Source organism: Antechinus flavipes, chromosome 4, assembly GCF_016432865.1.
Source record: "Antechinus flavipes isolate AdamAnt ecotype Samford, QLD, Australia chromosome 4, AdamAnt_v2, whole genome shotgun sequence".
In the NCBI taxonomy this organism is placed as follows: Eukaryota; Metazoa; Chordata; class Mammalia; order Dasyuromorphia; family Dasyuridae; genus Antechinus; species Antechinus flavipes.
Genome location: NC_067401.1, coordinates 348,856,238 through 349,000,416, shown reverse-complemented (window position 1 = coordinate 349,000,416; position 144,179 = coordinate 348,856,238). Strand labels below are relative to the sequence as shown.

Genomic DNA, 144,179 nt, shown 5'->3' with positions numbered 1-144,179 from the left:
CTAGCTCTGTGGTAATAGCTATGACCATAAAATGATAGTATAAAATTATTTCATTAGGTTATGAGCTCCTTGAGAGAAGGGACTTACTTTTAACTTTAGTTGTATCTCCAGAATTTAGCATTGTTCCTACTACAGTAATTGTTTAATAAAAGTTATTGAATACTTTAAGAAATATGTCAGACGGGGCAGCTAGGTGGTGCAGTGGATAGAGCACCAGCCCTGAAGTCAGGAAGACCTGAGTTCAAATCTGACCTCAGACACTTAACACTTCCTAGCTGTGTGACCCTGAGCAAGTCACTTAACCCTGATTGCTTCAGCAAAAAAAAAAAAAAAAAAAAAAAAGAAATATGTCAGACATGTATACTTATTTTGTATTTAATTTATACTCTAATATATTTAACATGTATTGGTCATCCTGCCATCTAAGGGAGGGGGTGGGGAGGAGGAGAAAAATTGGAACAAAAGGTTTGGCAGTTGTCAATGCTGTAAAATTACCCATGCATATAACTTGTATATGAAAAGCTATTAAAATTTTAAAAATAAATAAATAAAAAGGGGAAAAAAAATATGTCAGAACATCCACATGAATGTTACCTTTGAAGAAATAAAGATATTATACTGATTTCTTTCTTTTTTTCTTTCTTTCTTCTTTTTTTTTTGGGGGGGGGGGTATTTTGGTTTGGGGAGGGCTAAAATGGCAAGACAATCAGTTTAAGTTGTCCAGGATCACACAGCTAATAATTGTCAAGTGTCTGAGGCTGGATTTGAATTCAGGCTCTCCTGATCTATCCACTGAACCACCTAGCTGCCCCACTATACTGATTTCAAACTTAGACTTCTCCCAAAACATTTTTGTGCTTCCTCTTTTGTAATTGTCTTCAGAGTCAATTTATGAAACCAGACAAAATAATGAGTATCTTCTTATTACAACTGTGCTTTTTTTGTTACCTGAGATAGTACTAGATAGGAGGCAGACAGACACAAGTAAATGAAAGAATTAAAAAGCATTCAGTGCCAGGCACTGTGCTAAGTGGTGGGGATACAGATAAAAACAAGCAAGCAAGGCAGACCCTGCCCAGGAAAAACATCAAAAGAACGAAAACTCTAAGGTAGGCAAAAGGAAGGATTGGGCCAGGAAGTAGCCCCTTGACTTGGTCCTGGGCAAAATGAGGTGAAAGTTCCCTTAGGATAAGCTAGAGTCCAGGGGGAGATTATCAAAGTGGTTGGAAATGACTGGGAAGTAACACAGAAGCTATTGATCCTTACCCAAAGTTAGAGATGCTGCTTCAAAGGCTGCTTCTGATTCTTTCCTGTGTGATCTTGGGCAAGTCACTTAACATTACTCTCTTCCATTTCTTGGTTTTTTAATCTGTGAATGAGAGGATTGGCCTAGCAAGCTCCTGTGGTCCTTTCCATCTCTAAATCTTGTGATTTTTTAGACTTTCATCTAAATGGCCTCCTGCCTCCTTTTCTTTAAAAGATGATGTAGTACATTCTGAAGGTGATTCCAGAAAAGGAGCTCCACAGAATATGATGAGGATAATATGAGGAAGGCAGCTCTGACCCTCAAAATTTCTGGATTTGGGATAAATAATAATTTGAATATAAGAGGGCACAGTGTGGGTACTTACTACAATTACCCTATAGTAACACTATAGGAATTAGCATCTAGCCACTTCAAGTGATTGCTATTTGAGGAGGGCAAATTAAATTTGGATGTGTAAGTCTTTGTATGCTTGTTAAAATATACATAATATGTGTGTGTGTGTGTGTAAGATATAGCCACAATTTTTGACTATATCTTATACAATTAGGAAAAGCAAACAAAACATGATGAAAAATTTTATAATCACTTTTCAGATGAATCATCTATTTAACATTTTCCTTCTCACTGGTTTGTTTAGAACAGTAACTATTCACTGAATTCTCCTTCCTAAACTATTTGACATGATAAATCATTTTCACCTTTAAACAGTGTGAAGTGCCTGGGTGTGCATGGCACGGTATTAGACCCTGACTGGCTCTTTCTATGTGTTGGCAGATTCAGTGCTGCCTGTGTAATGTGGTGTGAACAGTGTTATAATGCTCCACCCAAAGATATCTGCCCCATTTATCTCCCATGATGTCCTTTCTTGCAATCCTGTGGAGTAGTAAATTCAAGTATCATTATCTCCATTTTACAGATCCAGCAACTGAGTCTCAAGAAGTTAAGGTGAGAGATGTCCACTATCCCAAGGTTAGTCAATAGTGAGACAGGGACTCCAATTTAGCTCTTTTAATTAAAAGTCCAGGTTCTTCCCCTTCTGCCCAACTAGATCAAGCTGCTTTTTAATCCAGAAAACTGTGATGAACATGCACATATATCTGTTACTAGAGAAGGAGAGTTGGCCTGCAAGGCTTGCTCTAATCTTATCACATTAGCTTGTGATTATCAACTGGAAGGCACAAAATATTTGCCTTCAAGGGATGAGATACAGATAGGTTACTTCAGCAGAGGCAATGATGGTAAAAGGTATTGAGTGGCCAAAGGCCAGCATGGACTGCCTGCTCAGAAGTGGTTGCCCAATGTAAAACACCATACAAAGTATGAGCTCTGATCTGGAAGATAGTACGGTGACATGGGGTCAAAGAGATGTCCTTGAATAAGATATCCAAGGCAGGGGATAAAGTGAGGAGGGAGTCTGTAGGCCATACTTCCTTTCATAATGAGAAGAGTGCTTTAAAAAAAAATAACAACAAACCTATCCCGTGACAAAGAAATATTCTTAAATAAAACCAATCAAACCAGCAACCTTAGCTGATAGCATTTTTAATAATAATAATAGCTAGTATTTATATATTGATTTAATTGTATATGCTATCTTGTTGGCTCCGGACTGCAATTCTGAGACATCTACTATTATCATGCTCATGTAACAGACAAAGAAATTGAGCTGAGAGAGACATTTAATAAATGTCTGAGGCAAGTTTGAATTCAGGTCTTTCTGACTCCAAGTCCAATACTTTACCCACAGTGTCACTCTTCTCCAAGAAAAAGGGAAATATGTTTCATCATTTATTCTTCTGGACCAAGATAGGTCTTTACAACTGATCAGAGTTTGACTATCAACATTGTTTTGTTGATATATAATTAATCAGCATTTAAAGGGAAAGGACCCACATATGCAAAAATAATTGTAGCAGCTTTTTGTGGTAGCAAGAATTGGAAATTGAGGGGATGCCCATCAATTGGAGGAAGGCTGAATAAGTTGTGGTATATGAATATAATGGCATGCTATTGTGCTAGAAAAAATGATAAGCAGGCAGATTTCAGGAAAACCTGGAAAGACTTACATGAAGTGATGCTGAGTGAAGTGAGCAGAACCAGGAGAAGACTGTAGACAGTAACAGTAACAATGTATGAAGATCAACTTTAATAGGTTTTCTCAGCAATACAATCCAAGACAATTTCAACAGACTTGTGATGAGAAATGCCATCCATATCCAGAGAAAAAACTGTTTTTATTTTTTTCATGAATTTTCTATTTGTTCTGATTCTTTTTTTCACAACATGATCAATATGGAAATATGTTTAATATGGTTGTACATGTATAACCTATATCATATTCCTTGCTGTTTTAGGGAAGGGGGAAGAAAGGAAAGGAAGGAGAATAATTTGGAACCCAAAATTTTACAAAAATATTGAAAATTATTTTTACATGTAATTGGAAAAAAATAAAATACTATTAAGTAAAGTGAAAAAAAATTAAATTAAAAAAAATCAGCATTTATTAAATACTTCCACCTTGCCAGGAATATCCTAGATTTTGGGGATACAAACAAAAAGAATGAAATAATCCTTCCTTTCAAAAAGTTTCACTCTAAATTAATTCATAATGTCTTCCCATGTTTCTCAAAGTTCTTGGATTTTGTTATTTCATGCAACACAACAGTATTTTATTATATTCATGTATCAGATTTTGTTTAGTAATTCCCACAGAGTTGATTTTTTTTTTCTTTCCTGACACTACAAAATAAGTAATTTTCCTTCTCTCCATATCTTTTGAAGGCCAATGTTTTTCTCTTAAGAAATATCAGGTGAAAATAAATAATTATACTTAAGGTTATTCTCATGCTGTCAACACATCTCTAAAGGTGATCTTCCACAGAGTTCACTGAGCTAGTGCCTGGTATAGCCTATTACCTTGAACTCATTCCAGCTCCTCAAGGTGAGAAATTGGGAAAGATGTTCAGCTGCAGCTCAAAGAACTTATTAGAATGCTGAGTTTGTAGGCCAGCCCAAGAATTTTACAGATAGAGAAACTGAGGCCCAGAAAAGAGAATCAATTTCCTTGAGTTCCCACAACTAATTAATGGTCTTCTGAGCACCAGTCCCATATCAGCCTGCTGTTCTCTAGGTCCTGTTATATTCATTACAGTTCTCTTGGTTTAACATGGGACAATGTGTTCTTTGGCTATAAAGGATTACAATTCATCAAACATTTATCGGTCATCTATTGAGCACAAGCACCCCCTGTGCTAGTGATAGGGGTATACATAGAGAAAGTAATAATAATATCTAGCAATGATAGAGAGTTTGAAGACTTGCAAAGTACTTTATATATGTTAGGAGAAGGAATTAAACATTTATATAACACCTTCTATGTGCCAGGTACAAGCTTAACAATTTATAAGTATCATTTCATTCAATCCTTATAGCAGCCCCGAGAGGTAGGTGCTATTATAACCCTCACTTCACAGCTGAGGAGGCAAATAGAGATTTTTGATTTGCTAGGAACACCCATCTAGGAAGTGTAAAAGGCCAAATTTGAACTGAGGTTTTGCTGACACAAGGCCCAAATCTCCAACCATTGTACCATTTAGCTATAACCTAGCTACCTCTCATTTGATCTTCACAAGCTGAATGGTACAGGGGATAGAGTGCTGGGCTGGTATTCAGCAAAACCTGGTTTAGATCCAGTGTTAGATACATCTTAGCTGTGTAACTATGGGAAATTTCCTTAACCTCAATTTCCTCAGCTGTAAAATGCTTCAGACAATAAGGTTTAAATGAAATGATATTTGTAAATTGCCTAGCACAGTAGCAGATACTTTATAAATGTTAGCCATTATTATTCATCTTCATTTTACAGATGAGAATAATGAGGTAAACAGAAATTAAGTGATTTGACAGGGGTCACATAGCTCATATCTAAGGCAGAATTTGACTGCTGGTCTTCCTGATCCCACATCCTGCACTTTTCCCACTCTGTTACCTAGTTGCTGCAGTCTTTGCCTTCCATTTGCTTACCAGCTACTATAGCTAGATATAAAAGTGTCACAGATAAGAGTAATAGAAAGTGACAGGTGAAATAAAGCAAAATAGATATATTAGCATAGCACTCTGAAACAATTTAATAAAGATGATAACCCTTTCAGTTAGGGAATCAGAGATCTGCCAGAGTAGGTGGCCCCTAAACCCAACCTTAAAAAAAAAGGAGGAAAAAAGGTTTTCCAGGCATGAGGATCCTTACTTGCTTAAATGTAGAGGAATTTTGATCAGAGACTAGCCAGCTAGTCTTTAATTGGGCTAAAAATCCGCAGAGGAAAATAATGTGAAATTAACATGGAAAGATTATAGAAGACTTAAAATGAGTTTTTATGTTATCCTGTGGGGAGGAGACTGACTAAAAATTTTAAGTAAAGAAATGACATAGTCATATTAGTACATTAGGAAAATTATTTTGCCAGTTGTATGAAGAATAAATTAGAGAGTCTAGAAGTAGGGAAACCAGTTTGGAGGCTGCTATAGAATTCCTGGCAAGAAGTGATGAAATCTTATGGTATCAATATAAGTGAAGAGGAGGGCCTGGGAGAGTGTGGGGGTAGCTCAGGCTGACTGGTTGTATGTTAAACTTTGGACAGAAAGTACAAAGAGGTTTATCTTAATGCGGGCCAGTAAGCCGAGTGTAATTATACTAGGTCTGGCCCTGCTCTTACAGATATTTGCTCAGTAAGGGGGCCAGAGGGCGTGATGACTTGGTCGGTACTGAATTAAAAGGAGGAAAAATCCACTTGGAAACACTCTATAGCAACTAAAATGGGAAAGGGCTGCCAGGCAGAGTACAGCCAGATGAGCAAACCCTGCTAGAAAACATAAATGAGAGGTTTATATTGAGCTCTTCAGGAATGGTCTCATGGTTCAGATGTCTCTAATCAAAGAGGGGAGATACTGAGGTAAGCACTGAAATAAGAAATTATGGTCTCAACCACTTACCACTCCTTTCTGGCTAGATGACCTTGATTAGTAACCAGGTAGATTAATTAACCTCTTTGGAATCTGTTTTCCCAACTTTAAAATAAGTTGACTGAACTAGATTATTCCCAAAGTTCGTTCTGGTTCTTTATCCAATAAATTTTTAAGAAAACTTAAGATAGAACCTTGGGGCACACACAGTAAGCCTCATGTATGGGAAGGATTGTTGTTGTTTGTCCTTCGTTCTTGAAGCAGACCATGACGTCCGAGAAGTGATACCATGTCATGTGAGTGAGTTAGATGTATGTGAGGGATGGCTATGCAAGGTTGCCTGCCTCATTTTCCCCTCCAGAGCCACATGGGTCCAGTGGCCATATATAGATCCAACAGAGATGGTCCTGCATGCAGTGGGAGACCTTGGCTAATGAACCAGGAAAAGAGATAAAAGAAAAAGTACTCTTACAAGGAGGATGATAACATAATATGGAAAATAATATCACAAATCTGAGGGAGGAAAATGTCCAGGGGGAGGGTGGTCAATAGTTTTTTAATGCAAACAGTGATGCTAATTGTATTTCTTTCTAGGCACACAGAAAACTGAGCCACCTCCATTCTTCCACTCCTAGCTAACTCTCCCATCCTTTCAAGCATCACTTGACTGTCCCAGCTCCCTAGATGCCAGGAATAAGTAGAATATTGCAATCAGAAACCATCTGTTTTCCATTGCAAGGCCTTCCTGGCCCAAGACATGGCAGAAGGCCAGAAACAATATAGAGTTGTTGGGGAAAACTAAGAATTTAGAATCAGAAGGGCCAAGTGTGAAATCGACTGTTTCTTACTCCTTATGTACCTACCCTTAGACAAATCCTTGTTTATAAAATAAGGAAGATGGAATAGGTGATCTATCTACTGTTCCAAACTGCTCTGTGGTTCAAATTGAGTTCTGGGTCTCATATTCCTCATCTATAAAATGAGAGCATTGTGTGGATGCTCTCCAAGGTTCTTTGCAGTTTCACATTCTATCAGCAGTCTTTCAGATCCCATGACTATACACAGTTGTTCCTTCATATGTTGGAGAAAATCCTCCAAAGACACAGGATCCCTCTTCCAGGATAGACAAAGGTCTTCTGTCTCTTTCCCCAATGTTAGAAAATATGAAAAAATGCATAAGGCATCTTAATATAGTACTACCAGACATGTTCTCCTTTCTGCTTTCCAGCTCTCCAAATCCTACCCATTCACCAAAACTCCCCTCAAGTCCCACTTCTTCCTGAAATGGACTATCTCAACTTTCTCACAGATCAGCCTTTTCTCTGCTGTCACATACTACACCACTGTAATCTGTTCTGGTCATTTTATTTTTAATCTCTTCTTATCTGATAAGTGAATCATTGAGGTTATTTTAATAGTGCCATCTCCACCTCCCTATGTGGGATTTTGTTCAACAAATCAAGATGGCAAGGTGCAACCCTGGATCACCCCCATTCTTTGCTTTCTCTTTTATTACTTACTGTTGCTTAAATTTACACTGTTAAAAGACTTAGCCTATTTAACTAGTTCAATTGAGATGGAATGGAAAGCAGGAGGTGGCCTTGGCAAAGATATTTCTTTCTATAGACTTTCTAATCATATATTTCTTACTAAACACTTTCTTAGAGTATATAGTAAAGTAGTAGAGGGATTTTGACATTTCAAACTGCAAAGAAGAGGGAGATCATGGCAGGTTGATTTTTATTTTGTCAATCAAGTAGGAGGTACATTAGTTATAGCAGTATAATATCATTATCAGGGAGAGTTCAGTGGGGAGGGGAAGTTGTTTTAAGACTTAGTGAAAAAAATAACATCCCCAACTTTGGAATTCCCCCCTAGTCTCGGCATATGTCAGGTGTAGGAAGTATGCGATATCTTAAGTGCATTCTTTGGGACTCAGAGGCACTGAATCAAAGAGAAAGTCACCTCCCATGGACTCTAGAATGACAAAGGCCAGTTTATAAAATCTTTTTTTAAATTAAAGAAAACAAGAATGGTTTATAGTCTATGCCAGGTTTATAGGTATGCCAGGCTACTGTGCCATTTCTGACTCACTGTTCTCTAGGACTTTAGCCAACATCGAAGTTTTTTTTTTTTTTAATCACTTGTTTAATGGTGTGCATTGGCCCTTCAAGAAATAACAGCCTGGGCACCTTCCCTCATTTCCTGTGTCACAGGCTGTTTATAGTCCCTGAATGCTCGCAAGCAGTTGCTAAGATTCAGGAGAGAGACCCTGGCATTTCGGCAGGGAGGGGAGGGATTTGTAAGGTCTCTGGAATGCAAGCATTGATGTTTTCAAAAGCATTTACTGTTAAGAAAAAGAGAAAGCCCAAGGAATGCAGACCTCTTATCATTTTGCATCATATAGCATGCATGCCTTTAGGTGTGTGCTGAGAGGTCAGCAGAACCTGCCTTCACAGTCACCGAAGGAGTTCTGGTCAGAGGGAGGGAGGAGCGGCACATTCACTCTCCAATGTGCGTCACCTTCCTGGGCAGAGCACCAGGATTGCCCTAGGAGATTATACAAATTATTATTTTTTCTGTTTTGCATGGGCTTTTTGGAAAGACTCTATTTTTTTGGTGTGGGTCATCTAACATGAAGTGAGTTCCTGCTGCGGCTACTCTCTGTCGGATTGAGTTCCAGGCCTCCATGACCCAGGCCCAAACCAGAATAAGCACAGAACCCTGGGAGTTATTTCTAGGAAAAACGTAGAAATTCAGGATTAAATCAAGGGTTTGTATCCTCTCTGAGGTACACACAGTTGGGACCCATCCCTTCCTGGCAGAAACAGAAGCTACCTCTAAGTCTAACCTTGAACTGAATTATGGGGTGAAAGAGAAGTGAAACTATTTATTTACTTGATTTCTTATTTGACCTGGTATTGGTGACAGCCATTATGATGTAACTTCTGAGCTCCCTTCCTTCCATTTTCTTTTTACATCTACAAAAGTGACACAGACTAACGGGGCGATAGATAAAAAGACAGCTTAACCTTTTGAAACCCTAGGAATATAACCCAACCAAGGGCTGTTTCTGTACTGCTAAACAGAAGAAAATAAATGCCTCTAAGATGAAATCCACTTTTGAGTCATACCACTGTAAGGAACGTACCTCCTGCTTGTCTGAAAGTAAAAGCAAACAGCCATGAGCTCCATCTACTTTGCAGTTTAAAACCTTAAAGTCCCACCAGTATTTTTCTAAAAGCTCTGAAAAAGCAGAGGCTCATAGCTTTGCCATTTTCCATCTCATCTCAATTCAACTAATTGAATAGGTAATGTTAAGCAAGAGTAAGAAAAGAGAAGGCAGATAGTGGAAGAGATCCAGAGTTGAGCATTGACTGGATTTCAACAAGAGAAATTCTAGGGGGCAAAGGAATTGATTGAACCAATCTTGTGGATGAGCTGAGCTAAAGTGAAGATGGACGTTATGAGAGTCAGGATTGTCCAAGGTAAAATTAACATGTATACAGGAATCCTCCAAATAGGAGGTCAGGGAGTGGTATTGAGGGAAGAGGGATCATAAGCCAGACAGGGGATTTGAAAAAGAAGAGGGAGTTACTTATATCCTAGAAGATCATCACAACAGAGATACATTCTGAGTTATAAAGATTAAAGTCCATCTAGACCAATTTCTTCATGCTACATTTGAGAAAAGTGAAATTACACCCAGAATCACAGTTAGCATGTGCCAAAGGCAAAATGTGAATTCAGCCCTTCCAACATTCTTGTGATCCACTGCAACAAATTGCTTCTCTGGATAGCTTGAGATTTCTCTTTACTAAAAGTCTTAAAGTAAAGATTGGATGATCCCAATCTGACTGGCTATTGTAAAGGACATTCTCAGAGCCAAGTTGGACTAGATGACCTCTGAGTGTCTTTCCATTTCTGAGATTCTCTGAATTATAACTAGGAGAATGATGCTATAATTGACAGAGAAGGGGAAATCTGCATAAGGAATGGATTTAGAGGAAAGTCTATGGAAGATGTCCAACAATTCTCCTACTATCAGCATGAGTGCCATTCTTAAAAAACCAAAGTGGAACTTCATCAGTTATTTTATTTATCCATGTAACTACTGTTTGAGCAATCCCTACAGTCATCTCAATAGAGCTATGAATTTCTTCCCCAACTGAGGTCTGTTTATTTTGTCATTAAGTCTCAGGGACTCCTTTTCTATTATTTCTTCTTCAAGGTGTCAGAATTTGACAATAGTTTCATGTATTGACTTATAGTCTCATTCTCAATTCTCCCATAATCCATAAAATTCCCCCTAAGGTCTGACTATACAGTGAAAGAAGCAAAGAAATAAGCGTTTAAAGACAAATATAGTTGATTTTTCGTGCAAAACACTGTGCTAATCATTCAGTATCTAAATAAAAGAGAAGATGTAATTCTTGTTCTTAAGAATTCATATTTTGTTTTTGCAGCAAACCAAATGGAAAAAAAACCTATAGTCCTTAAGATACATCAGCAGAGCAGATAGTAAAGCTTCTCCTTTAATGTATTTACATAAATAAACCCAAATCCATTTCTGGTGTTGGACTATTCAATAATGCCAAGGATTTTGGTGGTGAGAACTTTTCTGAATCTTCAATAGCTGTAACTACTGAGGATCTCTTTCTTTTAAGATCTTGGCTGTGAGATCTTCCTGTGATTTTGCTATTTCACTAGGACAATCCTTGTTTAGACATTTTTATATATACTTTCTGCTACTTCTACCTTCCTGCTTTTTCTTAATTTCCTTCTTCTGGCTTCTGACTTTGAGAAAGGATATACAGTATGTGGTTCCAGGCTCTCTTAAGAAGATGCTCTCAGAGTAACAGAAAGACTATGGGGAAAAGCCAACATGTAGAAGGGCTGGTACCCCAAATATGGCACTCTACCTTCAGCTTCTTCTCCAAAGATTTAGGAAATTTCCCTTGGGTAAGCTCACTTATTCTGTGCATTTCTGGGTATATTCTTATCCATATAAATTCTTGAATTTCTTTATGCTCTCTACTGGGATCCATGGACTTATTCAGTCTTCACATGCATGATTGTTATGGGCCAGAACTCTGTACTTGAAACAAGGATTTTTACAAAGTGTTAAGTCAGTGGAATTGATAAGACAATGGTAATTTAGTTTAGCATATAATATTATCATATTATGTGATATATATATATATATATATATATATATATATATAGTTCTCTAGTTCAGTATGATTGATTTAATCTTACAACAAATAATGGCTCCCTAGTGATATAATGATTGGTTTATATTCAGTATTCTGTAAATGATGTAATTATAATAGAGCATATATATTAGGACAAACTCAGTCAGGGTGGGACTCAAAGACAGATTCATTCCATTTCCCACCTTTGTGGTGGCTGGAGGCTGGAGCACAAGGCCACAGATTCAGAGATTGCACTTTGATGGCTGGCCTGTCCTCCTGCATTTCCTCCACTGAGATCAATCTAGCCCTGGCCCCAGGCAAGGAGATAATAAAGAATTGACTTTAACACCTGACTATTCTCATGGTGATTACTGATGCTTCCCAAGACCTCCAGAAAACCAACCAGACCACTACACATGATGGCCTTTGTTTTAATAGCATTTAACCAGAAGAATGGTGCCTTAGGTTATAGCTTAAGGCATTCCTTCAATCTAAAATTGTTTCCCCTAAATTCACAATCTTTTGAAGAGAGATGGTAGAGTAGGAGGGTCACTCACTGAGGATAGCAGAGCAGTTGGTCTCCAATTATCCTGCTCCACTCAACTTTGAAGTTACCTTTAGAAAATAGTGAGCAAGATTCCAGAGCTATCTCTTCAATTCTCCCTGCAAGCAATATTTAGACAAATTCATCTAGATATATGCATAATCTTCAAGGACAAACACCCCATTCACCTATCTATATCTCTGTCTGTATATGTTCATATAAATATACATACAGATAAGGAAAGAAAAAAGCATTTTTCTCATTTTTCATTTCCTCCCAGTTTTACATTTAAACAATTTTTAGCATTTTAAAAAAATGTTTTGAGTTCCAAATTCTATCCCTCCTTCCCAACCCTCTCTCCCTTCACTTGAGATGGCAAGCAGCCAGATAGAGGTTGTACATATACAATTGGGTGAAACATTTCCACATTAGTCATTTTGTACAAGAACACTCAAATAATAGAAAAAGAACAAAAGAAAGAGGAGAATAGCATGCTTCTGTCTGTATTCAAACAATACCAGTTTTTTCTCTGGAGGCAGATATTCTGCTTCACCAGTAGTCCTTTGGAGTTGTTTTGGATCACTGTATTGCTGAGAATAGCATTCACAGTTTTTCATTGTACAAAAATGCTATTACTGTGTACATTTTCCTCTGTTCACTTCACTTTTCCAGATTTTACTGAAGTCATTCAGCTTGTCATTTCTTGTAGCACAATAATATTCCTTTATAATCATATACCACTATTTATTTAGCCATTCCCCAATTGATGGGTATCCCGTCCATTTCCAACTCTTTGCTACCACAAAAAGAGCTGCTATAAATATTTTGTTGAAATGTCTTTTTCTCCCCCTTTTTTTTGATGAGACAAGCATTTATTAAGTACTTACTATGGACCAGCACCATGCTAAGAACATACAAATATTATGTGATGTATGTACATAATTTTATATACATATGTGTATGCATTGTAAGAATATATAGATTATGTATTCCATAACCTTTGCATCAGAGCTATCCTCCTGACAAAAAGGCCACAAGTCAAGTGACTAGAGATCTTTCATTTCCATCGGGCACCTCAGTCAGAGAAGGAACCTGAGAACTAGCTCATTTGCCTCCACTGGCACATGGGAATATAATTGCCTGACATTCCCCAAAAGATGGCCATTATCTTTTCTTACCAGCATTCAAACTCTTATGTATCAAACCTATAATAAGCCTTATGGATACTGTAAATGAATAAAGGACTCACACCAAGGCCCCTTTCAACGAGTCCCTATTTGTCTCTGCCCCACTGCAGACGAATAACATTCCTGGGACTACCGTCCTGCCTTAGGTTGGGCTCCACTGGGAGACAAGGTCCGGCTTTGCTCTTACCCCTCACTCAGCCCTGCTCCTCCTCCTCTGGCTGACTCATCACCAGTCCTTCCTCCAGTCCCTTCCTTGCCATTTGGTCCTCCTGCAGATGGCACAGGGTAACTGCTGCATCTCCCAGGGGATGATGCCATTTCCAAAGTGGCAAAATGGTGGAGAGGCTTTACAATGGACAGAGTTGCAGTTCTTGCACACCTGGGACTAGAACAGAAATTAGGCTATTTACTGCAGGTCTCCATATTAGATCCCACTGCTGTTCATTAAAGTCGAAACTGGTCTATTTGCCCTGCTTGAGACCCATTTCCCATTCTTGGCAGTGAGGGTAGCTGTTCCACAGATTCCCTTGGTGTTCAGGTAAATGGGCTACTGCTTTTTCATCATATCTCAATAAATGTTCGGTGATTGCTTGTTCTTTCTCAGTTTTCTCCATTTCCCCTGGTAATATAATTTAGTCAGGTGCTGCTTTGGATAAGTAATTTTTAAAAAGGTGGAGCACGAAGAGCAGGATTGGAACACTCATCCTTGTGAGTTCAAATTGGCCTCAGACACTTACTAGCTCTATGAGCCTGGACAAATCACTTTACCCTTTAAAGCCTCAATTTCCTCATCTGTCAAATGATCTGGAGAAGGAAATGGCAAACGGCTCCAGTATCTTTGCCAAGAAAATCCCAAAAGGAGTCACAAAGAGTCCGACAGAACTGGAAAATGATTGAACAACAAATAATACAGAGCAACTTGGGGTTGGGATAATTGGGATTATAATTAATCCCATAAATATAATTGGGATAGAGCTAAATGACTGCTTCTAGAATAAACATTCATGACACTCAAGTGTCTCTGAGCAACTCTTTGTTAAACTGCTAAGAAAGCTAGGTGGTAGAAGGGATAGAGTGCTAGACATGGAGTTCAAATCCTAACGTGGATATTTACTGGGTATGTGACCTGACCAAGCCACTTAACCTCTGTTTCCTCATCTATGAAATAGGGTTAATGATAGCACCTACCTCCCAGGATTTTGGTGAGAAAAAAAATAAGATGATATTTGTAAAGCATTTTTGCAAACCTTTAAATTCTTTATAAATACTAGCAACTATTATTCTATCTTTTCTCTTTTTTCCATATTTTTCTCTAACCAAAATATCCTAGTCATCTAAATTATGCTAGTTGTGTTCTGGTGGTTCTGTTCCTCCTTGAGACTTCCCTACAAAAGAAATTCTACAGGCATCTAGTTGTAGATCTAGAATTTCACTAAAGCATAATAACAAAATACTTCTAGGTGGTCCAATGGATAGAGTTGGAAGATTTGAATATATAGAAGCCACTACTTTTGGGTTATCCCAAATTTTTAAGATTAATTGAATTGACAACATTTCTACACTTTTCATTTCCTATATCTCTGGAGACTGTAATTCAGTTCAAATCTCAATAATGGGAATCACAAAAATTGCCCCCAAAAAAATCACAACTGGAAGTTACTTAACTATTATAATTATCAGCTCATGGTTATTTTTATAGGAAATCTTTCTGACTTGAGGCTCAAACTTGGGATCATAGATTTAGAGCTAGAGAAGACCTTGGGGATTCTCTTTTCATTTTACAGTCAAGGAGACTGAGGCCCAGAGGTAACATATTTGTCAAAAAATCACATAGAAAATGTCAGAGACAGAATTTGAACTCAAGGTCCCTTGACTTTAAATCGAGTACACTTGAATTATGCCATGGTTTTGTTTGGACTGAATCACAGTCCCCAGTAATATGAGAAATGAAAAGTGTAGAAATGTTATCTATTCAATTAATCCTAAGTATTTGGGATAATTTAAAGGTAGAGAGTTCTATACATTCAAACCTTTCAACTCTACTCTTCTGTTGTAATCTCAGGAAGGGGAGGGAGAAGAATAAAGGCATTCCCTGGGGATCTATTGAACAGATTGTTATTCAATCATATCCAATTCTTTGTGACCCCATTTGAGGTTTTCTTGGCAAAGATATTGGAGTGGTTTGTCATTTCATTCTCAAGCTTATTTTACAGATGAGGAAACTGAGGCGAGTTAAGTGGCTTGCCTGGGGTCACACAGCTAACAAGGCTGAATTTGAACTCCAGTTCCTTTGTACCACCTAACTGCTCATATCATTAAGTACTTTAGTAAAAAGTATGAAAAACTGGGAATCATCTTTGGATTCTGTCACTTATTAGCTATGCTAATATTATTGTTTATATATATTTTAGTCAAGTCTTGGGGTTTCATTTGTGTAGGAAACTCCCAGATGTGGAAACTATTAGACTTGTGCTAAGCACTGGGGATACAAAAAAGAGTCAAAAGACAGTCCTGCATTCAAGGAGTTTACAATCTAATGGGGAAACAACCAGAAAACAAACAAAATATATAACAAGGATAAATGGGAAGGAAATAAAATTAAATTGTTGTTCAGTAGTTTCAGTCTGTCACACTCTTCATGACCCTATTTGGGTCCTACTTCCTCACTCCTTTTTCTTGCCAAAGATACTAGAGTGGTTTGCCATTTTCTTCTCCAGCTGATTTGATAAATGAGGAAACGGAGGCAAACAATGTTAAGTGACTTGCTTAGGGTCACACACCTAGTGTCTGAGACCAGATTTGAACTCAGGAAGATGAGTCTTTCTGGCTTTGACTAAAAAGGAAGTAGGCAGAGATAAGGAGGAAGAGCATTACAAAGATGGAAGGACTTAGTCATGAAACATCAAGGAAGTGGGTATCACAGGACTGAAGAGTCTATGGTGGAAATAAAAGGGAAACAGATGGGGAAGAAGTAGGTTATAATGGACTTTAACACCAGAGGATTAAGAGCCTGAAGGTTTGCAGAATGCTTCACGTATATTATCTCATTTTATCCCCAAAATAACAGAGATAAGCTTTATCATGTCCATTGTACAGATAACAAAACTAAGACTATGAAATCTAAGTTGGTCAAGGACACACAGCTCATAGGTGTCTGAGGAGGAATTCAAACCCAAATGTTTCCTGATTAAGTCCACTGCTCCATCCTCATGCTGTCCTGTAGCAAGGTTTAAGAAAAAGCATTTCTTTTTTTAAAAAAATTTCCAATGACTTTCTTGTTGTCAGAAGAACTATTTATTTATAAGAATCCATATCCATTTCACCAACAGGCTCATTTTATAAAGGCTAAAGGCAAAATGAGCAACTTCTCTTATTTTCAAATATCATTTGTAACAGAGACATTGGTCATGATGTTTGGAAGGGTTGCTAACCAACATTCTATAGAACAAAGTGTTGGTGTTTGGTGGTTATGAGTCACGGATGAATGACTTCACCACTGTGAACCTCAAACTGGGTGTGTCATATGCTTTAGATTAACTAAGAGCTTTACTCTTTCAGGTGAAGGAAGTTTTCCCCTTAGCTGCTTAACCTTCAATATCTTCGAAGAACAAACTCAAGTTTGATGTCATTGAAATTTGCACAAATAGGATTTTGAAGGGCAGCAGTTGCTGATTAGATTAAATGACAGTCAATCTGGGACTGGCTAAACTATGGGAAATCATTAGTTTACTTTCTACATGTGTCACATATAAGCAGTCTAGAAACTGCTTTTATAAATAGGAACTTCCTCCTTTTTAATAATTTCATATTATGTAATTTTCAGCTACTTGTGAATATGTGATGTCTATCCAGTGAGATGGAAGCTCCCAGAAGACAACTCTTTTTCTTTCTCTCTCTCTCTTTCTTTCTTTCTTTCTTTTTCTTTCTTTCTTTCTTTCTTCCTTCCTTCCTTCTCTTTCTCCTTCCCTCCCTACTTCCTCCCTTCCTCCCTCCCTCCTTCCTTTCTTCCTGCTTTCCTTCCTTTCTTCCTTCCTTCCTTCTTTTCTTCCTTCCTTCCCAAAGGTGGAATTTCCTTCTCCAGCTCATTTTACAAATGAAGAAACTGAGGCAAATTGAGTGTCTAGGATCACTCAGCTAATAAGAGTTTGAGGTCATTGAAGATCATGAAGATTTGAACTCAAATCTTCCTGTCTCCAGGCCTGATGTTCTATCCAGTAGATCATCTAGCATCTTGTTCTACCATTGATCCTTTTTGTATGATAATGGACAGAGAGTTGTGGTTTTCAAAGTGAACCAATGACATCAGGAAGGTGATGTCTTGACTTGCAAGTAACTTGGATTTAAGTGAGGCAGAGCTGTGCAAAGTCATCCACTTCACTTTCTCCTCCAGAATCATCTGAGTCCAGTGGTAAGATATGGACATGGTTCAGCAATAGGCAAATCAGTCAGTCCATAAATAACCCTTTATTTCACAGATACTAAAACCACTAAGCTCTCTGTTTCCTCATCTTGTAGGAAAAGGATAATATTTTTGCCACCTTCCTCACAGGTTTGTATTGAGAAAAACAGTTTTTAAATTTCAGAGTGTTATAATAGCATGATTAATGATTATATTCAGACAACAATCAATATTCCAAATGAACTCTTTAAGATGAATAAAAGGGGACATTTCTATAATGCATTGTTTGTAGAGTCCTTTGTATATTAATAACTGACATATTGCTAATAACAGCTAGCATTTATAGAGGGTTTAAGGTTTTACTTTACAAATGCCACTTCATACAAATGCCTCACAACAACCCTAGGAAGTAAGAGTTGTTATGATCTCCATTTTACAAATGAGGAAACTGAGCCAGAGAGTTGGCTAAATGACTAGCCCAAGGTCACATATCTAGAAAAGGATATGAGTCTGGATTTGAATCTATATCTTCTTGAATTAATTACCATTTTGTAGCAGCTCACCTTTTTGAAACAGACTTTTTTAAAACATTGCTGTGATTTTTCTTCCAGTGAATCACTGATATTTAAGTAGAATCCACGATAGAGAGAAAAGACCATAAATTGTGCCTCCAATTTTCTCCATATTTTAGCTGAATTGTTTCCTCTCTAACAAATGAAACAAAAAATGGTAAGAGTGAGCTAATTCCTGTGCAATAGGTGAAATTCCTGTGAAATAGGTGAAAATGGGGAGGAAGAGCACTCCAGGGATGGGAGACAATGACAGAAAATGACCAAAGCTGAGAGATGGAATAGCAAAAAGGCCTGTAAATGGGAATAATAATAGCATTCATCTCATAGGGTTGATATGAGGAGAAAATGAGACAATATATGTAAAGTACTTTATGTATCTCAAAGAACTATATAAATGTTGGCTTGTTATTTGAAGAGGCAACATTACAAGAAATTAATTTAGTTTTTGAAATACCAGACTTAAGGAAGTCATAAAATTATTGTAATATGAAAATACAACATATGATTTCTATTCAGATCAAGAAGAATTTAGATGTACTGAAGATATTCAAGGTCACAGTCCAATCAGATGAACTGGGAAAGTAAATTCATTAGTTGCATTTATTGAATTAATAGTTAATATAAATTGTTCACATTTCCAGGTTCACATAGTTACCTCTTTGATGAGCAGTGAATCACCAAGTATAATTTTTTTTTTTTTGATAAAACAGAGTCTTATATGTAAAATAGGATCTCTTCATCTGTCTTGCCACTATGCACTAAGGACCTCTAGGCACTGCAATCAATCTTTTTACTGTACCCTAAGGACCACTGGATCTTATCACATAAGCCCTGTAGCTGTATCTTCCTGTTGTTACTCCCAAATGGGAGGTGAACTACTTAATTGCAGGGATAGACTTTCTTTTCTATGTGTATTACTAGTACTTAGCAAAATTCTTGGCACATAATAAATGCCTACACACAAAACAGGGAAAATGTGCTTGAATAAAATTTTACCTGAGAGTCATTCAGGCAAGATTTTCTTAAGGAAAAGAAATAAATGTGAAATGGCACAGATTTTCCAGCATTTCTATAACATCCTATTCTCATAATTGATGAGAATCTACCATTTCACTATTCAGTGTCCCATGTGAAGAAGAAGAGATCAAACTTAAGAAGGTGAAGAACATGATAATACCCACTAGATCCATTCTGGAACTCTAAAGACACTCAGAAATAGATGTTCAAGCTGGCTCAAAGAGGAGAATATTCTGAAATAATAGAAAAATGGTGATTATTAACTTTTTTTTTAAAAGTGACCAACAAGATATCAGTAAGCAAAACCATATGCCTACTCTCTCATTCATATAAAATAATTATTAGAATAATATAAGTATAGATAAAAACACAAGAAAGGAATAAACATATGATTCTCAATAAACCACATTTTCAAAGTGAAAGTTGTGGAGAATATAAAAGTATTTATTGAAAAAAAAAAAGCTTGTATGACAGCTAACATCGTATATTTGCAAGGATGTCAGGGGTCTTGGTCTTCTTTGCTTCACAGGACAGAACTAGGAACAATGGACATATGTTACAAAGAAGCTGATGATTGGGCTGATATATAGGCTTCTAAATTTAGAACTAACCCCAAATAGTATGGACTTTCTCAAGAGGTATAAGGCCCCCCTTCACGAAGCATCTTCAAGCAAAGACTAAATATTTTTGGGATATCTTAATTAAATCAACAAACATTTTTATATTAGACACTATGTAAATGGATGAAAAATGGAAAAGAATTGTTAAAATTTCCATTACAAATTATTTTCTCCATTAATATGAACAGAATTAGCATACTGGATTCTACCATTCCAACATAAATGAGACAGTAGAAATAGCAATAAACTAGATAAAAATGGAAGGAGCAACTGGACCAAGCAAATTATATTTAAAGGAGGATTGGGTCAGAAATGACACAATTTTGAGGACATTGAGAGATCAATTCTTATTATAAGAAAGAAGAGAAAATATATGAAATAAAAGGGGAAAATCAAGGGAAAGGGGCATCAATGATTACAATGCTTACTTTTCATCTCTCTATGAGAATTTATATATATATATATATATATATATATATATATATATATATATATATATATATATACACACATATATATGTGACATCCTTTATGATTATATGAGAAAGGAACAGATAAACTTTCAAAATCGATATTCTATAGCAGACAATGTTTTTATAGTCACACAATTAACAGGAAAGTGCAAATTATATATATATATATATATATATATATATATATATATATATTACTATTTTTTAAAGGACATAATTAGGGCAAAATGTAACCTCAAATACTAATTTCCAGCATGATATCTTCTGTGCACATACTAAGATAATACAAGATTCCTCGATAGATACAACAGAAGTAACTTTGATATTCCTCTGATTATTAAAATCAAATGTGGCAAAGTCAAGAATATCAAGGGAATTATGAATGAAAAAAATGTAAAGGAAAATAATCTAGCTGTACTAGACCTAAAACTGTATTATAAAGTGGCAAATATCAAAACCATTTGGTACTGGCTAAGAAACAGAGTAGTGGATGAATGGAGTAAGTTAGGTTCACAAGACATTGTAGTTAGTAATCTATTGTTTGATTAACACAAAGACTCCAGCTTCTGGATAAGTACTCACTATTTGACAAAAATTGCTGAAAAAACTGGAAAATCATATAGCAGAAATTTAGCATAGATTAACATTATACACCCTAGACTAAGATAAGACTGAAATGGATTCATGGTTTAGTCATGAAGGTTGATATTACAAACAAATTAGGAGAGCAAGGGATAGTTTACTCATCAGATCTTTGAAGAAGTAAGGAATTTAAAGCAAGAAATAGAGAACACTGTGAAGTGCAAAATAGATAATTTTGATTATTTTAAATTAAAAAGATTTGCACAAACAAAGCCAATGCAGCCAATCTTAAAAGGAAAGCAGAAAGCTGGGAAACAATTTTTATAGTCAGTATTTCTGATAAAAGCTTCATTTATAAAATATATAGAAAACTGATTCAAATTTTTAATAATACAAATCATTCCCCAATTGAGAAATAGTCAAAGGATATCAACAGACTATTTTCAGATGAAGAAAGTAAAAAACCATTTATAGTCATATAAAAAAATGCTCTAAAGCACTACTGATTAAAGAAATCCAAATTAAAACAACTCTGAGGTACCACATCACACCTATTAGATTAGCTAAATTGACAGGGAAAGAAAAGGATAAATGTTAGAGAGGATCTGGGGAAAATATGCTCTAAATCACTTTAGATTACTGAAAAGCAAATTAAAACAACGCTGTGGTACCACCTCACACTTCTCAGATTGGCTAAGATGACAGAAAAGATAAGGATAAAAAAAAAAAAAGATAAGGATAAATGTTGGCGGGAATGTAGAAAAACTGGAATACTAATACATTGTTGGTGGAGTTGTAAACTAATTCAGCCATTCTGGAAAGCAATTTACAACTATGCCCAAAGAGCTATAAAGTGCCACTAGTAGATCTCTATCCCAAAGAAGTTTTTAAAGAGGGGAAAGAACAGACATGTATATGTTTGTAGCGGTCCTTTTGGTGGTGACACAGAATTGGAAATTGAATGTATGCCCATATATTAGGAATGGATGAATTTGTTGTGGTATATGATTATAATGAAATACTATTGTTCTATAAGAAATAATGAACAGTCTGACTTCAGAAAAACCCAGAAAGATCTACATGAACTGATGCTAAGTGAAGTGAGTAAAATCAGGAAAATATTGTACGCAGTAACAGCAACATTGCGTGATGATCACCCATAATAGACATATCTCCTTTCAGCAATATAGTGATCCAAGACAATTCCAGTAGGCTTTGGATGGGAAATGCCATCCACATCCAGAGAAAGAACTCTGCAGACTAAATCCAGATTGAAGCATATTACATTCACCTTTTTGATTTGTTTTGTTTTTCTTTCTTGTGATTTTTCCCTTCTGTTCTGATTTCTTTTCCCCACGTGGCTCATATGGAAATATGTTAAAATGATTGCACATATATAATCTATATCAGATTGCTTGCTGTCTTGGTGAGGAAGAAAGAAGGGAGAGGAAGAAAAAAATTAAAACTCAAAATTTTACAAAAATTAATATTGAAAAACCTCTTTACTTACAATTGGAAAAATAATATATCATTAAAATAAAAATTTTTAAAATTAAAATAAAAAATAGAATGTGGCACAAAACAAGGAGGCATATTTCACTCAGGAAATTTAGTATTATAATAGAGAATGCCCTGCTTAGAATTCAAATAAAAAGTTGATTCCTTATAAATGGTGAAGTCTTCCTGATGCTATTGGTTGCAGGTAACATTGTACCAAATACATCAAGTGCTAGAACATTATACAATCTCCTAAGTGAGAGCCACAGTCATAAAAAAAAAAAATTGCCCTAACCACATACAGAAAAAAAAAAAAAACAAAGTGGATGAAAAGGATATTTTTTCCAGAAAATGATATTCAGATTGAATCCCCCTGTGCTGTCCCATCAGTACATATAATTAGAGATTTTGCTGATGGACAATAAAATGGATTCATAATCGAACAAGAAATGAGCAGGTTGGATTGCACTTTGGGAGAATGGGTAGCTTTTCAAAGACTCCAAGAATTTCCTTGAAACAAAATCCACTATTTTTAATACCAATTTTATCTTGATGATGCAATATGTATTTAAATCATGAAGTACCACAAACTCCAAAGAATCAAAGCATTGGTGACACAAAGGAATAATTAATATACATATTCAGGAAGGGGTATAAATATATTATTAAAGATGAGTTAAATGCAGGAAATGGCATGAAAGATGTTACAATGAGATATATGTCTGTAAAAGAACATGGGCCTATCATGTAATGAATTAATAAGTCAATTGTACTGATTGCCAGGAATTATACTGATTGCTAGGTATACAAACATGAAAAAAGACAGTCTACATTTTCAAGGAGTTTACAATCTAATGGGGGAAGACAACATTCAAAAGGAAGCTGAAAAGAATGATTGAGATGGAAAGAAAGAAGGTATTATTTAGTTCTGGAGTCATGATGGAAAAGTCCAAAATAACGCAACTAGGTGGTAGAATGAAAATGAAGGATTACAAATGAACAGCACATGGATTATTCTAGTATCCAAGTAATATTTGGAAACATAGAGGAAGACCGTTAGATTGTTAGATGGATCCCTGGAAGAAATCAGTGAGGTGCACAGGACTAAAAAGCATAGATGGGATTTGGGCTATACCTTTGGAAAAGTACCCACAATAATGAGATCACAGAGTCACTGAAATATTGAATGAGCTATGTAAAAACATTGTGAGGGATGCTGGAAATACTAGGATAAAAAATAAGTTTCTTCCTTTAAGGAGCTAAAAATCTAAGAAGGTGATTATGGCATGAACAAAAATAAATAAGATACAAGATAAATCTAAGTTTCTTGATGGTGGGACCTGTTTTTTTTTTAATCTTTTTCACTTTTAATATTAGAATCTAGCATAGAGCTTAGATCTTAAGTAAATTATTAGTTAATAATAGTTGAACTAATTGTGACAGGACCAAAGTGGTAATAAATTTAGAGAAGGAAGGAAATAAGCATTTATTAAATGTCTACTGTATGTTAGGCACTGTGGTAAGAGCTTATAAATATTATCTTATTTGAACCTTACAACAATTCTGGGGGTATAAATTATGATAATCCCCATTTTATTGCTGAAGAAATTGAAACAAACTGATTATATGATTTGTTCAGGATGACTTTCAACTAGATTATAGATCTTAAAGAAACAAAGGGATTTCAATAATTAGTGATGTGGAGGTTAGTCTGTCCAGGGACAAGGAATAATCCATGATGATATGTGGAAGAAAAGATTATATGACAAGGTCAGAGAAAAGCTTAGCTGAATATAGGCTATGAAGGCAAATAGCATGATATAAAACTGGAACTATAAGTTGAGACCAAAGTGGGGAAATAGTTAAATGTTGGGCAAGGGATTTGTATTCTTTTTTTCTTATACGCAATAGGAAACCAGTGAAGGTTGTTTATTTGGCTTTGAACAGAGGAATGGGAAGATCAGACTTGTGTACAAGCAAGGTATTTGGGAACAGTCTGAAATGAAAGATGGATTGGAAAAGGGAAAACATGAAGCCAAAAGACCATTCATTAGACTATTGCAATTGTATATGTGCTGTGTGTGTGTGTGTGTATACAAAACATGCATTTATTCAAAGATCAGCTACTAATTTGTGATGAATTGAATTTGAAAGGTTCTATAAATACCATAAACTGTTGTTCACAGGTATCATTCCTGACTAATTGTTATTTTAGAGATATTAGAAGATAATTTGTATCTTTTATTAAAACGTGATTAAGTATCCCAATATACCTGCAAAAGTCCTTCTTTTAATGAAGAATATAAAACCAATGAAGGTCTACTACCTTTTTTATCTTATACTTGTAAGGATAACATACATCCAAAGCATGAGGCATATTTATTTGCACACAGTGGCAAAAATTATAGAAACAGACAAAGAGAAGACATGAAAATCACTAATGTGTAAAGAAAGTGTAGTTTGCTCTCAAATCAGGTAAATAAAGTCTAAAGTTAATTGTCTGATTTGGTGGTACTTGTGGAGTCTGGGGACTTTTTTTTTTTTTTTTTACTTTGTAAACATCTATTTTTACTCTGTAAACTTTCATACCCTGTTATTTCTGAAGTGCTTTCAGTTTGCTGCTGGATTTCTGTCAAAGTCGGAGGATACAAAGATCTGCAACTTGCTTTTAAAAGCCTTTGAATCAAAGGCAAGTCTTCATCTTTGAGCTTTACAATGAACCACCAAATCATTAGGTAGAAGGATCACTGTAGATATATTTGGAGTGTTTAATTATGCTTTAATGAAAAATCATCAAGTACTGGGGAGATGGTGTGAATAAAAGTAAATATATTCTAACATCTGCAAAATAGCAATTGATCAGGAATGATGCCTGCAAAAGTTCCAAATAGTTCCCTAGATCATTTGATGTTTTGTCCTTGTATCATTCAGCATAAATATAATACCTGTTATCTCTCCACACAGGGTATTTTAAACAAAATGTAAAGAATCATATCTCAAATGATTATCAGCTCGAAGAGGCAATCAGATATCATTGACTTATTTATGGAATTAGAAGTTTGTAGGATGCTGCAAATCACATGCAAAAAAGATTCCAAGTGCCCAAAAGCCATTTTTAAAGAATCAGTATTTTTAACAATCAGATAATTAAGAATCAGACATGACTGTAACAATTGAACAACAATAATGCTTTTAAAATTTGGATTGGAAAGCTCATAAGCTTAGAGTTTCTTTTCTTAATGTGATCTTTTGAATATGATTCCATTTTAGAAGACCATTTTACAGAACTCCTTAACCTGTAACTGCCACAATTAATTTAATTTTGTCCAATTTGTGTTCTATGACTTCTCTTATGATGTTTATAAGGATATGTTTCCTTTTTAGAATTTTGTAAATGCAAATGCCATCCTTTTTCTTGGGAATATAAATGAATTGGTATCACTTATAGAGAATACATGCATGCATAGACATTTATTCATAGTTATATTAGTGAGTAAGGTTTTTTCCCCTTTTGTCACAATCTTTATGTATTAGAAATTTAATCCTTCCCATTATAGAAGCTGGCAGCTTTCTTATATATAATATCAAGGGAAAACACCATGAGAACCTCCCTTAGAGTCCTCTGTTCCTCACTTGAATGAGTAGCCCAAAACTAACCTTCTTGTCCTGGTGAAGCAATTTAGATACAATTCTAGAGAAAATTGACTACCTATAGGAATTGGTTATTAGCCTCTCTATCTCTATGATTTAAATTACTTCTCATCATTTTTCTTCCTCACCTCTTTCCAACTTCTTTTTGTATTTTGTCTTCCCCACCAAACGTAGAATCCTTGAGAGTAGAAACCTTCTTATTTTCATGTTTTTGTATTGCTAATATATCTACTTGTACCTACCTACAGGTTAATGTACCTACAAGTTAATAAATATTCTATTGTAGTAAATAAATTCATTCTCTCTCTCTCTCTCTCTCTCTCTCTCTCTCTCTCTCTCTCTCTCTCTCTCTCTCTCTCTCATCTATCAGCTGTGTGGAGGATGCATTGGAGGATATATATCGAAATGAAGGAGATCTAATAGAGGAAGTCCAATTAGAAGACTATTACAGGGCAACTAGGTGGGCACAGTGGATAGAGTACCAGCCCTGAAGTCAGGAGGATCTGAGTTCAAATCTGGTCTCAGAAACTTAACACTTCCTAGCTGTGTGACCCTGGGCAAGTCACTTAACCCCAATTGCATCAGCAAAAAACAAAAACAAATAAACAAACAAACAAAAAAGACTATTACAATAGTCTAAGTGAGAAATGATGGGGGCCTTGGATTAATGTGACCACATGAGTATAGAGGGGATGAATTCCAAAAGAAGTTACTCTGTGATCCTTTGGTTCATTTTAAAAATAATAAAGAATCCATATGGGTTATGGTATTCTTCTGTTGAGTCCAAACTATAAAGTCATTCATAATTAACACTATGTGTAAGCCTGCTACTGAGCAGATATCTTAAAGTACTTTTCGAAAAGTAGTTGCCAATTGAATAAACCAGAATAACTTCTTAAATTTTCCCACTTAGTTTTCTAAGAGTGAGGTTTTACAATAGATCTTTCCTGATCAGCTAAACTTAGCTATTTTTCATTCAACAGTATATGTGTCAAGTAGCCCCTGCATTGATAAAAAAGTTATTAGATAAATTGTCAGACTTTTTTTTTTTTTTTTGGCTAATAATTATCCAGGCTGCTGAACTTAGAATTCAACATTTTTACAATACTATTCCAGTACACATAGTAGACATGTAGAAGACCATTTGATGTACCGACTAATATAATCAACTACACATATCATGTGGCATAATTACTGTCAGAGTTACACCTTTGCCAAATGCAAATGCAAAAAAAAAAAAAAATGAGGAGAAAGAAGGGAGGAAGGGAAACCAAAAAAGAAGGAAGAAGGAAGGAAGGAATGAAGGAGAGAGGGGAGGAAGAAAGGAAGGAAGGGAGAGAGGGAGGGAATGAAGGAATTAAGGAAGAAAGGAAGGAGGGAAGAAGGGAGGGAGGGAGGGAAGGAAGAAAAGAAGGAAGGAAGGAAGGAAGGAAAAAGGAAGAAAGGAAGGAAGGAAGGAAAGAAGGAGGGAAGGAAGAAGGAAGGAAGGGAGGAAGGGAGGAAGGGAGGAAGGGAGGGAGGAAGGGAGGAAGGAAGGAAGGAAGGAAGGAAGGAAGGAAGGAAGGAAGGAAGGAAGGAAGGAAGGAAGGAAGGAAGGAGGGGAAAAGATACATAGTTAATACCAAATTGGTATTCAGTAACTCACAACTCTAAGATTTAGTTTGCTACTTTCATCCCTTTGCCAATTTATGACTTCTCCCAAATTAGAGGAAATAAGCTAAATTATTTTTGTTTAAAGACTGAATTTCCCCTTCTAGTTCAGGAACTATTCATGGATCCAGACCTACTACTGATAGGCACAGAAAATTTGACCTGATCTGTGTTGAACCTGGAATGTTTTCTCTTCTTTAAGCAATCTGGTGACTCCGCATTCTTGGGATGATTACTATATTAAAACCATACAGTTCCAACACACAATCAGCATTGTCCACTGATGCTCAGAACTCTTAAATTCTAGGAATCTGCCAGCTTCAACCTTCCTAGTAAAGATTAGAGGTGTTTACTACAACACCCACCACTTTTTCATATGTGTGTATGTCACTATGCAATTTTTAGTTATCAGTTTAAAGCTCTACCTCCTAGGAAAAAGAGGTGTTATGTTAAGGACATCAATATTTGGCAATGCTCTTTTGGCCTGTGTAGGTATCAAAATCTTGCTGTTGTGCATCTAGATAAACTGAGTCATAGAAATTGGGACATAAGATCATAAGGTCATAGATTCAGAGCAGGAATGAATCTTAAAAATCCTCTGATTCTAATCCCTTCATTTTACAGATTAAGGAACTGATCTCAGGGGAGTTAAATGCTATGTCCAAGATTACACAGCTTGACCTAGTAAACATTTGAATTTAGGCTTCTGACTCCAAATTCTTCCTATTTTACCATGTCTCCCCAAATTAGCACAATTTTTTCCCACATCAAGAGAAAACAAGGAAGGCCTCTGAGAATATTGAGTGGACCAATTGTGGTAAATTTTTAGGTTTACATGTCACGAACAACATCAAAGAGATATATACAGTTATAAACGTCTATTCTTCTCTAAGGTCATTATGATATAACAGAACCACTCCCAGATATTTTATCTAATTAGTCCCTTTGTAATTGCTAATGATGATAGGGTTTTGAGGGAGACCTATATGCTCTCCCCATATTAGAATGTAAGTAATTTATCCTTGTTTAGTCTTTTATCATTGTCCAGTCATGTTTATCTTTTTATGTTTCCCCTAACTCCTATATTTGAACTTCAGAGTTTCTACATAACTCAGGTCTTTTCATCAGAAATGCTTGAAAGTACTTTATGTCATTCTCCAAGTAACATTATATTCAGTTTTGCTAGGTAAGTTACTATTGGCTTTAAGCCTATTATAGCCTATTATTAGCCTTCTAGAATATCATATTCCAAGCTCTATACTCCTTTATAACTGCTAAATTGAATGTTGTCTTAACTATGGCTCCTCAGTACTTGAATTCTTTCTTTCTGACTGTTTATAAGTATTTTTTTTTTTAAATTTCACCTGGAAGATCTGGATTTGGGCTATAATGTTTCTATGAATTTTCATTTGGATAAGGAGGTGACTGGTGGACTCTTTGTTTTTACATTGCCCACAGGTTGTAAGAAGTTTGGACAGTTTTGTTTTAAAATTTCTTGAAATATAATGCCTAGGCTCCTGTTTTCTTTATGGTATATAGATAATCTAATGATTTTTAAAATTTTCTCCTTAATTTGTCTTCTAAGTCAGTTTTTTTTGCTTTGATATGCCTTACATTTCCTCACTTTTTCCAGCATTTTGACTTTGTTTTAATATTTCTTGTTGTCCCATGGCCTCATTGGTTTCAATTTGAGTCCATCCTAATTTTCAGGGAGTTTGTTATTAGACAAGCTTTTATACTTCTTGTGCCAAGCTGTTAACTCCTTTCCAATTCTTTCTTCCATAACTCTCAATTCTTTTCCAATTTTTGCCCTCTAGCATTCTAATTTATTTATAAAAAATTTTTTAAAATTCTTTTAAATTTTTTTCTTCATTTCTGGAAGGAATTCTAGTTGAGTTTGTGCCCAAAACTGTTTTTTTTTTTTTTTTTTTTGCTTTGGAATTTTGCTTGCAAGTATTTTGGAGTCATTCCTTTCTTCTCAGTTATATCACAAGCATCCCTGTCACTATAACAATAGGGATTTCTTTTGTTTGCCCTTCTACCAATCAACTTCCTGATTTCATTCTTGATGTTAGAGCTGGGTTGTGTGCCCTCATGGAAAAAAAAAGTCTAATCCTGTTGCTTCTTTCTTATGGTATTGAATATTGTGTTATTCCAGGTTCTCAGACATAGCTCAGGCTGGGACTTTCAAGTTTTCAATGCTCCCCAAATGATTTGATCTTGAGCAAAGTTTGATTGCTATCCCATTAGTTTGAGTTCTGCAAGATTCTTACCTGGATTGGGATCTGAGCAATAGTGGAGCAGGTAGATGGCACGTTAGATAAGGTATCAGAAAAATTGGATTTTGTGATTTCAAATCTAGCTTTAGGCACTGACTAGCTATGTAATTCTGAGCAAGTGACTTAACCCTGTTTGCTTCAGTTCCCCTTTTGTAAAACGAGCTGGAGAGGAAAATGGCAAACCACTTCACTTTCTTTGCCAAGAAAACTCCAAAGGGATCACAAAGAGCTGGATACAACTGAGAAATGACTGAACAACTACAAAAAACTAAATGCTGGCTAGATTCAGCCACCATCAGCTAGCTAGGAACCTAAGCATTCTCAAAATGACAGAACTGCAAGTCTGGAATTCTGGTCTGGAATTCATATCTTGGTTCTTTTTCTACAGAGCTAGAAGAAGCTGAAAATGAGCTCCTACTTTGCTTCTGGAATTTGAGCAATGTCACTGCTGCTTATTTGTATATTTGCCTCCGTGTGTACCACCTCGGGACTTTGGCTGCTTCTTCCCAAAACGCCCACTGTGAGCACACCTTTCTTTAGTCCACCCAGGATCCATAACCTGGAGTTGGGTGAAAAAGCTGCCAAATGGCAACTATTCCCATTGTGATGGATTGGTATGGGTATAGGACCTCCTCTTGCTTTGGTGTCCTTTTTCCTGAGACTTACACAATTTCCAGTGTCCACAGATCTCCCTATTTATGTTATTCTGAACTGGAAAAAATGTCTTTTTCTTGGATTTTCCATCTGAAGTTGGTCAGATATATTTTCTAGATCTGTTTGAGGGTTTGGGGAGACAGGAGAAGGGAAGAAACTTGCTGTACTTTTTTTCTGCTTAATCCTCCATAGTTCTCAAGACCCTCTAATAACATCTCTTTTAAATTTATATTTATTTTTCCTCTTTGCAAAACCCAAAAGTTATAAACTTTGGGTTAAAAATCCATACTTTTTAGGGCCAGTTCACTAGATTTTTAAATTCTCTCCAAAGCTTCCTCAGAATTCTTGCCTGCTTTCCATTCCTTTCCCTATACTATAGTTATCTGAATTATTATGTGAGGATTCTGACAATGCCTCTTCTTTAACCTCTACTCTTTCTTAAATATCCATGCCAAAAAATAGAAAGCTGATTGAATGTATGTGATCCAAACATAAGACCTCTTTCTGACTAAAGGAAAATTTCTGAGATGAACCAAAAGCAGCAGTAGCTGCTGCTGCCACATTTCTTTATCCTTGTCCTTGTCCTCCTCCTCCTTCTCCTATTATCATTATACTACTACTATTACTTCTATTATCACCATACTCATATTGTTACTATGCTACTATTACTCCTACTTTACTGCTACTATTACTATACAAACTACTATTTCTCCTACTCCTAGTAAAAGTATTTCTCTTACTGTGCTATAAGAAATGAGGAGCTCAGTGGTTTTTGAAAAACATGGAAGGTTTTGCACAGAATAATGAAAAGGAAAAATGAACAGAACCGATAGAACATTTTATCCAGCAACAGATATATTGCCTTAAGAATATTTTTTGAGCAAATAAGTTATTTTGTTTAATAAATATCCAAATTACCATAAAAGACATATGTAGAAAAATGCTACTATATCCAGAGAAAACATTGATAAATAGAATAATTTTATATGTGTTTGTGTATATGTGTGTAAAGATATATATATGTGTATGTTCATATATATACATGTGTATTTATATACACACCTATTTGGGGTCTCATGATAGACATCTAGGGGAATGAGGAAAGAAAGAAAAAAAGAAATTCACATGATAATTATGTTGTATATTTGAAAAAAATAACAAGTTGTACATAGTAGATCTATAGTAGTATATATAGTACTATAGTATATAGTACTAGAAACTACTATGTAGTTTCATATGTAATCATCTTGTTTATGGAAATGACCATTTTATTCCATAAGTTAAAAATAAAAAATAATATTCTCTTTCTACTATTATTCATTCTTGTCCTATTATTATTACTTTTACTACTTCTATGCTTCTGTTACTACTAAAATTCTATTACTACTGTTACTTTTCCTTTTCTTCCTCTTATTACCACTATTACCATTATTATTACCATCACTACCACTCCGACTATTACTATTCTTATTATTCTTGCTACTTCTATTATTCCACCTACTACTTTACTACTACAATTACTGTTACCACTACTACTCAGTTACTACCATCATTACTCCCACTCCCACTCCTATTACTATTCCTACTACTACTATTCCTCCTCTTCCTACTACATCCTACCACTACTGTTACTCTTCTTCCTGTTACTACTGCTATTCTATTACTATAATCACTATTACTACCATCACCACCACTCCAACTACTATTACTATTCTTACTACTCCTGATCCTTCTATTATTCCACCTACTATTTTACTACTACAGTTACTATTACCACTATTACTGAATTACTACCATCATTACTTCCACTCTCACTCCTATTACTATTTCTGCTACTACTATTCCTTCTTTTCCTATTTCTTCCTATTTCTGTTACTTCCTACTGCATCTTACTACTACTGTTACTCTTCTTCCTATTACTACTGCTACTCTATTACTATTATCATTGTTACTATCATTACCACCACAACCACCACCAATGGCAACACCACTACTACCACTACTACTACTACTACTACTACTACTACTACTACTACCACCATTACTCCTCCTCCTCTCTACTAGCATTACTCCTACTTCTATTTCCACTCCTACTATTACTCCATTATTATTCCTACAATATTGTTGAAAAATCTAGCAGTGTTATAACACATCTAGTTGTTGTTTCCATAGCATATTTGCCCCTGCTCACCTTAGAGGGAAGATAAGATTATTTAATCCTGGATAATATTCCAAAGCATGCCGCAATCTTTTGATCTCTTAATAACAGCTATCAAAATGGGTGGTTCTAGTTATACCAGGTATCTCTCTTCACCCAAGTACCCACTTCAGTCCAGAAATTGAGAACACTTATTTCTTTGTTCAGGATTCCCAGAAACCCAAGAACAATAGCAGCAACAGTACCTTAAAGCCATAGCAGACTGGCCATACCCCTCCTCTCACCACTCCTTTTGACATAGCCCAGTGAACATAGAAGAGGAGATTGTTGGGTTTTTTTTTAAAACTTAGTTTAGTCTCTGTGTGAGTCTACTTAGTTGTGCCTATCTACTTCTGAAAGACTTAGAGAAGAGTGTAGGTAAATAACAAGAGACATTTTAAAAGAAATAGAAAAGTCAGAAAAATTCAAGAAATGAAAAAAAAATACATTTTGATATACCAGGTCCGAGATAAATGACATCCACTCTCTGAGAGCTAGCCTGACTAAATTTAGAGAAATCCATCACCAAGTTTGCCTAGTGGTGACATTTTTGGGGAGAGAGTAGAGGATATAGCATTTCAAAAAGGTCGTTAGAAAAAAAATGTCAAGATCTGTATCAGTGGAGAGAAAAGTACCTAAACTCACAAAATTAGAGCTCTTCAAAGAAACATTTTGTTTGTTCTTTGTTCTGTAAGAGGACCATGACATCAGGGAGGTGATGCCATGACATTCAAGTGAATTGGATTCAAGTGAATGTGGACTGTGTGCCATCCCCAGCTTTATTTTCTCTTCCAGAGCCATCTGATGTCATGTTCCTCTTTGAAGAAATATGTTTACATAGGAGGAAGGATGGAATAGGATGGGATGTAATAAATTTGGAAATGTTTGGTTTTATTAGAAAGATCTGTTTCCTATAAATACTTGTTTCTGCCTCAGTCCCTTGGCTCATGCTTTTTCCTCCTGCCTGGAGTGTCTTTTCCCCATATTACTTCTTTTAAGACTAATCTAGAGACTTACATCCCCCAAGAAGCCCTAGATGCATTGTCCATTTTCCTTCCTTCCTTCCTTGCTTCCTTCCTTCCTTCCTTCTTGTTGTCTCAGTAATCATATATAAAAAATCATCATCATCATCATATGTAAAATGCTACTGTGCCTTTTTTCACTTGCTTAAATATTCTAGTAGTTTCCTATTCAACCTCTCTGAGCCTTAGTTTCATTATCTGTAAAAAACACACACATACACACCCTAGATCTCATAGTCCATGGCATCAAACTGTTATTTTCAGTGACTCCTTAAATGTTTATCTATGAATAAAAGTTTGAAAGGATAATTGAATGAACTAATATGTATTACAAAGAAGTATAACCTCAATTTCTATCCCTTCTTTTTCTTTTCTTGTTTTAAGCACTATGTACATATACAGTCATATAAAGTCAGCAGCAATGTTAGGAGACTATATCTTCAGACAGAGGGCAGCCATTTCCAGGTGATCATGGAAATCAGGTATTTCCCCATGATAGAAGTTCACCTTCCTTTAAAGTTATTTGGGGTGGGGAGGGAAGGAGGAAGAACAGAAGGGCTATCTTTTGTGATTCCCAGCTACTTTTAGTCACTCTTCTCCAAATCATAACTACAGGTTACCATAGCTACACCAGGGGTTACCTCTGGAACTCCCTCTGGGGGATAAAGTTAAACTTTTTGAAATGAACTTTTTGGGGACAAAAGAGCTGGTCAAACATGGTAAAGCTAAACAAAGTCACAAAGGTACAGGAAGGGAGTAGAATCTCAACAAAAGGACCAAATGCACATTGTACATCCTTAGGTGACATACTTATTTCAATTCAGTTCAATTTAACAGCTGTTTTTTAAATGCCTGCTATATACAGGACAATGGAATGGATGCTGGATAATCTCTCTTGCATTGTAGATACCCTATCTGATAAGTTAAATGGGACTAGACCTGGAATCAGGAAGACTTCAATTCGAATCCAGCCTCACATACTTACTACATGTGTAACCCTGGGCAAATCACTTAACCTCTGCCTGACTCAGTTTCTTGATCTATAAAATGGGAATAATAATAGTATTTCTCTCTCAGAGTTATTGTGAAGTTAAAATGAAACAATAGCTGTAAAGTGCTTTCAACTATTCAAAGCCATATATAAAAGTGTTATTTATTGTTCTTGTTATTATCTTCATTACCTTACTATTACTATTGTGGGTGAAGTGTTTTTTTGACAAATGCTTAATTTGGAGATCATCCTAGAGATATGGTAGAAATAGTTAAATGGAAATAGATCTTGAGGACTTGGGTTCAAATTCATTTGTTTTATTCTAAGCAAGTCATATAATCTCGTTGGATCTCACTTTACTCTTCTGCATAGTAAGGAATTGGATTAGATGACCTTTAAGTTTTCCTTTTAGCTCTAAATATATGATCCTATTCCTTTCTGTGGTACTTAATATCCTTGACATTTATATGAAGGCATTGGATTAAATGATTTTTGAGGATGTTTCTTCCTATCCAAGACCCCTCCCCTTATTCCTGACTCCTACATATAATATAGGAATCATAGCAGAAATACAGAAAGAAACAGCATGGATACTCTGACTCCTCATTTATTAATTTTTTTCACAGGGCAAGCCAAAGATCTGCCATGGGCAGTGAGAACTGAGATTCTTTGTTTGGGGGGAGTTTTTTGTCAAAGAAGGATTAGATAAATCTCTATAAAACAACCAAGGCACATTACTATGATGTCAGGCTATTTGTGTAGTGCTTCCAAGAGTGGTGGGCTCGTTGCCATTTCCTTCCCAACCCTGGAAAAGTACAAGGATACAGGTTGCCCCATAGGCCTGAAAATCAGATGCTCAATTGTCCTGCAGAGTAACCTGACTCTGTACCAGCTGTGGCTTAGAAGTAGGAACAAAGTCTTGTACTACTCCCAGAGGCACTGGGGGAGTGATGATTGAGAAAGGTAGGAAAGGAGCCCCAGTATTTACACAATGGGTGTGGAAGGCTTAATTGGGCATTCTCAGCTCCAGTAGTCTATAGGCCTTCTCAGGTGACAAGTTGTAAGAGACTGCAAAACATAGATAGATAGATACATATATACATACAGAGAGAGAGAAAAATGGAGATTTGTGTGTGTATGTATGTGTGTATATACACATATATATACATAATAAACATATATGTGTTTATATGTATACACACACATATAATCATTTCATTTTATGCTGCAAGGGTTACAACAATGTTAACTGAAATAAAATAAAAGTGTAACATATACTTGGTGACAAAATCTCACTTTTTAAGAGATCCTTTCAAATTAAAGCATTAAACAATCTTCAGGATGTTAAGTGAACATGAAAATAAAAAGTATTTGAACTGAGCACGTTCACCTACTCGGAATCATTCTAACAGGGATCATTTTAATCTTTAAAATAAAAAATTGATATATTTTGCTTATAAAGATCACCTTTATTTTTTAAGCAAAACTTCCACTTTCTTAAACCCAATAAACCATCCTTTGAAATAAAAACTAAAAACAGAAAGAGAAAAATCAATTCAAAAAAATCAACCAATATCTCAACCAACTGTGACTATATATACACAATATTTCACATCCACCTCTGCAGAGAAAGGACTTGCATTTTCTCAGTTCATCTCTATGGCCAAGCTTGGTCTAATAATAGTTATAATAATAAATTGCAGTATATAATGCTTTATATGATTCCTTATTCTCCTCTTCCTTTCAGCCATTCCTCCCCCAAAGTAGCAACAAAACACTATGCACGCCTTTCACTATGTTCTTTAAAATGCCTATTCTGTAGGCAACAAACTTTGCTTCATCTTAAATCTTTTCCTCTCCCACTCTTTACATCTACTATTACTAGCTATTATTGAAGTATAGTTCCATCTTAATTACAGAGCCTCCCTAGTCATCTTTTCCAGTACCAGCTGAATTTTCTTTCTTTCTTCTTCTTTTTTTAAATTATAGATTTTTATTGACAGAAAATATGCATGGGTAATTTTTCAACACTGACCCTTGCAAACATTTCTGTTCCAATTTTTCCCTTCCTTCCTTCCACCCCCTCCCCTAGATGGCAGGCAGTCCCGTATATGTTAAACATGTTAATGTATATGTTAAATACAATATATGTATACATATTTATAGTTATCTTGCTGCATAGGAAAAATCATATTTAGAAAGAAGGTAAAAATAACCCGAGAAGAAAAACAAAAATGCAAGCAAACAACAACAGCAAGAGTGTAAATGCTATGTTGTGGTCCACACTCATTTCCCAGAGTTCTTTCACTGGGTGTAGCTGGTTCTGTCCATCACTGATCAATTGGAACTGATTTGGATCCTCTCATTGTTGAAGAGGGCCACGTCCATCAGAATTGATCCTTATATAGTATCATTGTTGAAGTATATAATGATCTCCTGGTTCTGTTCATTTCACTCAGCATCAGTTCATGTAAGTCTCTCCAAGCCTCTCTGTCTTCATCCTGACCAGCTGAATTTTCACTGATTCCCCTCTGCTTAGTGGTCAGAGGTGGGGAGTTAAAATATACTTTGCTTTCCTTTGCCATTTCTGGGTTCTCTCACTACTTCCATCTCTTAGTAACCTCTCCTCCTTTAAGGTTCTGCAATCCATATCTACTATCCAATCAAGATCCTGGTATTATTTACAAGTTTCCAGTTCACTCCCCTTCTTTCTTCAACTAGATTAGTAACTGGTTCACATTTTTTTCTTCTCTTCAACTTCTGCCCTCATGCTGTAACAAAAGACTATATTTGTAATATAACTATCAATAAACATATTGATACCCTCTTAAACACCTTAACCACTCAGTTCTTCAGCCTTTTCTCCTCCCATGACCTGTTCCTCTATCCCACTTCAGTCGCTCACAAAGATGATCATAAATACGAACCTCCATGTTCAAGAATTCTCAAATCACCTTATCTGACCACAAGCTACTGGCCTTTTCCCTCTCCTTCTGCCTTTTCTTATCAAGCCTGACTCTTTGTCCACATAGTGATTTTTAATCCTTTGACCCTTCAGGTCTCTCCCAGTCTTTCCTTTTCTCCTCATTTTGACTCCTTGTTGAACCAAAATTGAACTGGTTCTCTTCTCTTCTCTTCTCTTCTCTTCTCTTCTTCTCTTCTCTTCTCTTCTCTTCTCTTCTTCTCTTCTCTTCTTCTCTTCTCTCTCTCTCTTCTCTCTTCTCTTCTCTTCTTCTCTTCTCTTCTCTTCTCTTCTTCTCTTCTCTCTTCTCTTCTCTTCTCTTCTCTTCTCTTCTCTTCTCTCTTCTCTTCTCTTCTCTTCTCTTCCCTTCATGGTTCTTTCATCATATTGCCAATTGCACCTTGACAGACCTCAGCTTTGGGTGACTCCCATCATCCATTGCCTTTGCTTCTGCACGTGTGCTATTGAACAAATGTAGATAAAAATAACATTACTGTTTCTGACTGGGTCCCCCACCGACTTATGTTAACTGAACCTCAACTGGGCTCTTGATAGGCAATCTTTCTATACTCACCTTTTATGTTTCCTCAAACTTCCCATGGTACTCTTTTCCCCTCACCTTCTCATCTGAGAACTTTGCCTCTTATTTTGTAGAAAAAACTGAAACCATTGACCTTGAGGTCCTTCTTCTCTCCTTTTCTTCATCATATACCATTTATTGGTTGTTGTCTTTTGTTCTCAAAGAGGACAAAAATGACATCACTATGTTAGAGTCGAGTTGCAATATGTCCGATTGTGGCTGAGCAAACCAACAGAAGCTTGGAATGCTCTTTCAGAGGTCAGACACTAGTAGTCCCTATGAATATCTGGAAGGGACTTTCTAACTCTGTGCATCTTGCCTTTCTTCTGAGCTAACTTAATTCTGCTTTGCTCGTAGGGCACGCCTTGCTAGATGGTCCTATGCTAGTATCCCATGTCATACAATCAATTTTAAAGTTCTTAAGAGAGACCTTGAGAGTGACCTTGTATAACATTTTTTGCTACCTCGCGAGCACTTGCCATATGTGAGATTTCCATAAAAATAATCTTTTTGGCAAGCACAGACTTGGGATTTGAACAATGTGGCCTGCCCAATGGAGTTGTGCATTCTGCAGTAGAGTTGGAATGCTTGGTGATTTAATTCAAAAAAGGACCTCAGTGTCTGGGATCCTGTCCTACTTGGTGATCTTTAGAAAATTCTTAAGACAATTCAAATAGCAGCAACTCAGTTTCCTGGCATGGCACTAGTAGACAGTCCAAGTTTCATAGGCAACAAGATCAACACAACAGCTGACACTACCTCTACTTCCCTCCATTTCACATAATTAAGTGGTCCGTCTCTTTGCTAAGAAATCCCTCCTACATGCACAAGTGATTCCATTCTATCCCTTATTCTCCAACAGATTGCTCCCTTTACCGTCCACCTTTTTAATTATCTTCAGTCTCTCCCTGTCTACTGGCTACTTCCCTATAGTTTACAAACATGTCTATGTCTTCCCAATCCTGGAAAAAAAATCTCTCCTGATCCTTCCATCCCTGCTATCATCCTATATTTCTTCTGTGCTTTGTAGCTAAACTCCCAGGGAAGGCACTCTACAAAAGTCTACCTCTGCTTTCTCTCCCCTCACTCTTTTTTACCCTTTACAATCCAGGTTACAATCTCATCTCGCCACTAAAACTGCTTTATCCAAGATTATCGTGATCTCTTAATTATTAGATCTAATGGTCTTTACTCAATCATCATTCTTCTTGGCCTTTCTGCAATCTTTACTGTTTATCACTTTCTTCTTGAAAGTCACGTTTCACTAGATTTTTAGAATACCACTCTCTCCTGTTTCTTCTCTGACTTAGCAGACATTTTCTTTTAAGACTCTTTTGCTGAATTCGCTTTTAGGTCATGACATCTAACTCTCAAGTGTTCCTCAGGGCTTTCTTCCTCCCCGCCCATACTATTTCATTTGGCAATCTCATCAGTTCCCATAGAGATAGTTCCTATCTCTGTGCTGATGATTCTCAAATCTAGTTTTCCTGACTAACCTCTCTATTGATCTCTTGCATATTCAATTGCCTTTCAGATTATCTTGAACTGGATCAGAAACCTTAAACTAAATACATCTAAAATTGAACTCATTATCTTTCCTTCTAGTCACCCCATACTTCCTTACTATTTAGAGTAACTACCACTGTCCTCCCAGTTTTTCAGGCTCCAAAATTAGGAATCATCCTGTACTCCTCATTATTTCTGGTCTGCCCACACCACAACACCCATATTTATTCTGTGGCCAACGTCTGTCAGTTTTACCTTTGCAATATCTCTCATATATGCCCTCTTCTCTTCTTTGACACTGCCCTCATTTTATACAGACCCTACAATATTCAAATAGCATGTTGCTGCTAGCACTTCCTGCCTCTCTGTCCACTCTTATCTATCCTCTATTTAGCCTTCAGAGTGATATTTCTAAAGCACAAGTATAACCATGTCATCATTCAATGGCTCCCCTTCTTACCTCCTAGATCAATACAAAATTCTTTGTTTAGCATTTAAAGCCCTTTAACATCATTCCAGTCTTTTTATATCTTATTCCCCACCAGGTATTCTTTAACCCAAGAACACTAACTTTGACCTATGAGAAAGACACTCTATCTCTTGGCTCCAGGTACTTTCTCTGGCTATTCTTTTTTTTTTTTCCTAAGATTTTTCTGAGTTTATTCTTTTTTTAAAAAAGATTTTTAATTTTCAAAACATATGCAGGGATAATTTTTCAACATTAACCCTGTGTTCCAAGTTTTCCCCGCCTTCCCCCCAGATGGCAAGTAATCCAATATATGTTAAGCATAGTAAAAAATATATGCTAAATCCAATATATGCATATATATTTATACAATTATCTTTCTGCACAAGAAAAATCCAATCAAAAAGGGAAAAAATAAGAAAGAAAATAAAATGCAAGCAAACAACAACAAAAAGAGTGAAAATTCCATGTTGTGATCCATACTCAGTTCTCATAGTCCTCTCTCTGGGTGTTGATGGCTCTTTTCACTATATCTTTTGGAGCTGTCTTGGATCATCTCATTATTGAAGAGAGCCACATCCATCAGAGTTGATCATTGTATAATCTTCTTGTTGTTGTATACAATGATCTCCTGCTTCTGCTCATTTCACTTAGCATCAGTCCATGTAAGTCTCTCCAGCCTCTCAAAAATCATCCTGCTGATCATTTCTTATAGAAAAATAATATTCCATAACATTCATATACTATAACATTCAGCCATTCTCCAACTTATAAGTATCCACTCAGTTTCCAGTTTCTTGCCATTACAAAAAGGGCTGTCTGGTTATTCTTTAAATCCTGGAATGCTCTTCTTCATCTCCTCCTCCATGTTTCTCTGGCTTCCTTTAAGTCCTAACTAAAATCCCATCTCCTACAGGAAGGTTTTCCCAAACCCCACAATTCTAGTGAAATTCATATTTTATTTCCTACTTATTCTTTATATGACTTTTTATACATATTTGCTTGCTTGTTGTCTCCCCAATTAAATTGTGAGCTCTTTGAAATCAGGAATTATTTTTTGCATCTTTTTGTGTCCTTGATGCTTAGTGCATATTAGGTGTTAAATAAATGTTTATTGATTGACTGACCAAAGTGTTTTACATAAATATAATATTGTAATGTGATATTAATATATATGTTTTAGATATATTCACACAGATACATGTAGAGCATTTTGAGATCCTCAAAATATTTTTTTGATCTCATTTTATCCTTACAACATCCCTGGAAGTGTTATCCCATTCAACAGGAACCTGAAGCTGAAAAGCCAAATAGCTTGCTCAAAATCACATAGCAAGAATCTGGGGCAAAAGTCAATCTCAGGATCTTAATGATCCTTTTATTATTATTTTATTAATTTTTATTAATAATCATAGCTAATCTTTAATATGGCACTTTACAGTTTCTTTACAACAGAGTATTTTCCTTAAAAAAAAAAAAAGTAGAGAGTATAAGTAATATTCAGATTTTACAGATGAGAAAATTGAGAGGTTGATTGACTTGCTCTCCATTGTGGAACTAGTATAGCAGAACAAGAATTTGAACTTAGTTCTAACTGCATTTTTTAAAGAGGCAAACAGAGTTAAGGTATTTGCCTAAGGTTACATAGGTAGAAAATGTCTGAAGTCCTATTTGAATTTAGGTCTTCCTGACTTCAGGACCAGGACTCTATCCACTGCATCATCCAGCTGTCTGATCACCTGCATTTTGCAGTGAACTGCATTATCTCCTTACCTCACACAGGTGCTTTGAGAACAGAGCTGCACAAATCTTGAATGCTAAAAGATGTGAGTTACCATTATTGTAAAATATGCTCCAGGGATTCCACCAATAGCATCAGTGTGCTACTGGGGGCTGAGCACTGTATTAAGCACTGTGGGCATTAAAAAAGAAGGAATAATCCCAGTGCTATCAGTGAATCTATCATCTCATCTTTTCCAGAAGTTGGGAGCTCCATGAACGGGTGCAGATAGAAAAATCCTCCTTTGATAGCACTACCTGCCACATCAATCCCCCCAAAAGCCTCTAGTATGATACTTTGCCCTTCTCATTCCGTGAATCCTCTCTAAATCTCCCCAATAGACTAGAGGCCTTTTCCTCTCTGGTTCTTTTGATATTTCATGGGACCAGTATAACACTCAAGCTCTCCCTTTATTAAATTTGACTTGTATTCTATGAGTAGCCTATCTCCATCTCGGAGCATATATATGTGCATCCTGGATGGCATCTCTTACTTACTGTACTTTTCATATATAGGTTAATTATCTTTGCCCCAGTCTACTTGGATCTATTATATATCTTTGTTTATTGTCCTTTTAGGCCATGAGAGATATTGATTCTTCTGAGATGAAGGTGTTCTACCATTCATAGGCAAAATAACATCATGTGGATAATAGTAATGGTAAGGAGATGACCATTAGGAAATACTTTTGAATCAATAAAAGCACTGTCCAAATTTGAGCCACTCTAATCTGTATGATTGTGGGCAAGGCGTGTAATTTCATTACTCCTGCAACTAAGTAAACTCTCCTCCCTTCCCCACCTGGACCAATTGGTAAATCAAAGCAATATACTATCCCCTCTGCTAGAATTTCCTATCTTTGATAGGGTCTTACCACATCCTAAACTTGAATTATCCCCAATACCTACATCTTTACTTCCCATTTAGGTGCTACCAAGCAGGAACTAGAGAAAATCATGAAACTGATACTTGAACCTACAAATTTGTATACTGTAATCTCACCCACAGGCCTTTAGGCTGTGAGGCAAATCCTTTTATACATCTCCCTAATCCATTCTCCCTCCCTTCCTCCCTTTCTCCCTCCCTTCCTCCCTTTCTCCCTCCCTTCCTCTCTTCCTCCTTTCCTCCCTCTCTCCCTCCCTCCCTCTTTCTCTCTTTGTCTGTCTGTCTGTCTCTCTCTCTCTCTCTCTCTCTCTCAACCACCACAAGTTATCCCAAATCTTATCTCTTCTCAGATCCTTCACTGAACTTCCTCCCCAGACTTTTCCAGAAGAACTCAATTCATTCTTTCCCAGAAAACTTGAGATCATTCACTGTGTGTTCTTTTTTCTTCTTCCCTCATCTTCATCTCATATTGTTCAGAAGTCTTGTTCTTATATTTCCACCTTTACTCCTTTCTCTTGCCAAGACTACCAAGGCAACACTCTCCGTGTGTGTGTGTGTGTGTGTGTGTGTGTGTGTGTGTGTGTGTGTGTGTTGGATTCTTTTGGAAGCTGATGAAGCCTTTGGAACCTTTCTCATACAAAGATAAAATCCATGGCATTACAAAAGAAACTAATTTTGTTGAAACAGTTACAAAAAAAGAAAAGAAAAGATGTTCTTAAGTTCATGGACTCCTGGTTAAGAAACCCTGCTCTCCATGCATTCTTGGTTCCATCCTGCCCATCTTTTCCAAGTTGATAGTTCCTTCTATGAACTGTATTTTCTCTCTAATTTTCAGTTTTTCCCTATCTACTAGTTCCTTCTCTGTTACCTAAATATGCCTATATCTCTCCCAACCTTAAAATATCTCACTTGATCCTACTGTGCTAGGCAATATCTTGTGGCTTTCCTCCCCTTCATGGTTCAACTCCTTGAGAAAACTGTTTACTATTAAGGCCTCCAATTTTTCTCCTCTCATTCACTTCTTTTTTTTTTTTAAATAACTTTTTATTGACAGAACCCATGCCAGGGTAATTTTTTACAACATTATCCCTTGCACTCACTTCTGTTCCGATTTTTCCTCTCCCTCCCTCCATCCCCTCCTCCATATGGCAAGCAATCCTTTACATGTTAAATAGGTTACAGTATATCCTAGATACAATATACTCTCATTCACTTCTAAAATCTTTGATAAAATATCCATATCAAATGAAAATCTGCTACTATATATAGGATTTTCTAGAGTTAGGGTTAATGTTAATTTACATAAAAACTAAAGCAAACACTGCATTTGCAGATAAACCAAGGGAAAGGTTGTTCCAAACCAACAGCACTTAAGAAGACATTATATTTCTATATTGTATTTCAACTTAATTGTATTTGATTGAAACACTAAAAATCTGACATTTAAAAAAATAAAATAAAACCTTTGCTATCTAGCTTCAAGCCTCATCATTTCATTGAAAATGCTGTCTCTCATGATCTAACTGCCAGATATAGTGCCTTTTCTCAACCCTCTTACTCCTTAATCTCCACACATTTTTCGACACTGTAAATCATCCTTTCCTCTTGAACACTCTTTCCTCTCTAGGTTTTTCTAACATTGTTCTTTCTTAGTCCTCCTCCTACCAATTTAACTACTCTTTTTCATTCACCTTAGCTAATTATTCCTCCAAATCATGCCCAATAACTATGGGATGTCCTCTAAAGCTCTGTCCTGGGTCCTTTTCTCTTACCTCTCAACACAATCTTGCTTGGTGATATTAGCTTCCATGGGTTGAGTGATTATCTCTATGCAGATAATTCCCAGATGTTTCCAGCACACTTATCCCTTCTTAGCTCCAGTTCTGAATCACCAACTGCCTTCTGAACATCTTAAAATGTTTATACATATAAAATATGTATATGTATGAATACAGACATATGAGTGCAGTATATACAATCCAGACAATAAATATTTTAATCTATTTTTTCTTCCAGTGTGAATAACCATGCTCATCTCATTTTAGTGAATATAGATTTCATTTGGGAGACCCTACAAGTTTACACTCAGTACAACATCATATACAAAAAGAAATATCTAAAGCAGCATACCACTTGTAGAAAATACTTCTCTTTGATTATGCAAAATACATTCTCCATGCTATAGCAGGAAAAAAACTAGATTTGGAATCAGGGGATCTGGCTTTAAATTCTGGTTCTGCTATTTATTGACCTTAGAAAGTCCTTTCTCCTCAGTTTTCTCATCTACAAAATGAGTTTTCAAGTGAAGGCTGGATGACTTGTTGAGACGATTCTCAGTCAGAAATCTCATCTCATTTGTGACTAATATACACATTAGGTGAGCATGTATGTACTTGTTTTACATCTCATTGAATGTTGAGATGCAAGGAAGACAAAAGCAAAGACTATTTGTTGCCTTCAAGGAGCTTGCATAATAACCTAGCATAGTTCTAAGTATGGAGGATACAGGTATGGAGGTCAATCATGAAGAAGCTATAGAAGTTTGGCTGGAAAGTGTTTAGGACTTGAACTTTGTTTATGCAATCAAGATGAAAGAGTGGGATGAATGGAGCATCATGAATATTTAGTAGATTGTCAGAGGTTAAAAAGGATCTAGCATTCAAAAAATACTCCAATGCTATGAATTTAAAAAGTTCAAAAAGCACAGAATTTGGCAAGATTGCCATCATTCTCAGCAGCCTTTTAGTTCATATTTTCTCAATTTTTAGAATAAAGCATTAAGATTCAAGTCAATTATCTGCCATCGCAGTATGGTGAGACACTGTGGTATACTGGGAAAATGCTGTTTTTGGAGTAGTTGAGCCTCAGTTTTTTAATTAATAAAAGGATATTTGTGAAGAAAATGCTTTGTGAGACTTAAAGCACTTAAGCTGCAAAGAATTCTAAGTAAAATAATGCCCATCAACCGGGGAGTGACTAAACAAACTGTAGTACATAAATGTAACAAAATATTACTATACTGTGAGAAACAGTGAATACATAAAATTCAGAAAAGTATGAAAAGAGTTACATAAATCAATGCAGAGTAAAGTAAGCAGAACAAAGAAAATACTATACATAATGATTACAATGATGTAAATAGAAAGAACAAAAACTAAAACGGAATGCTATGTAAGTATCATGATCAAGCCTGACCACAGAAAATGAAAAAGATGAGAAATGCACCTTTTTTTCTTTCTTTGCAAAGGGGGGAGCTCTTGAACCGTCTCCCCCCTTCTTTTCATTCTATTCCTTGTTATAAGAAATGGTTCTATGAGAAGAAAAAGGAAAAGGGATATATCTGGAAATATTGAGTATGAAAACAAAAATATCAATTTCAAATACATTAAGTTTTAAAGCATTATATAAATGTGAGTTATCTGGAATTTTCTCTTAACATTTAAAAAATTCATGAAAATTTCAGGGAGTCAAAATTCATAATCTTCTCACAGTTTCACCTTAATGGGAATAGAATAATCAATACCTAATAATGTGATCAGGAATATATTTGGTAAAGAATAAAATTAGCTTAGTATTATTATAATACTAACATCATGGATAGAGAGCTAGGCTTGAAGATAGGAAGACTCAAATTTGATCTTAGATACTTACTAGCTGTATGACTTTAGGTAAGCCATTTAACTCTATTTGCCTCAGTTTCTTTATCTATAAAATGAGCTGGAGAAGGAAATGGCAAACCTCTGGTATCTCTACCAAGAAAACCACAAATGGGTTTATGAAGTCAGCCATAATTGAAAAAGACTGAACAACAATAATAAACATCAGATTGAATGTTCACAAAGTTGTGGTCATGCTCCAACTAGATCTCTCAGGGTATTCCATTTTGTTTTTGAAGTTTTATCAACAACTTCTGGGAACCCTCCTGAACATGGAAACATCAGTCAGTTTCACCAACAATGAAGTCATAGAATATATAAGCATTTCATAGCACCGAGCATAGCTCATCACCAAATGACTTGGTTAGATTGAGTTCTCTAAGAAAATAAACAGGAGTGGGATGCTCAGGCAGCCATTGTGCAATGAAGAGAGCTCATGAAGCAGTTGTGAACAGAGACAGTTAAAGAAAAGCAATTCTGGAAGTACTAAATCACAATATTGAATTGGAGAAGGATCACAGTAGACAAATCAGTCCCATATGTCCTTATCAGGAATCATTCTTATTCATCAAAGCGAAGAGGTAGTTTTCATTAGTGAAGACTTCTGTAAAGAGTGACTTGCCATAAATGGAAGAGCAGTCTTTATTGTATACATAGTTTGGGAAAACTGTTTGAACTGTATCAGTCTTTTCAACCACACCCATAAACATAGATCACAATCAACATTTTTTTTAAAAGCAAAGGGCTGATGCTGAGTGAAACAAGCAGCACCAGGAATGCATTGTACACAATAAGAGCAAGAATGTGCAATGATCAACTATGAAAGAATTGGTTCTTTTCAGTGGTTCAGTGATCCAAAGTAATCCCAATAGACTCTGGACAGAAAATGCCATCTGCATTTAGAAAAAGAACGGAGACTGAATGTAAATAACACATGCTTTGTTCACTTCTTTTTTTTGTTTTTGTTTTTGTTTTTTTCTCTCCCATGATTTTCCCCTTTTGTTCTGATTTTTCTCTTCCAACATAATTTATAAAGCAATGTGTATCATAAATAAATATTTTTAAAAGAAGGGGAAAAAAGCAAAGGGCAATGATATAGTATCAATCATACCAGTTCCAGCTGGAAAAGACTTCAAAGGTCATCTAGTCAGTCCATCTCATTTACTCAATTGAAAAATAAACTAAAGCTCCAACCAATCAAGTTTTACTACTTGCCTAAAGTCACAAAGCTATTTAAAGGTATGTGCTCATGCAGTTTTTAATTTTTAAAATGCTTTTTTGAAGTTTTTTGTTTGTTTTAAATGATTGTCATTTTTGTTTATAGTTCACCTTCTGCCCTGCAGCTGAATCTATGGACAACAGTTTAACAACTAGAACTAATAAATCATTATTGAATAAGCCACTCTGAACCTATACTCCCTTGCCTATTTGCTGTTTTGATTGGGGTATATTTTCTCATCTGTCCAACAGAACTGATATCGTTTAGAATTTTTTTCACTATAAGCATTGTAATTTTGTTCTTCTGGTTCTATTTGTTTTACTTTGTATCAGTTAATGTAAGTCTTTCCATGTGATTCTAAACTTTTCATATTCACTCTATCTTACTTTATGATAACATTCACTTACCATAATTTCTTCAGGTATAATGAGTTCACTTTACTTTCAGTTCACTGATATTATAAAAAATTCTACCATGAGTATTTTAGTATATATCATACTTTTTCTTTTATGACCAGAGAAATCATTAATTCAACCAATATAAACTGTCCCAAGAATTCTCAAATCCAATTATTGATAGGAATCAGAGGTTTACCTCCAATTAGTCATGATGCATGATTAAGTGACAAAGAAAGTTGTTGGTTTTTTAAAAATGAGTTCTAGACTATATGAATGAGAATTGTACAAAGACCTAGACAGAATAAAATCTAATCTGAAATAAGAATTTGCTTCACGTTTCAGCCTAGTGTATTGCAATTTTGTAAATTTATATTAACAGAAGGTTTCATTGAAGAACCATTATTGGAACTGATTAATAAAAAATCAGTTTTAGGAAAATCAATTGTGTCAAGCAACAGTTATTATCTGTTGGTCCTTATAAGGCTTTTTATGCTTGAAGGGTCAGTTCCTTAATTTAAATAATAATTTTCTAATATCTAAACAATTGGCTCTTTTGTTTGACACTATCCCTACCACAAAAGGAATAGAATCTTTTGAGAAGGCAAGAATTGCTATCCAGTGACCAGACTGTTCTATGCTTATACATTTTAAATATAAATATATTATATATAATTGAGAATAAAAAATTCTTAATATATTCAATTACTTATTATTACATATAATATATTTGTTTATTTAATTACTTATTGTTATATATAATATATTTATATTTATTTAATTATTTATCATTATAATTTTTATATAATATATTATAATGATAAATAATTAAATATATTGAGAATTTTAAAAATAGCAACATTACTTTAACATTTCTATTGCTTACTTTATGCAAATGTTCAAAAGTACTACAATGACACCTCATTCATCTAACATGATGAGGCAAATAAAGGATTTCTTATAACTGGAATTTCCACATAAATTAAACACTTTAAGATTCAAAACCTTTTTTTAAGAAACCATTTTAGATGAAAACCTTTTAAAAAAATAATTGAACACTATCTATATAAAATTGTTTGCTGTCTTAAGAAGGAGGGAGGGAGAAAAAAGTTGGGAATTCAAAATCTTATGAAGATGAAGGTTGAAAACTATCATTGCATGTAATTGGAAAAAATAAAATACTATTGAAAACTTTTTAAAAATATACACTAATCTGCCTTCTTAATAGAGTATATCTGATATGATTTAACCTTTCCTTATTGATTCAGGGCATAATTATGAACACTAATTATTGCTTGATGTTGTTGCAGACAGAAATCTTGCATTCTATTAAAGTTGATTACAGAGTTAATACTGTTAGATCCTACACTTAATTATTTCAGTTCTCACATGTATTTTTTTCTTAGTTTTTCTGTCTGCATGTTCTCTGAATCTCAGGCTTTTATACGTCACTTCTTGTTGCTATTAATGTGTCTTGCAGTGTCATTATGTACCTTTCCTTTCCCTCAAGTAATGAATCCTTTACAATCAATTGGTCTAGTCTCCTATGGGCTATGTCAGACCATTAAGTTTATTAAAATTCTGTTTAAATAAAAGTAAATAGACCTCGAATTAGGAGCTCTGGGGGACATGGAGGTATTAAAGGAATAAAATGCATGAAATTTAGTGCATAATCTTTGTGTCAACTATTTAGATTACTCTTCTTCCTTTCAGTTTCTCATTGTGTTCCAAATATTAGAATTATCAGGTAATGGCTGGATAAACAAATGTTAGAAAACTATAATAATAATAATAGCAAAAATAGTGAGTAATATAGGAAAAATAAAGTAAGAATGGAAAATATGTGTAGAAGAAAAAATACAGCATAAGAAGAAGAAAAATGTAGTATAGGAAGTGAGTTAATTTACCAGTAAAGCAAGTTGTCTGATCCATAAGTACCCTCTCACATTATAACCACAAAAGAGATGTCTATTTTCATCATTTAAGGATCTGAAAGGATCTCACAAATCTTCTACGATTTACTAGATGAGCTTTGAGAGTTGCTGGGGCTGAAAAAGTTATTACTTTCAGGCTGACCTGATTTGCAGAACTTTTCTGAATTTAACTATATTCCTTCTTAGATAAGAAAAATCTAACTTAATTGAACCTGCCAGAACTTAAATTCTGTTGACATGTTTTTTAAGAATTCAGGTTTACTTTGACCTCATGATGAAGCATCACAGTAAGAATTTTAATAGTAGGAAAGGGGGAAGAGATGTTTATAAGTGAAAAAAAGGCACTTAAGGATAACTTAAGTGATAGTACTTAAAATATACAACACTTTCTAATATGTATGTAATCAGTAGTTTTGAATTATCCTATTTGTTTTTAGAAATAATAGAATATACAGCACCACTGAAATAATGAATACCATAAATCTCCCCAAACTACTGAGAGTTTAAGAAACATTTAAAAATAATTTTGAAATCTATTATTGGTCTGAATAAGGCAATTCAGTGACACTGTAGTCTTAGTTGAAAAGAAAAACAAAATCAAATGAGAAAAATGACTCAATAACCTGAAGGCCCAAAAGATCCAATGATATGTTTTAAATGGGAAGAAATATTCAAAACTTGGTCACCTGTGGCAAAGACCGCATATGGAACTGACAACTACTGAAATACCAAATACTCTCAAAACAAATGCTTATTATTTATAAGCCTAGCACATAGTATGTGTTTAATAAATGTTGTTTGACTGACTGTCATGTTCTGGGAAACAACCAATTTGTTTAGATCTCTTTATTAGCTAAGCACTCTCCTTTTGAGGCCATTGAGAGGAAAACTGGGTTTGTCAAATTATTTGTGAACAGAAAGCTGTGATTACATTAGGAAATAAGTTTGAGGGTTGTTTTTTTTTTTTTTTAAAGATTAACCTGGCACCAGTTTTGAGATATAAGTAAGATAGGGCCTGAGGTGATTTGATAAAATTTTTATATATCAGGAACATGTAAATTCACTGTGTACACATAGCATCACTAGTCCTTGGCACTGCATCTAAACTGCCACAAATAATGTCCTCATTTCACTGAAGTTTAACCTTGCCTGAAGAACTTAATTACTTTGTAAACATCCTATAACCATCCTTTTTTTTAGTCATGAGGTAGTCATATATAATTGCTATTCTATTACCAAGAAACTGAATCCCTTAAATAAATAATATGACTTATTCAAAGTCAACCAATAAGGCTGAGAGAGCTGGGAATGGAATCCAACACTATTGACTTCAGTGTTTTAACTACTTCCATCCACTACATTTATGACCATATTAAATTAAAACTAAAACTTGAAAATGAAGACTTGTTTGCTAAAAAAAAAAAAAAAGTATAAAATTTACTCTTAAGAGTTAAAGGCAGGCATGTGTTGGCAGCAGTCAGTTCTGACTTCTGAGAGCCAATTTGATTTATTTTTAGTGTATTTTCATCTTGAAAACTGGTAAATGCTACAATTCAAGTCTTGATTTATTGTTTTATCGATTATTTAGACTTAAGACACTGATGGAGAAAAAATGTTAATAATGCAGATGAAATTTTAAATTAAATTTATGTTGTGTATACAGTATTTGATTTTTTTTCAAGACATCTGGTTGTTAAACATTTACCAGAACACCCACAGAAAGATCAGTAGTTTTAGTCTTCTAGAATCCTAAGCATTCACTTAAAAAAAATTTAAAGACAATGTAATTTGTGCTATATGTAAAATTTAAGCTGATCATGTGATCAAAAATTACATTTGAAATATATACCCCATTAGTGGGGTTAGGAATAAGAATGTCTGACAGACTTTTAGGTTATATTAACACTAGGAGTAGGAGAAGATAGGTGGTTGGTTAATACAGTGCCAGGAGGTCTTATCTTTCTGAGTTAAAATCTGTTCTCAAATACTTTCTAGCTATGTGAATCTGGGCAAGTCACTTAACTTTGTTCCCTCAGTTTCCTCATCTGTCAAATTAGCTGGAGAAGAAAATGGCAAACCACTCCAATATCTTTGTCAAGAAAATCCCAGATAGCATCATGGAGCGTCCTACATGACTGAAAATGACTAAAACAACAGCAAACCAAAATATGAGGTGTAGAAGATGACAGGCTAGGAATTCAGTTATTTACTCTGCCACTAATATGTTGGATGACTTATAGCAAGTCAATTTGTGTCTCTGGACCCCAAATTCTTTGTTTGCAAATGTCCTTTCCAGAATCTTGTGAATTTAGCTTTAGGATTATTGGATCGTAGATTGAGAGCTGAAAGGGACTTTTGAGATCATTTGACCAACTCCAACATTTTACAGATGAGGCCCAGAGAATAAAATTACTTTCTTCAGATCATAGAGAAAATGATGAATTCAACCTGATATCATATTATCCAGAAATTTTATCTTATTTTAGAAGATTCCTTTTTCATTATTCCTCACAATTTTTCTCTTTTCCAATGGAAGAAACTGATGTTGTCAAAAAAGTTTCTACAAACAATACATTTGAGTTTGAAAAACAGTTATGAAATATAATAACTGTGTGAATATGGGAAAATCATTTATCTCTCTTTGGAACCTTACCCCAAAGAGAATGTAAGTTTAAAATTGAAGTTCTCCCATAAAAAGTTATTTTTATTTTTTTCTTTATTTGATATTTTTATTTTTCCCAATTATATGTAAAACAATTTTAAACATTTGTTTTTAAAACTTTGAATTCCAGATTCTCTCCCCTTCCCATTGAGAAGACACATAAAATAATATTTTTAAAAAGAGAATTTTCTCCAGATTATAACAGTTCCTTAACTTGCACTCTGGCGACTCAAACTTCTTTTTTTTGTGGGACCCATTGGCACTAATGAGTCTTTCTTTGTAGTTATTAGGACTATAGAATCAAAACAAAACTATGATAGAATTAGAATTAGGATTCATCATTATCCTTCCCAAACAAGACATTCTATATAAAAGTCTTACAAGTAGTACCATCATCAAAGAAGGAAAACTTTACTATTCTGTCTTTCCATATGTAGCATATCTTGGTTTGAGAAACAGTTATGAAATATAAGAACTGTTGTAATGATATACTAAGAAACAATAAGCAGGTTGATTTTAGAAAAAAAACACAGAAAGATTTGCATGAAACAATGAAGAATGAAATGAATAGAACTAAGAGAACATGTATACAGTAATAGCAAAATTGTTCAAAGTATAACTATGAATGACTAAGCTAGTCTGAATATTATAAGTATTCAAATTAACTGTAAAGGACCTATGAAGGAAGATACTATCCACCCTCAGAGAAAGAATTGACAAATAGATGTATCCATATTACGCTTTTACATATATATGTATATATAGTATGTATATGTATATATGTGTATCTTTGTATATGTATATGTGTGTTAATTGATGGTCTTTAGTATGGGGGAGGGAGATAGTTTAAAACTTTAATAAAATTAAATTTATATTTAAAAATAAAACAAGAAATGTAATAGCTGTGTAAATATAAATGAACCATTTACCTCTCTCATTTTTTTTCTCATCTAAAAATGAGCTTAATACTATTTGCACCATTTTTCTTCACAGGGTCATTGTGAAAATACTTTGCAAACTTTAAGGTGCTATATTAAAATGAGCTATTATTATTGAATTACTATGTATCAGCCCCTGTGCTAAGTTTTGCAGATACAATGAAAGGCAAAAAACACAGCTCTCAAGTTTACATTCTAATAGGGAAATAACATGCAAATAACTATGTACCCATATGATAAATTCAGTTTAAATGGAAGGAATCCTAGGCCATCAGAAAGGTCTCCTGTAGAAGATGAGGTTTGAACTGAGGCTTGAAGGAAGTCATGGAAACCAAGAGGTAGAGTTGAGGAGGCACAGCTGTGAAAATGGAACAGAGCTGGAAATTGGAGTGCCATGTGCAAGGACCAAGTAGGTCAGAATAATTTGATTGTAGGTGTGTAAAATATAAGAATATTGGAAGGTAGGAAGGAGTCTGATTGGGAAAGGTATTAATTGACAATCAGAGAATTTTATTTTTTTTGTCCTGGAGATAATAAGGAGCCACTAAAGTTTATCGAGTGGAAATAAGTTGCAATTTGTTGTTGTTGAGTTATTTCAGTCAAGTCCAACTCTTCATGACCCCATTTGGGGTTTTCTTGGCAATGATACTGGAGTGGTTTGTCATTTCCTTTTCCAGTTCATGACTGAAAGTGAAGAGTTAAGGATGAGAGGTTATGAGCTTCACTAGCTAGAAAAATAGTGATGTCCTCATTATTAATAGAGATTTTAGGGAAAATATAATAATTCTATTTTATACATGTTGAATTTGAGATGCCTATGGAACATCCAATTCAAGATGTCTAAGAAGCAATTAGGGCAGTTAGGTAGTGCAGTGGATAAAGTTCTGGGCCTGGATTTAGGTAGACTTGAGTTCAAATATGGCCTCAGACACTTATTTGCTGTATGACTCTGGGCAAGTCATTTAATTTTGTTTGCCTCAGTTTCTCATCTGTAAAATACCTTTGCCAAGAAAACCCCAAATAGAGAATCAGTGAGTGAATAAGAACAAGAAGCAATTGTTGATGCAGGATTGGAGATCAGAAGAGAGTTTAAGGCTGGATATACAGATTTATGGTCATCTGCATAAATATGATAGTTGAGTTCATAAGAGATCATGAGATCACTAAGACAATACTGAGGGAAAAGAAAAGAAAACCTAGGACAGAACCTTGAGTGACAGCCATAAGTAGTGGATATGACTTGGAACACTATCCAACAAAGGAGACAGAGGAAATGCTCAGATAAATAGGAAGAGAACAAGGAGAGAGTAATTATCAGGTTAATGTATGGAGAGGAGAGTACCCAGGAGGAGCAGGTGATCACCAGTGTCAAAGGCCATCAAGAAGTCAAGAAGGATACAGACTTCTATGGAAAGGCCATTAGATTTGGCAAGACATCACTGAAAAATATGGTAAAAGCAGTTTCAGTGGAGTGTTGAGGATGGATGACAAACTGAAGAGAATTTAGAAGTGAGTGAAAGAAGACAGGGAAGAATTAAATATAGACAATTTTCTTAACAAGTTTAGTGGCAAATAAGAGGTGAGCAGGAACAACTGGATCAAGTGAAAGTTTTTAAGGATGAAAGAAAGATATATTAATAGGCAGCAGGGAAAGTAGAGATTGTAGATTTGAGAGAAAGACAGAGACAGAGGCAGAGAGATAGGGAGAGAGAGAGAAGAGAGAGGGGGGGGGAGGGGGAGAGGAGGGGGATCACTGAGGGACCAATCTGCTAGAGAAGTTGGAATAGAATGGCATCACTTGTTTGCAATGAGAGACAGGGATGAAGGAGAAGAAAATATAGGAAAAAAGAAGGATCTCTAAACTAATGATCTCTTTTTTTTTTCAGTGATATATGAGACAAGGTTTTCTCTCAGCTGAAAGCTAGGAAGAGGCAATACTATAGGATACTTGAGACTCTATGATCAACAGAATAGGGAATCAACTGAAAAAATATTAAAGGATTGCCTTTCTACAGTGAAGGCCCTGTTGAGATTATGTAACATAAATATATAGGGAAGCCAGTTAGTATGTGACTTTCTCCTACTCCATTTAGCATAATGTAAATAAAAGTAAAGGATTCAGATGATGGGAGTAATCTCAGATTGTGGTTTGGCAAGGCAGGATCAGCGATAGGACAAGGATATCAGGAATTTAAGTTGAATGATTTTTATCAAGGGCCTGAGATAATAAAGGAAGAATATTGTAACCAGAGGTGGGAGGAGAGTATAGCTAGGACAAGGATGATGTCCTGGGATAGAACTGAGAGGACAGGTCACTGTGGCAATAAAGAATAGAGTTAGAAGTTATAAGACATGAGGAAAAATGAAATGATAAAGTTGTGAGCAGACAAAGGAATTTCAGAGTTCATGAACACAGAGTATGTAATATAAATTATATTTTTACCCTTGGCAATTGATCTACCCCTACAGAGCTACTGACAAAAATGAATTTAAAAAAGACTCTGATGCACATGAACAGCCAACTGATCATTCTTGAAAAACCTTTATAGCTGAAAATTCTGGACAGGCCAGTTTACTTAACAAGTCATGCATCTGGTAATGCTTGGCTTCCCTAGAATCAAGGTTCATTATAACTTCAAAACTTAAAGGACAACTAGTGTTCATGGCTTTAAAATTCTGTTTTTTAACACAGTGAGTTAATGGAAGTCCAATATAAAATTTGATGTGATGCCACATTCTGTTTTTTCTATCTTAATCTCTCACATATGCCCCCTTCTCTTCTCTGACTTATCATCTAGGTGAAATCCCTAATACCTCATATCTCAACCACTTCAAAATCCTGCTAGTTGGTTTCCTAGCAGACTTGATCATATCACATACGTAATTCAATAAATTCTTTTGGTTTTTTATTACCTCAAGGACCAATATAAAATCCTCTTTAGCTTTTAAAGCCTCTCATAATATGCTTCCTTTCTATTTTTCTAATATTTTTACACCTTACTCTGATCCCTATACATTATGATCCTTACTCTAGTGTCCTACGAACTCTGTCCTCCTCACTGTTGTTTCCATAGGACACATCATCTCCTTACCAAATTTTCAGTCTGTCCCTGATGTCTGGAATACTCTTCCCTCCTCTTCACCAATTTCTGACTCCCTTCAAGTTTCAGTTAAAGTCAAGAAGCCCTTTCTAATCCTCCTTAAATGTCAGTGCCTTCCCTCTGAGATCACCTCTAATTTGTTCTATATAATAGTTCATAAATAATTGTTTATATGTTATCTCTCCCATTAGATTGGAAGCTGGGATTGGTTTGCTTTTGTTTTTTTTGCCTTTCTTTGTATCTTAAGACGGGGCACATAGTGGATCCTTTAAGTATATTCTGGCTAATATTTCAGGAACCTTAAGAATTTGATTTATGTCTTTTTTCAGAGCATTATCATTACACTGTATCTTGTTATTTCTAAGTTAAATTCCTTCAGGTAATTAATTGCTTATATACTGCAGCTTCTCCTCCCGAATCTCCTAGCCAGCCCAGTTACTGTTTTTAATTTTCCCTCAGCTACTCGTGTGTGTGCGCGTGTGTATGCCCACTGACATGAGAATTCATCAGTGTTGTGCTCTCTATGAAGAAGAAACGTCTTTCACTGATGCAGGGGAGTAGCTCTTATGTACCCTATTTTAGAAAGTAGCTTAAAAGGTTATGTGCCTTGACAGTGGTCACATAGTCAGTCTGTTGGAGTAGAACTTAAATCCAAGTCTTCTTCACAATAACTAACTATACAACATTGCCTCTCCGAAGCTACTTATTTAATTTTTTAAAAGTCATCTAAAATCTTCTGAAAAGACTATAGAAAAAGTTTCTCGACATCACATTTAAGTAAATTAAGATAATAAATTACTTGACAAATATAATTCTTAAGCATTCAGCCATGAGGTGTTCTCACTTTTTCTTTGGAAAACTACAGGCTGTTGGATTTTCTTTCCCCCAATGGAATGCCATTGTTCTGGAAGTGAAGTGTACAGTTTTGTGACATGTAAGTCGACCCAGGTACAGGTACAGCAAGCCCACAATGGTGGATGAATTCCCAGAACTCTAGTGCATCATTAGTCATGTAGGTAGGTGGGTGGGGGTGGAGTGGAGAGAACCATCACTTCGGGCTAGAGAAACACAGCAACAAAGACTAAAGAGTAAATAACAATATAACAACTTTCAGGATTTTCCAGGGACTTGGCTGTGCTCTGGATAATATTGAGTATCTCACACTGAATAATATGAATGTATCTTGGCTCTCCCTTAGGGGTTAAACCTTAAAAAAAAAAAAGGAGGGGGGAACAGTTGGATATAAACCCAGTAAAAAGTTCTTGGGGATGTGGGGAGTGGGAACTAGCAATTGTGACAAAGTCTAGGGAAGAAGCAAAGACGGCCTTGAAAAGAAAGAAGGGGAAGAAGGGAGGGAAGACGGGAGGGAAGGAGGGGGAAATCTCTCCCAGAGTTTCAGAGATTTACTGGGAGGGAGGAGGTGAGTGAGAACTGCTCGAGCCAGAGGAACACAGGGAGTTGTTTGTGTGAGGGAGGAGAGAAGGGGGAGGGAAGGGTGTAGGAGAGAAAGGAGAGCGCGGGAGGAGGGTAAATGAGAAAAAGAGAGGGAGGGAGAGAGTGGCCCAGTCAGCAGCCATATTGCCCGCACATGCACGCGCGCACACACCAGGAAAGAGGGGCGGGGCGGGGCGGGGCACGGTACTCTCATTCACCCGCCCTCCCTCCAGTCAACCTGCCCCCGGCCTTAGGGAGCCGAGTAGCTGGAGCTGGAGGGGAGAGTCGCACTAGCCCACTGACTGCCTGCGGGACGGAAGAGCGGAGGGCTGAGCTTGCATTAGTCGGGTAGGACTGCTGTTCTGCTTAACTCCCGGGCGGCGGCGGAGTGGGAGGGTGGGCTTGAACTTGCGAGATAAGAGTCTGGGGGGATGAGACCAGCCCCTTGCACATCTCTTGGACTTCTCCCTTTCTCGCTCTTTTGGAGAGAGCACTGGCGACAGGTGTTACTGGGGATTGGCAGTTACCCTCCGGGAGTGAAGTGAATGGAACCGGGAGGGATGGGGGGAGTCAACATCTTCAGAAGTGTCCCCACGCCCATTCTAGGGGGGACACGCCAGAGAGTGCCTTCTTCCTTTCTGCCCTGCGGCTGCTGCCAGGTCCTCCCTACCCATCCACCCTTTGGGACCGAACCCAGCTTTCGCGAGTGATTGTGGTCCTCATTTAGGTTTCTTTTCTTTTTCATAAACTCTACAATCCATTTTACACCCCCACCCCCACCCCCGGCCGGGGGTCTTCTAAATAGGGACTCCCGTGGGCTCCCGGACAAAGTCCAGCCGCGTGCCTTTGGCATGGAAAGTTCTTATAGACGCCACCTTCTGTTTGACCTAAATAAATTACAGGTTACATAGGATTTTTTTTGGGGGGGGGTATTATTGGCGCTTTCTCTTAATGCCTACTTTAAATACTTTACCACCACCATCACCACCCCTTTTTTAAAAAAAGTGAACCTTAAAAAAAGTTAACATTTATTTGTTAGCGTTATTTATTGAAGCTATTTATGTTAAATATTTATCTGTCTCCCCCTCCCCATTTATCTTCTTCCTCCCAGCTGCCTGGCTTTACATTTTGGCTTTCAGTGTTTAGGACGTCTATTTGTCCGTCCGTGTCTTTTCTCCTCCCTTCATTCTCCCATATTTTACCTTTCCTAGAAGTCTGCTTCAAAAATTGTTTCTTAAAGGATTTGTTGTGATTTAAATCTTTGGACAAACGGTTGTTGGTTGAAGTGAAACTAAGAAAGTGACTAAGCTGCCTTGAAAACGAAAGACTTAGTTTAAAAATCCCCTTCTATCCTCCTCCTTTCTAATGTCAGTCCCTCCCTCTCCTCCTGCTTTCTCCTTCCCCTCCCCGGGAGAGGAAAGTTGAGTTTTCTCCCCTCTAGACTTGGGACCATACTCCTTGGGAACCTTGACAAAAGCAAGCCTACACCTGTCCTTGCCTTTATCCAGGGCCCCTTAGAGAAAGCCGCTTTGACACAGTTGCCCTAGAGCCAGACAAAGAGCGGGCAACAGGTTGGCACACTGATTATTTTTTCTCTCAACCTGCCCCTTTTTCATCTTTCCTTCCTCCCTCTCCCCTTTGATTCAGTGATTCTTCCCTTAGGTCTGGAGAGATTGTCTGAGGGTGCTTTTGGTTTGTTTGGTTTTTTTAAAATGTTAACTTGTATTTTAATTTTTGGTACTTTTGATTTTATGGGTGTGGTTGAGTAAATGACCTTCCTTGGTGAAGGCTGGGCTTTTCCTCTCTTCTTGGGTGAGGCATTAAAAAAAAAAAAAAAAAAAAAAACGGTGGAGTTCCTCCATAATTACTGGTCTGGTGACTCATCCCCAGTTCCCCTGTTGGGCCTGTTTTTTAAAAACCCCAGCAGTCTTGGGAACAGACTTCAGATCCCTGTAGTTTTCTGTGGAGAAGGAAGGCCTTCTTTCCTTTGTAAACGGAACTTTCTTTCACTTTAGGCAAAGAAGAGAGCTCCTTGCATGAAAGCTTTGTTTGGAGGGATATTAAGGAACAAATCAAGAACTGAAAATGCCGAAACCAGTAAGTAATGCAGTTTTATCATTTCTGTCTAATTACTTGGGATGCCCAACAGGTTCCATGTTGGAAACTTTGTGGTTTTATATTTTTTATTTATCTTTATTTATCTGTCTATTCATCTACTTATTTAAATGAAAGTGATCTTGAATGAAGAGCTTAGACCAGTGGTTATCAAAATGTGGTGCAGTGAATCCTGGAGGGTCTCTGAAATCCTTTCAGGGGGTCTACAAATTCAAAATTAGTTTTTTTTCTATTTATGATAAATATCTATTATGTAACTCATATAAACAAAAACTCTTTGGACATATTCTCAAAAGTTGTTAAGATACTGAGAGAAAGAGTTTGAGAACCACTGGTAAACAATGGTATCTGAAAGATAGATTTTTTTTTTTTTAAAGGGAGAAAGTAAAAAAATACAGAGGCTCCTTCTGTTGTGTCTTTGTGTCTTGAAAGAGAAACATCAAGGAACCAGGATTATGCTATTTTACCTACTTAGCTCTACACTGAGGGTTCTGGTCCACCACGAAACTAAACATTTTGAACACTATTATAATTGGGACCAGTTTATTGGTCAGAAACTTCTTTGGGACTATTCTTCTGGCTTCTGCATTTTAAAAATTGCATTCCTGGCTTCTGAAGCACTGCATCCTAATGTCCTTTTTTCTTTGTTTCTTTAAGTGGTGAATTGAATCCATGAAATTCAGGGGAAGCAGGGATTCAAAATAATCTGAAGTAGGTCACCACCTGAGATCTTTCAAGGGTCTGAAATTGAATTAAGCTTCTTTCTTTTTGTAATTTAAAGTCACCTTGAAGGGAAGACTTTCTCTAACAGATTGCAGTAGAATTCCAGTCCCTTTTATGAGGCCCCTTCAAAGTCACTAAGGTCTGACTGAATTGTTGGACTGCTAGCAGAATGCCAGGGCTAGAGTCAGGAAAACTCATTTTTCTGAGTTCATATAGCCTCAGTTACGTAATAGCTGTATGATCCTGGGCAAGTCATTTCACCCTTTTGGCCTTAGTTTTCTCATTTGTCAAATGAGCTGGAGAAATGGCAATCCACTTGTAGTATTTTAGCCAAGAAATCCTCAAATGGATCTTGAAAAGTCAGACTAGACTGAAATGACATTAACGAAAGCAGTATTCCCATCTGTATACCAATTTAGTAATGGGTTTGAATTGTAAAAGAAGGCAGTACCCCAGTGGGGGAATAGTCTTTAAGATTTTGGTGTGTACAGTGGGATGTGTTTGAACTGTACTTTTTGCAGCACAGGGATTGTATTGACGCCAAATATGTTGAGATATTTTTTGCTTCCTTTGTCTGAGAGGGTTGGCTTGTTTTGGTTTTCCTACAAATATTGGAAATGTTCATAATTGTCCATGTATGACTTGTCACTTCTTAGCAAGGCTTATGTGCCTTATTGTGCTTTGCCACAAGAGGGTAGTTTAATCAGTAATCTGAACTATACTAAAAAAAAAGAAACAAGAACATGATTTTCTCCAATGATCAACATTTTTTAAAAGTGTATAAATTAGTTCATTTTTGAAGTGTAGTGGGGAAACTATACTTTGGGGGTTTTAAGTATAATGAGATACATGGGGATTTAAATTTGATTTTAAAACCTTTTTTTTTTCTTCTTTTCAACTTAGAGTTTGTTTCAGGGTCGAAATTTTATTCTGTTAGAAGTTTCTCTGGAAAGTCTAACTTTAATATAACTAACATTGTTCAGTTCATAGGAACGTAGGTTTCATGCTGGACAGAACCTTCCAACTCACACATAGTATGCTGAGTCTAGAGTCAGGAAGACCTGAAGTACTTATCTGTGTGTCCCTAGGCTATTCACTTTACTTGCCTCAGTTTCCTCAACTGAAAAAAGAGGATACTAATAGCCACTTACTTTACAATGTTGATGCAGGGACCGAATGAGATATTTATTAAAAAGCACTTAGCACAATGCCTGGCACATAGTACACATTACATAAATGGTTTGTGCCCTTTCCCTTCCCATTTTCTACAAAACAAACAAGTGGTCCACTTTTGTCTTAAATTTCTATTACTCACCATCTATCAGTCTGATTAAATTGCCCTGGAATTACTTCTGCTGTGACTTAGTAGCTGTCAGAAAACTGACCTCTTTGATATAATTTCCTATTTGAGAACACATCTGGGAAAACATTATGCACAGGGGTAGGTCAAGAGAGATGATTACTTCTAAAATAATTTTTTTTTTTAAATTGTGATTTGATGAGGGTGGAGGGGTAGGGGGAGAAATCACTGAAAGGGCAAGATGAGCAAGAGTAGAGTCATTGGAATGGAATAGAAATTCTAGCAAGAACTCTACTCGTTTCCTCATTTTCCCCCATAATAGAATTTTTTTTTTTTTAATGGCAGGCATGGTTTTACTCGTTTACTCGAAGATTCTTGACCTTTTTTTTTTTTTAAACATGGATTTGGGCAGTTTGGAAAATGAAGTTTGTGGACTTCATCGCTGAATGTTTTTAAATCCATAAAATAAAATACATAGAATTAAAAAGAAAACTAATTATCTTGAAAAACGTCACCATAATATTTACTAAATTATAGACAGTTACAAATCTCTCTTGGATTGGTAGAGTTTTCCCCTACATAATCCATATTAGCAAGCAAGCAGTTGATACTTGGTGATCCAAATTGAAATTTCTGCTGGTAGTAAGGGAGGAAGGAAGTCCTTTGCATTTGTTCTCTCTAAGGACCAAAAGAAGCTAACATTTTGTGGGTGTTCCTGTCATAAAAGTAGATTTTTTTCTTCCTATATGCAGGTTAGTGTGTCTTTAGTTTGAAAATGACTTATATAGACCACCTATTTTATATATGCATTCTTCCACTTACTGTGGTGGAGAAAAATTAGTCTCAGTTTTTCCTTTGTAGACAGGAATTATTTGATGATTTTTAGTGTAGATTTGGAGCTTCATTGGAGCACATAAAACACCCACATTTTTGAGTGAGTTTCAGTTGAACCATTTTCAGAGGTGGCCTGAAAGACCATTGAGGTCCCTAGTGAGTGACCGGTGGTCTTGCTTTTCCTAATCTGCCTGCCTTCTATGCCTAACAAAAATTAAATTGGAAGTGTAGTACTTCTAGTAGGTAATCTTTATATAGGCTTTCAGCAAAAATCCTACTGTTCATTTCTTTTTAAATTAGGATTCCTTTGCTAGATATGAATTTTGGGTTTTTTTGTATTTGATATGATGGGGCAAAGAAGTTTTTAATATATGAATAGATACATTTGAATGTTTTAGGTTTAATGTCAACTTGACTTTATAACTGTTCCCTTTCAATTTAACAACCAAAGTATTTTTAATTATTGTGCCTATATATCCACATCACATCAAACAGTTGACATATATACATTTTATATATAGCCAACTCCTAAAAAAATCAGTTCCCACTTTAAAGACAATTGAAGTTAAATCAAGTAGGATGATGCTATCCTAAACAAATATACATTATTTATATTGAGATTAATATCTAGGAGTCATAGAAATAGCTAAAAGCATTGTCAGAGAAAAAATCCAACAGGTCAGGGCAATGTGTTTTTATCATCCATCATACTTTTCTGAGCTCCAGTAATGTACTTTCAGTACACAATCTGCTATTTGTTCTTCTATGATCATGGGAAGTCCCAAACTGCCTTATTTTTATAAACACAGTTTCTTTGCTACTTTCCAGGTTAGGTTGACCTATTTTCTTTCCTCCCTCTATTCTCTACTCCTTATAGGGGTCATATATTTGCAAACCTTGTAGGGTACAAACAAAAACTATTGTAACCAACCTCTGAAACTATGTTGTGAAAGAACAGAAAAGGGTATTGTCTTCCTGGCCTGAAGATTTAAGGGACTTAAAGGGGTTTTTTTGTTTTTTTTGTTTTTTATCTCTTTAAATAGTCCAGGTAAGAAAAACTTAAGAGTGAGTTATCTCTAAAAGGCGTAAAGAGATGGCTGCTTTGCTTTTTTAGTTTTAAAGTGTTTGACTTGCCTTTGAAATTTTCTATTCAACACCAGTTTCTTTTTCTTTTAAGTAATTACAGAATTCACTGAGTCATTGAATTTCAAAGCTAGAAGATTATCTAATCCAGCTCATTCATTTTTTGCAAATGAGGCCAAAGAGAGAGAAAAAAAATGATTTATCCAAGGTCACATAGTAAGCTTTTGGCAAAACTGTACCTAAAATTGAAGTCTTTTTTTATTTCTTATCTTCTAACCTCTGGTTATTTTAATCAGATTCAGTTACAAAGGCATTTGTTTGACATTAGAATCTGAGCAATTGAGATTACTTTGTCTCTCTTGTACTGCCTGGATACTTCTGACAGCCTTTTTTTTTTTTTTTTTTTTTTTTTTTTAAATATTCCTTCTGTAAGTGAGAATATAAAAAAGATGTATGTGTTTAGTTATGGCTAATGATAGGTATTATGTCTATCAATATCTTTTTTTTTATTCTTTCCCCCTAAATTATTTTGGAATAAATGCAAGATTTTTTTTCCTGTACTACTGGGGGAAGTGAGAGGTCAAAAATGTACCTCTTTGGTTTTACAAAAGGTAGCCTGCCTAGAATTAAACAAATTATTGACTATTAGTCATACCAGAATCAGCCTGAGTTTGGGGGAAGAGGGATAAACAGGAAAACCTAGGTTCAAATCCAGCCTGTGGCCACAGCTTCATCCACACCCTGGATAGGCAATTCTAGGACTTATCTACTAAAATATAGACAGTTAAAAATCTCTTTTGGGTCTTGGTGCTTCTTAAGGAAGAGACTTATCTATCCCTTTCATAACTTTTCTTCTCTTATTCCCTTTCTTTCTCCCTTTCCTCCTCCCTCTTTATCTGGACATTGGTGACGAGGTTCTTTGAATTTAGTTTCTATTTTCCCCTCTGATTTCCAACCTCTGTCATCACCATCCCTGCTAATACACAAATATACACATGCATACTTAAAAACTTATTTTAGAATCTTGTCTTAGAAAATACTGGCAAAACAAATGGATGCAGTAAATACATTGTATTTACCATATGCAATTATAGTCTGTTATCTCTCTCCATTGAATAGCAGAAAAGTGCATTTTTATCATTAATTTTTCAGAACTAAGATTTGATGCTATTGCATATGGCCTGAATTTTGGTTTGTCTTTTGGTATTTTTACGTACATTATCATAGTCATTTATGTATTTTATTCCCCTAGTTCTACTTTTTGTGTTCAGTTCATGCAAATCTTTCCACATTTCTTTGAATTTCTCATATTTATCATTTATGTTGGTTTATTTTTTAAATTTCATTGTAAATGTAAACATTACTACATATATTTGTTACATATGGGACCTTCCTTTCTGTCATCTATCTCCTTGGAATATAGTGAGATCATTGGATTTAAGGATGTGAATAGCTAAATTAAGTTCTTATAAGATTTCTTGTATCTTTATCAGATTCCAGGACTGTTCCAAAAACGTCTACTGATGAGATGTGAACTTGAGGCTGTGAAGTATCTTTATGGTCACTATCTTGAAATCAAAGGGCATATTGGAATATCAGAAATATCATTGTTTTTAATTGAAATAAAACTAAATTGAGTTTGAAGGGAAAGGAAGATAGAAGATTAGATCTTAAACCAGAGCAAGACTGGTTAAGACTCAGAAAAATATGCCCTGATTTCAACTTCTCCTTCCAAGGAGTCAGTTGCAGGACTCAAGGGCAGAAGAGGCTGGAAATCCCAGATGAGGCATAAGAAAGAGATAATCTTTTATAAACTTTCCTTCCCCATTACTTTTCTTTCTCCCTTTTTAAAACCTTACTGTTGTTTATAGCTTTTTACCCTATATATCTCTATGTAGATGCTTAATTGGTGCAATAATTCCTTCAAACTCAGGTCATAAAATGAGTACTCTGCTTAAAATTAAATTTCTTTATTTGCTTTACTTGGCCTAGTAAGAATTTATTAAGTGTCTATTCTAGGCCAGGCACTGGGCTAAACCATAGGTATACAGAGGCAAAAAGACAATCCCTCCCCCCCAGAAGCTTACAGTCTCATGGAGGAGACCACAAGCAAACAAATCTGTACTATATACAGGATAAATAGGAAATAACTAAGAGAAAGAAGGCACTAGAATTAGGAGGAATTAGGAAAGGTCTCAATAAAGAATCAACTATCTGCTTATCTAAAGAGAGACTTTTATGGGCATCCTCCTCCCAACTCCAAATTTAGAATTTCCACTGAAATTTCAAATCAAGAATCTGAACATTTTGATCCCTGTGTGAAGTTAATACTTCTCTTAAAATCTATATATTATAAAGGTTCATTTAATACTGAAAATTACATAATAATTAATGTTTAAGACATAGAAAACTTTGAAAATATTTATCCATTATGATAGAGAATATTTATTTACTACTTCTAGCTGTGAGTTTCCAAATAATTTTTATTCTGAAGGTGGTCTGTTTCAAAAATAAAACATTACAGTTGATTTCTTAAGGATTTTTAAAAAACGTTTTAGAGTAAAGGGATGCTAACAGAATAATGTGAGTCAAAGTCCTTAGTGGGAGATTATGAAACCCAGATACTTTATTCATTATGAATATAAAGAGGAAGGTTTTAAAATTTGTGCTTGTCTTATTGTCATACTGCATTTTACTGGAAATATATTTCATTTTTCTAGCATTATAAACAGGTTCCAAAAAGTCTGTGTGTGCATAGTTCCTAAGTTCTTTTGAGCATTAGTAGTGCCTGAGATTCTTTGGAATCAAGGGGAAATTTTTCCTATTTGGGAAATGTTGAATGTTCTGCTTAACTTTGTAAATTTGGACAATGTAACATCATTATCCCTCATTCCATATTACCTCACTCCCCACTGTGGGGAACTTGGTGACCAGATTCTAAAGTATTTTCTTTAAATTCTAATTTCCTGAGGGCATGAAGCATATTACATTCTAGAAGTCTATTTTATGTCATCAGGTGAAAGGTAGAGTTGTTTTAAAGGAATTTAACAAACTACTGAAGAAAGCAGTAAGGGAGTGGAAAGCAGTCTTCAAAAATTAATGCCTTTTTTTTTTTTACATTACAAAATATATTTCTGAATATAATAATCCCCATCCCTTCCCTAGTAAATCATACTTGCAACAAAGATTTAAAAAGAGAGAGAACAAAACAGTTCAACAAACCAACCACTAGTTTGATTGCCTGGCATAATGAGAAATATTTCATATCTATACTTCCCTAGATCAAATAGTAGAGCTATAAAGAATATCTTGAAATCTTAATTCAGTAGATTGCAGATTTAATTAAGCTAACATACTTTATAGCTGAATAGGAAATTTATTCAATGAATTATAAAATAATCATACTTTATCATATTTTCTAGTACAATCATTAAAGTTTTTCTGCTATCAGATCTATTAATTTTCCTTCACATAAACCACTGAAGTAAAATTTAAAAGTGTTTTTAAAAATCTATTAATTAGAAGTATATATTAAGTAAATATTTATCTTAAACAATATGTAGAGCCTTAGGAGAGAATTGATCTGTGAACTGGTTTTTATTACTGTTGATATTTATAATCTAATGTATTCTGGGGTTTCTAATAAGAGTTAATAATTTATTTAGGATAAATAAAAACAGACTTCACTATTGATAGTCCTTGGATTGGCTTACCAAAAGCAATGGCATTCTTCCTTTTCCAGTTTTAATAAAATTGTTTTATGGAAGCAAATGGAGATGAGATAGGAGGTAGATAGGTTAGTGCTCTGGGGATTTTTGCTCTTTGCATAGTCCTATGTGTTTTTGCTTGTTTTTGTGTTTTAATGTGACTACTTCTCTGTCCTGAAGTAAAACCACCTGTTTTGGTTGGTTCTTTGCTTCTCTAACCTGGGGAGAGGCCAGAAGGATCTGATTAATGAATGAATTAGGCTCCCCACAATTGTTGCTGCCTCAAGTAATCTAAATATCTGCTTTCTTAAAATGTATTTTAAGAAAAGGTGTGTCCAGAAACATTTTTAGCCTTTACGACAAAGAAATTAATAAGATTTTTTTTAATCCCCTCTCCCACCAAGAACATTTATCATAAGTTTCTGTTAATATGTTAATTCTTTTGGGGCTGATTTTGTGCTTGTTATTTAGAACATTCTTCCCCCACCCCTTCCTTCCCTCCCTTCCAGGTTTAGCCTAGTGTATATAGAATCATAGATTTAAAAATGGAAGAGAACAAAACCATCTAGTTCAATTCTTATTTGATATATATTGAGATATATATATATATATATATATATATATATATAATTTTTTTTTTTTTTTTTTTTTGCTGAGGCAATTGGCATTAAGTGACTTGCCCAGGGTCACACAGCTAGGAAATGTTAAGAGTCTGAGTTCATATTTGAACTCAGGGCCTCCTGACTTCAGGGCTGATGCTCTATCCACTGCACCACCTACCTGCCCTCCTAGTTCAACTCTTTACCTCTTCATTTTATAGTTGAGGAAACTATAGTCCCAGAGAGAACAACTTATACTCCAAGTCATACAAGTAGTAAAGCAATTGAAGCAGGATTTGAACCTCAGCCTTTTGAATCCAAATTTAGTGTTCTTTCCACAGACTTCACACTACCTACTGTAGTATGTCCCACTATCAGATTAGATAGATGAAGTAAAAGCACTGTCTTCTAAAGTGACTTAACTGCAAAGAACTTTGGAGTTTGAAATACAGTGATGGAGTTTAGACATAAAGATTGGTTTGAAAACATAGAATAAATATCCCAGACATTTTAGAGTACCAGAGAAATTTGGGGATGAGGAGGAAAGAGAGATTATGTTCCTCCCTCCCCTAAATCCCCTGTGTTTCCCTCTCCTCTCTTATCCCCTCTCCTACCCTTCCTCTTCTCATTTCTCCTTTCTACTCTCTCTCCCCTCCTCTTTTCCCTCTCTTCTCTGCTGTTCCCTCTCTCTTTTTTCTTTCCATAACTTAAAATGATCTTATAATATGACTCTTATTGCAGAATCATCTTAGCCCCTTTTAGGGAAAGAGAATAACAGTATACCAATTCATATTCAACTTCTGATACACTATATGACCTATGTATGAGTTTCTATCTTTGTTCTTTGGCTTGGTCCATTGGAAAAAGCACTAGACTTGAAATAAGAAGTCTAGTCTCACATTCTAGCCCTCAATTTCTTTATCTGAATAGGATGTCACAAGAAGAGTGGAATAGGGAGTAGTCAAATATTTGAAAGTCCCATCAGTTCTAAAATTCTGTGTTGGCTTTTTTGTACTGATGTGGTTTTACTTTTGATCCTGATCAGTCAAATATTTATTTATTTTTTTTAAAGAATGGATTTCCTCTTTAATTTGACTAAATAATTTTCAACACTGTTTCTCTTTTACAATGTCAGAAATCCTCTTCAACTTGGGAAAGAGAAAGATATGAGGGAAATGCAAAAAGAACAAAAGTAATAGTTTAAAAAAAAGAAGAATTTAAGTATAAAAGTTAAAAAGGCATAGGAGGAATATAAATATTAGAAAAGCCTGAGGAGATAAAGAGGGAAAATTGAACTGTTGGAAGAAAACTGATGCAGAGAGGGAAAAATCAGTGTCCTGTTGCCCTTCGGATAAAATAGCAACTCTTGTTTGGCATTCAAAACCTTTTACAATCTAGTTCTACCCTGTCTTTCCAGGCTGATTACATATCCCCTTCATTTGTCTTTGTTGGGATCAAACTGACCTCCAGAGCTATATTGCCTGTAGACATGTCAAATTCCATTTCAGGGCCCAGTGTTTCCTTAACTGTAAAATGGGGACCATAATTGCACCTCCTCTCAGGGTTATTGTGAGGATCACATGAGATAGTTGTAAAACACTTAGCACAGTGCCTGACATGTAATAAATATTTAATGAATGCTTTTGTCTTGCTTGCTTGATTGTCTCAAAGGAAGACAGGTAGGATTTGTGTGGAAGTAGTGAATTGGAGACTTGGGCGATGAGGAAGACAAGAGAAGGGACAGAGAGACAAATGGGAAAGAATAGTTAAAATGGTGGGAGGAATTAAATGAAGACATAAAAATATAAGTAAAAGAGAAACAGTGGAAGAGATTGGGAGCCTGAAGAAGGCACATGTGAATTAATATGTGATTGACAGTAATAGAAGGTTGGTAATAAAAGCCCTAGACAGAAACTCAGCCCTGCCATTACTTGGCTGATTGTATGACTTTGGACAAAGCTGTTAAGCTTCTGGGCCTCAATTCTTTTGTGTTTAAGATTAAGAGGTTGGACTAACTGATTTCCAAAGAAGCTTCCAATTCTAAAATGCTTTACTGTAATTCTGTGATGCTAGGGGTGATTTGGTCATTTAAAAACAGACAGAAGAGGGTTATGGGTGAGGGAGAATAGCACATTGGGTAGTAAAATGACGATCTTTTTTCTAATAGAAAAAGAACAAAAACAAGAGAATTAAGTCAAAGAAATGAACAAATTAAAAAGAGGTATTATTGTAAGAGAGGGGGAAAATTCAGAATCTTACAAAATGAATGTTGAAAATTACATGTAACTGGAAAAATAAAATACTAGTAAGAAAGAAAAAAGAGGAGCAATTTTCAGGCTTAGAGTATAGAGTATAGAAGAAAGAATGGATGTATCTAGGAGAGGGCAGAGATAGTGACTATTAAATATATATGCAATTTTTTTAAAGGTTTCCTTTTGACAAAGGGAGTTAGAACTGAGAAACCCATCTTGGAGCCATCTTTATAAAAGCAGCAAATTTTACAAAATAAAAGAGATTGGAAAGATTCATGAATATATTTCAATTTCTTTTTTTTAAGTAAAAATTGTTTTTTCTCTCTTGATCCAAAAATTGATTTAAAAAAATAAGATTGGAGAATGTCATCTGAATCTTTTTTAAAAATGGAAAAGTCAGACTTTATATTGTTACCTTGGATAACTTAAATAAAATTTAAAAACACATATACACAACCCCTATAAACTAGACTTTTGCCCTGATCTTTGTCTAACCGATGATTCATTTAACTACTATCTTTGTACCACAATTGCTATTTCAGTCATTGTAATCAATATCCGTTTCATATGGAAAGGTCTTAGTATGCTCATTTCTTATCACTTATGTATGATAAGATGACATTTTGCATATGGTTCTCTGTCTCAGACCAAATTGTCTGACAATATTTTATTAGGAGGAAGCCCCCTACAAATGCTTTTCTCTGTATTCATTCATTAACAACAAAGGATCTTTTGTGATGCAGTGTTGCTTGCTAATCCCAGTTCTTTACAGGGTCACCATTTTTATAAATTCTGTCATCCAGAAGCTGCTGTAAGAGGAGGTTTTGTTGATGCTGAGATTATATTTCAAAAAAGGTTTGAGAGGGGACTCCTTGATAGAGATGATTTGAGTTTCTTCTGTCCCATTTACTAAGCTATTATACAGTGACAGATATCTGACATGTATTAAAAGAAAGCAATCTGTACCTTTGCAGCATCTGAGTAATTTACCTGTCAGATCTCAGACTTGGTACCATCATGTAAAATTAAATGTTTGGTCTATTGTATAATCTGCATATAGATACATAACTTATTAGATTCCAGACTTCAGATGGTTTATAGAGAGGGGGGTAGTAATTATGGGTGACAAGGAAAGAGAGAGAGAGAAAGGAAAAAAAATATCTTCATTGGTACTATGTAGGAGATGGTGCAAACTATTTTCTTTCTATTTCTTGGGTTATCCTGTCATCTGCTATCCCTGTCTATACTAATTACCTATAATGATACTTTCCCTGGGACCAGTTGATTGGGGAGTATGAACTTATTTGACTATCTAGCTGATTTTAAAGCATTCATGCTCTGAGGTTTATATACATATATCTTATCCATCCAAAATAACTGTCTTAGGATCTCTTACTATATACCCTGTCATCCTGTCCAATTCTACCTCTTGCTCTGGGCACAGTAATCAAATCAATACTACATTTGCTTTTGTTAATTGCCATAGCTACACTGTGACTGCAATTATCATACTTGTGAAATCCCCAAACAGAAACTTCCTTCTTTGGTCTTCCCCTATCTAATGTGCTTTTTCTCCCAAGCTTGCCTTGAAGGCAGGAACTGTCTCATTTTCATATTCACCTAGCACAGTGCCTGGCACTTAGTTTAATGAATACTTTTTAATTTATTCCATTCACCAGTCCATTTTCTCCCCAGACAATGCAAACTTTTTGAGGGGTAAAAAAATAGGAAAGAAGTTCTGTGTTGGGGAATAGAAAACAGTTTGTGATCATTGTTGTTTGTTAGGTCATTTGCCTAATTTACTTCTTTCTTCTAATACTTCTATTTCTAATACAAACCTATTTCTTAGATATCACAATTTGGGGAATTCATTTAGACAGCTCAGAGTATTATTTTGCCCATTATTATACCATTATCTTATAACAAAAACCAAATTTAAATTTTTAATAAATGTATGCCATATAAGGAAATTCAAGGTGGGAGGGGGAGGAGGGGGGTTGTGGATTTTTTTTTTTTTTAAGAAAAAAATTTTATTTAACACTGTTTTCATCTCTGATTCTTTTAAATCCTTGTATATTATCATATAACTCCAGATATTTTTTTAAACACTTTTTTCTCTGATCTCTTTTGGAGGGATGACTGTAATATAGAAGAACAATGGGAAAAGCCATTATACTTCAAATGAATTCAGAGTCTGAAGACTTGGATTCAGATTCTGTCACCACTTATGTGACTTTGAACATCATTTTATTGCCCACAGTTCCTACATCTTTCAAAGTTGCTTGTCTTTAAAGTGTTGCTGTATAAAATGTTCTGGTTCTGTTCACTTCCCTCTGTCAGTGAACATCTTCTCAGATTTTTTCCCTTTTTTTTTTTTTTTTTTAAATTTTGCTGAGGCAATTGGGGCTAAGTGACTTGCCCAGGGTCACACAACTAGGACATGTTAAGTGTCTGAGGCCAGATTTGAACTCATGTCCTTCTGACTTCAGGGATGGGGCTCTATCTGTTGTACCACCTAGCTGCCCCTCAGATTTTTCTGAAATAGTCCCTTTATCATTCCTTATGGCACAGCAGTGTTGTAGTACATTCATATATCATAATTTGTTTAATCATATCCTAATTGATGGGAATTAGTTTCCAATTCTTTGTCACTGCAGAAATAATTGTTATAAATGTATTTGTGCATATGAGTCCTTTTCCCCTTTTAAAAATTTCTTTATGATATCTCCAGGTCAAAAGATGTATACGATTTAGTAACTTTTTGAATATAGTTCAAAATTGCTTTCCAGAATGGTTGACTCAGTTCATAACTCCATCTACAATACATCAGTATACCTGTTCCCCTCTCCACCAATTGTCATTTTCCTTTTTTTTTTTTATCAGCTTTGCTAATCACATGAGTTTAAAGTAAAACCTCAGAGTTTCCCTTATATTTTATTACTTAGTTTATGACCAGCACAGTACTTTAATTACTTTGGGAAACATTAATGGAAAAGACAACAATATCATTTACCATTTGACTAGCATATAAAAAACAGCAAGAGAAAGTCAACCAATGAAAGGATGCAGTTGAGGAACAGTGAAAAGAGTGTTGTATTTGGAAACAAAGGACATGCTTTCAAATCATGACTTTTACTTTGTGACAATGGGCAAGTAAGTTATTTAAATTTCTCTGGGTCTCATTTTCCTCATTTACAAAAAGAAGGGACTAAAACAGATGCCTTTTAAAGTCCCTTATACCTCTAAAACTAAGGATCTTAAATAAAAAACTCAACAACCATTTGGGACCATTGACCCTCCCTTGTTGACTTCCTTTGACTGTTCTTGTAAGCTGGTCTCACCTAGTCTTAGTTGATAACAAATGTCTTTAGTCAACAAGGATTGTAGTTTCTATCACTTTAGTATTTGTTCACCCAAAGAATAGGGGGGAAAAAGTTATGTAACCAAATTCCTTTCCATAGAAGTTAGAAATTAATTATTTTTTAGTGAAATTCTAGAATGTATAAAAGTTGGTTTTCACTGAGTTACATTATTAAATGGAAAACCAGAGTTTCAGCAGAGAAGTAAAGCTTTAAATGATAAGTTTCTAAATATCGTATAAGAGGTTGTATGGTGTTTATAAAAACATGCTTAACTTGATAAATTGTTAGCCCTGGTGGGGGAACTGAGAGGGAGAGAGAAAATTTGAACTCAAAATTTAAAAATAATTAATAAAAAGTGCAGGTTAATTTTAGAAAAACATGGAAAGATTTGAATGAAATAATGAAGAGTGAAATGAGTAAAAGTATATAGTAACAGCAGTATTGTTGGAAAAACTGTGAATGAATAAGCCATTCTGATTATTATTATACATATATAATAGAAATATAAATTCTGATTACAAAGAACCCATGAAGGAAGATGCTATCCATCTCCAGAAAAAGAGTTTGGAACTTAAAATATAACCAAAAAAAATAAAGTTGAATCTTTAAAATAAATTTTTAAAAAAATATATTTATTTGGGAAATATTTAATGAACTATATACATATATATTTAAATGTACTAGGCACAGTAAAATAGTGTCTGTATGTTCATAATACAGAAATATGATTTGCCTTTGGCCTAAAAATTAAATTCAGAAAAAAAAAGTTTTTGAGTTACTTTTTATAATATTTGATTAATCCACTGATATTTGAGAGCTGTACTGCTTGTATCTTTGTGGGAAGTTTCAGGGGAGGGGGCAAGAGGAGGGATGTCCTAATTTAAAAAAAATAGTGAGTATTAAAAGTCTCTTCCTTTCTCTGTAAGGGAAATTGTTAAAACTGAGCAATAGAATACTGGCTTAGGCAGGGGAGGTCCTGGTTCCAGGTAGAACCTAATGCCTCATTGGGAATCATTCTGTCAATTCCAAAGTATGTATTAAGTACCTACCCAGGAGCTCATCTGACAGATTTGACCCATGCCCTTGCCGCAAGCATCCTCAAAGCTTTTTTCTCCTTGAAATTTGTCTTTAGCAGGTGTCAGCTATTTCTGTGATTCCCTGCTTTAACAGGCCCTAGGGTGTGATAATAATCTTTTTTGGGTCCATGGGGCTAGGGACCAGGTTGTCTCCTGACTGTGTGCTTTTTCAGTCCTTCCTTTCCTTTCCCATGACAGGAATCTCCTTGTCAGAAGTGAACAGGATTTAAAAAAATATGTATCAGCAGACTTATATAAACACATAGTTCTCCTGGTTCTGTTTGCTTCATTCAAAATCACTTTGTACAAATCTTTCTAGATTTCTCTGAGTCTGAGTACCTTTTTAAAAAAAATCTCTTCCCAAAAGTCTCTTGCTTTTTAATTTTTTTTTGTTACATTTTATGTTCCCAGATACCTCCCTTTCCTCATGTACCATAGATGTGTTTATACACATATATACATACACACGCGCACACACACACATACACACACATACACACATAGTCAATTCAAATCAATAAACATTTATTAAGCATCTACTGTTTGCCAAACAACTGTGTTAAATTTTGTGAAGGGAACATAAAAACAAATTAATGATTTTATCCAAGATTTGGCTCAAGTTAAATAAAACACAATAAAAAAAACTTGGGCTCAGTATTTTTGCAGATTTTCACTACTCATTTAGCTAAGCAAACTGTGTTTTGGGATAGCTTGCATTCTTAGTTTGGGTTTTGAAAAGGTTAAAGTTCTGAGTTTTCCACTTGTATTTTTAATAGAAAGATGGAAGAATAAAGACTTCATGATTGTACTTAAAAACAAAACAAAACAAAAAATACCAACCACCAAATCTTTGTGAGGCAAAACCATCTGGAATTTCCTCTTGAAGAAGGAAAAAAATTTTTTTTCAGGTGTTACTGCCATACTTGCTACACACATTGCCTCACTGAGGAAGAGGCCTTATAGAAATGATTTTAAGATTCAAGGTTGATGACATCCTTAAAGGGAAGGAGTTTTCTTTGCCTCTTTCTCAGTGACTGTCACCTGATAGTTGCTTAATAAATGATTGATTTATCAATCAATCAAAATTCATTGATTTGTTGGTCTTATACTTGACTCCTTTCTTCCCTACTACAACAAAAAGGAAAAGAGCTAGCAAACTTCATGTGTCTTGATTTAAACATCTCGTTTTTACATGACCACTCGTGTAACCAAACTTGTAGATTTACAGAGAAAATGTCCCCATTTCTGTTAAGTATATTTTGGAGTACTCCATAATTTGCAAATCACAAAGCTAAATTTCACATCTGAAAAGTTTAAAGCTGAGGGTCTGAGTTACATTTGACTCAGATAAAACTGAATAAAACTGATTATTTAGCTACCTGATAGAGGTAAAGGGAAAAGTGTCCTTGAAAGATTATAATTAGTTTATTTATTTGTTTGCCTTTTAGTATAGGTTTCTACTTTTAGATAATGTAACTGTGTTTATAGAAAGACAGTTTAATGATGTTTATTTTTTTCAGTGTTTCCTATGTTAAACTGTACATTGCTATTCGAGAGAGGATTTTTTGTTGACCTTAGACACATAATGTCTGACATTCCTCAAACATTATTAGTATGTGGGGTCCCTATGTCCTTTCACTCAGTTTACTGCCAGAGCCACACCTATGAATCTTTTAACATTTTGACAACTGATAGCTATCAGGAACAATATAATTGAAAATTATATGTCATTAACAACTAAGAAAATGGCCCAAAGTTTACTTTGCAGGATAGGTTTGGAATTTTTGTATAGTGTGCCAATCTTCAGATAAAAACAGCCTTGAGTGTATTTAAAAAAAAAAATTAAATTAAGTAGCAAGGAGGTTTGACCATCAACTTTATCTTTTTACAGCTTAAAATAAAACCTGAAGAATCTCTTCAAGAGAATATGTATGTGTGTGTTCCAAGAAATGTTTAATAAACCTCTACTATGTGGTGGACATTACTAGGTGCTGGGATTAAAAATACAAAAAAGTAAAATAATTCCTAGTCTAAAGAACTTTATATTATCACATAGGAGACAACTTGCATATATAAATATATCTAGAATAAAGAGAAAAAAAATTTAGCAAATAATTAAATTCAAATAGTTTTGGGGGAAAGGGCATAGGCAAATAGTGTAAGAAGGTAGTGGTAAAATAGGGAAAATGTCTTGTAGATTGTTAAAGATGTTGCAAAAGGTACCTCTGGAATGGAGAGTTGTAGAAAGCAGAAGTAAAAAGGGAAGTGCATTTGAGGCATAGGTAACCAATTTTATGTGTGTGAATACAGACACATATTATACAGAACACCCTGGAGTGGGGAAGCCCTCTATTCAAATTCTCCCTTATTGCATACCTGGCTGGGTCATGTCATCTCTGTGCTCCCAACAGTCCCAGTTCTTAAAGTGACTGAGTTGCCAGTCTTCATGGTACAGGAAATATCCATATGGATAAAATCATAGTACTCTTTGGATACAGTGTATACAATGTATAAATTTAATGGGTTGGAAGAAATTATTTTTGGATTTCTCAAGATCCCTTGTGACTAAAAAGATGCCCCATTCAAATAGGATTTGCCTTGTGGAATTGTATTATCAGTTTCTGGGTCCTCCCTGGAAACATTTCCATTTATAGTTTTCTGTCTTCACCCTGGGGTTTAGAATTGTGAAAAAGATTGACATGATTAGTTATTTTTGTTTGTAAAAAATTAAGTGTGCTCAACTAAAAAAAAAGACTTATACATTCAAAAATTTGTTATTTCAAATTGATTTTGAGTCTATTAATTATTCTTGGAATATTTTAACAACTTGGTTTTAAAGATAACATAAAAAATAGGCAAATTATATTTTGAGTTGCCTAGCAAAAGAAAGTGCTTACATACCTGTTGGCCCCACCTAAATATCAATTCTCTGGATGAAATCATGTTTGTTTGTATAGCCTTGTTTCAGTCAATATATTCTATTTGACATATTCATCCAGCAAACATTTGTTTAATTTTCTATTTTAAACTTGTGGAAGGATATTAGAGGAAAGACACAAAGGATATAACTATTTAAATTTCAGTTTACCTAGTGCTTAACTTTGATGATTTTTTTTGCTGCAAAGCTTGGCATAAATTTGTCTGTGTATAAACAACAGCATTTGTTAGCTCCTTTTAAAAAACAAAAGAAAAATTTTACCTGCTTTCCTGACAACTCAAAACAAGTTTAAAGATGTAAATTTAGAAGGAATGATTTTTTTCTCTTTAAATCTATGATAAAATAAATTCCTGGATTTGGTTAATCTTCTTTACTGCGAAATTCCATTCCTGTTGGGGGAGGGGAGGGAGAAGAGAGTAAGGGGAGGGGGGGGAGAGAGGGGGAGAGAGGGGGAGAAAGGGGGAGAGAAGGAGAGAGAGAGAGAGAGAGAGAGAGAGAGAGAGAGAGAGAGAGAGAGAGAGAGAGAGAGAGAGAGAGAGAGAGAGAACTGAATTTATTCAGAATTTAATTCTTAAGTGTTTCCACTGCATCCAACAACCCTCTTCCCTCACCAAGAATAAATACTGTTTAAATTGTAGCTGGGAGACAATACCAATAGTTTTGAATTACAAATTCTGGTTTTAAGTTAGTTTCATTTCCTGTGAGAGAGTACATTCGGTAACAATTGTATAAATTGGATAAAAGGTGAATCCTATCCATATGGTCTGGATTAGTTTAGCCATTTTAACATTCTGTGGAAAAGAAAAAAAATGTCAGCAGTTATTAGGCACTGACTTTATGCTTTGTGCTAAGTGAGAAATGAATATTTCTCATATTTAATGAGTAATTATTATATTAGGATCAGAGGTTTTCCCTTTCTCTGTTTTCTCTTCCAGATCTACCTAGGCCTAGATCTAATCAGAGAATAAAAGAAATTTTAAGTATGGGCTGATGAATCCTGCTCTTTTGTGTTTGTTCTTACTGGCCTGAGGAAAAGTTGATTTTCCCTATTATCTGGACTGATGATAGGGAAATTGATGTCTCTTTGATCAGGATTTGAGTGACCTAAGTCACATGTCCCAAAACCATTTTTATGTAGCCTACACCTGTCTTTGTGTTAATCAATTCGACTTAATTGCCACCCTCAGGAATACCCCCTTTTTTAAAGGGCATATAAACTGTGATCCCACCACCAGTAAGGATCTTTGTTCTAAAAGACAACCAAATGACTAATTATTTTATTAATAACCTGCTACTTATTAATAAGATAATTAAATTATCTAGGCATAGACCTCTCAACCTTTTTAAACATCACATTGATGGGGGATATAAAGAAAGGTAAAAACAGTTCTTTCAAGAAACTCAGTCACTCAGTCTACAGAGGGGAAGAAACATGCAAAGAATATATACAACCAAGATACATAAAGGATAACATCATAGAGGGAAGGCTCTCTTTCTTATGACATAGCAATATTCTGATTATATTCATATGCCATAATTTGTTCAGTCATTCCCAATTGATGGGCACCCCTCTTATTACTAGTTCTTAAAAAAGAGGTGCTCTAAATATTTTGTACATGGATCCCTTTTCTTTTTCTTTGATTTTTTTTTTTTGGTGTTTTGGTTGCAAAGGCCAAATATTATTAAAGGGTACTTTAAAGAACTATCTTGAATTGAAGTATTCTTATCACTAGAAAAAAATTCTTCAGAAAATGAAAGGAGGTACTTTTCATATCTTTTCAACACAGCTTATAAAGAATAAATCATGTCAGACTAATGTTATTTCCTTTTATATAACCATTATCAGACTACTACAGTGGGTAACTTGTAAATACAGTAGATCTTGATTTCAACTACACATTTGATAAAATCTCTCAGGTGAATCTTATGCATAAGGTAGAAATTTGTGGGCCAGTAAAATTTTGTGGATTTGTAACTGACTGACCAGAACAAAAGAATAGCCATTAGTGGAATCAGTGTCTTGGTAGAGAGAAGTCTACTGTTTCAGGGATTGGTTTGTCTTTGATACTATTTTGTTCAAATTTTTTATCAGTGACTGAAATGAAGGCATAGATAGCATGTTTTTTAGATTTTAGGATGGTCCAGACCTGGAGTAATAGCTAATTTTAGATAATTAGATTTGTTCTTAATACTAATGAAAGTTCAAGGCAAAATTGGAATCCAGATCTTCCTGACTCCCAAGTTTTTACTATGCCATGTTGCTTTTCAGGCCAAACTGAAAAAAAAAATGAAATTTAGTGGGGTTCAATGTAAAGTCCTAAACTTGGATACAAAAAAAATCAACTGCACTGATTTAGGATAGGAGATATAGCTAGATATAATAGCTTAAATGAAAATAATTTCTTATTTTTATGGATCAGAAGTTCATTAGGAGCCAATGACATGGCAGTTGAAAGTGGTAACATAATTTTATAATGCATTGAGAGATCCAATATGTAGAAAAGAGGTTTGATAGTTCCATTATAGTCAACTCTGATCGGACTACGTTTGAATAACTGTTCAGTTGTGGATTTCATATGAGACAACTGGGTGACATGGCCGCCAAAAATATTAACATAATCTTAGGTTACTTTATTTAAAACTCTAGTATTGAGAAACAAGGAAAGTGAGAGTAGTTGCTTTCTCTTTTCCTAGTCATTTTGTTCAGTTCTGGATCCCGTGTTTGACAAACTGATGAGGTCTAGGGAATGATCATCTCATTCTGGAAAGACTTAACATGAACTGATGCCAAGTAAAGGGAGCAGAATCCAGAGGGCATTGAATACAATAACAGCAATATTGTATAGTGATCAACTGTGAACAACTTAGCATTCTCTGCAACAAAATGATCCAAGACAGTTCTAAAGGACATAGGATGGAAAATGCTGTTGATCTCCAGAGAAAGAACTGGTGGAATCTAGATGCAAATTGAAGTATACTTTTTTCTTATTAATAAAATTATTCTTATTATTAATAAAATGATTAAATTACCTAGAAACTATGGGATTTCTTGTGGGGTGGTTTTTTTTCTTTTTTGGTGTTTTTTTTTTCATAAGAAGATTAATATGAAAATGTTTTGCATGATTGCATATGTATAATCTACATCAAATTGATTGCCTTCTCAATGGAAGAGAACAAAAGAGGAACTTTTGGAACTTTAAAATAAAAAAAAATTAAATTTCTTTTACATGTGACCGGGGGGAGGGGATAAAATACTAGATAAATAGATTCTTTTTTTAGTTTTTTTTTTCTTTTGTTTGACTTTCTCAGGGTCACACAGATACAAAGTGTTATGTGTCTGAGGCTGGATTTTAACTTAGCACCAGAACTCTATGCATTGTACCATCCAGCTGCTCCAATACATTTTACTTTTTAAAGGATTTTTATCCTTGAAAAGAGTAGATTTAGGAGGACACATAACCTTTTCACATATAGGAAGGGCTATATGCAAAAAAAAAAAAAAAAAATACTTGGCCTCAAAGGACAGAATTAGGATTCCTTAGATCCAAATAGAATTGGAGTTAGAGAAAGGCAGATTTGGACTTGATATGCTGGGGAGAGAAGCAAGAAACTTCCTAAAAAGTCGAGCTATACAAAAGTGAAATGGACCACCTCAGAGATAGGGATTTTCTCTTGTCTTCAGGTAAAGATTGAATAGTGATTTGTTGGATGTGAAACAGGACACTTTTCTTTGCAAGAACAGGCTAGGATGGAAGCCTTTTCAACTTAAAGATTTTGTGATTCTTTGAAATGATGTATAGTTTAAATGGTTTGATACTTTATTCTTAGGATTCTAGGGAGCTCCAAAGAAAAAAATGAAGCAATATGCTAGTCTTTGTAAATGATCATTTTTAAAAGTTCTTTGTATTGGCAGCTAGGTACTTTGGTAGGAAGGTATGTTAATGCTTCTTGACTTTGTAGATGAGATGAACCCATATCCCAATATTAAAGTCTTTCTCACATTTACCAATAATATGCTACATTTCCCTGGAGAACATGGTGCCCAGAATGACTGAGTAGCATCTGATTTTTTAATATAATGAATGGTGACACTAGCAATTCAATATTTCTGAAGATCTGTGATCTTCCTTCTTTGGATGCTACTTGCTGGTGAACTGCATGGCTTCTCATTCTGTCCAGTTTTTGCCAATGCTTTTCTTAAGATCCTACTGAAGAACCACCCAGCATGTAAAGAGTCTTCCTCTGGGCTTTATTTAAAATTTCAATGATACCAATGCAGTACTTGTGGTATCCACCTTGATATCATGCCACATGACTGGTCCACTTCCCTTTTTTAGTCATAATGTTTCCAGAGTTGGGTTTTGTTTTTGTTTTTTTGGAAACTTCTTGAGCATAGATCACCCACCAATCATTAGAACTCTTATGCATATTTTTTGTGGTTGCAAAGAACTGGAAACAAAATAGCTGCTCCATGCATTTCAAGGTGGCTAAGCAAATTGTGGTAGATGAATGTAATACAGTATTACTGAACTATAAGTAATGACAACTACAATTAATACTATAAAAAGTATGAAACTGATACAGAGGGAAGTAAGCAAAGCCAGGAAAACATACACAGAGACTGCAACAATGAAAATATAAAAAGTAACCACCACCACAAAACAATCAAATATGAATGTTGTAAAATTGCAAAAACAAACAAAAAATATACCAACCATACTCCCAAGAATAGGTATAAAAAGATATTTCCTCTTAACCCAGTTTTGAGAACATGGGAGTTTCAAGGGTGTGGGACATTGCCTATATTGTCATATTTTTTTCTTGATGTTTATTTTTTTTCTTCCCGTATTTTTTATTTTGTTGAATTTTTAAAATTTGTTTTTGAATTTGAATTTATTGAATATTTTATTTATTTTTTAATTATAGAGGATGGCTCTCTCAAAGTTGTAAGGACAATATGAAAGCAAAAGTTATTAATAAAAATTTATTTAAATGAAAGGAACTGTGCTTTAAAGTATTTAGAGGCATTAAAATTACAGGTGATACAGAAGAAATGTATGTTGGGCATAAGTAAGCAGCAGGAAAATACAAAGTTAAATTTAGTCACTAATATTTATGAAAACTATTATGTTTTATATTGAAAATAATGTAAATATGCTGTTTTCTTGAAAGGGACTTTACCTTTCCCTTTTCTTTGTATTACCATGTTATTTAGGGTTTCTGGACAAATGCCTAGTTCAAAAAGTATACATTGATTTTTTTCTTTATAAACCTTGTGGGCTGGTATTGTAAGATAGTGTGTGGACTGTCTTCCCTAAACCAAAGTTGGATATTTTGTAATATATGATAGAAACTTTAACGATGAAAGCTAGTAATTGGATTTTTCAATACCAACTCCATTTTGCTTTCTCTTATACTATTTTGTTAATGGATAGCCAGCAATAATGGGAATAGATGAGCATTCATATAGTGAAATAGAAAATAGGCTATTCAGTTAATTTGAATTTTTAATTGCTTCTAATTACTTAAATAGATTGATAATATATGGGGAGCAAAGGGAGAGGAAGCAAATGAAGAAATATTTGTCCTAATGTTTATTGATTGACTAATCTGTCCCTTTAGTTCTGGAATTCCCACTTCACTAGAGCAGAGAAGAAATTTTCCTAGCCCCACTTTGGCATTAAATTGGCTGAAGTTAGATATCCAGTTAATACTTCTATCATGCCAGATGAAGAGGTTGGTACTTATTAGCTTTTGAAATGTGAAGAATGAACAGTTTCAATTTGTGTTAAAGGGTCTTTGATGGCTTTAGATCATGTATACTCTACAAAGAACCCATTATTGAAAGAGATCAGAAATGCATTAAGACCTTCAGAGGTTAAAATATGGATCAGCCTTCTGCAGCATTTGATTTTACACAGAAAAACTGTCTCAGCTAATACTAGTGTCCTGATACCAGTTAGTTAAATTTTAATAGAGATAGACTTACAGAGGTGGAAAGGATGATTTATACTTAGAGGACACTAGAAAAGATCCTGAGAAGCTGGAATGATGGGCCCAAATAATCAACTACCAACAAGAAATTGAAATAGTTACTTTTTACATTAAAATAAGCTTCAGAAATACAGAATGGGGGACATCTGGCTTAACAGCTGGGTACAAGACAGATGTCTGGGGCTTTGAATTGAATACTAAAAAACTAGTCCAGCCTTGAATTACATAAAAACAGCTATAGTGTCCATCTCAAAAGAGTTAATTGTTCTGCTGTGTTCTCCAGTGATCATACCATAAAATTGTATTCTTCTGAGAGAGATGACTTTTAGAAAGGACATTAGCAAACTGGAGTTCATTCAAAGGAGAATGGACAAGATGGTGAAGTACATGGAAACTCATAAAATGTTTTATCTGGAAAACAATTAAGAATTGGGGCCATTTCAGAATTGGAAGAGGAATTAAATTATTTTATGTAGATCCAGACAGTGGAACTGGAGACAATTGGTAGCCATTTTTCAGAGGTAGATTTCTTAAAAATTAAAGCCCTCCAAAAATAGAATTAGATTGCCTTGCTAGGTAGTAAACTCCCTAATGGTAAAAGTGGATGAACTACCTTGGAATGATAAGAGCATAGAAGGTATAGGGGTGGGGGGTTGGATTAACTCTCCTCTACAGACCCTCCCACAAAGACTTAGGATGTTACAGGAAACCAACAATTTTGATGCTACTAATAGCTAGCAGTTATATAGTGCTTACTTTATGCCAGGCACTGTGCTAAATACTTTATAAACTTTATCTCATGTGATGCCCCATCAACACTGAATTTCTTAATTTTTTTTTACCTTTACTTGAAGTATTACTTTTAAAAAACCATTTCATCTATTTGTTAATTGTTATTTTTTCCCACCATCTCATGTAGCTGAGATTTTTTAAAAAAAGAATAAAAAATTAATTCCTGCTGATAGTCTAGCTTGTGAAACAAAACCATGGCTTTATATATTTATGTTTAAAATAAGAGTCTACTTGAATGAATTCCACTTACTTTGTACACGGGAGCTGTTTCAAAGCATGGAGATGCATTAATACACAGCTTATAAAACTAGAAACGCAGTTCAAAAAAGTCATAATAAAATTGTATTACAGTAACTCATTGATTTGAACCTAATCTTTTCACAGTAGGATGTCAAATTTTAAATTGAAATTTTCTTTGCATGTGAATTGTCTCCCAAATTAAAAATATAAACTGGTCAAACTATTAATTAGATGGATATCCTAGCTGGACAGTTAACACAACTTTATAGCAGTCCCTACCTCATGGGGTTGTTAAAAAACTCAGAAAACTATAATATGTGCTGTATAAATACTTATTCTCTTCCCTTCCCCAACCAAGGTCATCTGCTTTCTCCCATTTTTGCTGAATGAGTTTAACTGAATGAATCTTAATAAATTTTAATTTAACTCCCACATTATCACTTATTTGACTGAAGTAATAACTTGATGAGGTCATGCCCAGCCAGAAAGAACGATGGTTCTTGGAAGTTCTTACAGCAGAAAAACAAGTGTATATTTGACTGCATACATAAGTTATTCAGTGAGCTAAACTGGCAACTTTGAGAATGAGTTTTTGTTCAAATGAGAATTTCTGCTTCTCATACTTTCCTTCCCCCTTTGTGAAAAGAGTTGTTGAAGTTGTTTTAGCTGTTCTTGTATCAGGGCATTACTAAGTATTGGAAAGGTCTTATCATCCAGATATTTTAAATGTGTTAAAAGTTGCTGAAGTGGCACCTTAGGACGAAAAGCAGGAATGTTCAGAAACAGCTCTGACATTTTAAATGATTAAGAAAGGTCAAGCAACCTAATCTTGGTGGTAGGAGGATAATCCTACTCAAACTAGCTTTTGTGTAAATGCAGGTGTGATAATATGGGGATTAATACATTATGGGCTATATCTACTGCCCCAAATGCAAACATCCAAATGCTATAATCAGAATTCCTCCTATTTTAAATTACTTTTTTTAAATTCTTAGGTACATAAGGAATCTGGTGGTGCCTTTGGAATGTGACTTCCCAAAAGCACATAGTTCTGGTAGCTAAGGGTAAAGCTGATTACTCTGTCCATGTAGCATATTTCCTTGCCTATATAATACAAGGAGATGGTCTAGATATTTTTTCCTATTGAGTGTTATTACTTTATTGAAATTGAAGTTGGCCGTGCTTTGAGAGGTGATTTAAAATGCTAACTAAAATTCTTCTCAAAGTCAAATCTTAAGTCTAGTTTTATTTAAATAAGTGAAGAAATAGAAATAATTTTAAAGCTCAAAACACAGCAATAAATCACATATTATGTAATTTGCTCTGTATTCCATTATAAAACTCATTACCTTGCCCTTTATACTGCCAAGTCTTGTGGGATGTAGATAATGCCTTAGGAAAATTTATAGCCAAAACTGATAACCCAAAATTTAAGTATTTTAAGTATTTACTGAGTTAACAATTATTTCTCTTCTCAAAACTCTTCTCTCTGCATTTGTCATTATCAATAGAGAAGGTATTTGAGTTTGGGACTCATCATTTTATACTAGGTCAGAGATATCTAGAACTGGAAGAAAGGCATCTTAGGCAATAGAATCCAGTCTCATCATTCAAACGATGCAGAAAGAGGCCCAGGTCACCCAAGGGGATAAGTGGCAAAGCCAGAATTTAAAGTAGTGTCCCCATCATTCCAAATTTAGTGCTCTTTTTTTTCCTCAGAGGTCGGTGTTGCTGAATTTAAAGCACTTAGTACTTCAGGCTTCAATTGAAATTCGTTTATGAAGAGAGTTAGGCTTTTCATTCATACCAGAATATATTTTATGATTATCTTAACTATTTTTCAAGTTTACAAGTTTGAAGTGTTCTCTTGGGAGAGGAGATGAAGGGATTTTTTTTTGTTTGTTTGTTTATTATATGTACTTAGACTATTATGTACTTACACTAAAATCCAGCGCTTTCCCCAGAACAAAGGAAAAACAGTTTAACAAAACCAAGCTAATCAGGACAGAAACTTCATGGCTTCATCTGACATAGTGTGGTAACATAACGCACCTGTTGTGTACCACATCTCTGGGGAGAGGAAGAAAGTTTGTTTCATCATTTTTTCTCTGGAACCAGTGACATTAATTATTTTCATTTGCTTTGTGCTTCAAACATTCTTATTTGAAGAATTTGCTTTCTTTGATTTGGATCCATTCAGTTCAATTCATTAAGCTTTTTTTTAGGTTCCTCCTGTGTGCAGATTATAATACTAGCTACTGAGGATATATAAGCAAAAAATGAAATTCTTCTTGCCCTTAAAGAGTTTGCAGAGTTGTTTAAATTTAGATAAGTCTTACCATTTTACTTGGAACATTTCCCATTTTGTTGTTTCTTATGACATGATTTCTTATCGCATGCCTGTATCTCAGTTTGTTCAGCCATTTTCCATTTGAAGGGCCACTCATTTAAGTTTGATTTTTGGCTTATTTGAGAGCTTTTATTTATTTATTTTTTACCTCTTCTGTGTATCTATTCAGAGTCTACTGGGTCAGAAAATAGGACTATCTTAACAATTTTTCTCAAAATTACTTTTTTGAAAAATTTTACCCCATATCAGGTTAATCTGACTTTTTATGAACCAAGGTAACATTTCATTTTGCATTATGAATTATTATTTTTCTGTAAGATAAATTTGTTCATAATATTTTATAGATATAAAAGATAAATAGCTTGCAAAGTTTGTAGTCAGAGAAATATAGATTTGACTTTTTTTCCTTGGGTGTATATATATGTGTGTATGTATATATATAAATATATATAGCTGCATATATGTAGATCTTTATATCAATATGCAGGGGAAAAAGATAGTTCATGTCTTTAAGGAACTTATATTGTAGTGAGAAAAGATAATATACAATTGGGAGAGAAAGGGGAATTGAACAGGATTGGAGGAAGCCAGGTTAGAAGCTTGATTTTTAATCAAGCCTTGGAACAAGGCTGGAAAGGTAATGAAGGCTGGCTTGGGTGCCTCCACAAAAAAGGAATGGAAATGAGATGGAATATAGGATTGGGGAGTAGAAAGGAGATGGTAAGGCAATATGATTGGAACCAAGAGTGGGTGTAAGGGACTAATATAAAATAAGACTGGAAAGGCATCTATGTAGATCTACTTAGTGTTTTAGATATGACATATATCTATCAATCTACATATTTTAGTGGAGAAAAATCAAAACTAGTGAACTATAATGAATACTAGAATGATTATCACTACTGTAGTTCTAATTTGGGTTTTGAAATGACCCCCCCCCCAAAAAAAAAAGTGGTCTTATTAATTAGAATTAGCTATTTATCCTTATTAAGATTACAAGCAAATAAAAATGGAATATTAAAATCCAAGATTGGTCTAATGTTGATTTTAAGCTTCTGGTTATTTTATAGGAAATAGTATTTCTGTCACAAAGTAGGTCCTTGATAACTCTCAAGTGATGGAAACAAATGATTAATGATTTGTTGCAAATGGGATAAAGTACGGCTAACCTTGATATTACATTCTTTTATTTTTTAAAAATAATTTATAACCACTCATTTGGGAGTTAGTCAGCATTTCAGTTTGGTGAAAGTAATCTGCCACTATTGGCTTATATTAAAATGCATAATCTGCAGGTTAACTTTTCTTACTTCTGTATTTGACTTTGGGGCTGGTTTTCCCATCTCTTATGTGTACTCTTGAAAGTGTAATCAGGAAGGTGGTGAGGAGAGACCTGCTTTCTTAATACTTATTTCTAGACAGGCATTTTGCAAATATTTTATTAAGTCATCATCAATTTCCAATGAAAGAAACTTAGACTCCTAACTTTTTTGGGAATGCTTAGAAATTTGTCTAGTTTTGCTTGTGTACTTTTTGAATTGTGGATTTCAGATAGGAAAAGAAATATTAAAGGAAATCTTGCTTACCTCATACTTTTTTATTATGCCCAACAACAGCAAAAGTTATAAGGGAATCCAATATAACTGATTTATAGCTATTCCATTTTCTTTAATGCATTGAAAAAAATGATCTTTAAAGGCTCAGAAAAGTGAGCTTTGAGAATATAAGGTCCTTGTGAGCAAGAAGTATTTGCTTTTTTATTTCCAGCATTTAATACTAAGCATTGAATTGAATTGAGAATCATTTGCTTATGAAGCTGCTCCCGAAGGAGCAGCAAATCCAGTTGAGCTAAATAACCATTCTACCATGTTGGAAGCTTTCTCCTCAGAAAACTCTTGTATATATCTGCTATGTACCTAGGCTTCCTCATTCAAATGTGAATTCCTTGAAAGTTGGAATTCTACTTTTGCCTTTATATCTACTTTTTACCTTTTATATGGTATATAGTATACAGACTCAAAGATGGGAAACAAAATGATGGGTGCTTGTTGTGTTGATGCCCTTTAGTTTGAAAAATAAATTAGAGATCTCATAAATGGAAACTGAAATTGAGTTCCCTTTATGCCTAAGGGCCCCAAATCCATAGAAACACTTGCTCCCCCTTCCCTGTGTGGCAACCTTTGTTCAGAGTACACAGTATTAAAGTTACCCAATCATCTGCCAAAACTGAGTAGTGGGACCCACTTCAAGTAGGAGAAATTGAAACTCTAAACTTGTCTAGACAAGTCATTTTTTTTTTTTTTTTTAGTTAATTTGTTCCCTGGGTGATTCCAAGAAAAGAAACAATGCTTTATTAACCTTTGCTTTCAGACTTTTTAATCAGTTTTGGAAAAGCAGCTTTGGTCTGGTTATGAATGTGTTTTACTAAAGCAAAGTGATGACTACTTGGGCTTTGTATGCGTGCCAACTCAGCCTTGTCATCAAGGGTCTTGGTGCGATTTGTAACTTGTACTGAAGATGGATATTTGGGAAAGGCTGGCACTACTGGGGCAGTGTCAAAGTCCTCCACCAGATTTTTGTCAAGGCCACAGGTGGGCTAAAAATTAAGTCCTTGCTTAATGTACTTTTTTCTGGTTTGTTTTTTCAGATTAATGTTCGTGTTACTACCATGGATGCTGAGTTGGAGTTTGCCATCCAGCCCAACACTACTGGAAAGCAACTCTTTGACCAGGTTAGTTAGTTCCCTGCATTCCTATAAATGAGTCAGAAGGGAGAACTTGGATTCTACAAGATGAACATGTTTCCCTTTCCTACTAAGCTAATTACATTGATGGATAGGAGGTGCTTTTTACTGAAAGATTCCTATACCCTTCAGTTATATACATACACACACACACATTCAATATATATACACATATTATATATAAACACACAACACACTTGTGTGTGTGTGTATATAAAAAAATTTTTTTTGCCTCTTCCACACAGAAAGCTAACATTATGTTCAACTCTATATGGTAACCTGTGGCTGGAGTACAGTATTCATAAAGAGGAAGAGATCTTAGATGAGGTTGGAAAGGAAAGATGGTTCCAAATTGGTAAAAGCTCTTGAATACCAAACACATCTGACCTTTTACTCAGTAGAAAGCCATTAAATGTAGACAATACCATAATCTGACTTATGTATAAGGAAAATTAGTTTATCAGTGATATGAAGAATAGTTGAGAGTAGTAAGATTGTAGGCAGACAAGAAAAAACTATTAAGAGGCTACTGTATTAGTTTGGTTGGGTAAATTATAATCTTGGCCCCATTCCTTCTTCCTCATTTTAAAAAAAGGTGGAAAATCCAACAAACAAGTAAATCTTTTAAAATGCCTTCACTATTTACCTGTATCTGAGTTAATAAGCTTCCTTCAGAAGATAGTGACTTCTCTGGCATTGAAAGTCTTTAAGTGATGGCCACCTGTCAGAGATTGTATAGATGAAACTGGTGACTTGGGTAGGAATTGAATTGAATGATCCCTGAGGTCCCTTCTGACCTTGTGATTCTTTGACAAAATCTCCTTGAAATATGGATTTAAAGTTGGAAAAAGAGTTAGAGATAAATTGAGTCCAGCCCCCTTGCTTTATAAAATTTAAACATTTATAAGAAATTTATAGGAAATATTTAGAAGAAATTATGACTCCAGGAGATTCTATGACTTTTCCATTGTTATTTATTATGATGTAACAACAACATACATACATACATATATATATATATATATAGTTGCTTGATTTTAAAAAAAATTAGTAACGTGATGGACATTCTCATGGTGGTTGCATGTGGTGTTAAATGGGGATACTCGATACCTCTGAAGATATGTGATCTAATGAAAAGAGCACTAAATTTGGAATCAAGAGACATAGCTTTTGGTCCTAGTTCTCTTGCTCAACCTCAGGCAAGTCTTTACACCTTAGTTTCTTCTTCTATAAAGAAGAAAATAATTATATTTCATTATTTAACAGGGTCATAGTGAAGACCAAATGAGATCATCCGTATAAAGAACAGTAGTGCTGCCAAGCATTATTCATATGTGAGCTAGCAGTAGTTAAATATAGCATGGTGGATAAATAGAATGAAAATAATATAACTAGCATTTATATACTGCCCATTGTGTGCCAGGTAGAAAAGGAAATGGCAAACTACTTTAATATCTTTGACAAGAAACCCCCAAACGGGGCCACAAAGAATCAGAGAAAACTGAAATGACTGAACAGTCAAAACAACAAAAATTGTGTGCTAGGTACTTTGCTAAGCTCTTTACATATATGATCTCATTTGATTTTCATAGCAACCAGTGGAAATAAATGCTTTTATTCTCCCATTTTATAGTTGAGGAAACTGAGGCAAGCAGAAGTTAAGAAACTTGTTCAGTGAGGATCATACACTTAGCAGGTGTCTGAGACTGGTTTTGAATTCAAGTTTTACTGCTTTTCCCTCTGCTATTTACTTACCTGAAAGAACACTAGACCTAATTGTCTCTATGAGAACACTAGACCTCCAAGGAGTCTTATATATGAACCTTGCTCTTCACTCTGGGTGATTCTGGGAGTATTAGTTAATCTCTCTTAGCCTCAGTTTCTTTATTTGTAAAAGGAGAATAATATACTTACATAGATTAGAAGATTATTGTGGGAGCAAATGATAAGAGGAAGTATTTTGCAAACTTAAACATCCAGATAAATATTAACTCTATGCAGGGTAGTAATATGCATCACTTATGGTCATGAGCTGGGGAGAACTGAGTCCACAAGAGAATTCCCTTCTCCTAGCTCCAGAAGAGAAGAAAACATCAGAGGTCATTCTGACATTCCTTACATTTTCTATTTTGCTTCCAAGAATGGCCAGGGTGCTTCCTGGCACCTGTGTCTCCTAAGAAAATTGATCTCCATGGATGGTCCAGCAGGTCCTTTCTATTCTCATTTGGGACAGTTTCTAATTTCTACATGGTTATGCTTGAGTAGCTATAAATAGAAGAAATGTCGATTTAGAGAGAGTAATTTAAAGGTTTACTTCTTGCTTTGTGCACTTCAGAAATACTATGTTAGCTTAATAATAATGACCCATCTGATCTAATCTCACTTTAATTTTTTAAAAAATTTTTCCTATTTTAAGAGTGACTGTAAATTGTTCACTTAGTGCTATTCTTTATATTGCAAGTAAAAATACTTTCTGCCTCCTTTGCTAAAATTAGATGTATTAACTAGTATTGGATACTTCAGTGAGTTTCTTAATCTAACTTTTTTGATTTTTTTTTCAATTTTTTTCCAAAACTACTTTACTCTTTACTGGCCTTTAAGAAAAAAGACTGTATGTAGAATTCCTTTCAGCTCCACTAGGCAGACATGACTGAATAGTGTTCATTCTTGCTGAAAGTTTTGCCAACAAATTTTAAATGACCTTTTCAGATGGGTATAGAGGGTAGAGCCAACTAGTCTGTGGTGCCTTCTTTTTCATCATTGTGTTTGTCTTGTATCCATTAGAAAATAATAAAAACAATCTTGCTGCTTCTCCTTTTTTTTTTTTTTAAACCACATCACCCCAGTATCACGGTTGGCTTACAGAACTGTCTTGGATGCTGTTTTCCGCCTTTAGCCGATGATTAGTGATGGCCTCTGCATGTATCATTGAATTATCCAGGTGCCTGTTCATTATTGATGTCACTCTGTTCAGGGAACCTATGTCCAGGGACTAGTCTCATTTCTTGACCATCTGCACATGGTCACCTCTTCTCCCTGGGCACCGTAGTGCATGTCCACATTGGTGCAAACATATCAAATGTAAAGTCCCTTGTTTGGCTTTCAAAGCCCTTCATAACCTGTTCTTCTTCCCTTATTCCTGTCTTCCCATGCCTTTTCCAACCATCTGTTTTGGAGTCCAGTGACAATGCATTGTTCTTGTGCAATGTCACAGCTCTGGGACATTATGCCTGGAACACGATCCACACTTGGAACTTCCTCATCTCTGCCTTTTGGCTTCTGTGGCTTCTTTTAGGTCTCAACTGAAGTCACATCTTTTACAAGAAGCCTTTCCCAGCCTTCCTTAATCCTAATGCCCTACTTCTGAGATTATCTCCAGTTTATCCCATCTTTATCTTGTTTGTATATCCTGTTTGCTCAGTGTTTTCTCCATTAAATAGTTATAACTTGAAAGCAGGAGAAGTTTTTTTTTGTTGTTGTTGTTGTTGTTGTTGTTGTTTTGTCTTTGTACTCCAGCACTCAACACAGTGCCTGGGACCTAGCAGGTACTTAATAAATATTTATTGGCCTGTACATTTGTTTTGCCCTCTTCCAAAATTTCTAATTTGTATTTTATTGAAGGTTTTAAATTTGTTCTTTTTCTAGCTTTTTTAGTAGCATGCTCAATTCATTGATCTTCTCTTTCTCTTTTTTATTCATGTAAATATTTAGAAATACAAAATATCCCCAAAAAAGTGCTTTGCCTACATTGCTCTTTTCCTAAAAATAAAAAAGGGAGGATTGAGCTATATTTTGTCCACAAACTAGAGAAAACACTACACTCAGATTTAGGAGGCTTGATTTCATCTGGCCCTATCACTAATTGGTTATTTCTTCTCCCTCCTCAAACCTCAGTGTCCTCATCTATAAAATGAAGGGGGAGGCAGAGCTGAGTAAGTTCTTAGCTACAGCATTCCATATTTCTGTGTCACTACCCAACACTATTCCATTCTTTTTGCCCAAACATTGAAAATATCATTCTTTTTTAAGCTTATGAAAGAGAGATGACAAGGAAAGGGAATTTCATTTTAGAAGAGTAGTGGGGAAAATGAATTCCACCAGTAAATAGCAAATCCCAGAAAATTAATCCAATATCCCAATAATAGCACAGATATAGTGATCAAAAAAAAAAAAAAAAGGGACTCTTACCTTCTCATATAAATCTGAAATTTGTGATCAGAATGAAGAGGAGCCAGGTATGAAGAAGCGATATAATTTCACTCACTATCAGTATGCCTTCCACTCCTATCTTCTCTCCAAGGCTTTGAACCAAAGATAGAATAATTGTGGAGTTTTTCTTTTTTAAATAGAAAAAATGACTATTGAGAGGATGGGGATAGTGTGTTTTAAGCAACAAAGCCCTAGAATTAGTGTCCCAATAATTGATTTTTGAATTCCAACTCTCCCTCACTTAGGGAGGAGGCAGCTTTGGACTAGATGGCTTGTAAGATCTAAATCAAGCCCTAAATCCATAGTTTGAAGTTGCTAGGGAAAAAAAAGTTTTAGCACTTTTCTTGAGAGATGATAAAGTACAATTTTCTTTTTATCAGGTATCTTGCAAGCCATCATTCACATCTCTCTATTTGTCTGTAGCTGAAGTTAGCACAGAGAAATTTGCCTTTTATTCCTTGTCTAATGTTTATGGTTCATTCTCTTTCCTCATTGGTCTAATCAAGCTTTTGATTATAATAATGCTTTCTGAAACTTCTTTTGGAATTCAGGGACTGCATACTGACCTAATAGGTCGCAGTGGAACTTCTTTTGTGGCATTTTGGTACTAGAGTGCTGAATTTGGAGTCAGAAGTCTCAAAGTCTTATCTCAGCCTTGATGCTTACCTAGATGTAGATTTATCAGTAGTTCTCTTAACCTTTAAATAAATAGCATTTATATAATTCTTTAAGATTTGCAAAGCACTTTACAGGTATCTTATTTAATCCTTATACTATCCCTGTAACTATGTACTATTATTATTCCCATTTTACAGATAAAGGAACTGAGGTTTAAAATTAAATGACACAGTTAGGGAGTGAATGAAGCAAGATTTTAATTCAGGTTTTGCTTATTCCAAGTGCAGCCTTTTATTCCACATAGCTAGTGAGTGACAGCCTTAATTTCTTCACCTCTATAGTGGGGGTCCTAATGCCTGACATAGCCCACCTCCATTCTCTTCTTTGTAGTAGCAATTTCATTCTATGCTAGATTTGATACATGCTTCATGTTTCTGCTTAAAAGTCACGTTCCAAAATCTAGTCATCTCTTAAAATATTGCTGTCAAATCTTGTTGCAAAATCTTCATCTTCTATTTTGCAAGCATACTTAGTGTAAAAGAAAAAAATCCCTATTTCCTCCAGGGCACATCCAGGTACTGCTGCACTCCCATCCGTTAATGAACTGAATGGTTAAAGAGTTGTTCTGTTCCTGGTTTGAATACTCTGTGTACAGCATCTTATTATATTGGGTGACTTCCTTGAAGCTTCATTAAGCTAGACCTACAAGCCTGATCTGTACCCCCAAGCTGGAAAGGCTGGATTTTACCTCACTATTACTTAGGACCATTCTAGCGATTTATCACCACATGAGCTGCAAGGTTGTGATCTTGTCAGCCTCAGCCACTCTTAAATATCATTTACTGAGAAATGTAAAGGTTGTAGTGTAGCAGTACCTAGAGCTGGCAAGATGACTGATTCTTCATTCATTTTTAAGGTTTCTCTTTCCTTTCTCCCAATAGTGCTAAATTATTATTAGATAGAGATCAGATAGAAAAGCATTGCCACTTTCAAGAAGGAGAAACCTCTTTTTTATTAGTTTTATATTTATTACTATTGCATTACTAATAATAATAGCTAGCATTTACTTAGCTCTTTGAGGTTTATAAAGTCCTTTACAAATACTCTCCTGGGGAGGATCACAGGAAAGTTGGAATGGGCTATTATTCCCATTTTATAGAAAAAGAAAGTTGAAGTAGACCACTTTGTGACTCGCCCAGGACCACATAACTGAAGAGTGACTGAGGCTAGAATTGAACTCAGGGCTAATACTCTGTCCACTGTGCATCCTAGCTGCCTCATATCATGATTACTACAGTGTCATTTTTGGAGGCAAGTTGACCATTTTAATGCAGGAAATGTGCTGCTTAGGGAAGGGACAGGCAGGAGCTATGGAAGAAGATGAATAGATATTGAAGTTGAATATGACTCAAATCAGAGATTAGGTAAATGAATGGGTTAAATGAAATTTATAGTATTTTATGCTCTAGCATACCAGATGGGTAACAAGTATGCCCTTGTTCAATAGGCTTGAGCAGGCTGCTACAGGAAGCTTTTCCATCCAGGTCTCCACTATTTTGTTTTAATGTGTAGTTTGTCAACCTTGGACTCATCCCCAAAAGGAGTCATTTTAGTTATTATCTGAGGCAAATTTCCAGAAACTAATAGAAGCTGTACTACAGAAAAAGACTTCTATGGAAGAGATGCCAGTTTCTTCTTAGCTACTTTAAGCCCCCAGAGAGAGAATGTTATCCAAATTTTCTTAACTCTTTCTTGAATATTTTCGCTTTCAGTTTCTGCAGATCTTGATGCTAGTGGTTCTTAATTGATTTTTGAAGAAGATAGAATTCTTTTGACATTTGTTTATAAAATAGGAGAAAAGGAATTTAAAAATTGAGATTTTTTTTTCAAATATTGAGTCAAGGGAATTCTTGTTTTCAGAAATGGGAGGGACTGTGTATTAGAGAAAAGGAAGAATATTATAATCAAATGGTAACTAGCTTACTATCGGTTAGTAAGATTTCAATAACTTTTTTAAAATTCAGAACTTACAGGAGGCTGGTGCATTGATTAGAGTTATGTATTTAGGATTCTTGAAATCACTCACAAGTATTGACTAAGTTCAGGGTCCATTTTATGTAAACCCATTTGTAAATTCACATTCTTCACATTCACATTCATTCATTCTTCCATGAAGTAGATAATCTATATTAGAAAAAATGTCTTGGGTGAGGCTAAGCAAACAATAGAGATAAAATGTGTGTGTGTGTGTGTGTGTGTGTAAGGGGTTATCACATAACTATGCTATCCTATAGTTAAAAAAACAATAGAGATAAAATGTGTGTGTGTGTGTGTGTGTGTGTGTGTGTGTGTGTGTGTGTGTGTGTGTAAGGGGTTATCACATAACTATGCTATCCTATAGTTAAAAAAAACCAGGGCAACTAAGTAGTGCACTGGATAGAGTAGCAAGTCTGGAGTAAGGAAAAATCATCTTCCTGAGTTCAGATCTGGCTTCAGACACTTACTAGCTCTGTGACAAGTCACTTGTTCCTCAGCTTCCTCATCTGTCAAAGCTGGAGAAGAAAATGACCAATCCCTTCAAGATCTTTGCCAAGAAAACCCCAAATGAAGACACAGAGTTGGACACAATAACAAAATTTTTAAAATAATTATCAACCCTAATATTATAAGGGATAGACCTTCACAAATCTAAAGAGGAGAGGAAATTAAAAGCATTTAGTGTTCAAGTCCATGTAGTTAGTGAGGATGTTGAAAAGAAAATGAATAAGTAAAGAAATATAAATGTTCTTTTAACTTGGACACGGCAGAAAGTTACAAATGGTTACCTTCCACATATCCATTGATACAGAACTGATACAGTTCTTAGGATAATGTCATTGTTTCGTGTATTGTCTGTTAAGGAAGGAATAATTCAGTTTTCATGTATAAATGATATCATAATTCTTGCCTTTATTATAGTGGGTAAGGGAAAAGGTGGAAGGAAGAGAATTCAGAACCCAAAATTAAAAAAAAAAATTTAAGAAATAATGCAATTTGAACACAATATATATTTTATTGATACATTTTTCTAGAAAGAATCTTTACAATTTAGAGCTAGCTGGCTTTGCTACTGATATGGAGATAAAATTCAGAAAGCAGAAGAAAACTTGCCCAACATTACACATTCACAGCAGATCATTAGCTGAGCGGATCTTAGTCACCATCTCTCTCAGTTTTGATGTGATGCTTCACAGACTTGCAAATTGGGAGCAATAAAAAGTATTTTTCTTAAAAAGAAAGACTTTTCATTATAAGTTTATAATAATTTTAAAATGCTCATTGACGTGATGGAATAAAGCATATGCTTTAGAATAAAGGATCCTCTACTACCATTTATGTCATGAGAATCAGAGTTGCAAAATTATAAAGGACCCCTTAGTCCTCTTCTTACTTCCCATCAGTATTGTCTACGACATTCCTAGTGTGTGGTCATCTACCTTAAAGACCTGCAGCAATAGGAAAATTACTTATTGAGGGAAGTTTATCCAATAAGATGTGGAGGAGAGAGAATTTTAGAAGTCTTTGCAATATTGTCATTTTCCCCATATTTTTGCATAAGGTGGAGGAAGAATTGAGGTTGATATATGATGGAGGAGGGAAGAGGGGTAAACAGAACATCTGAGTCTGAAGTTTGAAGCTTGTCAGGAATTCATGAATTCTGAGCTGGAAGGAACCTTAGAAATCATTATGTCCAAACCAAATCATTATGTCATTTTTGGCAGATTAAGGAAGTTAAGACCCAGAGAAGTTAATTTACTTGGTCAGAGTCGTATGAGTAGCAAATGACATAACTTGAATTCCCTATAAGATTTACCCTAAGTACAAAAAACAATTAATATATCTGCTTTTAGATTTGATGGCTCTTAAGTAGTAAGATGAATAGTGTACAAAGGCAAGTCACTTAACCTTGCCTCAGTTTCTCCATCTGCAAAATGAACTGGAGAAGGAAACTACTCCAGTATCTCTGCCAAGAAAACCACATGGATGGTTCTGGCTTGCTATAATCTATGGAGTCACAAATAGTGAGATACAACTGAACAATAGTAATAACATGCCAGACAGTGGTGAGCTAAGCATTTTTATAAAAATTAGCTTATTTGATCTTTATAACCCTACCAAAGTAGGTACTATTATTAGATTTTTTTTACATTTGAGCAAACTGAGGCAAACAGAGGTTAAGTGGTTTATCCACAATGTATGAGGTCAGATTTGAAGTTAGATCTTTCTGAATTCAGGCCTAGTACTCTATCCGCAGCTTTTAGAGAGATGGTCTAAAAAAGTCATATAGCCAACAAGAGTCATAAATGAGTATTCCTGGCCTTGAGGTCACTCTGTCCACTATGCCATCTTCTTCTCAGACAGAATTAAGATCCCAAAAGACTTTGACATGTTAGCTAGATAGGCCAAATCTCAGATTGATTTTATGAATTTATGAATTAGTTATGAATTATGAAAGAATAGAAATTGTGAATTCTGAATTAATGAATTAGATGAAATGATCTAACGAGGATAAAATGTCCATCTTTGTTCAAAAAGCCAATGGGCAAGTATGGGGGAAGGGAAGGTTCCTCATAGTTAAGGGGTATAAAGAATCTGGATCTGTTCTCATTCTTTTTTTTTTTTTTTTACTTTGAGTTCCTATGAAATCAAAAAATATATGAGTCTAAATTCTATGTCATAGATTAATCATTACTTCTCCCCCCAATCTTGCAACAGTGGGTTAATTTTTCCATATTTTATTTAAATTCCATGTAAAACAAAGATTCTAAAGGTCCACATAACTTTAGCTTTTTATGAGCTCAAACCACTTTGAATGTCAGATTTTGGTTTAAAATGTAAATACCTAGTTTGGGATTTCTATCATGGTTAGATGGGGACCTCTTTTTCTTTTACAGCCTAAAAGAAACCACAAAATGTGGGGGATCCCCCAGAAAAATCGAGCAGCTTTTGGAATTTTCAGCATGTGTTCAAAGCCTATACTGACTGAGCACAGATCATATGTTCATTGTGGAATATGCTGAATGGGTGTCCTGTGTGTCCCAATCATTCATATCCACAGTAGTAACAGCATGATACTCCCTGTGAATCAGATTGCAAGAGACTTTCTTTTCTTCAGAAACGCCATAAAGAATTTTAAAAATGACTCATGAGGCTAATGAACAGTCCTTACTTTGAGTCAGGATTAAATTTTTCCCCTCCTCCACACGATGATATGAAGCTCCTGGCACTGGATGGTCATTATTTTACATCCTAGGAACCTAGAAGCCAAAAATCTGCCTGTCACCCCTTGGTGAATGTAAAACTTAAGCTTGCCTTTCTCCCAGCCCTCAGCATCGCCACCCTGGAAATGCGCCACCATCTGTTTCCTGCCTTTCACACAATTGTTTCTTCCCTTCCCTGTCCTTAGCTGTCAGATTCCTGGACTGAGTGGTTGACAAGCAGAGCCATAACCAAAAGCACACACAAGGACTTCTTAGACCTGTGTAGCAAATGAGCCAGTCAGACTGGTTATTCCCTTGGGAATTGGGCTAACTCTAGGGAAACTGTATCATATTTTGGCTATCTGGCATTTCTGCCATTTGGGAGAGGCATCCTTCTATAATTGATTTCTACATTTATATTTCCAGGTGGTTAAGACCATTGGCCTTCGAGAAGTGTGGTACTTTGGCCTCCAGTATGTGGATAATAAAGGATTTCCAACCTGGTTGAAGCTTGATAAAAAGGTAAATGAGGGTTAACTATTTACAGATTGTTAACCTGGGTGTGTTGGCTTGCTGATTTGATATTGACTGTTGATGAGGGAAACCTGAGCACTTTATTCTCCTTCTAGTCCTTCTTTTCATTTGTCTCTAAAGGACTTTAAAAAAAATTATACTTGCAGATTTCCAGGGAACTGGCAGTCCTGGGAACTGGATATCTTATGTATTATAACTCCCTGCTTCATTGAGTCAGTATGATGTTTCCTTGTACTACTGTCATTGAACCTTGGGTTTGCTGGTCTGTTTGTTTGTTTTAATTAGAATGTACCAGAGAAGCTAATTTGCTCCTGGGAAGAGTCTAAAAGCAACAACTAGATTTTTTTTTAATGTTTTATAAAAACATATTCTCTTTGTATTGCTTTGCTCAGGTTGGCTTAATTATGCCCCAGTACTTGAGAAAAGTTAATCTTATTTTTTAGCAGCTCTGGGATAAAGTAAAATAAGCATTAATATTTTTCTTTCCCCTAAGTCACTTAAGATGTAAATACAATACCATATTTTCTCAAAGTTTAGTATAATATACTATAATAGAATTTGACTAGCCTGTCTACCCACAATATAGTGGGAAAGGAGTCATTAGGTATAAATATTAGAGCTCAGGGATAAGCTTTCCACCTCTGCCTTCCATACTGGGCAATTCCCATGAGGTTTGTGTACTGAGGGTGCTTCCAAAGCAGGGCCTGTCTTTGGATCTTGAGTCTCCTCTGTTAAATAAGCGCAGTTGGATAGGCTAGATAAGCTTATAATTTATGACCCTGTGAACACAGTTTGGATGTAATGGTTGACCACTAAGCCAGGAGGAGACACACAGATCAGTAATTGGCTCCTTCTGAATCCATGTTGGGTGTCTACCAAAACAGATAGACTGAAATTTTTCTGGATTTTTTTTTTGGCTTAATATACTCAAAAAGTATTTTAAAGAACCTTGTCCTAGCAAATGTAATCTTGGAGCTCCATTTGCATGTGCTTATGCATGCCATTGTTGCATAGATGATGTGGTATGAAATCTAAAACTTTGTCATTTGAATTTTAAGTGGGTTTGTTTCCTTTTGTCTAGGTTTCTGCTCAGGAAGTCAAAAAGGAGAGCCCCCTTCAGTTCAAATTCCGAGCCAAATTCTACCCAGAGGATGTACCTGAGGAACTGATCCAGGACATAACCCAGAAGCTGTTCTTCCTACAAGTGAAAGATGGAATCCTCAGTGATGAAATCTACTGCCCTCCTGAAACTGCAGTGCTCCTTGGGTCCTACGCTGTTCAAGCCAAATTTGGCGATTATAATAAAGAAGTGCACAAAGCTGGGTACCTCAGCTCTGAACGTTTGATCCCTCAGAGGTAATCCCAAGCACTCTCTCCATCTGCCCTTCATCATCTAGTCATTCACTTGTGTCATCCTGCATAGGATGACACAAATAGTATCGGGAGTGGCAGGGCCAGGGTTGGGACTCCAGTGACTTCTGGGTTTTGTACGTTTTTAAAGTGAGTCACTGGACTTTTGACTCTCCAGCCCACAAAGTGTACTTTGTGAAGAGATTGATGACTGCTTTTAGAATAGTTTCAGGTAGTGGGAGGAAAAAATAACCAGAAAGGAAAAATACCCTGTACTCATGGAAATATGGAGGGTGAGAACTGGGTGTGCCCTTTTCCTATTCATCACTGTATGTGAATTGAATCCTTTAAGTAGGCTGTAAATTCCTTAACATTGGGGTATCCCTAGTGCCAGGTACAGTCCTTTTCACCTAATTAGTGCTTAATACATGCTGAATTGAGTTCAATTCAGTCACATTTCTTCTAAGAAAGTAGCAATCTGAAAGAATGATAGTGGAGCCCACTTAAATCTCTGCTTAATCCCTTTGTTAATTTATTTTGTTTAATCTAGGAACTTCCCCATTACTATCTGTGTGATTTATATCCTTTTTCCTCTCTTGAGGAAAAAAAAAGACATTGCAGAATATTTAAGTTTTTCAACAAAGATTAGGGCAGATTTGGTCTGACAACCAGATCTAAATTTTTGCATTTCTCTGTTCTGACTCCAATGTAGCAACAAAAGCTTCTTAAACTTTAAACTTATCTGAAGGAAACTAAGGATTTTTCTGGAGGTTGGAAGGAGAAGCCAATTTCATAGCTTTTAGCATCCTTTAAAAAAGAAAGAGGAAAGAAAAAGAAGGGGGAAAAAAAGTATTAATTTTTCTTTCCATATTTCAGAGTAATGGACCAGCACAAGCTCTCCAGAGAACAGTGGGAAGATCGGATCCAGGTGTGGCATGCAGAACACCGTGGGATGCTGAAGTAAGTGCTCAGTTGTAGTACAAACTGGTATTTAGGTCATCTCCAGCTCTTCCAGTTAATCTTCTTTATCATGTGACTTCAGTTAGGAATCTCAAAGTAATTAGCTCTAGGAGGCTTTTGAACTGTTTTCCAGTCCTAATGCCTAATAAGGTATTAAAAGTTTTAATGTAACTGGTAGAGCATTTATTTTTGTTGTGGTTTTTTATTTATTTTTGATAATTAAATTATAGTTATAGCCTGAGGACCAGCCTTTACATAAAATTTTAGGAAAGCTCCTTCCCAGGCTGTATTTCCTTTCTTGATACTTATTTTAGAGGGGAAGGAAAAAAATCTAAACATCGCAAATAATACAGAGGCTGCTCCCCTCCTCCTTAAAAAAACCCTTTTGGTACCCTGTTTTTCTCTGGTACTTTAGAGGTATTGGTTTGCTCATCCATGGAAGGCAAGATCATTGCCTCCTCATGGGTTTTTATTGGATGAGACAGAACCCCTAAAGACACATTGATCTTAAAGAAACAGAAATGTTGCTTGGAGGTGAGAAGTCCAGGTGTTTGTTTAAATACAGCTTATCAGGGCCTTTTGTTTCTCCATTATAGTCATTTCTGGAAATCTCATCCCCACTGTAACCCAGAAAAAATTGAGCCAGAACACCCTCCTACAGTGACCTCTCCATTCTAGCCAATGTTGTTGTTCTTTTAAATGGAGCACCGCTTTGTTTCTATGTGAATGCTCCTTATTTTCATACTTTGGCAGTATTTTGATGTTAAATGCCAGACACAGTATCTGGAAGGGTCTTGCTCATGAGGCTCCTGGCAGTCATAGACTATTACTTATGGCCCCCCGTGGCTGAACCCATCTGACGCAAGTAAACTCCCTGAGCTGGGATGGACAAGGAAAAGCAGACGGGAGAGTGGTCTGCAATAATAAATGAGGAAAGCTATGGGAATCCTGGAGTTAGCAGACAGGCCAGAGAAGAAATAATCTGCTAGGTCAGCAAAGATAAATACCATGTCACTTAATAAAGACATTTTTGTCTACTCTGCAAAGATATCAAAGAGCTTCTGTCTCAATTTGTCAAGTGAGCAATCCTTTACGATGGGAGGGATGGGCAACATCATTCATCCTGTATGTTTGGATGGCAATATTCACTCAGTTCTTTTCCACCAGTGATTCCTGCCCACCTTGGGATCCTTGCTGTTCTGATAGCCTCTCTTTGTTCTTCCTGAGTGCTCTGGAGAGGGGGTGGGGGAAGAATGATCAGTACATAGAAAACTGCTAAAACCATTCTTAATACAATGTGAAATTCATTTTATACTAATCTAGTGTTTTGTGTGTGTCTGTGCTTTAATCTCCCCAATTAGAGATAATGCTATGCTGGAGTATTTGAAGATTGCTCAGGATTTGGAGATGTATGGGATCAATTATTTTGAGATAAAAAACAAAAAAGGAACAGACCTTTGGCTCGGAGTGGATGCCCTTGGGCTGAATATTTACGAGAAAGATGATAAGTGAGTTGCAACTTGTTCTTTCCCTCTCCTCCTCTCCCCCCCAACCCCCCCAACTGATGGGGTAGCAGGAATAGGGAACAGATGGGGAATTAGTAATTTTGAATAGGACTGAATGAAGGCCTTGGTTCAGCTTTGTGTTGGCCCAGGGAAAGGACAGTTCTTAAAGGTCTGTTTCTACTCTGTTGATACGAATACATCAAAAGTTTGGCACAAAGACCTGTATTTGGCTCTCCCTTTTTTCCTAATGTCATTGGGTATTAAGTCTTTGCAGTACATGCCGAGTCTTGAAATGTTCAGAATGTCAACTCTGTGGAAGACTGGGGAAGGAGTATAGTGGATCCATTAAAATTTGGATAAAATTCTATACATTCATTTATTTGAAGGAAAAACTAAGAGGGAATAAGAAAGAGTAATCCTAGGGAGCCTGTGAAATGGGAAAGAGTGGGATTGGGACAGGTGGATCATTAATGCAATCTTTCCCCCCATTTGTTTCTTTATGGAATATAGGGTCTAATCACTAGAATTTATAGGTCCATCTGCCTCCCAAGCAATTTCTGCAAAGGTTAGAACCCAGTACCTGAAGGCTCATATCAAATTTCTGCTGATGCAGTTAACTAACCTCTATTAAGCACCTACAGAGTGCCAGACACTCTGCTAAGTATTGGAGATACAAAAAGAAGCAAAAATTAATACCTACCCTGAAGTAGGAACTTTCCATGTAATATTTAGAGAGTTATCAGAGACCTTTAAGGCTACATAAATTAGTGCTTTAATACAGAATACACACTTAATTTAAACTCTGAAAACTTTGGGGAATTTAATTTGTTCTGTGTTTGTTATGTAGCATATGAGAGCTAGGATTGTTTTGCTTTTGTCTTTGTATCTCCAGTGATGGCATAGTAAATAGAGGGCTGGCCTCAAGAGTCAGTAAGTCCTGGATTTCAGTCCTGCCTCTAACATACTGGTTGCTTGACAATAATTAAAACTTAAGCTTTCACTACTCTACAGGTACTCATTTATATTAGTAGAGGGAGTTTTCTTACTGAAAATTCCCTATATTGATGAAATATCTTTATTTATTTATTTATTTATTTACTCAGTGAAATCCAGGCCCGCACCAGAAAAAAACCTGGATCAAAACACTAAATCCAAGTGTTGTATTGTCTTGCATATAGTAGGCACTTAATGTATGCTTGTTCCCTTGTCATTATTCTAAATAACAACGAGTGGAAGCTGTGAAGAGACAGTTTAAATTTGATTAAAACAATAAAAAAAAAATTCAAAGGAACTTGTCTTTATCAAATAGTAGGTTTGCCCTCACTTTCCATGGAAATGTTTTTTGAGCATTTGAGGAGGATTATAAATGAAATTCTCCAAATATAGATTGGATTCAGTTGTCTTTGAGGTCCTGTTCAGATCTGAGATTCTTTGATTCTGGAAAGATACTTGGCCAATGATTTGGGCTACAGGAGGATGGGGGATAGGATGATAACTCCTATTGTCCTTGCTCTAAAGGTCTTCCAATAGCTCAGAGCTATGTTACCCTCATAGTTGTGGGGCTGTTGGGAGCACAAGGACCTCTGGATTTTGAGTCACTAGTTAACCTCTGCTTCTTCAATTTCTTCATCGGTAAAATAAGAATATAATAACATCTATCTCCTAGGGTTCTTGTGTGGATCCAGTGAGATAATAATTGTGAAGTACTTATCTGGTACATATTAATTACTATACTTTTTTTTTTTTTTGGCGGGGGAGGCGTTGCTGAGGTAGTTGGGGTTAAGTGACTTGCCCATAGTCACACAGCCAGAAAATGTTAAGTGTCTGGGGTCAGATTTGAACTCGGGTTCTCCTGACTTCAGGACTGGTGTTCTATCCACTGCACCGTCTAGCTGTCCCTGCTGTACATTTTTTATTATTATTTTAGTTGTTGTTATCTTTGTTTTATATATATATATATATCCTATAGGCTTCTGAATCACAACTCCTGATTCTCACTTCCAGAAGTGGTATAGTACAATGGGAAAAGTCTGGGGACTAGAGTTGATTCCAGACCCTGATAATTAATTGCAACCCTCTTAATCTTGAAAGGCTTTAGTTACCTTATCTGTCTAATGGGAATAATAATACTTGTTCTGACTTCTCAGTACTTCTCAGAGTTGTTGAGGAAAACGATTTGACTTACATAATATGAGTTCTTATTATTCCAGGGCCCTTTTAGAAACAAACTGCTCCTCTAGCTGTGGACCATTCTGTAAATTGAAAGTGTTGGCTAAGATGAATCCCTCCAGTTCTAAAGGTGTAGTTGTCACTCTTTTCCTGCTCCTCCCTGCTGAAAATAAATAATAAACAAACAAATAAATAAATTTAGCAGGCTCCTGGACTTAGAATTGAAAGAGACCTTTTGAGGTCCTTGAATTCAGCCCCCCTTGTTTTTTGTTTTTACAAATTGCCGATTCACCCAGGCATAAGTAGCACAACTGGCATTTGAAACCAGGTTCCCCAAATGCTTAATTTTTTTTCCCCCACTGTACCATGCACTTCCCGATCACACTCATTGATCATCCTCTATACTAAAACAATTACAAAGAATTACAAATGAGCTTTAAGGTCATTGTATGTTTGGGGGGGAAGGAGTGATTTTTTTTTTTTTAATGAGATGGTTTGATTTAGTCAGATGTAGGAGAAAAAAGAAAAAAAAAAGGATTTGGTGTTCTCTTAACCTGCAAGAAAGATTCAACTTAAGGAATGAGGCTCAATTCTCCCTGTGCAACAAGAGAACTGTTCAGTTCTGCAAACATATATTGTATCTAGGATATACTGCAACATATCTAATATATGTAGGACTGCTTGCCATCTAGGGGAGGGGATGGAGGGAGGGAGGGGAAAAATCGGAACAGAAACGAGTGCAAGGGATAATGTAAAAAAATTACCCTGGCATGGGTTCTGTCAACATAAAGTTATTATTAAATTTAAAAAAAAAAAAAAAAAAAAGGAATGAGGCTCAGCCTTCCTTGGGTCCCAAAGAGAACAGTACATAGAATAAAAAGAAAAACTCAAAAGTACCCATCATAAGATTGGAAGAGGGAGACAGCTTCTTATTCTTAAGCTTACTTTTTTGAATGATGAAGTAATAAAACCATAGTTATCCAAACAGGTTTTTCAAGCCACATTTAATAACCATAGGCAGGAACTTGCTGATGTCGGCTTGTAACTGCCCCCAAACCACAAGCGTTTCTGTCTTTTCCTGAATAAGAGTTTGAGCCCCATTCAGATCTCCTTTTCTGCTCTCAGTCCTCTCCAATCTCGAGACTTGTCAGTTTAACTGGCGTTTCCGTTAATTTGTTTGTATTTTCCCCCAGTTGCAAAATTTAAACTTGAGAAAGAAGGGAAAAAAAAGTGCTGATAATTTTCATTAACATACTTTCTTCCATTAGAATGTAAACTCCTTGAAAGTGTCAACTGTCTTATTTCTTTTTGTATTACTTCCCCACCTTAGCATAGTACCTAAGATGTCATAAATCCAAGTTAAATTCTCCCCCCCCCCCCTCTCTTCCTTCTCTTCTTCCTCCTCCCTTCTTCCTCTCTTGTCTCTCTCTTGAGACACTCCCTTCACTGGAATTAGTCTAGTGACCAAAGTTCTTTTCCTTTTGAACTGACTTTAGAAGTCAGTGAGTAAACATTTATGAAGTGCCTATCATGTGCCAGGCCCTTGGTCATTGGAGTAATCAAGGGCATTGAAAGTCAGGGTTGAAGACAGAGGTTACTAAAGCTAGGGAATGTTAAATGTACACACACATATCTATCCTTATCTAGCTCTTTATCTATACACGTACTCAGAGGCAGTGATACATAGTGGATAAAGAACTAGTTTTCGAATCAGGAAAGAGCAAGGTTTCAGCTTGCCTCTGATGCTGATCAAGTCGCTTGAAGTTATCAGTGCTCTACACAATTATAATAAGTTGCAAAACAGTTGCTACATGCCCAGTAGGTAAGAGGGGTTTCCTCAGTGGTAGTACCAATGAACTCAGAAATACCCTCCCCCCCAAAAAAATTAAAAACAAACCAACAACTTTCCCCATTGCTAATAATAATGTTGAATTAAATGTTTAGAGTTCATTTCTCCAACACCAAAGAAATTATGATAAAAAAAAGAGAAATTGAATCTGTTGAGAGCTATGTTATTAATAATAATAATGGTGATGATAATATCTAGAATTTATATGGCACTTTAAGCAAAGAACACTTTACAAATACTATCTCATTTTATCCTCTCAACAATCCTGGGGTGATAGATGCTATTTTATTCTCATTTTAGAGATGAGAAGGTGGAGATTAAATGACTTGTGTATAGGTACCTAACTAGTAAGTATTAAGGTTTTAAGTCAGTCAGGTCTTCCAGCTGCCTCTAAAAGCAAACACATCACTGAGACCCATCTGCTGCCTTTGTTAATGTTACTTGTGCTTTCTTTTGAAAATGTCTGCTCAGTTGTTTTTACCATTAGATTGTAAGCTCTTTGAGGACAAGGTTTATTTTTCCTATCAAAAGAGTCTTGGATTTGGAGACCTAAAGAACCAAGGTTCATATGCTATCTTTGTCATTTGCTATTTGTGTTTGCTAAACCCCTCTGGTTCTCCATTGTTGATAAAAAAGGGTGGGAGGTTGGAGGTGAGAAGTTAGATTGGACTTCCCTTATTACTTTTAAATCCATGATTCTACATCTGTGCTTCATGATACCCACTCATTCTTAATTCTGTATATAATATAATATAACCACTTTTTTTAAAAAGCCTCTCTTGATCAAGGATGAAGTTCCAGAAAGAGAACTTTGTTCTTCTTAGCATGAGCCATTATAAATATAAATGCCTTAAAAAAAAAAAATCTTTCCAAACTTTGTTCAGTTTTTCCAAGTCTTTAAATTGATCCCTGTAATAGCATTTTTTAAAGATATGGCCTTCATGATCAGTTCTTTACTTTGGACATTGAAACCATGCTCATAAATGGTTATGGCTTGTAATTCATCCTTGAAGCTTCATGGTTTTTCAAAAGGTCAGGCCACAGCTGAAGGCTGCTACCAGTCATCAGAGATCCATTGATGGCAAAATGCCCAGACCCACAACCAAGTAACTGGAAAGATGATGGCACAGACTGATGATCTAATTTTTCTAAGAATAGCAACAGAAATTCTGTATGTTCAAGATGAGGGAGTAGGTAATGATAGGAATACATGGAAACCATCCGTTTCCTGGTTGCTTAGGGTTTAGAAAGAGTTGTAAACTTAGTCTCTCTGGTCCCCCGGCATTAATTATCCCATTGCAAATTGAGCAACACTCTTGTGGTTCATTGTTTCTTTCTTATTACCAGGGCTGATGTGGACTTCCCACAGAAACTGTATAAGTAATGACTGTATGTATACCTGATGAAGGAAGCTAAGTCAGATGATCCCTTTAAGCCCCTTCTACCTGTTAATGCTGATTCATATAGTTGACACATAAGAATTGTTGACAACTTGTGTATTTATGAATACATACAGGAAAATTATTTTAGATCTTATTTGTTTAAATAATTTAAATCACAGTACTCTATTAAATCACAGTAATCTATCCATCATACCTTTGATCTATTTATCCTACTAGCTGTGTGACTTTGGACAAATCAGTTAACCTCCCTGTTCCTCAGTTTCCCCATCTGTAAAATGAGGGAGTTAGAAAAGATGTTTGTTCTCTTTCTGCTTTTGTGACCCTATATCCTTTCCCTTATTGTGGATAATATGTGAGCTACACAGCTAAATGGAGATTGGTTCTACCCTTGTCTCTTAACAACATCACAGCATATATGCTAAGTAACAATTGATACTTCAGTTCAGAACCTGACCTGTATTGCCCATAAAGATTATGATTGGAGTCTTCGTTCAATACTTATTTAAGTGCCCAGTATGATTCAGTAAAATGAGTGCAGAATTTGCAGTTAAAGATTCAGGATTTGCTATTTATAAAACATTAGAACCTTGGGCTATTCACTTCACTTGTAAGCTTCAGTTTGATTTCCTATAAAATTTCCTTATCTAATGTCCGCAGAAGATTCCTAGTGATCCAATGATGATGATCCATTATGTCGGGTGCTGTGAGAGAAAAGGGAAATATTAGGATCTTTACCCTCAAGGAAATTCCAAGTCTCAGAAAGAAATGATATATTTAAAAAGTAGAGTACCAAAGAGAATTGAAAGTTACCTATTTAGCAAGTGTTCAAACACATATTGCTTTTCTATAACCGATTTGTATATAAGAAAAAACACAACAGGTTTTAGAATTTCAATTTAATTGGACATGATGAAACATTTGTTTAACATTTAGAATATGTAAGGTGCTAGCAGTACAAAGACAAAAATTAAAGATGTCTTCTGTCTTCAAGGAGCTTACCTCATAATTGGGAATAAAACATTTAAGTAGAAGAATAAGTTTATTTACTTTGAGAAGAAAAAGAGTACTAACAACTAGTGAATCTCTTCCCTCCCTCCCTCCCCCAATAAAAAAAATCCTGTATAGCACATATATCTAAGATGAGCTTTGAAGAAATCTAAGAATTCTAAGAGATGAAAGTGAAGAAAGTGTTTTAGGCAGGGATGCAAAGACATGCAGGTGGAAGGTGGGGTTTAGACATGTTTAAAAGAACTGTAGAATGAATCCATAAATAATAATGACCATAGCATAGTAGTACTAATAATGGTAGTAGTAGTAGTAGTAGTAGCAGCAGTTAACATTTATGTAAATGCTTTAAGGTTTACAAAGCACTTTATAAATAAGTAACTGAGGCCATTGTAGGTTGGAACCCAACTATAAAGAACTTTAAAACCTTAAGAGTTTGCATTTTATTTTAGGAGTAGTAGAGAGCCACTGAAAAATGACTTTTGAAAATAGGAAAGCAAGTTAGTGATAGCAGAACCTTAGAAAAAGTATGTTGACAACTATTTGGAGAATGGATTAGAAAGGAGGAATGACCTGTTAAGAGACTCTTATGGATGGGAAGTAATGACATTTTTTTAATTAAAATTTTTTTCTTACATTTTAAGTTCTGAAGTATCTCCCTCCTTTCCCACCTCACACTAGAGAACTCACCCTTTCTAACTCACACACTCCCATACACATAAAACCATACTATCCATATTTCTCTTTATCAATTCTTTTTCTGGAAGGAACTAGCATCTTCATATTAACTTTGTAGTTGATTTGAGTATAAATAATACTCAGAATAATTTAGTTGTTCACAATTATTCTTCAAACAGTATTACCATTGCCATGTACAATATTCTCTTACTCTTCAGTATTTCATGCAAATCTTTCCATGTTTTTTCTGAAGTGAATTCCAGTTCTTTGCTCCCACAAAAAGAGCTGTTACAAATATTTTAGAACATATAGGTTCTTTTTCTTTTTTCCCTGATCACCTTGGAAAATAGACCCAATAGTGGTATTTGCTGGGTCAAAGGTATATACAATTTTATAACTCTTAGGGCATAATTCCAGATTGTTCTTCAAAATGGTTGGATCAATTCACAGTTCCACCAAAAGTGTATTAGAATCCCAGAGATCTTGAACTTACATGACAACTTTGTGAGTGTAGAGAATGGAATAGGTATGAGAGATTTGAAGTAATATAACAGCAGCAAACACTTTCAGCTGGATATAGGATAAGGGAATTGAGGGATAGGGGATATGTAAATATGATTCCAAGGTTGCACATCAGGCTGACTTAAAAAGATGGTGGTCTCCTCAATAGAAATATGAAAATTTGAAAGGGGAGGGTTATAAAGGAGGATGGTGAATTCCATTTTTGTATATGTTTAGTCTGAAATGATCATTGGACATTTGGGTGGAGATGTCTAGGAAATATTTGTTGATGTAGGATTGATTATGATATTCGGGAGAGAGGATTTGGGGGAGTCATCTGAGGAAAAATGACTCAGTAGACTCATAAATGTATATTAACCTTTTTTTCTCTTTTTATTTCTTTAGATTGACCCCAAAGATTGGCTTCCCTTGGAGCGAAATCAGAAACATCTCTTTCAATGACAAAAAATTTGTCATTAAACCCATTGACAAGAAGGCACCTGTAAGTTAACTTGGATTTTTGTTTTTATTTTTAGTCTCCAAGGCAAAATGAGGTTCTGAGACAATACTCCAATTGCTCTGACATTTGAAAGGAAGCTGGAGACTTAGCCTTTTCACTTATGTGGGGAGAATAATTACTAGCATAGTTATATAGAAAGGACCTTTTGTATCACATGACTGATCCTTATGGTATGAGGATGAATGGAAAACCTACGCTAATGGAGAGCTAGACATCCCCATTAACCTAGTTTTATTCAGAGTAGCCTTTTTCCCCTAATGAATCATTGCCTCTCTGGGCAGAGTTTTTCTTATTCTTACTAGCTGGATGACCCTGTGCAAGTCACTTACCTTGATTGCCTAACCCACCCCACCCTCCCAAAAAAAGAAAAAGAAAAATGATCAGTATCCTCTTATGGAACTGGGGGCCTCAGGGATGATAATTCATCATTGTTTATCTTGCTGGATGTTGGAAACCACTCTTGTCTACTGGACATGTGTGTTACAATGCTATTTTCTTGGTCTCAGGTAGATTTTTAACTATGGGGCCTCTAGCAACAGACCTTTGAGCATGGAAACCTAACTGGATTAAGAGAAACTAGCTCATAGTTTGGGTTTTACTTAGGAAAAACCTGCCAATTTCTCTGTATGATGGGATTCAAGAGATTGGCTTATGATTTAACTGGAGCAAGTATTCTTAACCTGAACCCCATTATCAGTCTAATCAGACATTCTTAAAACAAATTAAATACAAAGGTAACCAATGATATTGAAATTAATTCAAATTAACAAACTATCCCTGGAACCCTTGAGGATCCTTGAACTCCAATTTAGATGATCATCTATGGCCCCTTCCAACCATATTAGCTCTGAGTGTGATTGACATATATTGAAAGTAATGGTTTATTTGGAGTTGGGTTTTTGGGTTTTTTCCAATCTTTTCAAGATATGGACAGATTTTTTTTTGCCTGCTGCTTCTCTGAACTTTTGAATCCAACACTTGATGTGTATTTATTATTTAATTATGGAACATTTTATTTTATTATTAATGTTATATTAAATGTGTTATTTAAAATATATATATTAGTGATTATTTCACAAATAAACATCTGGCAACTGAAAACTGCTTATAATATCGCCATGAACAATACCAGTTTCTTTAGTCCTTTTCTGTATTTTACCAAAATTATAATGAAGGGAAAAGACTTGGTGTACTTGTATAATTTTGGTTCCTTAGTTACAACATTAAGCTTAGGAAGACAAACATGGGCTGTAGTCCATGTGTTGGATATTTATTTACCCACTTGAGATTGGGTATTGCTTAGGGATGGTAACCCGTCAAGAAAAAACACAGTGCTATTGTCGGATTACTTTTCCTGTAGTGTCAGCACAGCATAATTTAGAATCAGCATGTCTTGACATAGTTTGTGAAGGTATTTTCTTCCTTAATGAAAATCCTTCCTGCTGTTTGTGAACTCTTGCCTCTTCCAGTGTTGGTAGTAACACAGTTATTTAAAATTAAAGCAGTATTTAATGCCAGGATTTCAACTCCAGGAGCAATTCACATTAATTTACAGCATCCCTCTGAATGAGGTTCATTGTAGTTAGTTTAGTGGTATTATTGATGCTGAAACCGAAGCAAAAGCAAAGCTGGGAATGACAACAAGGGTTATCCATTTTGTGGCAGAGAGTGCCGGATTTATAGTTCACAAAGTCAGGTTTGACATTGTAAATGCTATCTATGTGACTGTGGGCACATTACTTAAGCTTTTTGGAGTCATAGTTTATTTATCTGTAAATTAAGAGGGGAAGAAACTAAACAACCACAGTTCCTTCCAGTATTAAATCCTGTGATTCTTTTTATTTTTTTCTCAGTAAAATTTTATTTTTCCAAATATATGTAAAGATAATGTTCAGAATTCATTTTTGTAAGACTTTGTGTTGCAAATTTTTCATCCTTCCCTTTTTGCCTCTCCCCTTCCCCAGACAATAAGCAATCTGATAATAGTTTAAATATATACAATCCTTTTAAACATATTTCTGTATTTGTCATGTTGTGCAAGAACAACATTTCTTTTTAAAAATGACTTTTTGTATATTTTCATGCAACTCTGTACATTCATAGATTTAGGGCTGGAATCAGTCTTAGAGGTTATCTACACATGAATCCCCTCAGCTTACAAATTGGCCCTTCATCTAACAAGTGACAAAACTGGGACATTTTTGAAATTCAATTTTATTTTTATTTTCAGTTCCAAATTCTCTCCCTTCTTCCATGCTCTCCTCCATCTTTTGAGAAGTCAAAAAATGCAATAATCATTTTACATATGAAATCATTCAAAATATATTTCCATATTAGCCATCCCCTCCCTCCTTTCCTTTTCTTCCTTCCTTCTTCCTTTCTTTTCTTCCTTTCCTTTCTCCTTCCTTCTCTCTCCTTCCTTCCTTCCTTCCTCCTCCCTCTTTCTTCCCTCCCTCTTTCTTCCCTCCCTCCCTCTCCCTTCCTCTCCCTTTCTCCCTTCCTCTCTCCTTTCCTTCCTTCCTTCCTTCCTTCCTTTGATTTATTCCTTTTCTTCCTCTTCTTTCCATAAAATTATTTCACATTTGGAGTTTATTTTCTAATAATGAATTTTCAGGCCAATTCATGATTATCTTGGTGATTCCCCTTTCCCCCTTCTTGGATTTTTTGTGGCTTTTTACAACAAGATGAGACAGTATGGATATAAACCATCTTCTCTAAAAGCTTTTTCTTGGGGGGCAATGGAAACTAAGGTTTTCAAGTTTAGTCTTTTATTTCAAAGATACAAAAATAGAATCTCAGAGATGAAGATTGTATGTGCCATGTCAAGATTCCTTATCTCGACTGGCTTGTGCAGGGTCCAACAAATACACAATATCCAGTAAGTTTCCCTGTCAGCTTTCAAATGAACTGTTGTATTGTAGCCACAGAAAGTTGCGATAGACTTTTCTCCCCCAGTCATGGTTTTGCTAATGATCATGCATTTCCTTATTAAAAGTCAGCTGCTTAGCACAGCTCCTCAGCTTACAAATGTGTTGTATTTCATTGAACCAAGAATGGACCAGTTGAGGGGTACTACCTCTAGTGGCTAAATCCCTTTGACAAAGTCTGGGGATTTCTTCCTCAGAATAAATGTCCCAACCTCTTTCTTGTTAGCTTGTTAAAGACTGTAGCAGATAAAATGTCCCCAAGAAAGTGGACTTTTTCTGTTTTCTTTTTTGTTTTGTTTTAAATCAAAAAAGTTTTTATCAACTGGTTTCAGAGTTGAGTAGCAATTCTTAAGAAGTGCTAACCAGTTAACAACTTTTGACCCTTTGTTCCAAAAAGAAAAACTTTTAATTAAATTCTAGAGGCACCCTGTTCCCTCTTGGCTCTGACGCAGCAGTGAACTTTGAAGCCTGTGGTCACCTTTACAAGGGTACATCCAGATTGCTGCCACATAGTTTTGGAGCTCTGAAACCAAGAAACTTATAACAAAAAGAGAAAAGAGCCCATGGCCACGTTCATTGGCATGAGGGTAGCCTGGGAGAATAACCCAAAAATTTCTTAGTGGCTTGGGACCAACCTATTTTTGAGAATGTTTCTCTTCCAGTCTTCTGTTTTCCTACTTAGGTGGTTGTCTTTAAGCTCCTAGATTCACTTTCCAGGGATTTTCCTGTCCGGAATTCCCTTTCCCAAGGACAGTGTTATTTAAGTGAATTTTAGGAAAATAAGCCTCATATGTCCAGAGAAAAAAGTATGTAGAGTGGTTTTGCCTCCAGAGGTTTCCATAGTGGTCATGGACTTAGAAATCTAAAAAAATGGTGACTCTGCAAGTGAGGATTATCAACAGATGTGATTGCTCAGCTCTTCTGCTTTAGATCATAAACTGGTTATCTGAAAGGCAATGCACTGTTTCTTCCCTTTTGCTTTTTTCCTCTGTCCCCTCCCCCTTGGGACCCTGAACAACATTGCACAACTAAATTGATCCCCTAATTGCTCTAGGGGACTGGCTGCTCTAGAGATGCAATCTTAGTTCTTGGAAGACTCTAGTTAATAAAAAATCTCATCTCAGTCTATTTTTTTTTTTAAGCTAAGTAGTTCTTTGCATATTTTCATTAGTCACACTTAGGACTCATTTATGGTACATGATTATGAAGCCATAATACAATCTTGTTTTATAATAAATGGTAGATGGGTAATAAAAATTTTTTCTCCCAATTTCTCAGACATTACCATCTTAGGAAACTTGATGATTTAAAGCAAGTATTTGAAACTCCAGAGGGAGATTTCCCTAAGATCAGAAGTAGAAGGTTCTGAGATTGATGTTGCAATAACATCTAAAACCATCCCTTTATTATCAGCATTCAGAATTTTTTATTTATATACACACATATATCTAAATTTATTCTTAAACGACAGTTGCTTCTCAATATTTTTGATGTTGCTAGTAATATCTTGGTCTAGTAATTATTGGTATAGTGTAGATTTTTGTATCTCATATGTACCTTGTTTTCCTTCAGATAGTGTTGGCAGGGGTTGGGACCCTGTGATTATAAGAAGTAAGGAATGGAGCTAGATTGAAACACTTTTGCCTTAATATAATTGTTTTTGCTACTAAACCATTATTCACTATTCTCTACTTCTTATTGAACCTGATACTAGGATAAGGTTGAAGCTAAGAAAATAAATGCTTTCAGATGTCTCTGCCTTAATAAGAGCACAGGAATTCCTTTCTGGCTCTTGAAATTCTGATTAATGCATCCCGTTCCAGTGAAACAAATAATAGTTTCATATCAACAGTTATTTGTTGAGCAAACCTCTATTGCAAATAGAGAATATTATAATAGGATTGTTACGATATAGTGGAAATCACAAAGTCCTTTGTCCTCAGAAAGCTTACAATCTAATGGAGGACATTTCTCTTTGTGAACTTACTCATTCTCATCCCAGAGAGCTTAGGTCACCTAATAGTGGAGGAAGCCCAGTAGGACATTCCATTTTTTTCTCCATCTCTTGCTTTTGGATTGGTGCAATATTCCTTCCTACCCAAACCAAACTTTAGCATCTTAAGTTATACCTGTGATTTGGAAGATGGCAAAGTGATTGCGTATCATAAGAGGAATTCTGTTTTGTCTTGTAGGACTTTGTGTTTTATGCACCTCGGCTTCGGATTAATAAGCGTATCCTTCAGCTTTGCATGGGGAACCATGAGCTGTACATGCGCCGTAGGAAGCCAGATACCATTGAGGTACAGCAGATGAAAGCCCAAGCACGGGAAGAGAAGCACCAGAAACAACTGGAGAGGTGAGCTAAGAGGAGGACGTCAGGACCAAGGAAAGCAGTTCAGTGTATCTTTTATGCAAAAGATAGAGATAGTAGTCCTGGGGAATGGAACCAGAGGGACATCTCAACATGAATCATGGATTTAAAACTTGGATGGTATCGCAATTCTTGCCTCCTTTTTTGACAGATAAAGAAATAGCAGAGTCTTCCAGCTCCAAATCTCATATTCTTTGTAATAACACTGCCTCTAGAGAAGGCTGTTCATCTATATAAAATACTAAACACCAAATCAACTCCATCCCAACACTTCCTTCCTACCCGTATCACCTTTTAACTTTTTTTTCTATCTTCCTCAGTGTATTTGCCTCCCCTGTGCTTAGCACTGTGCCCCGGCACATAGTAAACATTTAATAAATGCTTCTTGCCAAACATATACAAGCCTGCTCACTAAACACAAGGAGTCAGGAGACCTGAGTTCCAGTCCTGACTATATCACTAAGCAGTTATATAGTTTGAGGCAGTACCTTAGACTTCAGGTTTCCTTGTTGGAAAGGAACAAATTGATGTTTTCCAACTCTGAAGTTCTCTAAATACCCTAATGTTGGATGTTTACATCTCTGGGATTAAAAACCCATTGGCAGTCACAACTGTCCAAAAGAGCCACATGCATCAAATATAATTTAATTTATATTTATTTATATATTTATATTGTATTTATATTAATTTAATTTAACATAATAATATGAAGGTGTTGGATTTAAGAAACAAAGTCCCCCAATTGCCTTGGATGCTGAATGTCCAAAGATACAAGATGAGAAACTATAGAAAGATCTAAGGATCGCTTTAATTATAGACCACCATGAGGGTGGGTTTTATTGGTGAGGCCGGTTTAGAAATTAGTATGTTCTTCTACATTCATGGTGGAAAGACAAAAAGGGCTACAGGGCATGTGAGAAAGAGAATCTTTCCATAGTCTTTAGAAGAACCAAAAAGCCCACGGTTTCCCCAGTTGTTCACGTGTCTGTAGTTTTCCTTCTGAAATTTGAAGTTTTTCTCTCTTTCTTCTACCTCTTCCTCTTTCTAATAGGCAGCAGTTGGAAACTGAAAAGAAGAGAAGAGAGACTGTTGAACGAGAGAAGGAGCAGATGTTGCGAGAGAAAGAGGAACTGATGCAAAGGCTTCATGATTATGAACAAAAGACAAAGAAAGCAGAAAAGGGTATGGAGGCTAATAGTATAGGAACAGTTGAGTTATCCTTTGTCGTGGGAGAGTGGAGTGGTATGGAGGAGAGATCGGGGGAGAGAGAGAAAGAGAAGACAGAAACGACATTGGGAAACAGTGGAAGAAAAGAGTCAGAGAAGCAGAGAGAAAGGTAAAGACAGAGAAACGGAAATATAGGGGAGAAAGATAAAGACAGAAACAGAAATGGAGAAAAGGTAGAGGAGAAGAAAGAGAAGCAGAAGGAAGGAGAGAGGAAAAACGATAATAAAGATAGATGAAAATGGGGAAGAGAGAAAGAGAAGTGGAGAAAGAAAAATAGAGATGGGAAAGAGAGGAGAAAAAGGGGAGGGAGAAAGAAGCAGCATCTCATGTTATGTCTTATTTGTACATCGTTGTTTACTTGTCAGATTATGAGCTTCTTTTAGGGCAGGGACTATTTCTTTGTGTTCCCAGTGCTTAGAATAGTAACTAGTGGACTCTTAATATATGTCCCTTGACCTGTTGTTGACTTGAAAGAGGCATCATGTTATGAACTTGGGTCTTAGGGTCAAAGGATCTAAGCTGGAATGCCAGCTGGTATTTACTGCCTATGTCTGTAGGAAAAGTCACTTAACTTATGAGCCTTGAATTTTCCTATTGTAAAATGGGATAATTATACTTAACACTGCCTCACAAGGTTGTTTGTACATATGTATATGGGTGTGTGTGCATGTGTGTATGTGTATGTATGTATATATATATATATATATATTATAAATTCCATTTAAATTTAGGTGTAATTGTGCTGTTACCAAAAAAAAATTTTTTCTTATAAAAAGAATTTCACTATAGGATTTATTGTGTATTTGAGTGTTATGGTCAAAAACTTGGTTTTTTTGACACTTCTATATGATAAAATATATATACGTGCATACACACATCTACATATCTACATATAGTTATTATATACATGCATGTGTGTGTATGTATGTGTTTATGCAAATCTTATAAATTCCAGATAAATTTGGGTGTGATAGTTTGTGCTGTTAAAAAAATTTTTTTTTTCACTATGAAAAGAATGTTGCTTTAGGATTTGTTGTGCATCAAAAATTTGGTTTGTTGACACTTCTATGTGGTAAGGTATATATGCATGTGTGCACACACATCCACATATATACATATAGTTATTTGATATACAGTATATATTTGTATTAAAAACATCAATCAGATACATACGTATATACACACCCATACATACTATTGCCTTAGCTACAGCACTAATTACAAATCCTAACGTCAAAATCAGTGTACTATTGTAGGTGTGCTAGGAAACCCATCTGAGCAAACATATTATAGATTGATATATAAATTTGATAAAAAATATGAAAATTATAGATTGAGAGCTGGAAAAGACCTTAGAGTTATTCGGTCTAGCTCTCGCATTTTACATTGAGACCCAGACATTAAGCTCCGTGGCCCCACAGCTGGTCAGTGTCGGACTTCATCTCTGAACCTTTCCATTGGTGGTGATGGGAAGAGAGTCACTGACAGTCGGGAAGGAGGGCCTGGGGGCAGCCCTGGCTTTGGCCCCTTACACCTGGGGGGGGGGGGGTCTCCCGTTTGTCTCCCCAGAGCTCTCCGATCAGATCCAGAAAGCCATTCAGCTGGAAGAAGAGCGGAAGCGAGCCCAGGAAGAGGCTGAGCGCCTGGAGGCCGACCGAGTGGCTGCTCTTCGAGCCAAAGAAGAACTGGAAAGACAAGCTGTGGATCAGATAAAGAGCCAGGAGCAGCTGGTAGGAATTACCTGGGTTTCAATATGCTAAATTATAAAGGGGCTGCCACTTTGGATGAAAAAAAGGGACATCTGCCTTGTAATCATTGTTATCTGGCTCTGTAACATGAGCCATATTGACACAAAGTCGGTGGGGGGTGCTATGGGACATAGAGCAGTGGGTCTTCTCTTGGAATAGGACTTGGTGGGGCCCGATGCCATCCCGGAGGAATATAACCAGAAGAAAGTGAAAAATGTTGCAGCCGGAAACACAGTCTCTCTGCTTTTGGGTGTCTGAATGGCCCCTGTTAGCCACAGGGAGGTGGGAGGGAGGGTGGGCGGAAGATTTGGGTCACAGGAGTCTCCATTCACCGGAATATGCAATCCTGCTCCCAGATTTTCATTCACAAAAGAACTCTGTGGAAAGGTTTCCAAATATAATTTTAGTCCTTTCTCACCAGGCTGCTGAACTTGCTGAATACACCGCCAAGATTGCTCTTCTGGAAGAGGCAAGGAGGCGTAAGGAGGATGAGGTGGAAGAATGGCAGCTCAGGGTAAGAGGGGGAAGGGCTTCCTTTCGTCCTCTCCCAGCGCTGCTCATTGGGGTACCCGGTCCAGTCGTCCCTTTTCTTTATCAGAGAACAGGGTCTGAGCAGAACAAGCACATTCCCATTCAAATGGTCTGAGACATTTCCCAACCTCACATATTAACCGTATTACCTAAGCAGAAATCCTTCCTGGAATGTGAGTGACTGAATTGACTAGATTAGCAAAAGAATAAGGAACTTATTATTTAGTTTCCACCTACTTTGCTTTGGGTTCTGCCAAGTCCCTTTTTAAGGTCTTTTATGCTTTGCACTGTTCAACTATGATCAAAACTGGTTTTGACAAGGAATTTAATTTTGAATCCAGCTTTTCTCTTCTCAGGGGCACCTGACATAGTCTGCCTTCTTTCTCGTATTATAAAATTATAGAATTCTAGACATGGAAGAGACTTCTGAAGTGCTCTAATTTAATTCCATCCTGGTACTGGAGTATTTCTCCCCCCTCCCCACCCCTATCCCCCATGCCCCAGGAATAATCCTAACAAATGATTATCTGGTTTCTGAATGAAGACCTTCAATGATGGGAAGCTCATACTCCCCCACCTCACCTTGCAAGGCAGACTATTTATTCTTCTTTTGGACAGCTCTAATTATTAGGACATTTCTACATTTCAGTAGAGCCTTCTCTCTCTGTTTCAAATTCTTCACTTGCTCTCATGGAAGGCAGGCATCTGATACTGTAAATCCAGCTCCCCTTCACCTCCCCCCCCCCTCCCAGCAAAGAAGCTGACATTTTGAGAAGTCTCTTGCCCTCATACCTATGCCATCCAGTCCCCCTCACTTCCAACATCACCCTTCTTGTTGTATAGCCTTTCATCTCTTATTCTCTTGGCTGGTCTCTCAGTTCATTTTAATTTAATAAATGTTTATTAACTATGTCTTCTGTAAAGAGTATCATAAACATACAATGGGTGGAAGTGGGTTGTTAAGTAAGATACTGTTTTTGGCCCTCATGGACCATCTAATCTGGTGGAGGATTATGACATCTTTACAAATAATTGTGATTAATAAGTCCATCACAGCAGTGCAAGTAGGGTTCGAGGGAAAGGAGAAATGGGAGTTATTACTATCAAGGAAAGATGTCTTCAAGAAGGTTATGCTTCTTCTTTATTCTCTCAGTTTTTGACCAATATCAGAAGCAGTGGTCAGTATCAGAAGAAATCTATATTCTGTCCAGAGTAGCTTTACTTGTATTGTCTTAGCAAAATCCTTCATCTCAGTTAACCACATCCATAATGTAGAAATGGTGGTCACCATTTAAATAATATGAGTGTAGAGCCTAAGAAAAGGAAATAGTGTTTAGGTAAATCATATTTTAGGTTAGTAGTTGTAACATTACTCCAAATGTCAAGAAATTCATCACTGTTCTGATGCTAGAAGTAAGAGAAAAACCATTTTTGGTAAACCTGAGATAACTCCTAACTCTCTTAGAGAAAAATCTCTTAGTAAGACTCTAAGGAAAACCAGCCCAAACCATAAGATCTTTGTCTAAGGGGAAGGAAAAGGTCTTCACACCTTTGTTAACTTGTTTTTAAAGGCCAGAGAAGCCCAAGATGATCTTGTTAAGACCAAGGAAGAGCTTCACCAGGTGATGACTGCCCCACCACCGCCACCACCCCCTGTGTACGAGCCTGTGAATTACCACGTGCATGAGAACTTGCAGGATGAAGGCACCGAGTACAGCGGCTACAGCGCCGAGTTCTCCAGTGAGGGCATCATGGACGACCGCAACGAAGAGAAACGCATCACGGAGGCCGAGAAGAACGAGCGTGTGCAGAGACAGCTGCAGGTCAGAACAGAGGGATTGTGGGAGGTAGTTCCTGAAGTCAGAGAGCCAGGAAAAGAGGAGCTTGTCTTCTACATGTTAAAATGGCAATAATATTTTTTTATTGGTGCCCTCCCCTGTGCCTTTTTTTCCCTTTAAAGAAAAAATCTCAGAATTAGTAATGGGGATAAACTGGAACCATTCCCAATAAAATCAGGGGTGAAACAAGGTTGCCTACTATCACCATTACTGTTCAATATTGTATTAGAAATGCTAGCTTCGTCAATAAGAGATGAGAAAGAGATTAAAGGAATTAGAGTAGGTAATGAGGAAACCAAATTACCACTCTTTGCAGATGATATGATGGGAGAATCATCTAAAGAAAATCAACTAAAAAACTATTAGAAGCAATCCACAACTTTAGCAAAATTGCAGGATACAAAATAAATTCACATAAATCATCAGCATTCTTATATATCACTAACAAAATCCAACAGCAAGAGATACAAAAAGAAATTCCATTTAAAATAACTGTTGATAGTATAAAATATTTGGGAATCTTTTTGCCAAGGGAAAGTCAGGAACTATATGAGCAAAACTACAAAACACTTTCCATACAAATAAAGTCAGATTTAAACAATTGGAAAACTATTAAGTGCTCTTGGATAGGTCGAGCAAATATAACAAAAATGATAATACTCCCTAAACTAATTTATTTAGTGCTATACTAATCAGACTCCAAAGTAACTATTTTACTGACCTAGAAAAAATAACAACAAAATTCATCTGCAAGAACAAAGGTTAAGAATTTCAAAGGAATTAATGAAGAGAAAAGCAAATGAAGGTGGCCTAGCTGTACCAGAACTAAAAGTATATTATAAAGCAGTGGTCATCAAAACCATTTGGTATCGACTAAGAAACAAAGTAGTTGATCAGTGGAATAGATTAGGTTCCCAGAACAAAATAGTCAATGACTACAGCAATCTAGTATTTGACAAACCCAAAGTCCCCAGATTTGGCGATAAGAATTTACTATTTGACAAAAACTGCTGGGAAAATTGGCATTGACTCACATCTAACACTGTATACCAAGATCAGGTTGAAATCGATTCATGATCTACACATAAAGTATGATATTATAAACAAATTAGAAGAACATAGGATAGTTTACCTCTCAGGTTTGTGGAGGAGGAAGGAATTTGTGACCAAAGAAGAACTAGGCATCATTATTGGTCATACAGTAGATAATTTTGATTATATTAAATTAAAAAGATTTTGTACAAACAAAACTAATGCAGACAAGATTAGAAGGGAAGCAATAAATTGGGAAAACATTTTTACATCCAAAGGTTCTGATAAAGGCCTCATTTCTAAAATATATAGAAAATTGACTCAAATTTATAATAGTTCAAGCCATTCTCCAATTGATAAGTGGTCAAAGGATATGAACAGACAATTTTCAAATGAAGAAATTGAAACTATTTGTAGACATGTGAAAAGCTGCTCCAAATCACTATTGATCAGAGAAATGCAAATTAAGACAACTCTGTGATATCACTACAAACCTGTCAGAGTAGCTAAGATGACAGGAAAAAATAATGACAAATGTAGGAAGGGAAAACTGCCACACTGATACATTGTTGGTGGAACTATGAATGGATCCAGCCATTCTGGAGAGCAGTTTAGAACTATGCTCAAAAAGTTATCAAACTGTGCGTACCCTTTGATCCAGCAGTGTTACTACTGGGCTTATAACCCAAAAAGATCTTAAAGAAGGGAAAGGGACCTGTATGTGTAAAGAATGTTTGTGGCAGGTCTCTTTGTAGTGGCCAGAAACTGGAAACCAAGTGGATGCCCATCAATTGGAGAATGGCTGAATAAATTGACTAAGCAAATTATTAAAATTAAAATTTTTAAATTAAATTTTAATTAAAATTAAATTATAAAATTAATTTTTATTAAAATTAAATTAATTTAAAAATAAGATAAATAAAAGAAGGGACTGAAAACAAAATTCATGAAATTTATAAATTTTCATAATTTTTAAATTTTTTCATAATATTTTCATAAGTAAAAAATAAAAATAAAAAACTTTAAGTTTTTTACAAACAAAGCAAGTAAGAGAAACTTTTTTTTAAAAAGTAAAATTATTTTTAAACAGAGGAAAGAAAAAAAAAAAGGAGAAGGAAACAATTCTCCAAAATCAATATGGCCTCTATCTGATGCCATATGAAATAATGTCATAGGGGACTGAAAATAAAAATTTCATAAATGAGACACATCATTGGCACTATATGTTGGGGTCTGGAACACTTTGTTTGCCATTAGCTATATGGCCCCCAGGCAAGCTCTTAACCTCACTTCTTCACCTCTGAAATGAGGGTTATAAATCCTATAGAGGGCCAGAAAGACTCATTTTCCTAAATTCAAATCCTTCCTTTGATACCTACTAGCTGTGTGACTCTGGCTGAGCCACTTAATCTTAATTGCCTCAGTTTCCCTCTCTGTAAAATGAGCTGGAGAAGGGAATGGCAAGCCATCTTTGTCAAGAGAACCCCAAATGGGACCCAGCTTATAGCTCACTTGCAGAACTCCAAACGAGATTTTGTTTTGTTTTGTTTTGTTTCCAAATGAGATGTTTTACAGACATCAGAGCCTCTCATGGGTATCCGTCATAGCTGTCATTAAATTCCTGACGTGTCATTTATCTAACTATGTTCCTTAATGTTTCAGACATTGACAAATGAGCTGTCCCAAGCCAGAGATGAGAATAAGAGAACCCACAACGACATCATCCACAACGAGAATATGAGGCAAGGACGCGACAAGTACAAGACTCTGAGGCAGATTCGACAGGGGAATACAAAGCAGAGAATCGATGAGTTCGAAGCTATGTAAAAACGCACTGTACAGCTAAGAGGCAGGACTGTGGGAAAAAGCAGATCCGAACTTTTCTGAGGGGAGTCCATTGTATGACAAGTATAATGTGTATTTTTTTGGTATACTATAAATCTAGAAACTCCCATATTCCAGCTTCTCTGATGGAGAGAAAATAATTATTCAGCATTATTATTCTGGGGGCTGGGAGGTGGGGAGATTGGAGGGACACCTAGAGCATTTCCCCCTTGTATATTAGTGCCAAAAAGGCCTGCAGCAGGATTGATTTGAGTAAGATTGAGCATCTCTAAAGCCTGATAAAGAGATAGACAGCATTTCATATTGGTATGTGTGATGCATCAAGATTGAGTGTAATTAAAGAAAATCACATTGTGGCCAGACAGTGCCATACTTTGATTCTCCCTTCTTCCCTCTCCTTTTCTTCTTCCCTTTCTTCCTCCCTCTCTCTGTCTCCCTGTGTCTCTCTCTCTCTGCATATTCAAAGAAATTAGCCTAAGAAGTGCCTGATTCACTTTCCATTCTATGCAAAATTGATCCATGTTTCTAAAGTGCTCATTTTGAAAGATTGGTCTTTAAAAAAAAAAAATCTCCCTTCTCCCTCCTTCCCCAAGATGGTCTATTTCCCCCTTCAGGTAATTCGGTTTAGTTGGAAAAAACATTCCTGCAGTGATCCCTCAGAAGGAACAATATAGGAACACACTCTGATACCTTATTTTGCATGAACGTTAGGTATACTTTTAATTTCTATACACCTAATGTGTTATACTCTGGCTTAATTAATGATCAGTTATAGAGAATAGTATTTATATATAAATGATAATGAATATGGGTTGTAACCTTAGTTTAAAAAAGGGAAAGTTTTGTTCTGTATATTTTGTTACCTTTTACAGAATAATAAAGGAATTAAATATGAAAAACAAAACCACTTAGACAAGGTACTTAATCTGATGTACTGTGATGACAGGAGACTGATTACTCGATGTAATCACATTTGTAAAATGATTTTTTTTTATTTGTGTCTTACACGTGATTCAGTATACATACACGTGTGTGTGTGTGTACATACACACACACATACACAAACAGCTCACCTTTTTCCTAAAAGAGCTTCTAATTTTTTAAAAGAAAATGTTGATTAATAACAATTCAGACTCCATCCATGAAGGGACTGTTTAATTCTGTGAGTCATCTCTGTATTCTGACCAGGAAAACTTTGGTATGACCTCCTTCCCCTTCCCTGTCTCATCTTTGGAAAACCATTAGCATACTAGCCGTGGTGTGCTCTCAGCCCTGCTTCCTCATCAACTCCCTCCTCTTTGTCTTTTTTAAGTTAAAACACCGTATGCCGACATCTTCTGCACCGCATACACACAAAATAAAATATCTTCAAGATGATGTTGCAGAGCATTTGATGTTTGATTACATGTTGGGGGGCCGGGGAATCCCTTTTATTGACTGTGGTTTTCATAAACTACTCGGAAGCCGTTAGCAACTGGATTGAGCTAGGTTGTGATGTGTGTATATCTCAGGGATTTTAGAGGTGGAAGGGACATCCACTCAATGACCATCTCATCCCGCCTGTACTACAAAAGACTTCCTTCTGCTAGCCACCCAACAAAGGATTTCCTCAATCCTTGCCTCCAGTGATGGGTGACCCATTGCTTCCTGAGCTTGCCCATTTCACATTTGTCTAGCTGTTAATTATAACTAAGTCTCAATTAGTAAAATAGTGAAATAATGAATCCCCAGATATAATCACATATCTTTGAATTTGCACTCTTTAAAATTATGATTATTATTAGGGGGCAGCAGCTAGGTGGGTACAATGGATAGAGTGCTTGACCAAGAATCAGGAAAACTTGAGTTCCAGTGCAACATTAGACACTTGCTGATGCTGTGATCCTGGACAAATCAATTTAACTCTGTTTGCCTCGGTTTTTCTCATCTGTAAAATGGGGATATTAACAGTTCTTACCTCCCAAGGTGGTTGTGAAGAGCAAATGAGATAATAACTAAAAAGTGTTTGGCACTAGTAAGGACTATATAAAAGCTAGTTATTATTAATTATTTAAAATATGTAATTGGTTCTGCTGTAATGCAGATTCAGAAAATAGGACAGGAGACCAGCTGTAGTGCATTTCTGGACAGCATATGTTATTAACATTACATGAACTTGAAAGTGAAAATGAATGGCTCATCAGTGCTTAATGATGTTTGGGGACAAAGAGTAAGAAAAATTTCCCCTACAAAAAAACATCCATGGTGCAGAACTATAAATTAAATATTCAGAAAAAAAAATTTCCCTCCAAATGTTCATAATAAAAATTACCTTGGGCGTCTGTCATTTTATGTATTTGGACATATTACTAGTGACATCACAGAATGTTTTGTGGACACTTAGTGATAATTGAACTACTTCCCAATGGGCTTTTTACTACTACAGGGTAAGTAAGCATCTTGCCTGTGAAGAAGAGGTCAGTGACTTGAACCTTATTTCTATGATAGCATTCTTTTCACTCTCAACAGTGACTGGCCGGCTTAAGTTAAATATTTACAAAAAAAGATTATGAAAATTAGTTCCTCTCCTGCAGCAGGAGTTGGTGATTTTTCACATTTATACTTGAGAAAGTAAATGTGTTGAGAGGTATTATGCTGCCACTTGGAATTTTGGGGATGCACCTGACTTTTAGCTTCTTGCAAGAATGCAATCCCCAGGTTTTTTTAAAAAAATAAATGTATTTGTCTTTACCAAGTGGTGGTTTACTTTAATATCATTGTCCATAATTTTGACATGGAAAGAACTTTTGGACATAAATTTTGATTGTGAGAATAAGTCTAAGCCTCTCCTCCCCCCCCCTTTCCCCCCAGCTGCCTGATTCTAAATTTTGAAGAAAAAAAAGTTGATATTGGCAGAATGTGGCGAGAAAGGTTTAATTTTATTTTCCTTTTAGCCTTTTTCCAGTGAACCTTTCTTGATCATTATGAAGTTATATAGCTAAAAAGCAGTATGGTGTTGGTGGATAGAGAGCTGACCCCAGAGTCAAAAAAATATGGGTTCAAGTCTCTAACTCTGTCATTTGCTGGGCATGTCACTTATTTGAAAAATGGTGGGAGATGGGCCCATGATTTTGGTGATCCCTTCTAGCTACAAATCCACAATCCTATAACTTTCCTTCTCTGGGCCTCAGTTTCCCCATCTGTAAAATGGGAGAGTTGGATTTTGTGGGCTCTACAATCCTTGCCAGCTCTCTATGTATGACTCCTCCAGTATCAGCAGATCTACATCAGTAGAAGGAGTTTCCTCACTATTTCTGTATACCAATAAAATAATAGGTCTTGTCCAAGAAAAGTTTCATTTGAAGTATCACATATGCAGGCATTAACTACTTACATTAAGGAATAGGAAGGACTCCCAAATTCAGTACTGAGTCTTTAGCAATCACTTCTCCATAAAAGAAGCTCAAGGTTTAGGTGACTCATTACATACAAAAAAAGTTGATAGGAAAGGAGAAGAACAAAAATGTTAGTGCATTGGTTGATTCTTCATGAAGAGGAGAAGGGAAGAAGAAACGGGAGACCCTGAGGCTGAATGTAAATTGGGACCATTTCCTTTAATAGGAGGACACATACTTCTATGGAATAGCTTTCTTTTTTAAAAAGTAGATTTTAATTTCCATTTAATGACATTTATCTAGGCTATCTTTGTTTTATTTGAGTTGAAAAAAGGAGTGGATTCTTTTTCTTTTTTTTTTTTAAAGTAATCCTTTAATAGCCAGCCGCTAAAACAAAAAGCCAATATTTTAGCTCAAAGTTAGATCAGAGTTGGTTTGGGGTTTTTCAATATTAAGATTTTTTTCCTTTAGAAGATTAGAGTAATTTAAATTGTTTAAATACCTTAATGTATTATCCCTTAGTAATAGGTATTAAGCTTTGCAATAACCATTTCTAAATACCCTAGAAGCAAATTAAGTAACCTACTATTGAGGAAGTATTTTTTAAATTATTATTATTGTTACTAATAATGACATCTTTAAGATTTGCAAAGTGCTTTATATTTTACATTATCTAATTTGACCCTCAGAAAGCCCTACTAAATACCATTATTTTATTTCACAGATGAAAAAACAGTCTCAGAAAGGTTGAAAGATTTTTTTTTTAAATGTAGTTATGGACAGTAACAAGGAGAGGACATTCTTGCTTAAGCTGTGTGAAGTATTCATATTTTGATCCTTTCAAAAAGATTCATTTACACTGAAATAATCCCAACATGGTGTATCCCAGATAGTTCATCCATTGCTTCAGCTAAGAAGTGGGTCACGCCATTGAGAACAAAGAAGTGTCTCTGCCCAATGTGGGCAGATTTACTTTTTCACAACTGGATATTTCAGTTTTAATTTTTTTGGTGTTGAAGGATGAGACGATTTTTCCTCCAGCCCCACTCCCCACCCCAACAAGGCAACTGATGGTGTCAGGGAAACCATCAAACACTCAGTGCTAAGATATAACAGGGGATCAAGCCGCCTCCCCTCCCTAGTCCTATGTGTAGGCAGTTGTTCCTTATTGCAAAACAGGAAACATTTAAATATATTACTAAGTCCATTATGAAAGAGGTTGTCGAGCCATGTGAACTAGAATGAAAATCTTACAGAACTTGTGTTCAGCAAGGGACTATAATGTGATCTCATTAAACCTGTTACTCGACCTCCCGTCCTAATCTAGATTTATCCTTAGAGACAAATTCTCTTTCATGGGAGATTAAAGATCCATTTGGCTCTCTGGACACATGCTTCAGTCTGGTTCCTTCTGAGCTGTTCATTACCCTCCCACAGGGCGCCCTGCTGGAGCAGAGCTAACCAAGGAGATCTTGCCGTTGGGATTTGACAATTCAGCATTTACGGTTGATGTTTTTACTTCAGCTTTGGAGATAATCAACCTTGCCCAGGGTGCATGGGATGGAATGCCAAGTATCATTAATTTTACTGTCAAGGCAAGCCTGGGAGGGGAGGGAATGCTTGCGAAAGTACTGGGCCACACTTATCAAAATATTCAGCCAGTCAACGAGCATTTATTGGGTAGCTGCTTTGTCTCAGGTACCAAGGATAAAATACAAGGAATCAATCCATCCCTACTCTCAAAGAGTTTTCATTCTAATAGGAAACAGCATATTTTAGATATGTACAAAATAGATATGAAGACAAGTTAATTTGGGACAGAAGACTAGTGATTTCAAAACTAGAGATGGTGTAGTGTGTGGAGGACAGAGAGCAAGGTAAAATGCATTCCTTTTTCACTGAAACCCTCCTTCCTTCAAAATGTTAAATAGGTACCATCTTTCCTGAGCTCCCTTGAAACGAATAGTGTTTCTTCTTGGGGAAAGTAATGAAAATGAGGCTAGAGATAAAGAAATAGATTGGGAAGGGCTTTAAAAAGTTAGCTGGAGTTTATAGATAACCCTAGAGGGAAGTTGTTGAAGTTTTTTTTGAGAATGAGTGACCTCCTAGGACAGGGCTTAGCCACAAACTGAGGCAAAAACCCAAATTTTGCTCATACAAGGCCATTCCCTTACCTCTCTTCCTCATCAAAGCTAAGAGGGAGACTTCCTTATTCCATTGAATTTCTGTGAATTCTCCATAGTCTCATTGCTAGCATGTATTTCAGATACATTGATACATGAACTTCAAGAGGATGCAGAATATTGCCGTGACTGACATTCGTGGTGATACAAGATTCTAGCTGCTGATCTCTATGACTTGAGAGGTCTCTGTCTTCCAATTTCAGGAGGAAGGCCGGACTGACCAAATAGAACCTATTCATTGCAAGAGAAAAACAAATTATAAATAAACAAATACATTAAAAAATAAAAATTATAAAAGGGGCAGATTTGAACATTGTCAGAGTTCTTGTATTCCCAAATCCAGAACAATAGAGAAAACTTCACCAATAATGAAGCTCCTTGGCTAATAGGTATCTTCCATTCAATTGAACAGTTATTGAATACCTACTAGGGATCCTCAAACTTTTTAAATAGGGGGCCAGTTCACTGTCCCTCAGACTGTTGGAGGGCCGGACTATAGTAAAAACAAAAACTTTGTTTTGTGGACCTTTAAATAAAAAAACTTCATAGCCCTGGATGAGGGGGATAAATGTCCTCAGCTGCTACATCTGGCCCACAGGCCCATAGTTTTAGGACCCCTGACACTATCTACAATATAGTAGCGATCCCTACTTCTCAAGAGGCTTTAAGAGACAAGCAGTAAGAAAGACTCAGAAAGGTCTTTAAAATCCTGGCTATCATATGAGTTTCGAGTGAGCTTTGAGCTCTTCTGGTTCTAACAATAGCAGAAGCCCTTAGCTAGCTGCAAGAGCCTGCCATTACTCAGGGCCCTTCACCGCTACCTTGCACATTGTCAGCCAGCATTACTGGTCTAACCTGATCAAATTTCCCTTATTTTGCCCCCTTAGTCCTCCTCATAACCCAGACCTTGAGATTATATAATTCATGCCATTGATCACTGTAGAATCCTTAGGCAGGAAGAGATCTCCAAAGTTCTATCCTTCCACTCCATAGCCTGTGCACTTAACCCAAGGAAGAGCAAACCTTTCTTGTTTTTAATAAAAGATATTTCAAAGTAAAGAGAGATACTTTTATCATCTGACTCTTCCTCAAAATTCTTCATCTAACTTTGAAACCATTAAGAGTTATCTGTAAATGGGAAAACTAAGAATCACATTTTTATTTTAAAAGTTCAATATCTACCAGTAAATCTTGATCTTGAAATTGTTGAATCTAAAGGTGAAAAATGTTTAAATTAATATAGGCATTAATTAGGGGAAGGAAAAGGCAGTTGTGCCTTTACAATTAGAATTCATTAAGAACCTGTAACATCATTTTATTTCTTTTTCATGTTCCATTAGGATTGCATTCATGGACTAAAATAAAACTCTTTTTCAGCTTTGCTACAAAAAGAGTTATCTGTAAGTGAAATTTTAAAATCCCAGCCACTTGGGGACTTAGGGCAGCAACCAGTGATAAAGCCCCAACTGCCCATCTTTGTTTAAGTCACAGACAAAAAGGTTCCTCCCTCCTCCCCCAAACTACAAAAAAGAAAGTTTCCAGTAAGTGCAACAAGAGGAAACCTCCACTTAGTAAAACTTGAAAAAAAAAATTCAATTAATTGAAATTCTGACCAGAACAAAAGCTTTCTTCCCCTTCTTATGAGTAAATCATTTTAACCAAATAGCATAGGATATAGGCATTCAAATACACACACACACACACACACACACACTTACGTGTGTGTATGTATAGGGGTGTGTGTATATATATATATATATATATATATATATATATATATATATATATATATAATATACATATGTATATATACCCCGATTATATATTTATGTGTGTGTACATATACATATATATTTTGGGTGTATATGTATGTGTATATATATATATACACACACGTATAAACACAAATATTTCTATATATACACACATTTATAAATGTGTATATATTATCTCAGATGGCACAGGACACAAGCAGTATGTGCATGTGTGTGTATATATATGTATTCTCCAAGCAATTTGCTCAAATTATGGTAGTTACCTGAAAGCATTTAAAGGGCTGTCGTTTGAGCAGTTTGAGGTACAGTGGATAGAGTGCTGGGTCTGGAGTAAGGAAAACTCATCTTCTTGCATTTAAATCCAGCCTCATGTGTTTGAGCAAGTCATTTAGCCCTGTTTGCCTCAGAAGGTAGTATTTCCGGTACCTTTGCTTAGAAAACCCCAAATGGGGTCGTGAAGACACAGCTGTGACTGAACGACAAACTTGGAAAAGAGGGCTTAGACATGTCTGCTAGACCTTAAAAAAGAGAGCCGGAGAGAAGGGATGGAAAGCACTGGGAAGATTGGGGTTTGACAGAAGGGGAAAATCACCGACTAGGAGAGTGCTCCCAAAGTGTTTCCTTGGCAGAGATTTTATGATCACTTGCTGGGTCTATGATAGAGGAATTCTTGGGAAGGTATAGACTGGACTAAATGGCACCATGGTCCTTTCTGGGAGGGCACAATTCACTTGCCACTCAGTAATTTCCTGCCTTTGAAATAAGCCTGGATTTATGGTTTCCAAAAAGTTCAGCTGGCTTTCCAGGAGAAGAACAGAAGGGTCCCCAAAGGCGATGCTGTTCCTCAAAAGTATGGAGGAAGGGGCTTTGGACCCCTACACACACACTTCTGCTTTCTGCACTCCCCACACTCATCATTCCAGGCTGAGGCTAAAAACTTCTCCGGGTGACTCAGACTAAAGTGTGATTGGTATCTGTCAATTCAGGATCTCTGGCACCAGGAGCACTCAGCTTTTCTCCTCCCTGCTGAGCTCTCTCCAGCCCTTGCCCACCCTCAAGGGCTCCAGTCTGAGGTCTACCTTCCGGGAAGCCTTCCTGGACATGGTGGTCCACATTGGTCTCTCCCTACCTACTCTATCTTGTCTGGATCCTTCAGAGGTTTCATTTCAAATCGATCAAAAAAATTTCCTGTTGGCTTTTTAAGTGCTGCTAAGTGCTCCTATGCTAGGATACTTGTGTAATTGGATTGACCACTCCATTTTTGACAGAGTAGTAAATCAGCATTTTTATATCTGGAGCAAACATCACAGATGAACAGTCAGGAGAGGGGAGGAGGAGAAACTCATGCATGGGGTCAGAGACAAGGTCATTGTTAGGGATGCTGCCCACCTCTGTCCTCCTAAGCAGAGGAAGAGGGCTATTAGCTTCCTATTTAAACAGCTCTAAATAGCTAGTTATCAGGAATAATTAATTGTGTTTTCACACATCCCTGATTACTAGGGAATAGTATATAAATGTTTATAGCAACCAGTTTCTTGAAACTAACCCCACCCCACCAAAACCTCAAAGTATGTTAGACCTGAAAGGGATTTGAGAGATCATTTAATAATAATAGTAGCTAGCATTTCTATGATGCTTTACAAATATTATCTCATTTTATCCTTACAAAAACCCTGGGAGGTAGGTTAGTATTATCTCTATTTTTATGACGAGGCAACTGAGACAGATAGAGATTAAATGATTTATCTAAGACTACATAACTAGCAAGTTTCTGAAGCCAGATTCCTGACTCTGAGCCTAATGTTCTTTCTATTCACTGGCTGCTTCTAGTCTGCGATTCTGAGACTAATTCTCTATTCACTGGCTGCTTCTAGTCTGCCTCCTTGGTTTTACAGAGAAGGAAACGGAGATCCCACAGAAAGGCACAAAGGAAGGCTCATCCAACTCTTATCAAGTAAGCCTGAGCTTCCATGAAGTTCTAATAGACCTTGAATGTCATAGACTCACAAACTGTTAAAGCTTTCATTTTACAGATAATAAAGCAGAGACCTAGAATTCCTATCAGAGCAATGGTTGACACAAGACCTTTCAGGGCATCACTCCCTCTGGTCTCATGACTTAGGTCAAACAGCTCCACGAGGAAGGGTCTCCTTCATTCTTTGTTCCACTCTTTCTTCCCTCCCCTATTTAAAAAAATATTCAACTCCCTTTTTATGTGTTTCTTCACTCTCTAGAATATAAGTTCTTCGAAGGCAGGAACTGTTTCTTTTGGTTTGTATTTGTATTCTTAACAATACACATTTCCTAGGACATAGGAAATGTCCTACTGATCTCTATACATCCATCTATTTGTCAATCTATTGATTTATTCATCTTGATTCCCCATAACATTCAAGGTCCTCAACAAAATGAGTCCAATGCCTTTTCGCTTTATCTCACACTATATTGGACTCAAAATCAGGAGGACTTGCATTCAATTTACTGTATAATGACATGTAAAATAAACAAGAGTTAGGGTAGGACAGTAGTATTCCTGGGACTGAGAAGATCCAAAGAAAAATTACAGAACAGAGATTTGGCCAATGTGAACTCCTGACTAGCTCCAGGCTAGTTCATAGCCCTGGAGCTAGCTGGGTTAGGAGGTAGCTTCTACGGCAGTCACGGGAATTTTCACTTTGTAAACAATGTGGGGAGTCCCTCTTCTGAGAGGAAAATTGGGGAAACCTCTGCTGATAAGGGACTGCTGATAAGTGCTACTGAGATACTGCTTCGGGCAAGAAGGAACCAGCACATACTTACAGTATGTGAGGCACAGATGCTTCTGTGGGCACGTACAGGAGGGTTGAGTTGTCAGTTCCTGTTGCAGCCTGAAGAGAACTGAAGAATGACACTATCCCCCATACCTCAGGACCAGAGGTAATTACAATAACAAGCTCCTATTTAAAAAAATAATAATAAGCAAAGGAGAAAAACCCCAACCTTTGAAAGTTATTATGTGAATAAAGATGAGGATTCATCTTCAGAGGAGGATACTGAAGTAAGAAAAGTGTCTCATACTCCAAAGAGTAACATCAAATGATCACCTGCTCAAAGAAGTTCATAGAAGAATTTCAAAAAGACTTTAAAAATCAAATGCATTTTTAAAAAATTAAATACAATCCAAGAAAAATAAGAAAATTATAAAAAGAAAGACAAGTAACTGGAAAAAGAGATCCAAAGTCTTAAGGAAGAAAACAACTCCTTGAAAATTGGAATTGGGCAAGGGGAAGCCAATGAAGTTAAGAGACCAATAAATATTTTTTTAATATAAAGAATGAAAAAAATAGAACAGAATGTAAAGCATCTAAGAAGAAGAATAACTGATCTGGAAAACAGATCAAGAAGGAAAAAACATAAGAATAATCAGATTACCTGAGAACTGTGATCAAAAAAAGAATCTTGATACAATAATATAAGAAATAATTTTTTAAATTGTCCTGAAGAGTTAGAATAAGAGGGGGAAAATAGAAACAGAAAAAAAATCCAATAGTCACTACCAAAAAAAATTCTTACAAAGAAAACCTACAAGAATATCATAGCCAAATTCTGAAACCACAGCTCAGGGAGAAAATATTTCAAGCAACAAGGAAAAAAAATTTAAATATAGTGGAGCCATATTTAGAATCACACAAAATCTAACATTACAACACTAAAACAACACAGGTCTGAAAACACTATATATTGAGAAGCAAAAGAATTAATGTCATGGTTAAAAATATTATACCCAGCAGTTAAACATAATCTGAAGGGAAAAAAGGACTTTCAATGAATTGTCAGATTTTCAAGATTTTGTTGCAAAAACACCTGAACTTAACAGAAAATTTGGCACATAAAATCAAAGAGAAATATAAGCTAAATATCAAAGACTCAAAATAAACTGTTTACTTTTTAAATGTGGAAATATAAACTGTAAGTCTAAGATTGTTATTAGGAATTACATAGTTCTAAAGAAAGATTGGGACAGAGCTGAATATAATGTGTTTCTAAAAAGTATTACTGCAGAAAAAGCTAAAAAGATTAATTATACAAATGAGGTGCAAGAGGAACAACTGGCACACAAGAATTAGAAGGAGGAGAGCTGGTAGTTCTGAAATTCTACTCCTAAGGAATGGATTAAAAGAGGAAACAATACATATGTGTATGTACTAACATATATAACATACAATACATATATACAATAACATACAGTACATATATATTTACACAGATGTGTGTAAAAGTCTTCTAAATTCAGAAAAAATATGATGTTAAGGGGATGGGAGAGGATGAGGCTTCAAGAGAGAAAAGAAACAGGGTTAAAGAGAGAACAACACATACATTTTAAAGGGAATAAAAGTCTTTTAAATTTATAAAGAAATAAGAAGGTGAAAGAATAGGATAAGACAGAAGCATAGAAAAGTGTATAGATTAATGGGAATAGGATAAAGAAGGAACAACACATATACTTGGAAGGCTATAAAAGTATTCTAAATTCAGATAAAAACAATAAGGCAAAGGGAAAGAGTGGGCTGAGAGGATAAGGGAGAGATCCTTGGAGAGGGAGTGGATTAATAGTTGGTAGAAGTAAAGCAGAGGGATCATGAGGGATAGGAAATAAGAAATACACAGAAACATAATAAAGATCAGGAGTGCAATTTATTAGGTTAAAAAAAGCGGGAGTAATAAGCATGATCTCAGACAAAGCTAAAATGTATTTTAATCAAAAGAGAAAAATAGGGAGGTTACACTATATGTCAACCATATTAATCAATATGTTTAGACTATTTAAAATAACTAGAGAGTATAACATCGAAATATTACTATGATGTAGGAAACTATGAATTTGTGGATTTAGAAAAATATGGAAGGACTTGAATTTACAAAGGAAAAGGAACCTTCAGAGAAACAGAGGACAAACATAGCATGGTCTTACATAGGTGTATATGAATGTGTATATATGATCATAGATATCTATATACAATATTTTTATACATGTCCACATGTGTATATTAATGTACATGTGTGTATGTATAAACATATGCATGCTTAATTGTAGCCTTTTGGGAGGAGGTAGAATAAAGGAAAAAAGTACACATCAGAGAACAAAAGAAAACTTATATGGAAGCAAAGAAAAGACTCTGAATACAATTGTGTAGTATTTATTATACAGGATTTCTTGAAATGGAAATTTATTGCTGTATATTTTGAATCCTTTCTAATATTCTGCTGTGCACATGACAGTGGTGGGGTTTTTTGTTTTCTATTTTGTATTTAAGTTTTAAATAAATAAAATTTTGAAAATGTCATTGGAAAATGCCTAACAAAATAAATAAATGATACAATCCAACATAAATAATTGTGATAAATTTCTGAGATGTAAAAGCTCACAGAGAAAATTTAATAATTAGTTCTTTAAAGCCCATGGGATTTGCATCCAGCACGGTCCTCCCTGTACCTGTTTCCTGCACCCTACCCCATTTATCTTTTGAAATTCACATATTATTTCATAGTATTTTTGTTGTTTAGTTATTTTCAGTAATGTCTGACTCTTCATTATAGGGTTTTCTTAGCAGATACTGGAATGGTTTGCCATTCAGCTCATTTTACAGAGGAGGAAACTGAGGCAAACCAGGTGAAATGACCAGATTTGAACTCATGAAGATGAGTCTTTCTGATTCTAGGACCAGCACTCTCTCCACTGTACCACTTGACTGCCTTAAATTGTATTGTATTATATTGTGCTGTGTTGTGTTATTGTATCATGTCACGTCATTATTATGTTTCATATCTTGTTATGTTACATTATATAAAGCCACACAATATTATATTACATTATAAATTCCCTTATATTAAAATATTTACCTTCCCTTCCATTAAAGACCCTGGTCAAGTGCCACTTCTTTCATTTAGCTTTCTCTGGGACCTCTGCCTAAGAACAATCTCTTCCTCTGAAAGATCCAAACTCAATTATCATATTCTATAATCTATTGATTAGAACATATGACAACTCTCCTGGCAGAGTCTAAATGTTTCAAAAGTAAGAACCACATCTTTGAGAGCAGCTGGGGGCATGGTGGGTAACACACTGAACCAGGAGTCAGGAAGACTTGAATTCAAATATAGTTTCAAACACTGACTGCATGACTCTGGACAAGTCATTAAATGACTATCTGTCTGTTTCTTCATCTGTAAAATGGGAATAAGAACTGTACTTACTTCCAAGTGGGCTAGAGGATAAAGTGAAATAATACATGTAAAGTGCTTTGTAAAACTTCAAGTGCTATGATTTTAGCTATTTTTATTATTTGTCATTTTGGAACCCCAGGTCCACTTTAGTACCTTGCATATTTAGTACTGAAAAGATATACTCATCATCACTAGCTATCATCAACTCTTTTTGGTAACAAGAAAACTGAAGAGTGAAGAGACAAAGTGATGACTAAATTACCAGAAGTAGTAAATAGCAGATTTATCATTATTAATATTAATATTAAAGGGTCTCCAATTTCAGATTTGATTCTTTTCCCACAATAAATAATATGCTGCCTTAAAACAAAAAACAATGTTTATTAAATTGTATTCATGAACTCAGGTACTTGCAAGTCTCAATTAGAAATTGAGGAATGGCTAAATAAGTTATGATATATGAATGTAATGGTATACTATTGTTTTATAAGAAGTGATGAAAAGGCTGATGAGAAAAACTTGGGAAGGCTTAAATAAACTGATACTGAGTAAAGTGAGCAGAACCAGGAAAACACTGTACGCAGTAACAGCAAGATTGTATGATGACCAGCTATGATTTACTTAGCTCTTCTCGGTGATACAATGATCCAAGATGATTCCAATAGACTTGGGCTAGAAAATGCCATCCACATCTGGAGAAGGAACTATGTAGACTGAATGCAGATCAAAGTATACTATTTTTTTCTTGTAATTTTCCCCTTTTATCCTGATTTTTCTTTCACAACATGACTAATATGGAAATATGTTTAGTCCAATTGTTTATGTATAACATATCAGATTGCTTGCTATCTTGGGGAGGGAAGAGGTAAAGGAAGAAGGGAAAAAGAACTCAAAATCATACAAAAATGAAAAACTATCTTTACATGTAATTGGAAAAAATTATGTTATTAAAATAAAATTTTAAAAAAGAAAAGAAATGAGGGCAGAATTCCAGCAATTAAGAAACAGGTTGACCTTTTCCTAACAAATAAGCAGCATCCTGTCCTTCCTCCTTAACATCTAAGAATATTCCTGGAAACCTTGATCCATGAGCCTACTCCATGGCCCCACATTTAAGCCATCAGATCACAAACCATGAATAGGACCGCCTTGAATGCATTTATAAGCAAGCCAAGGAGGTCCCAAGTAAGGGATAGAGAGCAAAAAGGTTAAGGAGGAAGAAAGGAAACTATCTAAACTGGGAAACTAAAGATAAAACTAAATAAAATGGGGAAGTGGGTTCTTTGCCTATCATATTCCTTTCCTATTTTTGGAGGATATGTGACCTTCCTTACTCCTTTCCCTCAACAGAATTTGTCTACTTTAAGTAATGACTTCAATTAGAAGTGGGAAATTGTGATAGCCAGAAGTAGATGAAGCCCTACCTCTAGTTATACTAGCTACTTTTTTACCCAGGACAAAGGAACAGTTGGGGTACAGGGGCAGTGTTATGGATTCAGTCATGCCAGAAAAAGGGGAGACTCTTCCCTCCTGCTGTCTCCTACCATGACCTGCCACCCTACCACTGTACTCCAAAATGGGCTTCCAGAGACCCTGCCCCTCCACCTGCTCAGCCTTTCAGCTTTGAACTCCCCGGGACCATGTTTCTGAATTCCAGTCATCTTTTGCTCTGTTCTCTCCTTTCTTCCATCCACATTTCCATCTCTTGCTCTGAAAACTGTAATCAAATCAACACTCCCTTCTAGAAAGGGCTTTTAATAAAGTGTCCATTTGTTCCACTGATCATCCCTGTGCTTTCCCAAATCAAATAACTTTTACTTGACCACTATTCCTCCATATATGTTGTCTCCGCTTGCAGTAGGAGGATATAGGGGCTTCCCAGCAGCACAGGTCAGTAGAAGAACAGGAGGCAAGGCACTGATTAGGATCAACATGGTTGAGTCAATACAGAGAAGAAATGCAGTTGTGATAGGAAGCAAGTGTGCCCTCCCCCTCTCTGGGAGGAAGTACCCCACCTTGGGTCAAAAGTCTCCTTGCCAAGTGTTAGCTAAAAAGCAAGTCCCTTTAGACTCCTGCCATCTTATAGAGTTAGAAGAGCATGAATCTTTCTCACTGTTCACAAAGGAACCAATTTGAATCCCAGATCTACAGCACTGTTTATTGATAAAAGCCATTTTCTTTCTGGTGGTCAGTGAGGGGGTATTCATTCATTCCATCAGTCAGTCAGTTAGTGATCAATTTGGGAAAATGCAGAACCCACTTTAAAGGCTGGGGTCCATATCAGGACCTCCATTTTGAAGAAGGGTCTTGATTGGTCAACCTTCATTTTCCTCCCAACCATGCTTTTGACTTTCTGGACTTCAAAACTCTAGTTAACCTTCATTCCTCCAATCCCCTTTTCATTTAACTCCCTTTTGTGTATTGTCTTTTCCCATTAGAATGAAAATTTCTTGAGGGCAGGAACTATCTTTCATTTCCCTAATATTTGTATTCCCAGTGCTTTGCATAATGCCAGTTACAGAATATAGTGCTTAATAAACACTTGTGGCCTTGTCCTGCTTCTTAAATGATTATTATATGCAAGGTACTATGCCGAGAAAGGGAAAAGGATATAGAAATAAATAAGATATCTCCTCTCAAGGAGTGAGCTTATAAACTAGTAGAGAAACTATGATATGCACATTATAAATTAGAACATGATGAATGTGGAAGAGGCATTTAGAATGATCAGCTGAGGAAGAAACAATTTTACAACTGGTATTCAAAAAGACTTCGTAGATGAAAGGGTAGACTTTTATTCTGAACTTAACACCAAATAAAATGGGCATTTCTAAACACATCATAGAACAGAAAAAGAGGATTATACATGAAACTGAAGATTTCTATTGTATAGAGCTTGTTTTTCTTTAAGTATATAAAAAGTAAAGACTGGTTTTCAAAGCTGTTCTGCTCAACTGTACTGTTCGGGCCTTCATTCTCTTCTCTACATTTTTTTCAAAAATCTCTCTTGGCCCCCTTTTCTTCCTTCCTTCCTTTTTTTCCCTTCCCTCTTTTCTTTCCTTTTTTCTTTCCTTCTTTCTATCTTTTTATTTCTTTATTTCCTTTTCTTTTTTTCACTGTTCCATGCCTGGAAAAAAGAAAAAAGCCATCTATAATAAATATATAATCAAGCAAACAAATTCTTAAGTTGGCTGGGTCCAAAAATATGTCTATTTGCCATCTTGAGTCTTTCATCTCTCTGTCAAGTGGTGGATGATTTGCATCATTTGTCTTCTAGACTTTTAGCTGTTGCATCAGAGTTGTCATGTCTTTCAAAGTTGTTTTCTTTATAATAAAACTAGTACTTTTTGATCAGTTTGAGGATAAGGCTCTCTAAGCTTATTGCTTGACAGGGCAATAAGAGAGATTTGGCACATTAAAATACATACATAATTAGTATGTGATGTACCTTTTGAGTTCCTCTAATATTTCACAGGTCCTTGAGAAATATTGACTAAAGGACTTTCATTAGGTATTTATTGCTTGAAAGAAATTCATGACTATAGCTGACATGCTTGGCTGCTTTAAGATGACTGTCCTTGCCCAGTGCTACTGGATCATGTTTGCCAATGTTTTAATCAGCTTTGGAAATTGCCACCTGACTACCGGCCCAGGATCATAAAATTCTGGGTGGGGAGAAAAAATGCCAGTTTGATTTACCTTGCTACCAGTATCTTTGTTTAGAAGAAGGGTAGTACTCCTTCCCCTCCCTCATCAAAAGAAAAGTCAAATCTTGATTACTCAAAACACAAATAGAGCTTATAGATTATCCAGTTCTCCAATTTCTCTTCTAACTACCTAATATCTGCCATGCTGTAGCTATGTAGCCGCTCTGGTAGAAGGAACAAAGGGTCAAAGAGAAAGATTAGATCAAAACAATAATGTTAACATTTTTCCAGTGCTGATGGAATTGTTGGTGAATGAAAGGGATTGATGGCCAAAGCAAGAATGTGGGATTAGCCATGAATTTGATTACTCTTGAAGACTCTCCCCAAAACTTCTCTCCAGGCTCATCACTCATATTGGAAGGCAGAACAGCTGTACATCAGGGGTTGGGCTAGGAGAAAATTGCTGGCACTTTTGTGGTGGTGGAGTTGTGTATTTAGAAGCATCAGGACATTCTTTAGATGCTAACTATCAAGATGACATGGTGCTAGAAACT

The 144,179-nt window shown here is 35.7% G+C and overlaps 2 protein-coding genes across 2 annotated transcripts in view; one reads left to right on the top strand and one right to left on the bottom strand.

Annotated features, from left to right (window-relative positions):
• Window positions 1–58,507: 58,507 nt before the first annotated feature.
• Window positions 58,508–127,819, top strand: EZR (ezrin). Its single transcript, XM_051998012.1, has 14 exons — window positions 58,508–58,622; window positions 60,290–60,371; window positions 90,287–90,370; window positions 100,876–100,971; window positions 102,065–102,339; window positions 103,210–103,293; window positions 104,655–104,801; window positions 112,809–112,905; window positions 118,043–118,206; window positions 119,273–119,403; window positions 121,018–121,178; window positions 121,618–121,710; window positions 123,299–123,550; window positions 126,260–127,819. Exons 2-14 carry the CDS (start codon window positions 60,360–60,362, stop codon window positions 126,422–126,424), a joined length of 1,761 nt encoding a protein of 586 aa, XP_051853972.1. The 5' UTR covers window positions 58,508–58,622; window positions 60,290–60,359; the 3' UTR covers window positions 126,425–127,819.
• Window positions 127,820–142,738: 14,919 nt separating this feature from the next.
• Window positions 142,739–144,179, bottom strand: part of SYTL3 (synaptotagmin like 3) — an 86,646-nt gene continuing 85,205 nt past the window's right edge. The window contains exon 12 of the mRNA XM_051998017.1: window positions 142,739–144,179. This exon is cut by the window's right edge and continues 778 nt beyond it. The gene's annotated coding sequence lies outside the window, so the exon portion shown is untranslated.

What these genes read in the sequence shown, in the direction of transcription:
- EZR (XM_051998012.1), top strand. An exon ending in CCATTGACAAGAAGGCACCT is followed by an intron (nt 112,906 to 118,042) that starts GTAAGTTAACTT and finishes TTTGTCTTGTAG; the next exon opens with GACTTTGTGTTTTATGCACC. An exon ending in TGGAAGAATGGCAGCTCAGG is followed by an intron (nt 121,711 to 123,298) that starts GTAAGAGGGGGA and finishes TTGTTTTTAAAG; the next exon opens with GCCAGAGAAGCCCAAGATGA.